At 43.2% G+C, this 144,179-nt stretch overlaps 2 protein-coding genes across 7 annotated transcripts; one reads left to right on the forward strand and one right to left on the reverse strand.

The window, feature by feature from the left end:
• Window positions 1–6,264: 6,264 nt before the first annotated feature.
• CHRNA9 (cholinergic receptor nicotinic alpha 9 subunit) lies at window positions 6,265–11,673 on the forward strand. Its single transcript, XM_074821378.1, has 5 exons — window positions 6,265–6,334; window positions 7,394–7,539; window positions 8,343–8,497; window positions 9,152–9,684; window positions 11,120–11,673. Exons 1-5 carry the CDS (start codon window positions 6,265–6,267, stop codon window positions 11,671–11,673), a joined length of 1,458 nt encoding a protein of 485 aa, XP_074677479.1.
• A 26,128-nt stretch (window positions 11,674–37,801) lies between these two features.
• RBM47 (RNA binding motif protein 47) lies at window positions 37,802–119,906 on the reverse strand. 6 transcript variants are annotated; one of them, XM_074822387.1, is made up of 6 exons: window positions 119,816–119,906; window positions 119,499–119,638; window positions 46,566–47,725; window positions 44,845–45,051; window positions 41,055–41,257; window positions 37,802–40,643 (listed from the first exon to the last, which is right to left on the reverse strand). In XM_074822387.1, exons 2-6 carry the CDS (start codon window positions 119,525–119,527, stop codon window positions 40,386–40,388), a joined length of 1,857 nt encoding a protein of 618 aa, XP_074678488.1. In that variant the 5' UTR covers window positions 119,528–119,638; window positions 119,816–119,906; the 3' UTR covers window positions 37,802–40,385. The 6 variants fall into 6 exon arrangements, with proteins under 6 accessions (XP_074678488.1, XP_074678490.1, XP_074678489.1 ...); XM_074822389.1 differs by having other exon boundaries at window positions 44,845–45,048; window positions 119,499–119,850; XM_074822388.1 differs by lacking the exons at window positions 119,499–119,638; window positions 119,816–119,906 and adding an exon at window positions 118,579–118,915.
• Window positions 119,907–144,179: the final 24,273 nt, after the last annotated feature.

Here is a 144,179-nt window from a genome sequence, read left to right on the forward strand (position 1 = left end):
GATCAATGTTATAGGATAACACTTCTAGGTGGGAAATCCTTTGTCTTTATGGGCAAAATAAGTTTTTTCAGCCCAGTTAACCAAAGAAAAGAATGTTCCTTGGTGGTGACTCCCCATATTAACACTTGAATGTTTTTCCCTTGGAAGTACTAAACCTTCATTTCAATGCATTTGTTGTGGGTTGAAAAGAAGGAACCACTGCCTTGGCATTGGACAATGGCTTAGAATTTTGCAGTTGAAAACCAACAGTATGAATACAGCCTCCCTTAACTGATCTGCAGCTACTGTGCTCAGAGTAGCTGTCTTGGACAAGAGATGCTGTCTTTGGCTGATATGGTGGTGCTTTGTCCCCAAGATCTAAATGACTGTTGTGCCAGAACAAGCATAGTTGCAGAGTTTGAATAAAACTGAAGTTTTACTACTGTATTTTACTCAAGAGGAATTTTTTTTGCTCAGTCCATAGCATAGTGAAGCTGTGTTTATGCTAGGATATTCTAAAGAATGTCAGTACCTATATCCTATAAGATGTTTCAGTAGCTAAACCCATGATTTCTCTAAAGATCTTTTTCCCCTCGAAGAGATGAGTAGCTGCTGCTTGTCATATACTACAGGAATGTTTGTTCAGGCATAAATGCATTGTAATAATTTAGAGTTGTGTCTTCCTCCATGTGGTTGCTCTGATATTTTTAAAGTGGGCAGCTCTGCAATATTTGTGAGGTTGGAAATGAGTTTTATTTGGTTTAGAAAAAAACTGGTCTTGGAGCGTTTTTGCCGAGGTGGGTATTTTGCGCTCTGAGTAAAGCAGTATTTTTGTTTTCTTCCTCAACATCTGGGAACATAGAGAAATCACCTGGGTAGATTGATATGTGTGATTAGATGGAGCAGTAACAATTAGGTAATGACAAATTTTGTGATCTAAATGTTATCTTAGTGTCTTTTTCAAAGAGATTTGTATTATGTAAGTAAAATTGTATACAAGACTGGTGAAGTAGCATGTATGAATACTGTTGTAGCAGTCATCTTGCAACTGGAGTCTATGAATTCCTTAAACACAGTTAAAGTTTAGGTTGATACATTATGGTCTGCATTTTTTTTCTTGTCTTCATCATCTTTTGGCATCCTGCCTTTTCAGCCAGTTGCAGTGTATTAGTGCACAGTTACTTGTAGTATGTTGTAGGGATCTCTTAAACTCTGAGGAACTCAGGTAATGACACAGAAGTTTAGTTGTACCGTATTCTGTGTTGCAAGTTAGATGTGAGGTTATCAGGAAAGCAGATCTTTTCAGGGGATGCTAGACCCTCTATGCAGATACCCTTGTGAACCAGATGAGTTTCAGTAGTGTTTTAAAAGGATGTTTCCCCCCCTTTGAATTTTGGAGAGAGTGGAACTTTAGTTTTCAGTTAGTATCTAAACTGTTGCCCTTCAGTCATGCTTATTAAGATATCAGTTTAATCTCAGTTTTTTGTGATGTGCATGCAAGCTGAAGGAATTGCTTTCTGGGGAACCTAGAGCTGTCTTCAGCCTGCAGTGGTAGCTGGGGGCTTCCCTCTATTTCTGAAAGCTGAGGTAGTGTGCTGTCTTCCATGGCTCAAGAGTGATCACACAGAGGAAGATGCTTGAGTGCCTACACCCTTCTAACAGGGTAGAAATATTTCTCCAACCCAGTTTGTTTTGCAGGATGAGTCTGCCTGTCGGAGCAAACATGTGATCTGGAACAGTGTCTAGGCCCAGAGGTTGTCTTTGTGTAGAGCACAGATCTTGTGATAAGCTATTCAAAGGCCTGATACAAAGATGGAAATGATCCCAACGGGAAAGAGCTGTATATAAAATAGCTCTCTGATAGCTAAAATTATAAAATAGCTTTGCTTTTAACCCTGCCAGATACTGAGTGCTTCTCAAGGATGGACAAAATACTGGTCAGCTTGCGAGCATCCTGGTAAGAAAGGATGAATATGCTGCCTGGTGAGAAAGGATGAATATGCTGCATTTTAGATCACATTAAATAATAGAAGGGTTCTAGGGGCAAAATATTTCTCTACTTAGGTGCTGGGAGGTGGTCAGCAGAGCTGCCTGTGTAAGTGGACCCAACTAAAATTTATATTCAGAAAAACTCACAACAGTAACAGGTACATTAGGATATCCCATCTCTGGAAAATGTGGCTAATATTCTACATTATCTCATGACCTGACATTATGAATACTTCCTAATGTATTTCCTATCTTCCATGTGTACAACAGGGTGGAAGAAAATATGAATGAGTATGCTGGTTTCAGGTGGTAAGGGGATTTTTAGAGAGAAGGAAGGAGGAGGCAGTAGGTGGGTGAGAAAAAATGAGGCGGAGAGAAGCACACTGCATCTAAATGAAGTGCTGTATTCTCCTTCTCCAGAGCAGGCACAGTGAGGCTATTCTACTGGCAAGAAGAGCTGCTGTTACTCGTGCTGTTAAGACTTCAATTAATCTAAGGAGAGAAGTCTGACTCTGAAGAGTTAGTGTGCTGCTTGACCCCATCACAAGATAATATTCTGTAGCAAATGCTGCAAAGAATGTGAACGCAACAGCTTCTGGGGAGAAAAATTGGCAGGAAGACAAGTAGAAGCAGACTGTGAGACACTTCTTACAAACTGTGCTTAGAAACCAATCTGTTCTTCTTTATTGTTCTCTGATGAAGGGATGGATTATAAATGGTACAGAAGGCCTTGAGGCCTGTGATAATACAGTATCTGTAGCTTTTCCAGTTGGAGGCTTAAAAACTTAATGCTTTTTATGCAAAAAAGGGTAAGAATCCATTCAAAAAAAATTCTGAAAATGTACATGTCAAAGCCTCAGGAGCAAATTGTTATTTTAGGCAGGAGAGGAAAGATTTGTTTAATTGAAAGAACAAAATTTTAAATGTTTTTAAACTTCTTTCCTGCTTTGCTTATAGTTTGGCTGAGATAAATATCTAAAGTTGGAAGGTTTTAATATGAAAGAGGTCCCTCCAATGTCATCTCCACTTAAGTCTGTCCTTAGAGTGCATGCAAAGTCAAACTTCCCTTACAGGGTAGTACACTGAATTAAGAATTTTTGATGTTGTCATGATAACAGCATGTGTGTTTCTCTAGAAACATAAAAAGTTACACGTCATGAGTGTACAAGCTCAGTGCACCAATGAACGGTCCGCTCTTGTCCCACTGAATGTAAGCATGAGCACTATGTTCTGCTCTGTTGATAGCCTATATGCATTCTTACAAAGTCAAATGTTTGAACAAAATATGTGAAAGCAGGGTTGGATACTGTGTCATGGGCCTTAACCACTCTCTGCATCAGCAGAAGTGGCCTGTGCTCTAAATATGGTTTCGTACTGTACAGTTGTTGACAATGATATATATTTGCTTGTCCTGAAACCCTCTCGTGACTGGTCTAATGTATGGTAGGCAGTTCTGAGAACCGGATTCAGCCACTAAGGGTTTTGTTCCTTCTGATTATCTTTTTTCTTTAAAAGAATATCTTGTCTCTGGTTGTCTTATATCAAATGTAAGGCAAATAATCAGCGAAATTAGTCGAAGTGGATTAAAATGTGTTGTGATTTTTGTGTGATAAACAAAAATCGTCTTGAATAGCTAGGTAGATCAGTAGGCTGGCTAACAGGGCCATCTGCTGGCAGATGCACTCTGACGAGGTAACTGAGTTTTTCTGGGAACAGTCTAGTTCTGAGGGAGGTTAATGGCTTGATTCTAACTTCCAAATACCCGTCACTCTTCTTAAATTATCTTTGTAAGCTGCTTCATACTTTATATTAATTCCTGAATTCGTAGTAGAACTTACTGTAAGGAGAACTGGTTAACTATAAATTTAAGCTCCATTCAAATGTTGAATGGGTGTTTGATTTGGCAATATTGTAGCCATAGATTACACCACAATTTAAAACTATATTCTGAGGAAGCATGGGTTTGTAGATGAATCTTAGATCAATGAACAACGATTAATGTTAATACTCACTCTTCACACAAAATGTCTACATTAGGTACATCTTGATTAAAACTACAGATCAGATTTCTTGTTAACAAATGTAAAGAAGCCAAATGGTCTGGCATACTAAGATTGTTAAATTTCTTGTATCTTTAATATTGAAAAGGCTTTTGGATGTATTTTAGTTTTATTTTTACAAGCACTGTGTAATCAATTCAGCATTTCAAAGATAACAATCATGTTCTTGTATATGTGTGCTCATGTTTGCCTGTCTGTATGTCCAGTTTGTGGCAACTGTTGGATATATTTGATGACTGGAAATATGATAGATCATAATTGAGAGGTTATGATCTATCCCTTTGCAAGTTTATAATGAATAATGTATTGACTATATGTGTGTATAAGAATAAATTGAGTAAACAGCATGTAAGCATGCTTCTTGTTTTTGTCTTTTGAGAACCTGCAGTTTCCCTTCAAGATGATGTCATTACAATAAAGGTGTAGGGTTCTTTAATGTAACTGATCTCATGCAAATTACAGTACATCAGTCTGCACTATTTGGCAGATGCGTATTGCTGGTGTAGCAGGTCACAAGATTGTCTCAAGCCTGTAGGAAAGCAAGCTTAGTCTTGCTTCCAGTAGTGTTTATGGCGACACACTTAATGCAGTACCCCTGGTCGCTCCTGTAATTACAGTAAGGGAAGCGAAGCAGTAGCTACTTGCTGACATAATAGCAATGGACGGTGGAGAACGCACTGATCTGACTGTATCCAGTATTCATCTTTCATCTCTGAATTTTGTTGCCTCTAACAGCATATACCTTCTTCCCATAGAAAAAGCAGATTATTACATAATGCCTGTGGGCTGCTCTGACCTTTTTGACTTCTAAACTGTCTTCCATTTTTTTCCCATGTTGACAATTCAGCAAATGAAGTGATGGAGATGGATTTCATTACAGGTGCTTTGACTGAAATTATTTATTGCTTACCTATTAAACCTGGCCATAAATGTCATTGATTTATAGACCCCACAAAAGCACAAACATCAGCCAGTGAGTGCCAGGAGTGCTACTATATAGAAATTATGTGTATGGAGGGATCAGCTGCCTCCTAGACAAAAGATGACATGAGTAAATCAACAGGATTTTATATTTTGTGTGGATCAGAACTATTCTGGACCAATTCTTTTTGCTGGTAGTTAATTCTATATTTTCACCTTTCTATTTTGGTGACTGTTTTCTGTTGCTTGTTCTAAAAGGATGGCAAAATGGGCTGCACTATGTAAGGAAGGGTGGATTGGACTACAGAAAGGAGGAAGTAATCTCTTGTCTGTGAGAAATTTATAAGAAAATGCCTGCAGTACTAGGAAACTAACTGGGCAACATGAGTAATATAGGCAGAGCTAATGAAGTTCTGACCATCAGGGTAGATGAGAGGCCAGGTGTGATAGTTACATGTTCATACTTCTCTCCTGTAAGTCTTTTGGCTAAATGCAAGAGCTGTCCAGTAACTGTGATTTGTAAAATCCTGTCAAGTTCACCTGGGAAAAATTGTACTGTAATGGGAAGTGACGTTTTATCTGCAGAGTCCAGTTTTGCTCCTGACTGACTGTGCTAAGTACTGGTCTCAGAGTTGCCTACACCAGTGGAAGTTCTTGTTTGCACAGCAATATTGGGCTACTGCAAATGTTGCCTGTGTTGTCTGGCTTTGGTGTAGCTGCATCTCTTCCATGTGGCACTACTTTGGTAGCTGAAAACATTGCTTTGTCAGCATGGGAGTAGGTAGACTCTGGGGTTTTTTGCTGTGTGACATCTTGGATGTGTGATGTACAGTGTGACTATACCAATTAAATTACTAAGGCAGATCAATTTTTTGTGAGGGTCCACAGCTTCCACTGAACTGGTTCTGAGCAAGATATTGCTGAACATAGGGGCAGTAAATCGTGGCCCACCAAAAAAAGGGTTCTTCGTAAATTGGTCAAAATCTTACATTTGTAGTAAAAATTGCAATGGAATCTAGTTTTTCTACTGATACCCCATTCGTTTGTCTTCTCCCTAAGCATTAGCTTAAAAGCACGCAGCTCTCAGGTTACGGAGGGAGGGAGGGTTTGTTAGAGCCCCAGGCGGTGGCAGGGACAAAGACCATCGATCTGCTCTAGGACTGACAGCTGCTGAGGACTGAGCTGCTTCTAGCAGCTCGTCAGTGCCTCAGCATCCTTATGTTGCTGTGCAACTTGGGGTTTAGGGTTTTTTTGTTAGTTTTGGGTGGTGTTAAACGTTTTTGTGCCCTTGAGTGAACAGTTTTAAGGTGCAGAAATGAAGAGAAATAGCCTGTCCTCCTGTTCCATCTCTCTCTGGTTGCTGTTTACAGCAGTGATGCTTCAAGGTGAGAATACTGCTTGATAGCTAGATGTTGCATTGAGGTTTATTTTACTCAGGAGGTAGTGTCCTGATGTGTCTTACATGGTCTTTCATCTGTTTCGTTTTACTTTGTCTCACTGATGCATAAACAAAATGAATGATCACGTACAGCCAGAACTTAAATGCTTTTTGTGAAGCTTTGATTTTTTAGGGTTTCTTTTTAATCGGGAAGGTTTGCTTTGAACTCTTATTAGTCTAGGAAGTCACTGTGAGTCACCAGAGAGTGATGTACACTAAAGCACTTGCTTCCTACAGAGTGCCAGCTGGCACTTGTGCAAGTCTTGTGAGTGTTACTGTCCTTGCCTCTTGCTTGCAGAAATGTGTGACTATCTAAAGGTAATGTAGAGACTGCCTATGGAAACTGTGATGAACAAACCAGTGTGGAACAGCAAAAGTGTCATTTAAAACCTAAAGTTTTAGTGAATTATCCTTAGTCATTAAGTCTAGATAGCAAGAAGCATCTTCAAATACGTGGTTTGGGAAGGTGTTAGTGCAAGGATGTGTTCAAACATCATGCAATTGCCAATTTGTGAAGAAATCAGCTCAGACATTTTCCAGGTGGTAGTTAAAGAAAGTAAATTCTGAAAGTAGCATGAATCTATCAGTGCTGCATTTAGGGAGATATCACAAGGCATTAGTCTGGGAGCAGGTCTGACTTCAGACTTTGCTTTTAATTTTAGCTTGGCAGATGTGTGACTGTAAGTCAATAATCTCTATGCCTATGAAAGACTTCAGTAAAATAAAGGTAATGATATTTACCTTCAAAAAAGGCAGGAATCTCTGGCTGCAGAGGTGGGGTTTTTTTGAGTGGGTGTGAAAAGCTAGTTAGCTATTCATTTAGTACAGGTGAATGCTGTCCTTATTTGGTATTCAGGTATACTTCTGTTTATGCACTAAGTTATATTCTACAGTATATGAATGATAAATACAGTTATAGCAAATACCTTCTTTCTATGGCTTCAAGAAGTATCTTCTGATACTGCTCAGTGCTTAATCTGATGTACTGAACAAATCTGTTATCTAGCTGTAGAATCAGCAAAAGGAAAATATGCTCACATGCTGTTTAATGAACTGTTTGAAGACTACTCAAATGCTCTAAGACCAGTGGAAGACACAGATAAAGTACTGAATGTCACCCTTCAGATCACATTGTCCCAAATTAAAGACATGGTGAGTAAGAGTACAGTTCTGTTTTTCTAAAGATGTGCAGAAATGTACTGGCTGTAAACCTTTTATGTGGAGTAGGAGAAGCAACTTGCATTTTGTTGTGACAACTTCAGTAGTGCTTTCTCACCAGGGTCATGTTCTCCTTCATAGATTCTTATCTAATTGCAACACTAAGACTTCCATTATAAGACTGCAAACTTACAGCTGCTGAATTGTTAAGACTTTTTTTGTAGTTTAGGTGTTGGTATTGCACCCTCCAGGCATTTTTTTCTGAGTTTTAAATAGAAAGAGCAAATGCTTTTTCTAACATGCAATTAATTTCTACATGAATGCCCTATTTTGGCCTTCAGTAATCTTTTTATACATTTGGTTCAGCCAGATATATTTTTAAGGCAAAAGAAAATGTGTCTGGAAGGGGAATGGAAAATCACTTTCATGACTTCTGAATTACAACTTCAAGGCCTCACCAAGCTTCCAGAGAATTTGTTAGACTGAATCTGTTAGCTGTGTGGTATTCTGAAGCTTGCAAAAGGAAATTCTTAAGATACTGGGAGCCTTAGACAACTATGATTAAAGCTAGGGGGAGGGTGCAGGGGGAAAGAAGGTTTAGACAAGAGAAAGTCCAGATAAATAAGCTCCCTGTACAGTGTATGGGCATATGTACCTGTCTGAGAAGTGCTCTTGTGGCCTGTCAGCATTCTGGCCTATTTTGGGCTCTGCTTTAAAGCTATACAACAAACGCTGTCTGCATCTAAGATGTGATTTTTGTCACCTTCAGCTAGAAATATTTCTACATTTTTATGCAGGATGAAAGGAACCAAATTTTGTCAACTTACTTATGGATTCGACAAAGCTGGTATGATGCATACCTCAAATGGGACAAAGATAAATATGATGGGTTGGATTCTATCAGGATTCCGAGCAATTTGGTTTGGAGACCAGATATTGTCCTGTATAACAAGTGAGTGTGGCTGGAGAAAATTGGCTTGAATATTTGTCTGAGGGTGGGAGGTGGCTGGAGAAGGAATTGACCCACAGAATCTGAACTTTTGCCACTTTCCCTTACCTTAGCAAGGGGTATGTTTGTTGTCTTAACATTTGTTGTTGATCATCTAAATATTTTGCAATAAAGTCATAGACAGGATTTGCCAATTGATTATGCTACACAGCAAAGCTGTTCTGAACTTCTCTGCACTGGGAATTGAATACCCTGGCAGTCTGAAGTGCTTTCTGCTGAGGCTGATGAAGAGCTCTGGAAGATTATCCACAGAAAAGTGGTACACAAAGGCTGCAATCCTTGTCTGCTCTCCCAGGCCAGTAGTGACCGGCAGATTATTTTCCTACTGTATCCTGTTTGAGTTCAAGTTTGAAGAAGCTATGGCCAGCAAATACAACATAGTTTAGCAGCACTGATTTTTGCCATTAATGGGCACTGGTACCTGCAAATAATAGATAATAGCAAGTTTCTACCAAAATTCAGTATAAATATAAATATGATTTCAGAAGCATGCCTTTAATGGTGTGAAACAAGGGTCTTCCCCCTTGTCACACCTTCCCTAGCCCACACTCTAGGTTGTTGCCTGTCAATCCTGACTGTCACTTTTTTGTCTTTTAGGGCTGATGATGACTTTTCAGAACCAGTGAATACTAATGTTGTGTTGAGATATGATGGAAAAATCACTTGGGATGCACCTGCTATCACAAAGAGTTCATGTGTAGTGGATGTATCTTATTTTCCTTTTGACAGCCAGCAGTGCAATCTTACGTTTGGGTCCTGGACCTATAATGGTAATCAGGTAGACATCATCAATTCTCTTGATAGTGGTGACCTCTCTGACTTCATAGAAGATGTGGAATGGGAGATTCATGGTATGCCAGCAGTTAAGAACGTCATCACTTATGGCTGCTGCTCTGAGCCTTATCCAGATGTGACCTTCACACTGATTTTGAAAAGGAAGTCTTCTTTCTACATATTTAATCTGTTGCTTCCTTGCATTTTGATCTCTTTCCTGGCCCCACTGGGATTCTATCTCCCTGCAGACTCTGGAGAAAAAGTGTCTCTGGGTGTTACAGTTCTTCTTGCTCTGACTGTGTTCCAGCTGATGGTTGCAGAGATCATGCCTCCCTCTGAAAATGTACCTCTGATAGGTGAGTTTTACATGCTTTGTCTTTAAACACGGCTTATTAATAGCAGGGCTGTATGTCAGGGAAACGTTATGTAATTTGTGCAGTCTGGTAAGATAAAGGTGATGCATTTTTAAAACAGTGAAATATTTAAAATGTGCCTGGAATTTGTACAGGTATGCTGCAGCTCTTTAAGGTCTTTTGTGTTTATTTTAAATTATATGTTAGCTGCTATTTTGTATTTACTAAATATAGTTAGACATTTAGAATTATTTTATCACATCTTGTAAAGGATTTTAGAACCAGCATATGAAGTGTAAGCAAGAGTTGTAAGCACAAGGTCAGACTCTTTCAAGATATGTTTCTGTTAAGATCCAGATGGTTGGGTGGCCTGGCTGGGACACTCAGGGTTGTCTTAATATCTGTCAATTGTTACATTGAACTGCAATGCCTGGCAATGCAGTATGCTGAATTTTAATTTAGACCTGAGTTCAGAAGAGCTGATCTGCAGTGAAAGAGTGGTGTCCTGTCTGCCATCTGCCAGGACTGGCCAGCCCCTTGGGGCAGGAGCTTGCCTGGCTGTCCTGGTGGGAGTTCTGGAGGACCAGGAACACAGTTGCCTCCACACTGGCTTCCAGCTTCGTTAAGATAATTCAGATCTCATTATTTTTATTCTTGTTATTGCTGTGTATATAAAAAACTACATGGCTTAACTGAGACAAAACACTGGTTAATGAATAGGACTGTTGAATGCATTTCCCACACCAGCAGCAACTATTCCTGCCTAGAATATGTGCTTGCTGGACCTTCCCTTCCCTTCCCTCCTATGGCACTGTCTAAATTAAGGAGCTAGGACCTAGCTTCAGTCTGCTTTCTCTATTCCCCTGCTCTCCCTCACCATCCTTTGCAACCCTTATGAAAACTGGGGTCACATCACGCTTGTCTGTGCTGCATCGTGTCATTGATGCCAGCCTGCGTGAATGCAAAGATCCATCTGCTGGCGTGGAGTGCGTCAATAGCTCCAACAAAGCGTTATCATCACTTTTGTTAATACATCAGGAAATGGGATTTCTAATGTGCCACGTGGAGCCATCAACATTGTGATTTTGAAGACACCACGAAAAGAGCAAGGCTCCTGATAAAAATTTTTTAAGCTGCTTTCTGAATGGGTGTATCTTGAGAAATCAGAGATTTTGGCTTGCAAATATTTACCATCCTAATACAATAGTCACTCAGCTGATAAAGGCATGCCAGTAATGAGTATGAGATTTTACTTTAATGGCTTTAATTTTTGTTTTTAAATGATAAATTAAGTGACATCTAAGTACAGAGAATCAGGGTGATTAAAAATTGGTTTCACTTGCATTTATGTTTAGCACTATGTTGTCACATTGTTATTTCTGCATTGAAGTTTGTTATTAGGGTAGCATCTTTAGTATGATTTTATTCTGTGTTCCAGGGAAGTATTACATAGCGACTATGACCATGATCACAGCTTCCACTGCATTGACGATCATTATAATGAATCTCCATCACTGTGGCTCAGAAGCAAAGCCTGTTCCGCAATGGGCCAGGGTGGTTATTTTGGACTACATGTCAAAAATCTTTTTTGTTTATGATGTGGGTGAAAATTGCACAAGTCCGAAAAGAGAGAAGGAAGAACGTAAGTTAGAGTGGGATGATGGGTGTCAGAAGAGTCACAAAGAGGTAAGGAGTCACCTTTCCAATAGGAATGATGACTGTGGTCTTAAGGAGAAGCTCAATGGAAATTTGAATAAAAGCTATGGAGTTCATGGTGAAAATGTTAGGGAGACTGTTAATTGCTGTTCCTGTTACAAAATGCTGATTAAGAACATTGAGTATATTGCTAATTGTGTCCGAGACCATAAAGCAAACCGGGCCAAAGGAATTGAGTGGAAAAAAGTCGCAAAAGTAATGGACAGGTTTTTCATGTGGATTTTTTTTATCATGGTGTTTTTTATGAGTGTGCTGATCATTGGGAAAGCAGCTTAACTGAAGATGAACACATTCATTTTGTAAATCTGAATATACTGGATTAGCTTGTTTCAGCAGAGTTCCAGGACAGGAGTGCTTTTGAGATCTTTGTCTTGTGTTCTGTAACAATAAACATATTGATTCTGTACGCTGGGACAGCATGTTGAGGCACTGCTCAGCTGAGGGCTTTGCTAGTGACTGTCCTTGCCTTTTAGTACAGAGTGCAGCCCTGATGGAGGCTGCTGGGTAAGCACTCTGTGCTCCATCTTGATGGATGGTGGCCATGACTTCAGGCTGAGTGTAGCGGAGCATTGCAGTGATGGACAGCCTAGCAGGGAGTATGGTATTCACAGGGCTGCATCTCTGCACCTTGTAAGTTGACCAGCCCTTTCTCTTCCCCGGAAAAAAAAAAAATAGTATTTGTGCCATGGTGGCAGTTCCTGGAAGTCATCCCTTCATGGCATTGCCTTATTTTTTCCTTTTTTAGCTTGTCTTCCTAACTTACCCTTTTGTTATGGCTCTTTCTGATCACTGTTCCTATCATTTCATAGGCTCTACATGTCTATCTGCTGTGCCTTTCACTTCTAATACCATTGAGCTTCTTGAATATGATGGTTACCTTGATCATCTTCTTATTATTAATTATTATTCCCGCTGCTGAATATTACCCAATTGTCACCATGGCTCCAGTAAGTCAGGTTCCCGGGATTTCTTCCTCACCCAGAGGGCCTCTCTTTCATTCTCTTGAGCCGAATAATAGGGAGGGCTTCTCCTGCCCTTCCCAGATGTCTCATTCCCCTGGGCATTTGCGCAAGATGGGCCTTTAAATGCTACTTGAGACTACTAAAATAGGAGGTTGTGACATTTGTCTCTGCTCATTTTATTGACCTTAACCAATGTTCACCTCATGTATCCCTTGTCCACTCTTACATACTCTTTAATACATAAATTTTAAACTGTTTACAGTTGCTCTGTGCATTACATAGCACAAAAGCATGATCTTAGAGGCTTATTAAAGTAGTGCCATAATCAACACTACTTGTTCAACACCTTAATACTTACATGTATGTGAATGTGTTTGTCACTGACAACACCAAAAACCCCTCTTCTGTGTGTTACTTTCTGTTAACCCTCTCAGACTAATAGAGCTCTGGAAGATGTCTTTTGTAAAGTGAGAAGCTAGCACCCCAGGCATGCCCACGGCTGATAAATTGTTTTTACAAAGCACCCTGAACTTTGAAACCATGATATTCTAGATGCAGTAGGAGAGGCAGAATGACACTGTAATGGATCCCAGTCAAAAGTTCATGTGATAAAGCTCAAGTTCATAATTGTTGCAGTTAATAGGAGCATACCTGGGAAGCTGTAACTTAAGGAGGAGAAGTCAAAATGACAAAGTGATGTTGTTGTTATGCCCAAATTTATTGGAAGAAAGGGAATTTTAATTATTATTATTATGTAAATGATACATTGAATTGCTAATGGCAGGTTTTCTTTTGTATGTACAGTATTAATGCTGTAAGCTTATCTGGATTCTCATACATAATGCAAGCTTTAAAGTCCAGGTTCTAATGTAAAGCTAAACTGAGTGGCTAGCCAAGAATAAACTCAGTATGTGGAAAAAGTCTCAAGTGTGTTCCCTGTATATTATCAGTTCCCAGTCAACCGGAGTAACTTTGAATAGCTCCTTTAGAAAACAAGCTGTTCACTTTCACTGTGCAGAAAAATGGTTGCACCTATTTGCCATGGAGTTCAGGGTTTGGCACTTACACTGTCTGTTTGAGGAAACTGATTTGTTCTTTGTTGTGGAAGAAAATACTGTTCCAAAAGCCTGGGGAGCGAAGTGTTTAAAGATAAGGGTAAAATATTCAGAACATGAGTCTTCAGCATGGAAAACTGATAACCAAGGGTTTGTCCAAGGCTTATAGGTGGCATAAAAAAAGAGTTACTGTTCACTGTCTCTTCCAGTGTAGGAACTGGGTGCATCAAATATACACAGTGCGTGACAATGGAGAAGTCTGTACAATATGTGAGAAGGCTGAGGAACACCTTGCAACAGGATTTGGGAGTGCTGAAAGTTTATATGGATTTAGAGAAATGGGGGAAAATGTGAAAGAAAAATCTATTGGCATACTACTAAGTAGTCATGAAGTGTTGAAAGGTGGAGCAATATTTTAGTGATTCATGACTCTGCTCTTTGGTTGTGCCCATGCTGTTCTGTTCAAAACAAACTGCAGAATGTGGGTATACAGTTGTGGGCTTCCCCTGTGTAAGGGAAAGTTTGCAGTCAGATGGATCATGGGCCTTTTTATCATGCTGGTGCTTCTCAGTATGCTGCACACTTGGATGGTGATGCTGAAATCATACTTTCCACTTCCCTAGCATGTTTTATGTGAAGATGTGATAGTACTAAAGAATTCTTTTCCTTACAAGAATATGATCTGAAAATTATTCCTAGCTATTTGAATTTATTAACTATTAGATTTGCTTTTTTTATTATTTTCTGTTATCCCTTTCTTTGGATCACCAGGCATTCTTCCTTTATTTACATATCGTGAATCTTCATTTTGCTCTTGTAACAAACTTTTCTGGTTTTAGTTCATAAGAGCCAGATCCAATAAAGAATGTGAGCAGCAGATGATGTAAGCAGGTAGGCGTTGGTACCTGAATTGTTATTGTCAAGCCTCGTGCTAGGGCCCTCAGATTCACATAGAATCATAGAATCATTCAGGTTGGAAAAGACCCTTGAGATCATCAAGTCCAACCATCAGCCCTACTCTACAAAGTTCTCCCCTACACCATATCCCCCAACATCTCATCTAAACGACCCTTAAAGACATCCAGGATGGTGACTCTACCACCTCCCTGGGCAGCCTATTCCACTGTCTGACCACTCTTTCTGTGAAAAATTTTTTCCTAATGTCCAGTCTAAACCTCCCCTGTTGCAGTTTAAAGCCATTCCCCCTTGTTCTGTCACTAATCACCTGTGAGAAGAGACCAGCACCAACCTCTCTACAGTGTCCTTTCAGGTAGTTGTAGAGAGTGATGAGGTCTCCCCTCAGCCTTCTCTTCCTCATACTGAACAGTCCCAGCTCCCTCAATCGCTCCTCATAGGATTTGTTCTCCAGGCCCTTCACCAGCTTCATTGTCCTCCTCTGCACTCGCTCCAGCACCTTGGTACCTCTCTCATATTGAGGTGCCCAAAACTGGACACAATACTCAAGGTGTGTCCTCACCAGTGCAGAGTACAGGGGACTATCACCTCCCTACTTCTGCTGGTCACACTATTTCTAATACAAGCCAGGATGTCGTTGGCTTTCTTGGCCACCTGGGCACACTGCTGGTTCATGTTCAGCCGACTATCAACCAACACCCCCAGGTCCCTCTCTGACTGGCAGCTCTCCAGCCACACCTCCCCAAGCCTGTAGCGATGCATGGGGTTGTTGTGGCCCAAGTGCAGGACCTGGCACTTGGCCTTGTTGAAGCTTATCCCGTTGATGTTGGCCCACTGATCCAATCTATCCAAGTCTCTCTGTAGAGCCTCCTTATCCTCATGCAGATCAACACTCCCGCTTAACTTGGTGTCATCTGCGAACTTACTGATGATACACTCTGTCCTTATCAAGATCATCAATAAAGATGTTAAACAGAAATGGTCCCAACACCGAGCCCTGAGGAACACCACTTGTGATTGGCCGCCAGCTGGATTTAGCTCCACTGACCACCACTCTCTGGGACCGTCCATCCAGCCAGTGCTTGACCCAGCAGACCGTTCGCTCATCCAGGCCATGAGCAGCCAGTTTTTCTATGAGAGTCCTATGGGGAACTGTGTCGAATCCTTTGCAAAAATCCAGGTAAACAATAGCCACAGCTTTTCCCTCGTCCAATAGTCAGGTCATCTTGTCATAGAAGGAGACCAGGTTTGTCAGGCAGGACCTGCCTTTCATAAACCCATGCTGACTGGGCCTGATCCCCTGCTTGTCCATTATATGACTTTTAATGGCACTCAAGATGACCTGCTCCATGACCTTCCCTGGCACTGAGGTCAGACTGACAGGTCTATAGTTTCCTGGATCCTCCTTTCTGCCTCTCTTGTAGATGGGTGTTACATTTGCCACCCTCCAGTCCAATGGGACTTCCCCAGTTAGCCATGACTTCAGGTAAATCATGGAAAGCGGCTTGGCGAGCACATCTGCCAACTCTTTCAGCACCCTTGGGTGTAACCCATCCGGTCCCACAGACTTGTGTGCATCCAAGTGGTGTAGCAGGTCTCTGACCACTTCCTCTTTAATTGTGCTGACCTCAACCTGCTTCCCCTCCCCATCTCCCAGATCATGAGGCTGGGTGTCCAGGGAACAGCCAGTTCCACTGCTAAAGACTGAGGCAAAGTAGGTGTTGAGCACCTCAGCCTTTTCCTCATCCTTAGTTACCATATCTTTGGACTTGCTCATTTTCCAGGGTAAAAACACAATGTGATGCTGCGTGACCATGCTTCTGGTGACAAGGTTCATGCTACTGCAACCATATAAGAGCTAGCTGATTTAAAGCTAGCTCAGGAGTTTCTAACTAAACTGTAGGGGCTGTAGTTTAAGTGTCCTTCCAAAGTCTTCTGTTCCGTTTGTATATCTCTGTATTTAGCGATTTCATTAAGAAAAAAATGGCTCAAAATCAATCAAGCATGTTAGCAGTCAGAACTCTATGTGACAACTCTAGTGCTGAGTGGAATGTTTAATTTAATTCCGTCTGTCCTGGACTCTTCTTCTTTCATTTGTCTCTCATGCTTAGATCCAGTAATCTTCTGAGGAAGATTAAATCCAGAGATGATGAATGACTATGATTATAGTAACAGAAAAATAACTATTTATGCACTTGTCTGAGTAACTCTGCAGGCTTAACGTGAAGGCAGCAGGGTGACTTTATATTTACTGAGGACAATGATGCTGTAAAAACACTGTTTGAGATCTGTGTGCTACAGAGGCCTTTGAGGAATGAGCTGACAGATTTTTTTGTTGTACCATCTCTTAGCAGAGAGATCACCTGTCCCCTCTTGTATTGAGTCATTGCGGTGTTAAAATGAGAAGAAATATAAGCTATCTCCTGTGGTGCCTTCACTGTGCTTTCTTCCATCAGCAGGATTACAGAACTGAAGATGAAGTGTGATGGGATCTTGGGGTGTTGAGGTCCCAATGGTGCAGAAAGGTAGGAGATGACCTTAGCTACCCCAAGAAATCTGTTTCTGTTTGTGGAAATTGCAGCCTGAGGATTCAGGCTAAACCCAAAAGGGTCATCCTGGACAGTAAAGACATCTTGAAATAGAGAAGTGGGTTTTTGCATGTTTCAGGAATTCAGGTGTTACATTGTAAGTTACCTACATGTTTCATCCTCTGACTAACAAAGCTTTGTTCTCTGACCCTGCCAGAAGTATGGGAAGTGTCTGAGAATTGTTTCTCAAGAAGTGAAGGAGTGTAGCAAGAACTCCTGATTGTGCATTTCTGTCCCAATTTGAGAAGCGTAAGACCTGTGATGTTAGGAGATGGGAGAAGGAGAGCATGGGATGAGAGGGCATTCCTTTCATTCTGTTTATAAAACTGGGAAGAATCCATCTTTTCTTACAAACTTCTGTTACTCATTGACGAAAAGAATACATTGACTCTTGTTTTCATTCTTAAAATCTTTTAGTTGATGACAGAATGTGGGACCAAAGGTGGCCTCTGGAGTTTGTGTGCAACCACCACTTTTGTACTTGCAGGCAAGGTGAGTAACCTAGAGCTCAATTAAAGGAGCAGAGGAAGCTGAACATCTCTTCTCACTGATTCTGAAGTCCACTAGAAAAGAGAAATCTCTCTTCTTTGTTAGAGACAAGTCCAGCTGTGTGGAAAGGACAAGAGGTAGCAGAGTAGTTTATCTCCTTTGTGTTGTGCAACTTAGAGCTTCATTGTCTCCAGATACCTTTTAAGAACTCCTTTCTGCAAGGTGGCAGTGAACAATACTGGTTTTACGTTGCTTGCAGTAAGGAATAACTTGAGATTGAAAGTATCCAGCTTGGGTTTGTTCTTACATGTTTCTTTCTAAATACTTTTTGGGCATTTGATTCCTAGTCTGTAGTCCACAGACCACTGAAGGTCTGCAAGGCCAGGAATACATGGCAGTTGTTCCCTTGGGGTGCAGGGACTGACCTTGCAGCAGGCTAGTGGTGAACTAAATGATGCCATCCTTGGTCATGCAGGGTCCTGTGTTGCTTTGGCTGGCCATGACAGTGCTGCATCTCCAGGTGTAGTTCTAGCCATTGTGTTTGAGAAGACAATTAGGGGTATCTGCAGCAGGACAAAATCCACATATAACTGTTCAGGGAGGGATGTCAGTTGTTGAGGAGCATACCAGGGTGGAGTATGTGGTCTGTGCTTAATTCCAGAGGCAGTTTTTGCAGAGAACTCTTATGCCTTGGTCTGTTCTTGGGCACTAGATATCAATCTAGTGAACATCCAGAAGACATAGATCAAGATTAAAAGAATGGCAGCTACAGTTTTAAAGAGGATTTTTCATTCTAGTTCCTGAAAATATTTATTTAAAAAGTGATTCAGTACTATCTTCTAAGTAACCCACCTAGAATTATGGATTTTTCTAGGGAGCCAGTATTGTTGTTTGCTTCCTCTGCCATTCTGAGCATTTATCTTTACCAGGTTCTGTGTCTTATGACGTTCATACAGCTACTCACAACAAATTTTCGCTTCTGTTGCAAAGGAACTTGAAACGGATTTTTATATACCATTATTTTTATTCATATCACTCTTCACTGAAGAATATTTTATCTATGGTGTTGGGAGTTGCTGGGGACTGCACTCCACAAAGTCTGTTCTGCATTACCCTTTGGTTTGAAGAATGCATTGGTTTTGGTTACTCTGAATGCAGTGACAGAGCTGGCAAAGGAAGAATGTTGGAGCACAGAATAACATGGTTTTAAAGATTGCTTAAACGTAACCCAGATTATTGTAGGCACAGTGTCTCAGTGAATAAAATAGGTAAATTGGGATTCACTAGGTATTTGCTTGCTATGTGTCACCACTAACGGATAACTGATCAATAGTGCTCTTAAATACTGTATAATAACACTGTATTTTCTTTTTGTTTGCTTGTGAATTCTCCATTAGCATGCTTAAGAACATGTTAGCAGGAAATTATTGAGCCAATATTATGTGAACAAATAAAGAATGATACTGTGATTAATGCATGCATCTGTATGGTTCTGTTGTTAGTGTGCCATAGGTAAGTAATAGATCTGGCTCTTTTCATTCTGTATTTTCAGTTCTAGCTGAACACTACCAAGCTGCTCACTGTATTTCAGTGGCAGGAGTGCCTTTTGTTAGTGTTTCACTGTAACAAAAATGGACTCTAACTAGAAAGTTAGATAAATGTTAGTGTCATCTGGAGTAGCCTCCAGAGGTTAGAAAAACCCTTCACAGATAAAGCATTTTGCTAGAATGTGTAGTCTATGTTCACTGGTGATGAAAGTGATGATGTGACCTCTGTAGGGCCAAAGCTGGTTAGAGGAAGGCAGCAGACACATCTGTGTTGCAAAATAATGCTACATGGCTTTTGCAAAAGGAGGGTAAGGAAAGAGGGGAAAAACTAGCTAAAAATGAGGTAAAAGATGTGAAATTACCAAGAGTCTTGTTTATCAGCACCTGTGAGTTAGTTCACTAGAGCATGTTCTTGCTGTTTCATAGCTACTTCCATTTCACATCCTATTCACTGGCCAGCCTGTGTCCAGGGGTGGACTGCAGCATGTCAAATGCAGCTCCCACCCTGGGGCTGTATCGCAGCAGCAGGTCTGTTCTGGGGTAGGGGCTCAGTCAGGACAAGGGTGCTAGCTTATCCCGAGTCATGATGGTGTGTCCAAGCTTGCACCAGCTTGTGAGTGAAAGGCGGGACCCTGAGAAGCCACTGCCACTACCTACTGGTGAACTAGTCCCACCTCATCCCTCTGCTCATTTCCCAAAGGTGTCTGGTGGCCCTTAGTATGAAGATTATCACGTATATGATTTGGAAGGTTGGCTTCCACTGGGCCACTTTATAGTTATAAATTCCTTCTGGCACCCAAGTATATTCAAATAATTTTCTGCCAGCTCACCTGCTTTCTTGCAGGAAGTTGATAGATATGCTTCTGACATAGTTTAGAGCTGTTTAAATGTATTGTTGTGTCCTGCATGTTATGTCCACTTTTGTTCAGCATGTTAATGCACAAGGTGACTGCCAGTAAGATATCTGTGGTGAGTAAAACTTGTGTTGCTTTTATTCTAGTGTTTTTAGCACAGCTGGATACAGAATGGTGATCATGACACAATCTCTTTCCTCACATCTAAAGAATGGGAATTTTTCATAATGACTTAACACTAACATCACAAACCCAAGGGTAAACTGGCCCCTCACACCCTTGCACTGAACCAGTAGAGTAGTGCAAGTGAGCCCAGGGGTCTGGTGTTCAGATATGGGCAAAACTTAATCACCTCCAGGTGGGCTGCCTTAGTTCTGCTTTTGAATGCCATGTTCACTACCCTGCAGAGGTTGTTTGAACTGTAACAAAGAGCATTTCTCAATGTCATGGTTCAAAGTGGAGTGAGCTGGACAAGTGCTTATTTGGCACAGCTCCACTGAGCATGAATTCTCAGCAGTGCTTCAAGCCAGCAAGTTTTGAGTCATTAGGAGCATTACAGTGGGACCCTCCGTTCCTGAGGCCTCATCAGCAAACCAGCCTGGAGGTCCTGCCTCAGGGGAGAGGAGGAGAGGTGAAGGGTGGTGGTGTGAATGAGTCCAGGACCCAGGTGTCTCTGCTGTAAAAGTCAGCACGTTGCAAAAAGCTCCTCCTGTGGAGATGGTTCCTCACCTAAATTCTGAGACCTCTAGGGGTCATACAAGTGCTGTTCAGTTGCTGGGGTGCTTCAAGGTAGTGCTTGTAGGCAATTTTTAATTTTTTTTTTTTTAAAAAAAAACAAAACGGAAAACTGCTCTTAACCCTAAATGTTGTGTTTTCTCCAAGGTGCCACAAGTGATGTAGACTTGCTGTCTCGTTAGCATGGTTGTTGCTGCTAATCTTTTACTGAGGTCTAGGTAAATGAAGAATTGTGTCCCATGGGCCAGTGGAAAGACTGCTCTTCTTCCCCAGAATCCATGCTTTAATTTACACTGTGATCCAGGGGCTAATAGTCCTACGAACAGAGCTGATTTGAGGTAGTCTGTTAGTCCTCAAAGTACTGCAGATTGAAGGCTTCGTGAGCAGTGGGGACTGCTTCTACATCTGGTCAGAACAGTCTGGTACGTTGCTGAGACCAAGAGAAAATGCCTGCTGAAGGCATTGGGTGCTATGGCAGGAGGAACTTGATCACTCAGCCAGGTCAGCAGAGATCTGTGAACTTAAGATTTCTGACCAAGTGGCCTGGAAAAGCAAAGGCTCTGTGCAAATGGATTTCTTCTATTGATCTTGCTCTTCTCTGAGTTCCTCAGCCCTTTTCCTCCTCTAGTCCTTGTATTCTGTTATGCCCCAGATTATGACCATACTCATTATATGAAACAACTTTAGCATCATGGTACTGTTGCCTTTGCCCCACAAATGTGTCTCCTTGAGTTCAGTAGTCACAGATGTTGCCTGGATAGGCCAACATCCCTGACATGGAAGAAAGAGGGAACATTTGCTCTTACTATTACTTCACAACTAATCTTGTACTCTGCTCACTGCAAACACACATTAGTGTGAAAGGGGGTCCTCTCTATGCACGAGACTGTCTCCACAGCCAGCTGACCTGAAGAGGGGGAAATCATGGCAGTTCTAGAGATGGCTTTCACTGCAAAAGGTAGACACATTGGTAAATGCAATTTGTAACACTTTTGGAGAAGGCAGAAGAAACAGTGTTCTGGCTGGTTCATTGTTGTAATCCAAGCCTGCACTTGTTCCCAGAGATGATGGTCACTCTCAAAATGCCAACTTAAACTTCCACTGTTGCATCAGATTGCAGTCCTCTGGATGATTCCTGGACTGTGGAGACTGTGCAACTCTTATGAGGTAACAGATGTAATAGGGCTGTGCTGGAGGTTATTTGGTCCAGTTCAGGTGACCCACAGCACTTAAATTGCAGCCTGGTCCTTGCCTATGCTCTAACCTTCCTCCAGGACACTGTTTCCATTGCACCTGGTTCTGCTCCTCTGGAGCCCAGCTAGGCAAGTGATTCCTTCCCCTTCTTTCTTCATCCCGGAGAGACTCACACCTGTGTGTGGCAGACAGGAGGAGACAATGTTGCTGAAAAGGCACAATGGCTTCAGACACTACCAGACTCTGTCATTGATCTGGATGTATTTGCTTGTATGATGATAGGGTCGGCTTGGGGAGCAGGACTTCATCTTTGTGCAGCAGCAAAACATATGTCATGTTCATTTCCACTGCGCTGCAGCTGTGACTGTTACATTGCTATTTTGTAGCATGTATTTTCTTTAAAACCTAAAAACCACAAAGATAATTATTAACCAGATTTGTATGAGTATTGGCTTAAATCCATTAAATACATCAAGCCCTGCCTGTAGTGAAGGAGCATGGGACACTTACTGATTTCAGAAATTCCTGTCTGTGCAGGACATCTGAAAGGTTACAAGTGGTGAACTCAAAAGAAAGAAGTCTTACAGGGTTGCAGTGGGACCTAAAATTGCAGATTTTACACATGGATGATGGGGCTTTATCACAGACTGGAGAGAAACAATGGGCAGATTTGCAGTGGTTTGGCATCTAGTTTCAATGAGATGCTTTAGGTTATTAAAAATGAGGCACTGAAATATCATTATAGCTCTGGGCCATGGTCCTCCTGCTGATAGTCTTGCTGGGATTGAGGCCTACTGTTGTGGCTTGCCTAGCAGCAAGCAAGCACCCTGTGTTTTTCTTGCAGGATGTGTGAATAAATTGCTCTCGATGGGGAGGAATACAAGATAGAACAGAGTGATACAGGGGTTTTTTTATTGCTTGGTATGTTTAGTGGGGAAGCTTAGCTAGGACAGTGTGTATTATTAGTGATTTCTCTATTACTTCTACTTAATGACTGTATTTTATTTTTGTCAAAATTGAGCATTTCTTGAAAAGTTTAGAGATGACACTTGTAGAAATAGAGCACAGTGCTAGAATAGCTGCTTTGGCTAAGCTCTGGATCCTGCCTAGGCTTCTGGCACCTGTGGGTGCTTCATGTCCTGGGAACAGGATGACTGCTTTGGAGGTGTCCCCAAGGTGTGTTGGGCTTACCTACAGCTCTGCAGTTCTCATGTCTTGACCTTCAGGTGCACCCAGGTGTTATTGCTGGATAAACAGGCAATTTGAATTACAGAGATAAAGATTTCTCTTAAAATTAATTAAATCTGCAGGGAAAAGGAATAGAGAATTACTTTAATCCAGGTAGGGCTGGGGGGAGGAGTAGTGGGGGGTATGCTCAACAACAGAATTCATTACTCTTTACCTGGTACATGAGCATCCCCTCTTTTTATCACTCCTATGCATTATGCTGTCTCACTGCAAGTAATATCTCTCCAGAGACTGACTTTATAACAAGTAATTCACCTAACTGCATGCTATTGAGAGAAAAGGGTTTCATTCTGGTACTGAGCTAGAAGTTCCAAGGTTCACTGCAAAACTGGGTGAAAAAGTATCTTATCAGGGATCTATACAGTCACTTGTAATTTGCTCTTGTTCCCTTAAATACCATCCAACAACTCTAGATCCCACATGAAATAAGTGGGTTCAGTTTTATGACATCAGCCTCTAACAGCTATGTGATGTTTTGCAAACCTCCTCCTGTGGGAAGAGCAATGCTACTTCCTTTCGCTGCAGTCAGTGGCTGTAGCACAGCCTAGATTCTCTCTTGGATTTTCTGCTTCAACCTTGCTGAGTTAGATGCCAGAGGTTTATTATATGCTTTCTATCTGGGTTAAATTTTTTGCCCTCTGAATCTACTAATTGCCGTTTGTAAATTTTTCCGGTGGTAAAGGTCACAAAGATAACTTGGCCCCTATAACTTAACCTCTTGGTGCACCTCAGGTTATGAAAGGCAGTGTTGAAGTCTGCTGATTAAATTAATTGCTCTTCTGAGGTTTCATCATAAAGAAAGACTATTTTGCCTTTGTAGTTCACTTCCATCCAATTTTTGTATGACATCTCAGACTTGGGTTAGGAACCTCTAATTTTATTCACTGGAGTGCAATCAGATGGTAGAAACAGCTTTGCCAGATGTAAACCTAAACCTGAACTATAGTTGCACAGGTGCCTTCCCCTGCTTCATGAGCCTGGAAACTATGCTGTTACTTTTGTGTTTTCCTCTACCCTTTCTGCCTTTGCTAGGAACATCTCCAGACTGATGACATTGGAGCAAAGCCAGAGAATAAGACAATGGTGTGGTGGTGCCTAGAGCTACACCAGCCAGCACTGAGTGTCCACTCTACCCCTGCAGAAAACTTGCTCATGAAAGTGGGTGTTTGTGAGGGTCAGGTTTGCTTTTCAAAGCCCACCTGTGTACAAATAGGGGATCCAGTGCCCCAAACCAACCTGTTCCTGTTTGAGGGAACCAGAAGCAGTTGGCACCAGGGTATCCTCATAGGAAACTGGGGTCAGTGTGCTCCTTCCATCTGGCACTCCTGGTTTAGCCTTTGCTCCCTTGCACTGAAATACATGGGGCTGTCTCTGCTGCTCTTCCTGGAAGTCACAGTGGCAGAGTCCAGAAGCGCAGGTAGAGCTGAGTTAATCTCAAATCCTGCAGAATGCCCTTTTGTGTGAGCTGTTGGGAGCATGTGTATGGTGAGGATGTACAGAAGCAGCTGTTTGCCTCTGTCCTTTCTTCATGCTGTTTGCTTCAGCTCATCTTTGCCAAGGTGGTCCTACTGTGTTTTATCACTGGGGACAGCATTGCAAAGGTGGCATTGCAGCTTTTCTGGAGCTCTTGCAGGATAGTTGGTTGTGGTGGTGTTCTAGAGACTTTAAGTTTAGAAAGCTTTCCAGAGGAGCTGTAGCAGAGAAGACCACTACCTGCAGAGGCAATCAGCCCAGGAATGTGTGCAAGCCTCAGCTATCTCTTCTTTATGCTCCTGGGTACCTACAGACTGGCATTGCAGCCTTGCCTTTCTTGTCAGGAGCATCTCCAAGGCAGCTGTAGCAAAGCCACCATGCTACCTGTAAAACGTAGCTTATGAGTTTAAAACTAGGCAGTGAAGTACATTTATGGCTATAAAAATCATGAGGCAAGATGCAATCCATTACATTAGAGTCCTGAAATGCTTATGAGGGTTCATCAAAAATAAGTAACAATGTGAATTTTTTCATAGAATCATAGAATTGCATGGGTTGAAAGGGACCTTAAAGATCATCTAGTTCCAACTGCCCTGTCATGGTCAGGGACACCTTCCAACTAGATCAGGTTGCTCAAAGTCCCATCCAACCTGGCCTGGAACATGTCCAGGGAGGGGGCAGCCACCACGTCTCTGGGCAACCTGTTCCAGTGTCTCGTCACCCTCACAGTAAAGAATATCTTCCTTACACCTAACCTAAATCTATCCCCTTTCAGTTTAAAGCCATTACCCCTTGTCCTATCACTACAAGCCCTTGTCAAAAGTCCCTCCCCATCTTTCCTGTAGCCCTCTTTAAGTACTGGAAGGCTGCTGTAAGGTGTCCCCAGAGCCTTCTCTTCTCCAGGCTGAACAACCCCAACTCTCTCAGCCTGCCCTTATAGGGGAGGTGCTCCAGCCCCCTGATCATCTTTGTGGCCTCCTCTGGACTCACTCCAACAGGTCCTTATGCTGGGGGCCCCAGAGCTGGACACAGTACTGCAGGTGGGCTCTCATGAGAGCAGAGCAGAGTGGGAGAATCACTTCCCTTGACCTGCTGGCCACGCTTCTCTTGATGCAGCCCAGGATACAGTTGGCTTTCTGGGCTGCAGACACACGTTGCTGGGTCTTGTTGAGCTTCTTGTCAACCAGCACTCCCAAATCCTCCTCCTCAGGGCTGCTCTCAATCCACTCATCGTCCAGCCTGTATTTGTGCTTGGGATTGCCCCAATCCATGTGCAAGACTTTGCACTTGGCATTGTGGAACTTCATGGGGTTCACACGGGCCCACCTCTCAAGCATGTCCAGGTCCCTCTGGATGACATCCCTTCCCTCCAGTGTGTTGACAGCACCACACGGCTTGGTGTTGTCAGCAAACTTGCTGAGGGTGCACTCCATCCCACTGTCCATGTCACCAACAAAGATGTTAAACAGCGCTGGTCCCAATACTGACCCCTGAGGAACGCCACTCATCACTGCTCTCCACTGGGACATCAAGCTGTTGACTGCATCTGCAACCATCCAGCCAATTCCTTATCTACTGAGTGGTCCATCTGTCATATCCATGTCTCTCCAGTTTAGAGACAAGGATGTCATGTGGGACAGTGTCAGATGCTTTGCACAAGTCCAGATAGATGATGTCAGTTGCCCTTCCCTTATCCACCAGTGCTGTGGAGGCTGCTTTCCTCTCTGCAAGTCCAGGCCTGTGGGGGTTATGCAGAGCCTATGAAGGAATAATGTAGGCTGTAACATCTGTGTCCTGTTGTACTGGGGAAAAGCTCATTTTAGCTGTCAGCCTCTTTGCTGGAATATGTTTTAGCACAGAATATGAATGCAATGATTAAATGTACCTTAAAGCAGCTTTTCAGGCAGTGTGTGGTGGAAGCTAGGGTGGCTTTAGAAAAAAAGGGTCTCCAAACAAGATCTAACAGCAACATTCAAAATTATTCTTAAAAAAAATGCATTTGCCTACCTTCACTTTCCAGAACATCCAGTCCTCATGTCTTCTTTTTTACTCATTTCATATAATTTTTCCTAAAGCCCAACTCTTCACAGCTCCTCTGCTCCTTCATTTCCCAACTTGGAAATCATTTGCAGCATGTCCTTTGTGCATGATCTCAGGTAGATGAGATGCCCAACTGAAGCCAGGCCTCATTTCACCTTGTGCACAGGACAGACTGGGTACATGAGCCATACTATGCCCTGTATGTCCATTACATATGCTCCATTTCTGCTGGCTGTCAGGCTATATTCCTAACCAGTATAGTGTTCAGGCATGATCTGAATAGCCTGAATACCTATGGCAACCCCTGGCACAGAAGATGCCATCTACCTGCCAATGCAAATCGCTTTCTGCAATAGCGTGTATGTTGTAAGCTTTAATTGTTCCTGTGGGCAGAATGTGGCTGCTATTTCTCCATATGCTAATCTTGAATTGCCTTGTGGAAAGTAGCTATTTCATCCATAACTCCTTCCTTAAAATCAATGGCAACAAATACCACCATTTCAAAAGTATTCTAGATGAGATTTTCAAGGGCACATTGCTCTAAACTGAGGTTAGTATCTCAAAAAAATGTTTTTGTTCAAGCACCAGAATGAGGGCTAAATCTTCAGAGTTGTGGAGCAGCCACTGCTGGATGGGTCAGCATGTCAGAATGAAACACTGATCATCTACCACTTTGTCTCTAAAGGTGAATGCTCCTTCCCACCTTCCCCACAATGAGACATTGTTCTTCTACGTTTCAGGCCCAGGAAAGTCATGTATAGTTTAAATGGAAGCAAATATGTGACAAAGTAAGGGGAACATACAAAGTACCTATGCAAAATAAAAAGGATGGCTGATTGAGCTGCCTTCAGTTTGATTTGAGAGAGTACTTGGCAGAGATATCTGTTGACAGGTACTAAATAAACAGAAAATAATGCTCACCTGCAGAAATCCCCTGAACTGGAAGAGGCTGGAGGAGTGCTTGGGCACAGTAGATTAATTTGTTCTGTTCTTTTTCTTCCCTGGCTATTGACTTCTGCCGTTGCTGGAGAATAAATCTTGAGCTAAATGCATCCTGCATCAGACTCAGCACAGCTGCCCGTAAGTTCTGACTGTGTACCTGCTAAAGAGATGGAAAGATCTTCCCGGGGAATTTATGAATTCTCTGTTAGGCTGTAAATGGTGTAGAAGCAAATAGATACCATCACTCTGCTTCTTCTACACCATTCATCTTGCACTACTTTGAAACAACATCTTCTCTCTTGACATTCCTTGTAGTAGCAAGTTAAGTAAATTCAAGCTACTTTGCAGTTTGGGCTGAGCAAGTGTAGAAATGAAAGAATTTAAAGTAGGTAGAGTTGTCTCTCTTCTGGCAAAAACCCCACATACTATGTTGGACCAGAACAGCCATTGCATGAGGCTCCTTATAGCAGGAGTGTCCAACCAAAAATCAAAATTTCACGCGAGTGGTCACTTTGACAACAGACCACTAGCAAGCTGTCATCCAACAGCTGCCAGGGTAAGTCTTCCTACCAAGTAGGGAGATGTTGGCAGCTCGAACTCGCAAGACCCATCCCAGGAGCAGAGGTGAGGGGCCAGGGCTGCAGTATGGGGACCAATGCTACAGCTGCCCAACGCTGCACTGCTCGCTTGACACATGCGTGGTTGTTCTGCTTGGGATGCAGCTCAAGTGGGTGCCTCTGAACAGCTTTTTGGCAGAAATCTTATAATGGCTTGCCCAGCTTTATTATTTGCTAGTTCCTGTATCAGTTCATCCTTGACACTGATCCTTCTATGTCTATTTAAACATCTATTTCTAGATTTCATCAGTTTGAGCCTCACGTTTTTGAAAAAAATGTGCTTTCTCATGCCAGTCACTAGTTGTCCAAAAGTTGCTTTCTTACTAGAAAATTGTAATCTGCTTTATTTACCCTTCAGTTAGAGATATTTGCTCATTTGGACCTGGCTCTCATTTTTGATCAATAGATCCTATAACAGCCATCAAAAGCTTTTGTTCTGTCTGATCAAAGCAGAAAAGTAAAATGTAGAGGATCATCTCTGTTTTCCTTAGCAGTCCTTTGCTTTTTGTGGAGGAGAGCCCTGTTCCTTGTCTGTTCTCTCTTCTCCATTCTTCCAAGCCTCATCTACTATTAAATCTTATCTTTTGGGTTGCCATTATCTTCTTGGTACAAGCAAAGCCCTAATTACACTGAATTTCTGTATTAAAAACACCAAGCAGCAGTGCCTTAGCCAGTCTGCCATATCTGGAGTGAAGCAGCTGCTTGCATAAAGCTGCCCTTTGTTTCCCTTGTTGACCTCTTGCAGGTTTTTCCACTCTACCTTCACTTTTTTTTTCTTCCCCCTTCTGGTTTCATTAAAAGAGTAGCTTTCATCTTTTGTTTTGGGAGGTGTGTGTTCCCATGCGCACTCATGTGCTGGCCCTTTTGTACTGCTTTCACGTCAAACTTGACAGAAGTGGAAAACTTGCAGGGAACAAGACCTGAGACTTCTAAGCCCCATCTGACCCCATGACATTGTCCTGCCCATCACACCAGGGTTGTAATGTCAGGCTCCAAGGAAAAACATTCTGGGAGTGTATGTAGATACAATTTTGTCATATAATAAGTATACTCCCACCCCTTCTATTCACTATGGGATTTAAACCTTTTGGGGCTTATGGATTGACCCAACTAATAAACAGACAGGTAACAATTAATATAAAAAAAAAAAAAAAGACTGTTCTGGTAAGACTGGAATCAACAATAGGAAAATACAGAGAGGCTTGAGGAAAGCTTGCCAAGCATAATTTATAACAATGCTTTTAAGTTTGTAATGAACTATCAGAAGGCTATTCTGAAATATCTTTCTGACAGGCATGTTCTCTTTTTTTCCCACCATAACGTGTGGTGCCAGGATATTTTAGTAGTCTCTTCTTAAGGACTTGTCTTGAAATATCCAAAGTCATTGAGTTATGAGTATTTCAGATTATTATATGTGATTGCTCATCTTATACAGGTCATTTCAGGGTGTTCCTAAGTTTTGTCAAAGACAAATTTTAAAATGCTTGGTAGACATTTTCCATGGTTGTGGTAAGATGAGAAGAAAATACTTCTGTGCAGGTGCAATCTGAGCTACACCAGTCAAATCAGACACGCAGAGGAGTGATGTTACAGGAAACTTGTTAACCTTTTGATTTTCATTAATTTTTTTGTCTGTTCCTTATTCAAAGGCAACGTAACCTCTGTGGACCACAACAGCCAGGTCAGCTCTCCCCACAGCTTTTGCTGTTTGCAGACGTGAAAACCCAATTCTCCAGTGAACTGAAGTCAAACCTCTTAAAGGTGAGGGAGTGATGGTGGTGCCTGTGGGAGCGCTGCCATCGGTTGGTAGGATCCTGAGAGGATGGCAGGAGAAAGCTGGGGGAAGCAGCAGTGGGGGCGGCACTGGCATGTGAAAGAGCTATGGGTGCTTGATCCTCCTCTTGCTGATGGTGCTTGCTGCCAGCCCTACAGCCCTTCCAAAGCCTTGAGGAGATGTGTAACACCATTACGCAAGCAGCAGGAGAGAGGCAGGAAAGCAGATGAGGAGAGGCTAGTGGAGCAGACCCTGGGGGAAACACAGCTGGGCTGCTGGCAGGGAGCGTGAGGCCGCACTGGGCCCAGGAATTATCTTTGGAAAAAACCTACTCACAAGAATAAACGGGAGCAGATCTGCCAGTTCATAAAAATGGCTCATAGCAGGAAATATTTGGGCTGAGCGTCAGCAGCCTCACAGGAAGAGTCACAGTGCAGTTATAACAAGTGGCATTGCCCAATTTCATCTACAAGATGTTTTCTGTGCTGCAGGTGGGGCTTTTGCGTTGCTCAGCCATGCTCACCTGCCCAGGGCATTGCTAGTTGTGTGTTTCTCACGTGCTCCTGCCACTGTGCCCTCGCCATTGCGATGGAGGCAAGCTGAGACGGGAGCGGATGCCGGGCTGTTCCTGGGGAGCTCCCTTGGGCTGCACCGGTTCTCCCCTCTGCTCCTGCCTGTGCCAGTGCAGTGGTTCATGTGGGGACGTGGCAAACCGCATCAGGAAGCTGAGCCTGGTTAAACACAAACCCTCACTCTTCCCCTTCCGCTCGTCCCAGCTGGCAGGGGGTGGCAGGGCCAGCACCGGAGTGGCAGCAGCCCTTCTCCCAGGATGGTCACGGGTACTTGGGGTGCATGGCTTCCTGCTCTTGCTCTGGGCTGGTCAAAGCTGAGCCAGATCTGGTCTGGAAACCTGGATGTCATGCTCTTATAGCACCTGAGATGAAAAACCTGGCTTAGCCCATGCAGATACACAGCTAGCATGTCCCAGGGGATAGCAGCAGTACCTTTACAAAGGTACATTTCAACTTTAGCTGTTATCTTGCTTAGGCCAATGCTTCCATGGATTGAGCAGACTGTAGCAAAAAGCTGTTTAAATAGTCAGACTAATGTTGCCCTAATGAATACTCTAATATGTGTGTTAGCATGTGGGAGTGAAGCCAAAGAGAAAAAAAAAAAAAGCAAAAAGCCACAGTTCTCAGAAATCAGCGGGCATGACACCCTCAGCGCTGGAGAAGACAATCTCCAGTGACTGGCACTCTGACAACAGCTATCGCACCCGTCAGTTGTTTGCAGGGCAGTTCTCTGTGCTAACAAGAAAATTGCAGTGTGTACCCTTGTGGGCAGGACAGACCATGCCAGGGATAATTCATGGACATGGGCTGCAGAGTTTCTTGCACATCTTCTGTTCCTCAGCTGACAATGCTGACTAACCATTGGCTCACCAAGGATGCTCCTCCACTCATAACCTAGCCTAAAGTGTCTCAGAGGCGTGGGCTGGCCTTGTCGCTGTGGGGACTACATGCTGCTCCCTGGGGATACTCCGACAGGAGGGAGGCACCGAGTTCATCCCAGCCTCTCCATGCCAGGGACATGATTCAGGCTGCTCATAAAATAGTGGGGGCATGTTCCCAGTCCACGGTGGTGGCAACCCTATGCTACTGGCTGGGCTGAACTGGCTTCCTCTATCCCAGTACACCAGAGTGCCTGGCTCACCGGGCACCCAGCTTTCTTTTCAGAAGTTCATGGTATTGCGGAGGTGAAGCAAAAGTTGTAAAGCTTGCTGCTTTCCAGAGTGATACGGTGTTAAATAACTTTCTAGCGACTTACATGTGGGTAATTGCTGCTGCTTTAGCTCAAAAAGCAGCTGGCTTTTGGAAAGTTGTTATTCATACTCTGGTTGCAAAAGCAAATGGTGGGCAATCCTCACCTGCATCTAGATGACATGTCCCTAAATGCCACAGCCAGGGAGAAAATAGTGAAGCTCACTGAGTGTTTTCAAGCTAGGGAAGGATATTTGGTCACAAACAGCTGTCCTGTCCCAGCCTTCCCTATGTTAAACCACTCTGTTGCTTTTTTTTTTCCTCTTGTGGGCAAATCATTTACTGTAATTTAATGATCACAACCACATAAAATTCACTTCCTTGTGGTAAAAAAAAAAGATTAAATGTCTCAGTTTATCTTTCCACATAGGTCACATGGCCAGAGCTCATTGTAAAATGTTGTAAAACTAGTTTGAGGTGTACCCAGTGCCAAGTGCTGTACATTTCCGTATTCTCCCTCCCCTCCTATTGCTCACAAAGACGCCACAGAAGACAAGGAAGTTTGCTTTTTCAGGGAGTGGATTTTTTAAAAAATAAATTTAAAGCAGCATTTATTATTCTTAAATCTAATCCTTTAAGACCTTGGTGCTGTCCTAGTCCCAACCCCAAAAAGAACAGCCCGAGAACTCATACAAAAGCCAAAATTTGGAACAGTCACTTAAAACAATCACTGTCTCAAAAACCCACACATGCAGTGAAATTAAGAAATGCTAGGTGAGCTCGGAAGAAGACCCTTGTTGAGCACATAGCCTCTTGTGCATATAGCAATGCAGTTCCCTGTGATTTTGGGGTATCTACGCACCCCTTGGGGTTGGGCTGGGGGCTCAGGCAAAGGTGAAGTGGCTGAACCTGGCAAAAACCCGCCTGCTAGGGACAGTGAGGAGATTGCTGGCTGGATTGGCGTTGTGTGAGAAAAGAGTGAAACCATGGGAAAAACACATTGCTAATTAGAGCATAACTATTATTTAAAGTGCAATTGGCAACATCCTTGTCAGAGTATGGATGCTGTCTGGTTTTAGGAAAAGCAAGTGACAGGTTCTGAATGAGCTTCCAGTAGTACCTATGGGGAAGAAAGAACCTTTTTCCTAAGCTGAGATGCACTTAATATTACACCTTTGATGCCTACCATAATGATGTCTGTAATCTTACTGGTGTTGATGATGGTGGTCACCTTGCTGGTACAGGACTGCTCAGCATCAGAGCTGTTTAAAAAGCATCCCTCTTATTTTAATATTGAATACAAAACCATAACTTGATTTTAAGTCAGTTTGCATATCTGTATTTGACTATTCCCATCTCTTGGAGAGGAACAGCTTTTCTTTGCTATATGTCATATTCCATATATTCCCTGGCAAAAGGTAAATAAGCTGTTGAACCCAGACTGACAGAATTATTTCTTCTATTTATTTCTGTTTTGTAGGATTCTGAGAAAAAAATCCTCATGGGGATGGAGTGGGAGGTCTCAGCCAGGTCAGCTTTGCTTACCGTCCTCACTGTCTGTGTGAGAGCAGGCAGAGGGCTGGGGGATCAGTTCTGGTTGTTTCCAGCCCATTCTCTTCCCCCATGTGTACTCTGGGGAGGGGTGGCTTCAAGGTGAATGCAGTATCTGTCAGCAGAAACAAGACCAGCCTCTCTGTACCTCTCCCTTCAGAGGTTCTAGGAGGAGAGAGGGGTGTGTATCCAATGCACTCATGTCACTGCCCTTTTTGGTGAGCAAAAGAGAAAAGCAGGTATTTTTTTCTGCCTTTTGTGGGTGTTGCCTGACTTACCCAGCCAGTGTTCTCAGTTTGACAAGCTAATAGTGGGGAAAACCCCTGAATATGGCCAGGGGCATCAGTGAAGGAGACCTGCTTTGCACACATCCATGGGGGCAACTTCAGTGGGGAGAGACGTGTGTCTAAATTAAGGACACAAAACAACTTCTTCCCTGCCACAGGCTGACACCTGTACTCTCTGATCAGCTTTCCCACAGGCCAGGGCCTCAGGATGCCACCCCATCATCGCAATTTCCCAGTTGGTCTGGATGATGTACGTCTCCACCAGTACCTCATCAAACATCTCACGACTCAGGCTGCAAGTCCGAGTCAGACATAATGCTCTTCCCCATCTTTCATTTTTGACATGTATACCAAGCCTAATGTACTTCACCTCGTGCTTCTTGGGGCTCATCTGCAACATGAGAGCCTTTGGGTGTGCTCCAGGGCCTTCTGCAGCACTGCAGGGCCAGGGGATGGCCAACAGCATTGCCAGAGAACGTATGTCTGCATGGGGTGTGCCACAGCCCTCTCAGGCTGTAGCACTCCATCATGTGGATGCAGTCTTTCTTTTGGAAGAGTTCACTGCCAATGGTTTGGGTGGTAGCAAGAAACTACCCAGCTGGTGGTAGTGGAGGGTTAGTGGAGGGCAAGCCTGGACTGCTTACATGATCCTAAAGGGCAAGGCTATTGGGCGTTTTCTTGCTTGGATATGACCTTGGTGACCTGATCATTGATGAGGTGCTGGTGCTCCCCAACATTTTGTCTGTCAGAGCCCTCCTGAGTGCTCTGCCAAACTCTCGGCAGCTGCACTGTTGCTGCTTGGAGGATTGTAGGACAAGTGCCTCCACAGTGTTGCTTAAATGCCAGTGTCACACCTGCTGACTAGGATTGTGTCCCTCTGCATCCTGCACAAAGGCTGGTGAGCCAAGGGATCTGTCTGCCTGGAGTGAAGCCAAGCCTTGAGGAAATCCTTAGCTTATCCACGTGGCCAGGAAGCCTTTCTGCGAGGGACAGAAGCTGAAAAGTCAAAGACTAGAGAAACTAAGGATGCCTGGTGTATAGCTAGTGCATGCATAACAAGTAATCCCATGCTCTGTTGAGTGACTGCAAGACACCCAGGTACATATCCTACAGATTTGTTACATGAGTGAGAACTGCTCATTGTAGTTATTGCTTCAAAGCTTTGGAACAAAGGAACTGCTCTAAGTGTAGGGTGGTTTGCCTCTGACCGATTTAAAGGCATCTCTCTCTCTGCTGGTTAGCTTGAGGTCACTCCTGTGGCTTGTGTAGGCTGTTTGCAGGGGTTTTTTTCATGCTTCAGGAAGATCTTCTGGCTCACCTGTGGCTTCCCGCTTCCTACCAGCTCACAGATCACAGCCAGTGGCTCAGCTAATGCCGAACTTCAGCGACATTGCAAAAACGTGCCAGGACAGGCTCAAAGTGCAGCCTGGCTGGCAAAAATTACATGTGTGTGTTTGGAAAGAGGTAAAAAAAATGAACAAAACCATATGTTGTTTCAAAGTAAAACTACAAGTGTGGGCAACCAGACCATGAAAAGTGACACAGCTTCCTTTAGTTATGACAACCACCCTACAAACCACCTGCATGCAGAAGTGCAGAACAGTCAGGGTGGGCACAAACCCACAACTCGTTTGTGATCTGACCTCTTCAAATGCCCTGGGGAAAGGTGGCTATGGGGAGCCCTGGGTGGTTGGAGGAGAAGCCCTGGGTCCTGCTGTGGGGCAAAGCATCGACCAGCATAGCCAGTTTAGGTAGAGACATCTGTCACTGTCTTGGGAAGACATGGCCATTCGGTGCACGTGGGACAAACCTGAGCACATCTGAGCATTTTTCCCCATTAAGTTTTCTGGTGAAGACTTAGTCCTTGACTGCTCACCTCCCACATGCAGGATCTGTGGTTTTGCCCAAGTGAGGACTGTGAGGCAGAGCTTCTGTCTTATTTGATTAGGAAGAAGTGAACTCTAGTCCTGGTCTTCTGGATGGAGGAAAAAAATCTGGTCTAATTTATCAGCTTGAGAGGAAATACTTCATATGGAAGTACTTCTACAGTACCAAATTTCTAAAAGTTTCCATAGTCTCTTTGCTCTTTGGGATCTTGAACAATTATAATTGCATGGCACAGCCTGCCTTTGTTCCAGGAGGGAAGGACCTGGGGCCACAAAACTGCATTTTTTTTATTCCCTAACTTGCAGCTTCTCCCTGCAACACCCCTCCGACCATTTTCTTGCCAGACAGGACTTGGCCCTGAAACTCAGTCCAGTGTGATTCAGCATTTAATTGACACACTGGAGCATAAAACCTGACTTTGCTGGCTTTTAGATGCACAGTAGAGGTAGTTTCTCTTGTTATGAGGTAGGTCTGGGGTTTATTTGTTTTACAGGTCAGCATGATGGCCCAGTTTTGTGGCTGATAGGCATACAGGGAGCAAAGGGCTCAGCATGTGCTCAGAACCCAGTCAGCCCAGAGATGTTAGGGGTGTAACTCCAGCCACAGAAAAGGAGATGGGGTACTGCATATACCTTTTCAGACATATCAAAGATGCATTTTGCATATACTTTGAGCTCTAGTGCTTATATAAATGAGATATTGCAATATCAGATTGGTGTTAATCCACTTGAATTTCTTGTTAATCTGTATATAGTAGCTGTATCATAGTTGTGTTAATAGGTGGTGTTTCCTGAAGAAAGTCAAAGCTGGTTTTTAGCAACTTAGGTCGATACCAGCCAGGGAAGTTGCAGGTCTGCTCTTCAAGATCAGAAAGGCAATGGGGTCGACTTGGCAGCGTGTTAAGTTGTCACAGTGCCCAAGGCCTCAGCAGAGCTCCTGACGTTCCCAAGGCAGCAAGGTCATCTTGAAAGCACAGTTGCATTTCTGTGGCATTGTTTATGTTAATATCCCGAGAATGACTTGCATATTTCAACTTTACCATAGATTAATCATTAATTAAGATCTTACAAAACTGAAGTCAGAAACCAGCGGTCTAAGAAAACAAAAAAATTATCTAGTAAAATGTCTGTGTAGAAAAAGCTGCATAGATTCATTTTAATCTTGGGTAGCTTGAATAAAGGGAAGGGGGAAAAAGCCAGAAACACGTTTCAGTGGGGCACAGTTCTTCACCTTATTTGGAAAATGTTGCTTTTTGTGAAGGGCATGCCTCATGTCTGAACACCAGTAAAGGGCTGTGTTTTGCTGGTGGTTACTTGCTTCTTTCTCATGAGAGAAGGAACTTGGTGGACCTCTAGCGAGTGGAAAGGTCAGCAATGAATTGAGGAGAAGACATTAGTCTTCTTGTGTGACTTGATGATTTGTCTGACAGGTGAGTTTCCTATTGTGGCTATATCTCCTTGAAAGCTGTTTTTAGCATCATGTTGATGACCCATTCTCTGAGCAAGATAGATTGACCTGAAATGATTTCTGGGCCACACAGACTCCCAAACCAAACCTGCAATGTTTATACAGGGAAAACAGGCAAAATTAGGTGACTCTATCCCCATCCCCAAATCCTGCAAAAAAATTTTAAAAATGTATTTTCTTTCCATTTCTGTGCACAAAAAAAGATTAAGGAAACCTCTCATGATTAATATCCTTCAGGAAAACCAAGGCATGTTGGCATAAAGTGCCTTGTCCTAATTGCATTATGAAAAATGATGCTAGAGGTAGGAAGTTACAGACACTTTTTGCTTTCTTATGAGGGACATAGAAGCTCATGCAGTATTTATTCTTGTCTCCTTCTCTTTTGGATTATTTACTAGCGCTAGTCCCTGCCTTGGTGGCCAACACCTCTCCCATCTCTCTGCTGTGCCTCAGTTTACCTCTGCTCCCTCACATTGCTCTTCTCCCCAGACTTGGTATTTGCAGCAAATTTTCCCCAGGTGGACTTACACCAGGGAAACAGCCAGGCATTCTGAAGGACTGCAAATACTGCCAAGAGGTACAGCTTAGCTTTCTGTGTGTTTGAAGGGTGGAGCATGCTGAGATGAAAATGACATGCCAGTCCACAGCACTTCTGCCCTGCAGCGATGACATGCAACAGAGCTACAGGAGTTTTGTGCACTGGGTGGATGGAAAGCATGGAGGGGTGCCAGCTTCAGCTTCACTGGATGTGAAAAGAGATTTAGGCTGATCAGAGGCTGCTGGAAGAATGGGGAGATGCCCAGTAGGCCTGCTGGGAAGGTCCCTGTCCTCTGCAGGTGGTGGGGTAGGGGAGCCAGTGGGCCAGTGCATCTCCCCTCCCTGCAGGAGCCTGTGGGGATGTTGGCTGCGGCGCCCCGCTCCCCTCCTGCCCCAAACACCCTCTCTCCAGCTCAGAGGGGAGCACAGCTTTGGCAGAGTGGCTAAACCTGGCAGTGGGATGTGGCAATGAAATAACAGTCTCCATTTTTAAAGAATGCTTTATTCACTACATCCTAGAAATGTACCGTAAATGGAGCAAGAACTAAAACTCAGAGGCTTCTGACAGTACAGAGAACAGAGATACAATAAAACACCTAAAATATCAGCTCTTTTGAGAATAAGGCACACTAGTTTTGTTTTGTTTTTTTTAATATATTTTTTTTTCTTTGAATAGTTTGTTCTTAACCTAAAGATGTTCACATTTCAAGTTATCAGACTTACCTCAGTAGTAGTGTACATGAAATGGTTTAGAAGCAAGTGTAAAAGACAGGCCATGGGCGGAAGGCTCAGCTGCCTGCATCCCCAGGTGCTGCCTGCGTTCCTGGGTGCTGCCGGCTCCTGCCTGCTCCTGCTGTAGCGCAGGCAGCACCCACCGGTGGCCTGGGGTGCCTCGGGGTTTGCCCTCGTTGGCTCCTTTCTTTCCCTGCACCTCTATGAGTGGCAGGACCCTCATCCTGTTGGTGGGGAAAGGATGAGTGGGAAGGGAGCTATCACCCTTCATCCCTCCTCTGTGGGTCGGTCGTGGCCTCGTGCTGGAAGGGGGCCAGCAGAGACCCAAACAACTAGACTGCATTTTCCCGACCCCAGGGGTGTTTGTGCAGGGCCCACGGATCCACAGCGGCATTTAGTGTTGAGCCATGTAAGGCCTTAGCCAGAGGGCCGGAGGAGAGAGCACCGGCCTCCATGTTGGGGCTTCCCCTGTGGGGCTTTGCCCAAATCACCTCTTCTCACCCTACAAAGGGGCAGGGCCTCAGGGCTAAGGTCTGGGTGCACTTTCAGAGTGCAGGGACAGACAATAAAAGTCTCCCAGGATGGGGCGCGGAGGGGCAGAGTCCGACCTAATGGTTAACCTCACAGTGCTTTCGCTAACAGGTCGACAGGGTTAAGGAGAGCTCAGCTTGGCTGAGCAAGAGCACCTGAAAAACAACCCCTCAATTTTGAGGCAAGGAAAAAAAAAGTGTATTAAAAGGTCACTTAACTGAGCTGGGCGTGGTCTGGAAGCGGTTCAGTTGTCAAAATATACTCAATATGAAACCCCTTTGGTTGGTACTTATACCACAAAAAGTAAAGGAACATTGTTTACTCACTCCCTGCTTCACACCTCATGTCACTGGAGCTGTGTTTGCAGGGCTGATGCACTTCATACAATGGGCAAGATATTTCTTTACCGTTTTACTATATTTTACATTCACTGCACTACTAAATAAAAGCCTTTAAACAGGCCACAAAACACTGCAATAATATATTTACTTCTTAATAAAACAAACTTTTTTATAACATTGCAATAAAACGTTTTTGTTTTGTGACAAACCACATACCATGTAAATTTGCAACATAAAATGACTTTTAAAATGTATATTAAAAGATATTTACAAGCTCTATGTCTTAAAATCATCAGGTCTAACTGCTCCCGCCCCTGATGTGCATGTACAACTCCAGTTGCGGAGAAGGGGAATTAAGCGTGGAAGGGAGGGCGGGAGGGAGGCTAGACCTGTTTCACTAATTCCAGTATCACTACCACCCCTAGTACCTCAGAAATTTCTCATGGAACATGATGGAGCGATGGGTAAGTAATGCTGCACATCCTCTCAGCGAGCGCGCACCTCCTCTTGCCGACGGCAGCATACATTCTCAGTCACTACAACATATACTTCAAAGAATAAAATATAGAGCGTTGAAAAAGAGCCTAGGCTTTATACTGGATGAAGATCTAACTCAAGACACCTCGCATGAAATATCGGCTACTTGTTTCTGCACGTGCTCCAACTACAAGTAGCTTCAATAAATAGAAAATCCAGTTGTTAAGGAAAACTCAGAGCCTTTCCTTTACTTAACACAAGCCTGCAAATCACACTGTGAAGAGGTTTGTGTGAGGAGGCTTTTTTTCTCTTTCTCCCAAAAAGGCAATATTAGTTACTTCTGATTTCAAATAAGAACGAGCAGATTGTATTAATGCCAGCACAAAAATTCAGAGGTCTTGCACATTTTTCAAATTGCACTTTCCAGTATAATTTTTTTTAAATAAGATACTTGTTGTTTTTTTCTTTAAAAAAAATCTAAGGTATGTATTCTTTAAATATTGAATATATTCTTCAAAATATATTGTTAAAAGTTTCCCTAGCTGCTCAGGTGTGCTTTTTAATATATAGCTGATATATTATTAAAGGCACTACAAAATAGACATCTCTGGAGTGCAGAAGTTACTAAAAAATAACCTTCATACCACAAATATATTGAAAATATAACTGCTAAAAAAAAAAAAAAAGACCCTATGCAACCCCACTAGGATGCGTATAAATGCACGTCAGCGGTGGGCTGGATGCATTGAGGTCCTTTAGAAATGTATGAATACAGGCATGTTAAATTTTAAAAATAGCCTAAAAAAGTTAGTGAAAACTTCAAGCGTAGAAAATATTTCAAACATGGTTTTCTATGACATTCTTCACTTTCTGCATCAGTTTACCAAGCCCAAACGTTTACTCTTTCGCAGACGGTTCTTTCTTCATAAATAGTAAAGTGTTCCTTCAGTGTGTGTTTCTCTGCCCCCCTCCTCTGCCGACAGTCTCAGTACGTCTGGTAGACATCATGGATGGGGACCTGGATGGTGGCGGCCGGGAACGCTGGGGGGATGTAGCCGGCGTATCCCCCGTAGGCAGCGGCGGCTGCAGCAGCGGCAGCTGCAGCATTCTTCTGTAGCGTGGCTATTGTTGCTGTTGCCGCAGCGGGTGCTGCGAACGGCACGTAACTTGTCCCGTAAATCCCAGCGGCGGGGATCCGCTGCACATTGGGGGCCATGGTGTACACCGGCGTGATGGGGCGGCCCTGGAAGCAAAGCATTGGGTTCAGACCTCTATAAAAGTGCTTAAATTACTGTAACACTTTGTTTCCACCCCCTGAATTGCAAACCCCCTAGAAGGGGAGGTGATAACGGGAGGGTAGGCAGCGTGTGCCCTGTTGGTTGTGAGTTACGCTGTCATGGGGGACTGTTCCCTCTGTCCCAGATTTGGTACCCCATAGGGGGAGAGCAGCTGTCTGAAGTGCAGATGTCTAAGACAGGTCAGATGTACTGCAGGGCTGTTGGGCACCACAATATCCTCTACAGCACCTCCTGAATGGGAGCAGGGCAAGAGACCGGGCTTTCCCTGGCCCTGGGTATGCAGAGCAGGACGTATGGGAAGCGGGATGTGCGGGAAGTGGGATGTGTGGGAAGCAGGGATTACGTGCTGAACTCACCTGGAAGGGGGGAGGCGTTGAGACAGCTGGTATTACAGCTGCGGCTGCAGCTGCTGCGGCAGCTGCCGCGCTGGCTGGGTCCTGCTGGACAGCTATAGGGTTGATGATGTGCTCGACAGTGTGGATTTTGCCGTCTTCCATCATCTTGGCCGGCGGTGCGGCCTGAAACATGGAGTACTGGGCACCAATGGCAGGGATGGCCACTAGGAGAGACCAGACACATCAGGTGCATTAGGAGAGGGTCTCCAGGACCTCATCTCAAAGAGCCCTCCCTCATGGCTGCGCCAGCTCTCCCACAGCAGTCCTGCACTGCTCTCATCAGGGCAGGTAGCCCTGTGTGCTGGCAGGGGACCTGGGACACCATGGCTGATGCACAGTGCTGGGCTCGGTGCTGCCTGCTCTGCCCAGCATTTTCCCCCATGCTCCTGGCATGGGTGTTCCAGGGCTAGAGCCCTGCTGAGGACTGGGAACTGAGGCCTGGATTTACACAGCCCCTTCTGACCACCACTGTCCTCGCCCCTGGCCAAGAGTGTGGCCTGAGCACAGGGATGGGTGAGAGTGCATATTGTCCTGGTGGGGTCCCTGCTCCAGCTGTTGAGATCAAGGGATGTGTAGCTACCATAGACAGAGCTGCTCTGGGAAAGAGTGTGGTTTGTACTTCAGAAGTTGCAGGCAGCAACTGGTCCAGTCTATATGCGATCCTTTGGCCAACCCTGCAAAATATCAACTCATTGACTATTATGCATTTCCCAGGACTGATTCAGCTAACTATGTTTTATCCCATCTCTCTGCTACAGGATCAATCTATTTAATGACACCAAAAAAAAAAAAAAAATTGCTCTTTAGAGAATACTCCCTCATGCCAAAATTGGAAAATGCAAAATAATTAGAGCTAAGGTCTTTCAGACAAAGGGAAAACGCTCTGGTCAGAATGATGGTGTTCAGAGATGGTGAATTTGTACATGGTCCAAAATGGAGCTTCGTGGCACTGCTTAGGGAAGAAATGTGCTTTGCTGAACACTCCCAATAAACACAATAATTGGACATGAGCCGGCAGTGTACACCCACAGCCCAGAAAGCCAACTGCATCCTGGGGTGCATCAAAAGAAGTGTGGCCAGCAGGTTGAGGAAGGTGGTTCTCCCCCTCTACTCCACTCTCGTGAGAGCCCACCTGCAGCACTGTGTTCAGCTCTGGGGTCCACAGCACAAAACGGACATGCAGCTGCTCAAGTGGTCCAGAGGAGGGCCACAAAAATGATCAGAGGGCTGGAGCACTTCTCCTGTGAGGAAAGGCTGAGAGAGTTGGGGTTGTTCAGTCTGGAGAAGAGAAGTGTCCGAGGAGATCTTATAGTGGCCTTTCAGTACTTAAAGGGGGCTACAGGAAAGATGGGGAGGGACTCTTTATCAGAGAGTCTAGCGATAGGATGAGGGGTAATGGTTTTAAAGTAAAAAAGGGTAGATTTAGATGAGATGCAAGGAAGAAATTCTTCACTGTGAGGGTGGTGAGACACTGGAACAGGTTGCCCAGATAAGTTGTGGCTGCCCCCTCCCTGGAAGTGTTCAAGGCCAGGTTGGACGGGGCTTTGAGCAACCTGGTTTAGTGGAAGGTGTCCCTGCCCATGACAGGGTTTGGACTAGATGATCTTTAAAGGTCCCTTCCAACCCAAACCATTCTATGATGCTATGATTTCCATCATTGCCTCATAGTGCACACTTCAGCATTCAGCTTGTGAACCTTCAGCAGTAAGGATATTCACAAGGTGAACAGAGTAATCAATAAATGATGGACTAAGAGGTGATGTTGGCATCTGTGGGAGGTGCAGCCAGTAAGTCAGAAATGAAGCCAAATATGCACACGGGTTTCTTTCACTGGGATGAAACTTTGCAATGTGGAAGTGTGCAATTCTGCCTGTAGGAAGGACAGGTGCCAGCAAGCAGTACTCTTGTTTTGATCTGAGAGACTGCAACAAGGGATCTGATCGGATATCTTTCAGGCAAAGGTGTTTCCAATGCCAGTGGACTACCACTATTTCCTCATGCAGAGACCTCCACCTGTGAGCTTTTCCAGTTTTCCTTCTACACCAAGTCCACCTGGTCAGCTCAAACCAGCTTTATCACTGGTTTAAATAACCTGGATAATAATTTCTCACCAAAGCAAAGGCAGAGAGCTCGTGCTCCATTCTGCAGTAACTTCTGGCAGAAAAGCAGTAACAGGCATCTGTGATTTTGGGGTGACCTCTTAGGAGTTTTCTAACCATTTTCAAAGAAATGAGCTTCAAAGTTGTTCTAAACAGTAGGACACTTTGCAGAGTTGGTACATGTCTATTCCTCTGTTCTGGTAATGTGCTTTCAGAGCCATACCCTTTTAATAACAGAGGAAAGTCTCGCCTGTGGTACCTCTTACTAGATCATCTGATCTGGTTGGGGAAAACAGGTCAGGTGCTTCTGTGCTCAGAGGCTGTGCTGGAACCATATGAGAGGGGAAGACCCGACAAAGAAGTCTGAATCTCAACATGCTTCAAGCATAGAAACATTTAGACTTGAGCTTCAGGCTTTTGTTTGGCAGTTGAATGAATTACAGACTAATAGGCGTGCATTTCAAAGCCCACTTTTCAAGCATCCTTTAGTAATACCTGGAATTCCTAAAGTATCTTTACAAACATGCATAGCAGTATTTTCTGATTGTGAGTGGGCAGTTTTCTCAGGAAGTCTGATCTTCCTTTGGAAATGGCTCTAATCTTAACAGCCTTCTTTTGTCTCTGGAATTCTTCTCAGATTCTCATCCAGCTGTTATGAAGAAGTCTTCACAGCCTTCATTAGATGCAAGCTGTAGTTTGGAACGTGTTTTGGGAAACCACTGTAGGTCCATTATTAAACACCACTTAGGTCCTGCAGTTATAATTTATTTGGAGAGAGGAATGGGGAGAACACCTGAGGACTTCTGCAAGAGGACTTTCTCCCATCACCTGCAAGGACCTTCTTCCTCAGGCTGCTTTTCCAAATAAAAATCTTTCCAAACAGGATCTTGAGGAATTGCAGGGCTTCAGCCTTCATCCCGTTCACCTGGGAAGGGCAAGGGCTGGATATTAAGCTGAGGATGTGGCAGAAGGTGGCAATCCCTGCCCTGGCCCTTTTGGGTGGGCACCCTGCAGCCCAGCAGAGCTGAGAGCTCTCCTGTAGGCGCTGCATAATGGCAAGCTGGACCCTGAGGGCTCCTTCCATTGCTCCATCTCCATGCTGCTGCTGGGGACGGAGGAGCTTGCCTCAGCGATGGACTTTCTTGCAATGGGAAAGCCCCAGGTGCTTTTCCCAGCCTTGTAACACTGGAGAAAACAAACTAAGCAAGGGAGAGGTCTGGCCTGGCTGGAAATCTGGGGTGGGAATCTCCCAGGCTGAAATTAGCATTGAAGAAATCAAAAGAGAGGAAGATTACTCTTAGTCACCATGCTCTAGTGTGAATGACTAGATGGAGAGGAAAGTCCTCTTCCTCCTGAGAAGGTGCAGAAGGGGACAGGAGGAGTGAACACAGCTTCAGCCCCTTTTTTCTTTGGCCTGAAGAGCTCCCAGATGCTCACGTCCCCTGTCCCTCTGCATGCCTCTTGTTTGCAGAAAGCCTGGCTAGGGTCATGAGGCATCCGGCACAGGGGAGTGCTGAGCTCTGGCCCCAGGGCTGTCCCCACTGCTGCAGCCATGGGCTGGCCCTGGAGGGGTCCCCACATGCCTGACATGGGGCTTGGAGTGGGGCCTCACCCGCAACCTCTGCTTTCCTCCCCTCATTGCACATACTAACCTGCACCAGGCTTAATGGCCACCGGATTGACTGCAGGTAGCTCCAGGTTGGGTACCAGCTCATATCCTTTCTCTTGCTGTTTTCCTTTGCCTTCGTGGTACCTGCTGTAGATGCCACGGCCGGCGGAGTATCCCCCCAGGTAGGAGCCCCTGGGGCCTGGGGCTCTGTTGCCAGCTGCACCTCGCCCTCTGCCTCGTATGCTGCCTGCTTATGATAACAACATAGAAGAGGATGGTGAATAACAGAGAGCGACAGCCCTGTGGGGAGCATGAACAGCCCCAGGCTGAGATCAAGAGGCATGTGCTTAGAAATGAGGCTGCTGAAGTTAGTTTGATCTGAGTCTTAGTGACTTTGCTTAGGAAAAGAGTTTGGCCTTAGAAGCACCCAGTAAGCCTAGGCAAGATTTCCTCTTGATGTTTCTGACCATACATTAATTGCTTATTTATACTGATGCAACTCTCGTGGCCAGTGTTATGGGTATAATGCACTCAGCAGAGAGAGGGGCTCCTCCAGGGTGATTTCTATGCAGTAGGAACAGCTTCTGCTCTCATCTGTCCTCCAGAGGAGACCCAGCCTCTCAGCTGGCCATGATGGGACCCTGCAGAGATGGCCTGAAGTTGTACCTGCCCTTTAACCAACCTTGTCCCACCATCGCATATGTTTTTACTAGCGTTGTTTGCTTTCTCTGCTATTTTATTAGTAATGTGAATATATCCCATCTCCAAAAATATTGCCTTTATTTGTCTTAGCGACTCCATGCACGTTATGATAGTACTTTGGACACTGCAGTATTAATGCACTCTACGATGGCCTAATTGAATATTTAGATTGTCAGTTAACTCCTTTATAGTTCATTTCAAGTACAAATCTGGAAATTGAGAAGAAGCTGAAATTTTTGATCAACTAGGGTTAAAAATATTTCTTGGTTTATGTGGGTGCCTTAAGAATATATGCATGCTAAACTGCCTGTTATATGGAAATACTCATTGCATTTCAGGAAACTATAATTCCTGTAAGTACAGGATAATTGTAATTATAACACCAGTTATAGCTGCTAGGGTTTTTTATGAATAACTGATTTTTGGTTAATTTTTAATGACTGTAACAGATACCTAATTAAAGTATACATAGTAAAAGAATTATTTTGCACTCACATGATTCCTTCTGCTTGTAGTTCTCAAATGACTTTATAAAGGACACAGCACTACTGTCATTTTAACGCAGAGGACAAATAACACCTGGAGAGCTCCCAAGGCTTCTCCTGACATCCCTTCTTTTGGATGACCAGGTCACCGTAGCCACACCTCCAGGAGAAGGCAAAGGGAGCACTCTGTCATAATCTCTAATACTGAGACTCTGGCTCTTTGGAAGGAGGCATCAGAAGCTGGAGTCCTTGGACTTGTTCAGACTTAGTACAGCACTCATAAAAACCAGATCGCTCTCTTCCCCATCCCATGCTTGGTCCATTAGCTCATTCTTAACCATATTTTTGATGCCTCCCTCATACTAGCCTATACATTAGCAATTATTTATAGATAAATACACTCTGTATAGTCACAGATTAAAATGATACCAAACAGAAATATGACAAAAAGACATATAAAAGAGTGTTTAAGAAAAAAGTGCATAGCACCAGGTGTCCTTTGGCTCAGGGCAGACCTTGGGTCACACCAGCCTGAGCTCAAACCTGCCCATTACATGCCCTAATTGTGCTTACTAACCTTTCACAAAGTAATCTCTGTTGGGCCCGATCAAGGCATTGTATGGATATCCATAATAAGCTAGTGTGTATGGATCACAAGAGTAAACATAATTAGGTTGCTGAGTTACTTCAGGCGTTGCTGCGGCCCCTCCTTTTGCTGCTTTCTGGTAGCGAGTATATTGCTCCTTGTCTACCGGCTTGGCCAAGGTAACCTCCAGGCACGAGCCTTCCAGTTCAACACCATTAAGGTTGTTCATGGCGTGAATGGCATCTTCCCTGGTTGTAAAGTGCACAAAGGCGTAATCACGTATTTTTTTCACCCGCTCTACACAGCCAGGGTTAAACTGCCCAAAGACCTTTTTAATGGTGTCCTCTGTGGTCTCAATCATTAAATTCCTCACATAGAGGATTTTAACAGTCTCCATGACATCTTCATCCACATCTATCTCTGGTTCCGCCCAGTCAACAGCAATTTGGTGTCCCCACAGCTGGATCCTTCCCGGCATGAGTTTCCTCCTGGCCATTGCCGCTGCTCGATGGCTCTCATACTCCACGAAGGCGAAGCCTCTGTTCTTCATCTTGTCTGCAGCACTGGCATACACGATGACATCCAGCACGCCTTCTGTCACCTTGGCAATCTCTTCCAGGATCTCCTCTCTCTTCTTCATCTTGGGAATGCCTCCAATGAAGAGCCGGCAGTTATCCACACTGCAGCACACACCCAGCAGCCTACCGGGGCGGATTTCATAGTTATTCAGCTCCCTGACAGCCCGCTTCGCCTCGTGCTTCTGCGTGTACATCACAAAGGCGTAGCCACGGTTCTTCCCATCAAAGTCCATCATCAGGCGCATTTCATAGATGCGGCCGACGGACTCAAACACAGGGACGAGCTCATCTTCATAGACGTCACGGGGGATTTTTCCCACAAAGACTTCGCAGCCGCGAGGAGGGTGCAGGCCCTCCCATCCAGGAGGAGGGCCACCGTACTTGCGTTGCCCGTTCTCCTGGATCATGCTATATCCAGTGCGCTCCATGAGGGCCAGCAGAGCTGCCTCATTGGGCGCACCGGCAACACCTTCAGGGACTTTCGTGGTAGCCACATTGGAGGAATCGTTGCTCATCCTTGCAGTGGAGTCCTCAGCAGTCATGGTGTCAAACTCATTCACAGCCTGATAAAGCCTGGGCAAAGGAAGAAGGAGGACACTTGTTAGAAGCTGTTAGCTAACACCAGAATCCCACCCCTCTCTTGTCTTCCTGTAGTTGTTCTGCGAGTTCATTTTCAAACTGGGACTAAGGTTGCAGAAAAGCAGATGACAAGCCACACCAGCCTGAGTATTCATACTATAGGGGGAGCACATTCTGGATGTAGACACAGCCTCTCTTTGAGGTGGGCGGCTGAGGATCACCTGCCCATACCACCCCGGCACTGAGAGCTGCTGCCACAGGAGGCTGAAGTCTCATGAACAGATGCCACCAAGCACCTCAAAACCTCAAGACCCTGGGAAGGCTTGTCTCGTCTTTGAAAGGGTAGGAAGGAGCTGGCACAGAATTAGGAAAGGGAAGATACTGCCATGAAGCCAGCAGTTCCCACCTCCAGAGCCCTTTCCTCCCTCTCAGTCGTTCCTCAGTTAATCCATCTACTCCTGAACAGCACAAGTGGCAGGTGCCACACTCCATGTCGAAAGATAGCAAATGCATGAGAAGCACCAGGCACGGTTTCCATCTGATAACAACCCCTCGCTCCTCTAGGCCTTCACAGTAACTGTTGAGTAGGAAATAATAAATACGCTTTAGCATCGGGGGGGGGACCAATTCTTGTTCTCCTGTGCAAAGGGAAATCTGGCAAGCTTCTGATTGCCTGCTGCTTGTGGTACAATGTCTGATGTTTTTGTTTCTTCTGTTATTACAACAGGACTTCACAAAAGCTGAAGAGAATCACTCCCTTATGACAGGAAACTTGCTTTAGAGCAAGAGGCCAGCACAGGCCTGCAAGCCAGCAAGAGGAAGGCAAATCTCAGAAACCTCATTCTGCATTTGAACACAGGCAGAGAGTAGGAAATGCAGACACACAGGAGGAGATGACCATGCTAATGACCACAACTGCAAGACAGTGGGCTTCCTCTCTGAGCACAATTAAATAAGATACTTTGGGACTCTGAGAGAGTTAATTCATTGCATTTTAAAGCTGGAAAGGTCCATCAGATCATTAATGAGAGTGGTTGTATATGACATGGACCATTACATTTTCCTGCTATTTGCACATTGAGTCCTATAACATCTGAGTAAATCGTATCTTCCAGAAGGACCCGGGTTTTAAGGAATCAAAGAGCCATAGACCCCACCACTTCCCTTTATGGCTTGTTCACTAATCACTCCCTCAGACAAGCAAGCTTGCTGTGTTTCTCATGAGAATTTGTCTGGCTTTTGCTTCCAGCTAAGATTACTTGTTAAACCATTCTCTGATAGACTAAAGAGTTTTTCAAGGCCTCTGCTTTTGCCTTATGATGATATTTAAGTTGTGTAATCAAGTCTTTTTAATAAAAGTTGCAGGCTGAACTCCGGAATTCCTTCACAATCAGTATTTTTTTCACCTGAAATTGTTTTTGTGGCTCTTTTGACAGTTCTCTAGGCTTTCAGCCTTTTCCACCCTTGCTATATACAGGGATGAAGATCATCCCTTTTTCTTCTCCCCATGTCTCTGTATCACCAAGGCCTGTTTCTCCACACCTTCTCAGTAGCAAACCATGTGGAGTTTTTTGTCAATTCTAACCCCAAATCCTTTCGAGAAGCACCACTTGCTGGGGTTATGTCCCATGCAGCAGGCATGCCTTGCGTTTGTTACTCCTAAATGCCACAACCTTGTGTTCATCCCTATCCCATGCCTTTTGAATAGATCCCACCTACTGAGTGCTACATGTTGGCTCCTTCTCATTGTTTTTTACAACTCTATCAGCCTTTGCATCATCCATCGTTTCATTTGCCATGATTTGCATTCATGACCAGTTTGTTGATGGAACTGTCAAAAAACACTGGCCTCTGTAGGAAACTCTGCAAATCACTATAAGAAATGCCCCAATCTGGGTTTGACAGGATTGTTTTCCAAAAAAAGGACAAAGCTTCAGCTACATTTATTTATTCTATGTAGTTGTGTTATTCAGTGGGACACAGGTTTCTCTCTGTCCCACAAAAACTGTGATATATACCCTTTGTTAGAATGATTTGGCCATTTTCAATGCATTGGTTGCCATGCAGGTAGGTCTTTCACTAGTACAGTAGGCGCAAGTCCACAGAAATATGGGCGCAAAATTTAGGCACCTAAGTCTGATTTGTGTGTTCCACAAAACCCATTTAAATCCTAGTAATCTTAGCACCTCAGATTTTTTTCAGTAAATCTCTGCTGCCCAGAATTGTGCTGGTCTGTATCAAGAGATGCCTCTGCAGCAGCCAGGGCAAACACCACTGTGCCTGGTTCAGCTCCTAAATGTGTTTAGGATTGGGAAACCAGACCTCTGAGCTTTGATCTGTGGTAGGACCTGATCCTGAAGGTGTGTTTGGGCCATGGGTGTTACATGCTAATGCTTCTGAGTCATTTTAATTTAAAAGTATGGAGAGCAGAGTGGGAGGCAGAGAAGGTAGAAGTAACAGTGATGCTGGTGCCCAGGCATACTTTAGAAAACATAATTTCTCTGAAGCCAGGTCTTTCATGGAAGTGCATCAGTTTTGATAGCTTCTTGCTTTAAAATGTTGATGAACACGTTTCTCTCAGATTCAAATGTTCCCCCTTTTAAATGTGTCACATTTTCATTTTACACCTGGGAATTATTTGACATAATTAAAAAAATTAAGGCAGAGAAAAACATTTTCATTTTTCACTTGACAATTTGTTCCTAAAAATGTGACTTCACCTTTCCCTGAATGAAAGAAAAGCTTGTTAAACACTTTATTGGGGAATAATCATTACCTTTACATGGGCCACCTGTTGGCAAGTGAATTACTTATTGCCTCAGGTTTGGGTAGAAATTTAGAAATAAGTCATTACCATTAGTTTTAGGTCAACTTACAAAAGAAAAGTCTCTGTATTCTGTCATCTGCAGGGCTCAGTTGCTGGGGCTACAGTCTAGAAAGCTACAGATGGGCACCGGGAGAGAGGAGAGATGGAGCAAAGCTTCCCCAGCCCACCAGAAACCAGCTGGTAATTCGGTGTCTGTCCAGGAACGGGCATGTTCTCCAGCACTTTGCATTGCACCAGCAGGATGATTTCTAGTATTGGAAGTTGTACTTGAAGCTGCTGCTAAGTGCTGATTGGCCACCTTTGCTGCAAGCACTACCATACACTGTTTATGATACTGAATAATTAAAAATTCTTTGTGAACCTGAAATGCACTTATCCCTATGTAATTTATTGTGAATCAGGATTCATGATCAAATGTGTTTAATTTTTTTCTGTGCAGGTCCATAGAGCTGGGTTTCATAAGTATATACTACTTAAGACAATTATAGAGCCCGTGTAGTCCTACTTGAGGTAGCTAAATACATACTTAACAACATTCATTGCCACATGACACAATGAACACCTTCATAAAGTTCAGATATCATCTACCTTGATGAGAAAAAACACAGGAGTGTCTGGTCTGAGAGTTCTCTCCTCCTGTTATTACTGACTTAGAAAATGGGCTGCCAACACAACCGAACCTTTTCATGTGAAAAGCAATCACTCTCAAGAAAATTGTTTTCAAAAATACCTGTTTCCAAAGTGTTCAACCCTACTTGTGCATTTTTTTTAGTCTACAGTAAACTGGTCATGAAAACTCGCTACCATGTATTGTGGGTGTACACAAGGCATGAGCTAATACTGTGTGTTTAGTGGCCTTAATAAAGTCAGACTGATTTCAGTACATCCACCAAGTGTGATTAATGCTAGAAGAGGCAAAAATTTAAGCTACATTAAAATGTAGTGTCTTGTGAAATGCAAGGGCTTCATTTCTAGTCTGTGAGGAGGAAGGTACACCTGATCTTGATGGCAAAGATTCATAAAAGAGAGACAGACAAAAAATATTAATTGCTAATGAGAAAGGTTGTGCTCTGGAGATAACTAAGTTTTAAATTATTAATTATCAGGACTGAAACAAGACTGGCTTCTTTTCTCCTCAGAAAAAGGTAAAGCCTGCTTGATTGTTCAACATCACATTAGATGGATGCTAACTGCTGCCAGCCCACCAGGAGCCAGGCTTGTGAGCCCTTTGGTTTAGCGTCTCTGCTCTAAGAACTCTCCCTCACACAGGTGAACTCTCAGACATACACGTTTCACTGAAACCATTCAAATTTCACTTCCCCTTGCTTACGAAACTCCTTCCCTGCTGCCAACTGGGAGGTGTAAATAGTTCTTTCCCTAAACATTAATTACCTTCTTTTTAACCTATCTTTCTTCACATCACATCTCGAATATTAAATGGAAAAGTTACTGTGTTGGCAGTGACTGACCTAAAGCATACTGTGAGCAGGCTGATATTAACTCAGGCAGATCTTTTATCAAATAGAAATACCACAGCTTGATTAACAATGAGGGGCCAAAGGCTGATGTCCCTTGTGCCAGGGCACAGGCAGCTCAGGGCCCCAGCGAGAAAGTGATGCCCACAGTCCGTATAGCATCTTATCCCTGGGCTTCTCCAGCACTAGGCAGTGCCTTGTGAAGTTATGCATCCACCTGCACCTCTGTTGATCCTTCAGCTGTACAACAGGCTTTTACAAACACAGGGACACAGCCCGTGTCCTTGTGACGGCAACCATGTGTCCACTTCACTCACATGCTCCTATAAAATGGGATTGTTTATGTTTGCACTTAATTCATCCCCCCAGTTTTGTGTTACATAAATTTAGTGGCATCATGTGTCCTTCTGCAGGTGACACAGCCGCCAGCAGTCACACAGCATGGGAATGGGAGAGCCCAGGGAGACCCGCTGGCTGTGTGATAAATGGAGGGAGGAGGGGAAGGGACACCCGTGCCCCACCTGCAGACCTGGACCGTACAAACTCCTGCTGAGCTGACATGGCATGCCCTCACAGACACCTCATGGCCGCCTGCTTGCTTCAAGAAACCACCACAGTTTTGCATTTTAAGCCACAGCTGCTGCAGAAGGAAGGTCGTTTGCCGAAATTTTAACTAAATAAACCCTGTTGACAGATGGAAATAACAGCTACTGGTTTAAATGTGACCTTCCTAGTCTTTTAGTTGAAATAATAAGGGCAAACGGTAATCCTGCTGCTGATGTTGAGCAGCAGCTCTGGAAGTATGGCTGGCATTAAAGCTCTTTATTTTTAAAAGCTGACTCTTCTCACATGGCAACTTTAGATACATAAAATTTATATAACAACAACAACAGCTTACTAAGAACAACTGTGTAACTCTATCACAAACATGAGATATCCGCAGAAATGCTCTTGCTGAAAACACAGTTTGCCTGTTTACAGATTTATCAGCTGAACAGAAAACCACATCAATTAATGTAGTGGCTTGAGCGTTGCTTCAAATGTAATGTGCAAGTTATCTCCTCTTTTAAAGATAACTATAGTATCATTATACATCAGTTTTCTTTCTCTTGGCAAGGCTGTCACTCCTTTCCTATGATTTATTTGCATAAATGATCTGAACAAAGCCAGTGTCTTTGGGGCTGTTTACTGTCTGAGCCATGGCGTGCCTGACTGCAGGACCTGCAGCTGCAGCCACGGCAGGGAGCTGGCATGCAAGGTGCTCCTTCCCAAACTAATGGCAAAATAGAAAGTCCCACCTCTTTTTAAGAACCTGCCTAACACAGCCACTGGCCCCACAAGTGCTCGTTGCCATCCCATGTACTTCCTGGCAAAAGGCTTCATCCTCTGTTTGCAATCAGCTTAGGAGACATCCTGCTGGAAGCAGCGTCCTTGGCTCTTCTCCATGTACAGTGCAGACAGAGGCCAGGCAGGCAGCAGGTGCAGTGAAAAAAGGGTCTGATATTTGGTGAAAAATATGTGCAGAGACTTAGCCTGACTCCAAATTAATTTATATGTCAAGTGTCAAAGGCTAGTCCTCAATGTGGTTTTCAACAGGAGTTGGACCATAGCTCTCTTACCTGCTGTTGCTAATGAAATGCAAACATCTGACACTGAATATTGTGGTGGGTCAGTGCAAGAGACAGTGCAGCATTTCAGCACAGCTTTTTGACTAAGGACCTTTTCTGAAAGACTTTCATACAGGAAACGGAAAGTTACTAGGGATGCTTGATATCTTCAGAATTTTAACAAAAAAAGCAATATTTGAGGCCAACAGGCCGTGACAATGTCTGCAGTGTGTCAGACACATTGCTTTACCTGCAGCTGAACTGGGTGAAGAAGTTGCCCCAGGCTACATTAAATGGCGGATTTTCTTAATCTGGACCATTTTGGCAAAACTCTGTGGAGAAAGTGGTGAACTGTCAGCAGACCTGAAGGGGCAGGAACATTGGCTGGCAAGACACTTGATGAGTTGCTTGTGATGAGCAGTTTGGGAGAGTAATCTCATAGATCAGATCAGCACTAGTTACTGACGACATGTCTGTCTGCTCTGCAAGTTATCCTGTTGCCAGCACCGCTAAAGCACTGCATATTCTCACCATCATGCACATGCCTGAATTAAGGCAATCAAACTTGTCCATCTCCAGATAAGGTCACCTGAGAGAAACCTTCTGGCTCAGGTGCTGCATGGGACCCAAGGAGATGCACATGCAGCAGCATTTGCTGCACCACATCATTTCCCATATATGTTCAGGCATGAACATGTACAGCAGTGGCTCTCTGCCCACTAGAAGTACTATACTTAAATGTAGAGAGAAACAGTGGAAAGTACCTAAGGGGTAGGATAAGACTGGCCTACTAAATCCCCAGGCTAGATGCTGAAATTCCCACTTCTGCTAATGGTGACACTCGGCATCCTGACCTAGGGCCTATCACCAGGGGTCTGTCCACTGATTTCAATGGAAGAGTTCATATTTCAAGCTTAAACTTCAATTTTATTCTGGTCAGTTAGTCATGTTCTCCTTGTATGGGGCAAGTTAATATTCTGGGCCTGAAAAGTAGTTTTCAGGGTGGAGCTACTGCAGAGGGGGTCTGTACACAAATCTCAGTTGCTTAAATTCATCCTAAGTGACCTAAGCACGTTAAAAATGGTTGGTTCCATTTAAAACACACAAAAAACTGTTAGCTTCATCTTTTGATTGTGTTCTTTTCAAAGAAGGAACATAAAGAAACAGAAAATTAAGGGTGATCTTTCCAGCAGTACTCAGCATCTAGCACTACTCCCCCTGACATCAGTTATAAAACTCTAATGGCTTCTATAGGGATATATTTAAGACAGCAATGTGCACTATTGAAAATCCTGCCTTAAAAGTCTTCCAGGGACTGGTTATGTCCTCCAGGAACCAATCAAAAGCAATGTATCTGGCTAAAAAAACCAACAAAATTACTATAAATCTGTTCTTCTACTTCTTGCTCCTATTTAGGAGGAAAGCACCTGAAATTATTCTGTAAATTAAAATCCTGGAATTTCCCAGGTTAAAATTTGAATGTTAGTTAGATAAATGAACACCAAATTTGTACAGTCAACAATTGGCTATAACTTCAGGCTAGCATTTGAAGGTTAAACTTCTTATTTTCATCACTATCATTAAGAACAATAACAATCACAGATCTAATTCTCTTAGCCATATTATACCAGTTCCCTTAGCCATATTAATCTTACCTCACAGCAATTTTATATACAATTTATAAAATGGAGCTGAAATTATAATGCCTCTACAAAATAAGGTCACCTTGTATTGTGCAAACTTCCTGCCTATTCTGTTATCAACCGTCTCTGTATCCTTCTAAGGCATATTTAAGTTGGAGTGTGATCCTGCAAAGGCTGTCAAAGGTTCCGCTTGCATTATCTATAAGCCCTATCAGTGCACAGCAGTGAACATTCCCAGGATTGAGGTCCCTCAACGACCTGACCTCTTGGCCTAGAAACTGCAAAAATATTATTCAATGAGATATCAATGATGATATCTCAAATAATAAAGTGAGAAAACTTTCCTGAGCCTGGCAATTTACCTCTTGTCACTGCTTTTTGATGATCACAAGTGGAAATTCTGTTCATGCATATATGGTTTTCCCATGGCAAGAGTGAAGCAATGCTGATGATAAAGTTATTGATGTGCCAAAGCACCACCAACACCTAGAGTATCCTACCAACACAGTTGTTATTTTCCCTGCTTCTTCAATGTGAATTCTGGCAATGCAATGCAATGAGTGTTTCTTGAGTGTTTTTATGCTACTGCAGTGCCAAACCAACCATCTCAGCTTAACCACTTCTGAAGGAAGTTTGGGTAAGTGAAAACCAGTCTCCTCCCTTATTTTATAATGCACTTTGCTGCAAGTCATTCAGAACTTTGTCCCAACAACTTGTGTAACCCATGTGTTGTACTGTTTGCCCCAGCTCTATCTTTTTAACCCAGTCCAACTCAAAATAATTCTGTAACTCTCAGATGTTTTGATACAACGAGTAGCTGGCTGAGGCTGAAGTTATTATCCTGCAAGATATTGAAGCCGCATGTTGAGGAAAGCTGAGAAGATGAGAGATGGGTTGTGTAATTGTTCTTATCAGCTTTCCAAATCAGGAAACAGCACAACCCTTCCCTTCTTCCCAAATTCCCATATTTCAATCTAGTCAACAAAGTCTATTATTACCATGGTCAGACGGGAAAATGCGTGACATATAAAGTTCAATGTAGTCACTGGGTATGTAACAAGTCTTTCCTATTCTGCATGAGCTGTAGTTGATGGGAAACTTTTTGTGGTGTTAGTTTACCGTGTTTAACACAGTTAAACAGTGTTCTCTGTATAGATGCTGGCACAGGTAAGTGTGTCCTCCTCATTAACTGTCTGCTTTAAAAAGCATTCTTTCTAGGAAAGGAAGAAGTGTTTCATTCAGTGTGGACTAGGAGCTTGCAATCTTTTGCCATAGGAAAGACAGGAGAAACAATCTTCTGCAACTGAAAATCAAAACCACAACTAGAGTCATCTGTTAATTATTACACAAGAAAGATAAGACATTCTACCTGTTTCACTCCTTGCCTCTTCGAAGAAAAATCTTATAAATGAACACGGTGATTTAATTTGATCATTGAAAATGTCTGTGAAAAGCTTTGCTGAACCTGGGAAGTAGGGACATGTGTGCACGTGCCTGTGATTTTTCTCTGTTATTGTAATGCAGAACACTCTTATCTATCTGTCTGTCTGTTAATCTGTCTACGTAAACATTACAATAACATGTTCCACCCTATGGTGCAACCAAGAGTATCTAAAAAAGTTCATAAACTATGGTTCCCTTTTCAGCCTTTCTGATTTAACTTTTTCAGTTAACTTATCTGGAGATCCCAGAGTGGAACATCCTGCCTGTTCACACCAGCTCTACTCACTTAGTCAATTTTTTAACAATAAAAATAGCTTAAGACTTTTCAGTTCACACTAATCTTATGCACTGTTTTTATTGCAACACACTCAGTTTTGTGTTCACTGTGTGAATGCCACAACAACGGGGGGCCCCACCGGCAACTCCGCTTTCAGCAGGGGTAGGGTTTTCAGGGAAAGCTGAAAGTGGCCCAATGTGTTCCCTCCCCTTCAGGTCACAGAAATGAAAATCAACATAAAGCAAACCGCAGTTGGGATGTGAATGTTCACTCCTGAAGGTACATTAAACTCAAAGCATTTGGCTTAGTCAGTGGCTGGGTGTTGTGTTTTTTTTTTTTTTCCTTTTGTGCACTGACATTTGACCCCTTTTATAATATGCACCTTGCACCACTGAAACCCAGTTAGTTATTTATTAAACTCAGGTACCAATGGCTGACTTGTACATATCATGCTTTTAACTGCCTGGCGTTGCCCCTGTGCAGAGGAGAGGGGGATGAAAGGCAATCATCTTTGCTGTGAAATTCTGTCATATCGGCAGAAAGGAGCTGCAAAGTGCAGCAATTTGTACCTAACCTCTGATCTAAGAAGTTTGTACAAACCTTTGAACCTTGGATTCAAATTGAGAAACAAGGTTTACAAGTACAAGGAAGAGATTTCCAGCGCTCGTTACCTGTGCCCAGGGTTAATATTATAAATTAAGAAAAAATGTTTAACCAAGGCTGCGACTCTCTCAGGAGGCACCATTCCTGTGCTGGGTTAATTCAAGACAATTTAAGTCTACTGAAATTACAGCTCAGTTGGAAATACCTAGGATTGGTAATGAAATTTTTGTGCACTTCAAAAAAGGAGTGGGATTTGAGACAGATGTCATTTGAAATTAATGTTTTGCTGACCTTAACTGGGACTTTTTTTTAAATTAAAAGCTGAAGAAAGAAGACAAGCAACATTTAATTCAGTAACATTTCTTCAGCAAAGGATGAAGCTGAAATGCAGAATTGAATAGAAATTATTAAAAAGAGTAGCAAAATGGCTCCTCCTTTGTTAACTTTATTTTTAATATTTATTTTTATCCAACACATTATCTAATCTCAGTTATACAGTGCAGAACCATATGAGAAACCCATGGAAAAATAACCAAACCAACAACATTACAACAAGCTCTTGATAGATGGTCATATGGCCTTGTCTTCACGATAAAAGACATGTGTTGCAGTTCTGTTAGATTAACCATGTTAATTTAATTAAAAAGCTCTCTCAACTCTTTCAGACACTGGCAAGGTCTTTGGTGCAACATCATCAACTAACACCAAGATGTGCCTCTGTGGACTGTGTTGGGTGTGAAGGCCTTCAGAGATCAGCTGTGATAATACAATTGAGAAAGACACCCTTTCTGCAACCCAGCCTGTCAGGCCACGGAGCATTGCAAGGGATGGCAGTAAAGTTGTGCCGTGACATCCCTCACACGCTCTGAGCACTGGATGTCATCCATGGCAAGCTTGGGTGTGCAAAGGGTGAAGGAGCACTTAACACGCACATTTTGAAGCATGGCTTCAAGCCCATCTAGCTCAGGATGGGACACCATTATACACAACAGCTGCATCTGGTCCATATGTGAATAAATGATTTCGCCATTGGTTTTAATTAAACTTTACTTGCAACAACTATATTACCATTTTTTTTAAAAAAAATTTAAAGTGTTTTTATCAAGATTTAAGTTCAAACTTCACTATTGTTATCAGCGCTGACACTAGTAAAGCAATAAATGAGTAAATAAATAAATAAGGGTGAACAGATTAATGTTATGTGTCCTATGTCATATACAAGCCTTAAATGTTTCACATGCTGCTTAAGAATGTGAATAGAATAATATCAGAACTTGATTCTCTTAAAATGCTATTAAATATTCAGGTTGCAGGACAAAGAATATAGACTCATTTGTATTAATAACAATTGCATATATCTTGCTTGCTCCAACCTCCTAGCCACCTTCAATCTACAAGCCCCAAATTTTGTACCTAAAGTTGATAATCCACTTTTTAAAGCTTGATTTTTTTATGTCAATCTCTTGAAAAAGCAGAACAAAATATCAGGCAGCACAGACAATGGCAGAAACAGCCCAATTGAAAACACAGCATAAAGTGGTTGTAAATGGCTACCTTTCACTTCATTAATTTAAGATAGTAGAAGAAACATCTCTCAGACCCGATTTTATTTGCTTTCCTCTGTCTAAAATATCATTGGTTTAGTTTTCACCATTCTGACATTCGCTTTGCGATTTGCTATGCAAATTCTTTTAGATATTCACAAGTTGAGCTTAGAAGTAGTTGCTTTCTTCTCAAACAACTCTTTAGGACCCTCTAAATGAAGACAAAACCCAAAGCCGATACCTTGACAATGACATACTTTTGGTCTCAACTCCCTGATAAATGAAAACCAGATAAAAAGCCCTACAGAGCAAACAAGATTTCCCTTACCTCTCCGGTCCCACGATCGAAGTGTGACAGGTTAAGAGGACTTGTGCCTTTGCCCGAGCAACCTTTCTTCCTAATGGCAAGAGCTGTGTAACCTGGTTATACAGTTTATGCATCTCTTTATTGGCCAGCGAGCGTTAGCCATTTAAATTCCTTGGGAGTCATTTGTTAAGGGCTCTTAGGCTGAGGCTAAGTGGGTGGGACAGGAGGGAGAGGGGATGTTAGCGCTGCCAGATGCAGAGAGCTCTCCAAAGCGGTTTGAAGATTAATAGAAAACCATCTGCAATGAAAGGATCTTTGGAGGAAGGGCTGGGTCCAACCTTCAGGGAAGCACAGGAAACAGAAACCAGGACATTTTTGCAGGGAAGAGGAATTTGAAGAGAAAGATTTCATTCAAAATTCAAAACTTGGAAAAAAGGGAGTGAAACATGTACAAACAACTCCTTCCTAGCACAAGGTGTTGTGCAAATAGCTTGAGTTACTCACAACAGATAAGATAAGAAAAGGGCATATTTTGCTTAACAGCATGAGTTTTTTCAGTGAAATTTTTGTTTTTCTTTGTATGTGTCTGACAAAATTATTTCAGGCTGCGCTGAATCAATCTTTGGTTGTAAGAAAAAAAATGGTCTGCAGCTCCTGGAGCAACAGGTAGGTTTACTGATCTCAGCAGTGGCGGGATAGTAGGAATAACAGCCTGTGCCACATAGCCGGTGTGCACTCTTTCAGCGGCAAACACGGAAACTCAAACGTGTTTGCTCGTAAGAAAAAAAAGAGCCTGGTGCAGAAGTAAAAGCACAGGGGTGGTAAAACATGATTCATGACAGCAGAAATGGTCTGTACATAACAACGGAGCATTAGGCCCCGGGAGCACTTAGGCAAAGCAAACAACACACCTTCTCAAGCAGCCAAGAGGAGGAACCACACCGAAACACTCTTTGGATGACGGATTTGCCCAGTCGGCCAGCAGTGTGCGCAACCAGCTGGTGGGAGAAGAGGGAGCAGGGCATGCCCTGGGAGACGACTAATTTCTGGGAAAGGACACTGCCTGGAGAAGGTGAAAAGCAAACAGCATATTGCAGAAGCAAAGCAACCACAGCTTTCAATCATTTCTCAGGTTTTTTTACTGGCATAGCCAATCTCAGGGCATCCTAGTGTGAAAGAAGTGTCTTAACCTCTCAATGACAAACTATGCACAGGGGTGGATTCTGCAAAGGAAGCACTGTCGGTTTGTATCAGATGGTCCTACATAATAATTAGTTCTCGCCCTCCAAGTGGTTTAACCTGGGCATGTAAAACTTAATCACAGAATCACAGAATCATCTAGGTTGGAAAGGACCTTGAAGACCATCTACTCCAACCATTAACCTAGCACTGACAGTTCCCAACTACACCATTTTCCTCAGCACTATGTTGACCCAACTCTTAAACACCTCCAGGGATGGGGACTCCTCCACCTCCCTGGGCAGCCCAGGGAGACATCCTTACACTTCAGAGTCAGAGGCTGGTCAATAGAGAAGAGGGGTAGGGGAGTCAGTGGGTGTAGAGATAAGAGCTCTAAAATTAGAAGGTGCCAAGTTAGAGAAATGTGGAGGGTGGCAAAGGCTGGCAAAAGAAGCATCTCTGTGGCAATTTCTGAGAGTGAACAGGAAGGATAGCTGTTCTACTTATACCACAAACCCAGAGCGTGATCGCAATCACTCTGTTCTGGCTTTTTTACTTGTTTATCCACAGTACTGAGGCTGTGGTGTGTTAGGCAGTGTACAAACACACCTGCAGCCCAGATCCTGGTCCCAAAATGCCTGCAGCCCCTCTACTGTACAAGTCTTTCATCTTCAGAATTCCTCTCTGCAAATGTTAACTCATTAGCTACGAGAGCTGCAGAGAAGCAGGTATTGCTCTACAGGCAGGGAAGCTGCAACATGGAAATTAAGTGGTTTGCCCAAAACTATGGAAGGAATCAGTCTCAAATTTGCGGATAAAATCTAGGAGATTCTGCCAAAATTAGATCCATGCCCAAATCCCACTGATCTACATAGGGAAGTGAGTGTAAAATTAGCTGGTATAAACTTGCAAAACTCCCCTACCCCAGATTAATTGATTTTTTTAAAGTCCGTATCCTTCTCTTTACTTTCCGTTTTTCTGTTGGAAAACAAACTGAACTTTTAACCATATGCATTGTAAAGTGAATCCTATCAGCTACAATCATGCATGTACTTGAACACACAGGGAAGACTATTCTGGTGTAAGTGGAATGAAAAAACACCGATGCTAGTGAGCCGATGGGCTCTTTTTTAGGAGGCTCTTCAACATACTATGACAATTAGGCTCATGTAGGGTGGCCGCTCAAACACTTGACTTTCATTTTATACTTTCACTTTTAGCTCCAGCTTGTTAGTTTCCAAGTTGTGCCCCCATTACTGTTTAAAGCAGTGAACATCAGCAGATAAAGCTGCTGCAGGGTATTCTGAGGTGTTAGCATCCCCAATGGCAGAATTTGAAAATACATTAATTTGTCCTGCAGGCTGTGCTTTTATAGGGAATATAAGAAGGTTGGGCAGAATACTGCAAGTGTGTCCCCCAGCTTTCCCTAGCGTTAGGCACCTAATTCCCTTCAGCTTCAAGCACACCGTGTCCATAATCATTACATGACTTTTTATATGCCTCTTTATGATGAGCCTGGAATCATGAGGGAGATACACCTAAGGCAGAGTGGAAAAGTGTTAAGGGCAGAGCCATCCAAGCAGCAGGGAGGATGGGTTCTGTACATGCACACAGCCTCCTCTCCTCATACAGCATCCACTGTGCTGGTGTAAGGTTATAATCACATCTTCTCTCCTAATGTACAGCTTGACTGCAACAATGAAGTGTTACCATCCATCACAATAATACCATAAATATCTAGTTGCTTCCTCTTTTTGATAATTGACAGTTAAGCAGGGGCCAAATCCTAAGAGATGTAAAAGAGAACAGTGCAGAGTCCATCCAAACCAGTCCATGCCTATGTTTCCCATAGATCTTCCATTTCCTTTTATTCTTTCCTGTAGTGGGATTACAGATGAAAGGTTTTTCCTAAATAATTGTTCTCCTGAATACAGTGATAGAAAAGGCTGGACATTTGAAGAAAAAAAGTGAGATTCACTGTAACGTGCTAGTTCCTATCAGATGGGGACCTGCTCCCTGACACAGAAAAGGCTTTCAAGGAGATGGTGCGCTTTGCCTCAGCTGGCTCTCTTCTACAAGCAGGCACATGATCTGGCCTCTGCTGATTGGGTGCACTGGGCTCCTCCATACAATGACAAGCATTAACAAAACATTGGTTCTACTCTCTGAGATTTTTACAAAGACCCAAATGCTTTGGGAGATCCACAGGCTGATCGCAGACTCATCATTTTATTGGGGTGGGATTATTCTCTGGATGAGAGTGAGTATTTTTGATGATTGTGGTAGGAAATTGGTTTTCAGGAGATATTTCAGGGTGGCAGCTTGGCATTGTGTGACAGTACAGACACATGAGCAAGTGAAAGGAGAAGGAAGAGTAAGGAATGAGCTGTAGGTTGGCTTTATGGTTATATTTGGTCTTCAAAAACTACGGAGAGACTGTAATGGAATGAGAAGGGAATGTGCCAAGTGAAATATTTCACCAAAAGGATACATGAATTTCAGAGTGACCTGCAAGGTCTCTGATCTCAATCTCAGAAAGTCTGTACAGTTTATCAGTGTATTCACACATAAGCCTATCCTCAGCCACAATACAGCCACAAAAACTAGGATCTTATAATGTAACAGCCTCTTTTTCCTTTTCTTTCTCAACAAAACCACTTTGTGTTTGGTGGAACAGGTTCCCACATGTTTGTAGAACCATTTTATTGCCTATTGAATGTTTAAAGAGACAACACCACTTTATTTAAATTAATAACATGTTATTTTACACCTGTTCTTACACAATATGAGTTAATACAGCACAATTTATCATTTTCTGGTTTTCATAAGTTATTGCAGACCAAAAACTGGGGAGATTCTTTAGAGAACACACAGTCTGTACCACAAGACTCTTGTTTTTTTACAGGTGGATAGTATACAACAAACACACATATAATTATATATCTCAGAACAGCTTTACTATATAGTCTCAAGAATTTTTCAGACATTCAGTATTCAGGCACCCAGGTAGACACTTGGAGAAAACATCTTTCCAAATTATTTCACACCGAAGACCTTCCCATGCGTAACCTATGTAAGCGCTTTGACCTTTATCTTGCCACATCATGGAGGATTCCCAGTAAACGCCCTTATGGACTGCTCTGCCAGCCACATCCCCCATCCCAGCATGAAGAGGACAAAGTCACAGCCCTGAAGGTGGAGTCCTACCACTGGGAAATTTGGCCAAGGACACCTTGGGCTTTCCCCTTTTGTTTTTCAATCTTAGGCTTCTCTTGTTCATGGGCAGTGAGAGTTGCCTTGATAACCTTAACAGTCACTAGACAGAGGTTTTGTTGCATTTTTAGCAAACACTTTAATTGTCATTCTGCAATGAAAGTCAGCACAAAGGATCACCCTGGAGGGTAGGCTCAGTTTCCCCATGTGCAATTTTGTGCTTTCATTTAAACCTGAAAGCTGGTTTTGGGTTCCAAAATGTAAGAATACAAACACTGCATAAACCCATGGAGTGCAATAGATTTTAATTAGCACATAAAAAAAGAAGGAAACCAGCAACCCCCATAGGTTTTTTTTATATAGGCACAGCCATTACATTTCTGTGGCATGTTTGCTTTCCATTAAAATAAATACAGGGTGGGTTCTGGATAGACATATCTACAAGGGAGGTTAATACAATGATTGCTCTTCAGTCTCTGGGTAAATAAAACACTCTATGGGAAAACGGTTTAGCCCTCACTAGCCTGATGTGGCTGCTCAAGACCAGTGTTTCACACCACAGTCTCACAAACATGTTAAACTGGTGCTGCCAACGTAAGGTCCTGCTCCATCCTTCCCACAGCTACCCCATGCAGCCTTCGCTTGTGCTGCCACAAGCATCTGTGTGGCTGCACCCTGCACACACACTACCTGAACACCTGTGTTGGCAGCAGGGAAGAAGAAGGTGGGACCAGTCCTTCTGCCAGCATTGCTGGCTTAAAGCATTTGTCAAATCACCAACACTGAGCAAATTTGTGGGAAAACAAGAGAAAGATTTCTTTTTAAGCCTGCTGAATCTAGTTTCACAGCAGAGCTCCCACTCTGGTGAAGCCGATGAGATTTCGCAACGGGGTAGATAGGAGCCTTTCTGTAACACCAAGGAGCTCACTGAGCCATCCAGAGAGATCAGAGGGTAGAATAGCAAACTCTTTAAAAGTTACTCTTTGAAAGTTTGGATGTGGCCAGTGAATTTTAGTGCTGCAGGTATCGAGAGGCTAAAGGTACTGGAGGAATCAAGGAAGGAGGTGCAGCATGGTGGTGTGAGCTCCAACAGGTCACTGAAAAGCACCTGGTGGCCACCTTCTGTGGCTAGCAGGGATATCCAGCCAGCACAAGCCAACCATGTGCCAATCAATTTTGATAATTAAAAGGTTCCCAGCAAATAACATTCTTGCTGGTTCCCCCTGGGACCTTCTTGCAAACAAGAGCACCACAGGGCTTTGTGATACATGGTCACAAGAGGGAGGATAAAGACCTCCAGACTTATATTCACAGGAGAGTGAATAGGCTTCCAAAACAGGGTTATGAAAATAAGCGTGGTTAGCACACATAACCCTTGTTTCCTTTCTTCCAGCAATTGCTCTGCCCTTTTACAGGTTGCATAGAATGTAAGTATATTAAGTGAAAGAGCTTTTCCTCCAGCCAACAGGCATCATCTCTTGTTAGGGCATAAGCTTTTCTATTTTAGTTCTTCTTATTGAAAATAAGACAATGAGCATCACTCAGAAATTGTTTGTAAAAAGAGGTTATCAGATAAGGGAACTGACACAGTTTCCTTCAGGAAAACAAAATTATTTTTCTGCCTCCCAGTAACATGAAGGAAAAATTTAGACTTGAGGAGACTGAATGAGCTGCAGGGACATTTGCCATATCCATTAACTCTTGTGTCTCTTACATTACATTTTGCTACACATTCACAACTTCCATGTCTCAGAACATTGATTTCTTGTCAGAATTAGAAAATGCAGATTTTCATGGTGTTGGCAGAGTCTGAACTGCCATCCACAGAAAAGGGATTATTACTAAAGAAATCTGTGTTAAGCAGACTAAGCTTTATACCAGTCCTATGCTGTCAGACTACCTGGGATGGGACTTTACATGGTAAAAAGCTGCTGTGACTGAGTCACCCGTTGGCGGTGCGTGCTGCCGGGAGTCGGGAGCAGTGTCACATCTCTTGGCCCATTGCCCTGCCTCAGCGCAGTGCACTTTGTCCCCACGACCCAGCATGGATTTGCCCGTGCCGTCACATGCTCTCGCCTTACCTAACCTCACCCCAGTGCCACGGCTCCTCCTCTGCCATTGTTTGCATCCTGTCTGCTCCACTCCACTGCTGACCTACGCTATGGGCAGGCAGGATCTGGGCTGCAAACCTGCCTTTAGCTGAGCTTTCTTCTCAGCAGCCAGCATTATACCAGAAACCAGCTGCCAAGACGCTGCTACTGAGCCACTGTGGCTTGCTCTGGTTTTGTGTTCGTTTAAGCTATGCAACCAAAAGGACTTTGCTGCCAGTCTAAGATGTGCTTCCACAGCAGGGGAAACAGGATGGGTTTGCCTGTCATTCCATCAAACATGTTATCTACAGCACAGGCAAGCCCTAGAGCTACGTCTATACCGAGCCACTTGCACGGTGCAGAAACACAAGCCTCACATAAGCAGCTCTTGGTATGAACTTTGCAACCTTGTAAAATCACCCACTGTAACCAAAAACACTTAAGTAGTAAAAGGGCACTTTCACCTCCGCTGCTGTACCTGGGCTGGGGCCCACCACTGGTGCAGGGCTCTCAGGCATCATCCCCCCTCCCCGACTGCCAGAGCTGCCTTGTACTGTGGGATAGAGCCGGCCTAATTAGACCTGGAAGTGCTCAAGAGCTGTGTTAATGGGCAGCTCTCAGTAATCACAGGAAGGTGATTTTTTTTACAGGACTACACTTCTGCTATAAAACACTTCTCTCTCAAAGAAAGACCTCAGAGCACTGTTGACATAACTTACCTCTATAGATATTTGACAAGATAAAACAGGCAAAGTGTCTGTGACTTCAAGGACCACAATAGCTGAAATGTTTAGGAATGAGAAGAATGGTCTGAATGGCTGTAATTATTAAATCCATTAGTTAAATTGCTCTTTCCCTTCCTCAGTAAAGAAAATATTTTTACAGTGACCTAGGATCTGCTTGCTCTTGAGCCACTGACAACACCTAAGTGGGAAGTATATCTCATTCAGGACGCACCTAAGCTACACACTTCCTATCTCTAGGGGAAGGCTTGTATTTTCAAGAGGACATTTCCAAACTGGCAATAACTAAACCCTTAAGTTCAGACTCAGAAGCTGCATGAAAACGTCCTGAGACAGGAAGATCCTTTTACTTTGGCTAAAGGAGTTGGAGACACAGAATGAACTCTTCTAAGCAGTATTCCCACTCTCAGCTCTGCTCTATTTGTGTCTCCTTTCTTTTCTGCAGAGTGGATGCATGTAGATCCTGGGACTGCCCAGGGTAGGCACTGTGGGCAAGTCCACCTTGTTCTGAGGTGAAGGAGAAGACTTCAGCTAAAAGATTGTCTGTTGTGCTGCCTTTGGGTCCAGGGAAGAGACCTCAGCATATTTCATTTGTTAGCAGAGATGTAACCGATGGGAACTACTGTCCTCAACTGTTGGGCATAAATAATGCTCACCATGCACCTGAGATGTTAGCTGTTTGCAAGGAGGCATCTGCAGTTAAACAGGAAATTGCAGTTTGTCAGAGGGTTAACCCACTGACAAATTACCCTAACCCTGCAGATACTCCCTTTTTTTGAAAAAACAGTTAAAAATTTCTCAGGAACTTTAAAAGGTCAGTGACTTTACCCTTTTCAAAAACATGCAAGGTAAACTCCTAAAGGAAGCACATTTAATTGGTGGGAATACATAGAGTTTGCATTTTAAAGGTAAGCATGTTACCAAATACCAGAGACAGAGCTGCTACAGTCTCTGTGAAGCTAAAATGGTTGAAATGTGACCTTTCTAGGGTTGTGTCCTGTCTTCAGAGCACCACTGGAGGTAAGTAGAGACCTACGTTTGAGGACACTGTCTTTCCTTCTACATTGCTGGAGATTATTCCAAAAGAAAAAGACATTTTTGTACAGTCTGTCCCAGTCTTAGCCTGTTTGATTCACCAGTTCACGATTTAGCACAGAAGCACAGAATCTCTGAATATGAAAATGTAATATACTGCTGTCTAGTACACAGATTAATGTGGCAACAACAAGGCTGTCACCTGTCCTTCACCTGTCCCAAATACTTAGACTTCCACATCACCCTTGAGGTCTGAATTTTCTATCTGTAGAAGGAATTATTTGCTCTGTTTATATTTAGGGGTGTATGTGAAGAGATGGTTGAAATTCTGTTGGTGTATAAATTTATCTGAATGAAGCCAATTCACTCATGGTGCCACATCATCATGTCTGACATAACAATGTTACATCAGGGATTTAATTTGACTTCTCACATGTTTCAGGCTATGAAACTGGTGGCATGTACAAGACAGCACATCCCAGAAAATACAAATAAAGCCATCAGGTGGTGAGATTTTCCTTGGTTTGCACTTTGGCCTTTGTAAAATGAAGCAAAATCTTTTTCTGAAGATGTGTGACAAGACCAATGAAGAGTAGTAAGGTTATACTGAGGCTTTAGACTGCTTTTCTTTGGAAACTCTCAATTCTTTTTGGAACAATTATTGTTAAAAAATGAAACCTAAGTGGATTAAAACTGCCTTGCATGTAATTTCCTTAGTATATTGATGATGTCAACAAAAGAAAAGTAATTTCCTTACGCAGTCACTGAGCTATGTCATTTCAGAGACGAAAAAATGTAGTATTTTGAGTTTGTACACTCCTGAAAAGACCATTTTATACATGTGGAAAGGTTACTTTTGCTGTTATTGATCGCTTTAGAATATTAAACATAATGTTAAAAGAGCAATTGCGGAGTACAGTGTGACGGTTGCTGTGCATGCCGTGTACACCTCCGCGGGGCAGGAGGACACCTGTCTCTCCTGAGAGAACAGGAGCCTCCACAACGACTGCCCGTTTCTAACAGACATACTCAGTTGTACTCAGAGCACAGTCAGCTTCACAAAAAAAACAACCTTCCCATCTAAAGCATAAGACGGTCTCTTGCATTTAGTGACTAGTGAAACAAGGCTTTTCCATAACCACCTCCTCTATGAACACTTCACATTGTGTTTTAGGGCATCTACTACTGCCCAGGAGGCTGAAACAGGCACCGCACTGACCAGGCTCCCTCTGACACAGCCTGCATCCCTTCTAAATACCATAGTAAATATAACCATGACCATAATACTGTCACAGGGTACGTTTACTAACCTACAGATCGCTCTTCAGCCAGCCAGCAGCAGCAGCCTTGTGCCCCACTAAACCGTCATGTGCCTGGTGCCACCGTCGCCGTCGTGTCTCCAGCACCCAGCCGCTTTGAGACGTTAGCCGGCAACTTCGTAGGTCACGGAGAAACAGCAGAACAGACCTCGTGCTTTCAGATGTTCTTTTACTGAAACTATCAAGGGAGCCTAAATCATTACAACCCCCAATGACGACCGGAGGTGATTAAAGGGCACTTTACAAAAGGTTCCTCCCTGGGTACACTGTGATCATGTTTTGCCAAGAGCAACCAGCTTCTCTCCTACCTCTGCTGGCCAAAGGTCAGCACCTTGCAGTGAACAAAGTCCAGCAGTAGCTCATGCTTAAATGGCTGAAGCCACTCCAGCTTACCGCAGGTGTTCCACAAGTAAAGCTGCTGTGACACTCAAAGCTCACAGATATAAACTACTGTAAAATTTGGAGGGGGAGGGAGAGCATTTCAGCACAGAAGACAAACAGCATTTGCCTCTGTAACTGAGCAAACAGGCAATAAATAGACTCGTTGTCTTTGCCTGGGAGTTAATTTCCCTGTTTGCACATCCTAGCACTTGCACGCTCTTCCTGGTTTTGCTGAATGCTGGTGTTCCCAGCCTGGTTCCCTAAAAACGGCCCCACGCCCCACCCCAGGCGTACTAACCGCCAGCCCCGTTCTCCCCATGCACCGCTTGCGGGCCTGCTGGCCAGCTGCAGCCAAGCGGCACGCGGGCAGAGAGAGGTCGCAGAGCTCACGCAGCTTTAGGGCAGCCAGGGCGAACTCAGAGAGATTACATCCGTATATGACTGAGCAGGAGGCAGTTAGAGCCGAGATTTTCCCCCACCCCAAGAAGCAGTGGCCAGCAGGGCTGTACAACCTGCAGGTGAGGGCATCCGCGGCACCCAGCAGCCACCCAACCTGCAGGAAAGGGGGTGCTGAGAGGAGCAAGGGAGGAATGCAAAGGGTGGGAGGATGGGAGGAGCTGGGGACATGGGATGGAGCTGGAACTGCTCTGCATTCCTACAGTGATACTGTAGAAAACCAGACTTAATAAGTTCTGCTATTCATAGATCAGCCAGTTATAATGATGTTAAATCCTCCAGTCCTTGTCTGTCAAATTCACACTGAGATAAGTAGGAACTAAGCATGCTCAAGAGCCTTTGAAGACTATATAAGTGCCTAGGTATTGGCTTGGGGAGGTCTGACTTTTAAATGCCGATGTCTTAAAACAACAACATATAAAAAACCAGTTCTGTCTTTCAGACACAAATTTTAATCATTGTATTGCCCAACTCACAGAAACCTTATTAAAATTACACAAAAAGTACACGGTTACATTCTAACCCTGAGTAAAAATCAAATTTCTGAAACTATGCTACACTTTCATTTCATTAAGCATATTACATTTTTTAATTAACCTAGACCCTAAAATGGTACTTCTGTCTTCAAAAACACTACATTTAGGCTTCCTTAAGTATACTACAGATATAAATGTAAAGTTACTGGAATGTCAGAGAAGAAGTAATGAAAACATTTAAAAGCATGGCCTACAGCAGAGAGAAAAAAATGGATTTTTGCACTTGTGGAATGGGAGGACATGTATGGACAATCCTGCTGCTGGTTTTGCTATTTTCAGTTCATTAGTGGAACCATTGTCTCCAGAGAGAGCTGCTTTCCTTCCTTCTCTCCTCTAGAAAGAGGACAATGCACAGAAAGAATGGTTTGAAGGATAAATTATTTTTCTCATCTTTTTCCATCTTTCAGTTGCTCTTTATAACAGTGCTTAATTTTAATGCAATGGTACCACAGGAGACATACTCAGGAAGAGCTGACCTTCTAATAAAACAAGCAAGAAACACCCACGACAGGTAGAAATCTGAAGAGTTGATGATGCCCCTTAACAAGGATGTATAAGGGAACAATCGCACTAGTTGTCTGCTTGGTGGTTTGGAAACCCTTGATAGCTAATGTACTGCTCACTACTGTGCATTTATTTCAGTAAAGGGAAAACCCGGTTTATTTATTACCCTATTATAGGGCTTTGTTTTTGATGTCCTTACTCTCAAAAGCAGCAAAAGCACCAAAACAATGTATTGTTTAATACCAAACAATGCTCTTGTTTCTCACCAGAACAGGGAAGCCAATGCTTGCTCAACTGCACAGCCAGAATGAATATAACTATACATTTAGACTGGGCTTATCAAAGAAAATAAGGAACAGTGTGAAAGCAGGGAAAATTTATAATAGGAGCAAAGGGAACCCATCACTACTTGTCAGGAGTTTCAAGTGCCTGTCAAGCTGGGAGCACAATGCTTTACAAACCCTAGTGTCAGTTCTTAGCTCAGAAAGAGGAATCAACAGCTGGAGATATGGTTTGGGGAAAACGAATACGTTGCAGTCAGATGGCAGAGTGGCATGCAAGAGCCCCACCTGATGTAGCTGGGGCACAGGTTGCTGCTGGGGGTCTACATCTCAGGTGGGTTCTCTGCCCTCCTGGCTGCTTCAGAGCAGTTCTTTCTTTTGGTTTGGCCGAGAAATTACCTCCTGGACATGAAAGTTTAATTGAAACTGTGAGTTCTTCTGAATACTTTTGGTTCTAATCATGTACGCTCTCCACCAAAACTGTGTTTTGTTTTAAAAAAAACCCTCAACAAGCCATAACATAAGCACATAACCCCCTACTTGGCTCTTGTCTCTCAGAGAGGAGGAGCTGCAGATACTCCCTTTGAAGGAGGATCACATTTATTCCCACAAGGGGAAGGAGGAGATCCCCGGCAGAGGAAGGGCTGGACTGCTGCCTGTGCTGTGCCCCCATTTGGCCTGTGAGAGACCAGAGGAGGGTACATGTGTCCTTCCCATTGCCCCAGCTGGTAAAACCCTCTGCCTGCTTTGATCCCTGGTGCAGCTCAGGGCAGTCCCATGCACTCTGTACATCTGCGCCATATCACAGCTCAGTTCTACAGGTCATCCTCTGTCCTGGTCTGCCAAGCATCCACACTGCATCAGTGCTTGCTTTTGGGTCCTCTTTTAGACAGAACCAACCTGTTCTTCCTGAACACAGTCCAGATGTGGCTCCAGGGACAGACAAAATGGATTAGCCTGTGCCAGATGTGGTTGTCTGGGCTGATACAGCACAGTCCTCCAAGAGGATCCCTGCACCCACAGGTGTCCCTGTGTGACTCGGTCTTGCAGCCAAACACGCACCCTCAGTTTCGTGACACCCCTCTGCTACACTTCAGGAACTGACAGCTGACAAAAAGCATGATAAATTATAATTATGCCTTAGGACTAGGAGGGTCATCACAGGTGCTAGAGAAGACCTGGGACACATGTTGTGTGGATGAGCCAGCCTGCTCTGGAGGCGTTAGCGGACCACCACAGCTTCTGATATAAAGAATAAATTTATATTAATTTAAATTAATAAATTTTCTGCTACCTACTTTTTGTTTTCCCCTAAGCAGCACAGCATAGTTAGTAAATGTAAGTGAAAACTGCTGGTCACAAGTGTTACTCTAAACAAAAATAATGTTCAGTAGGCTAAATAAATTTGGAAATCTGAGGCACAAGCTGCAACTATTTGGTGTCATACCTCCAAAAGACTTTGTGTGATTCTACCTGCCAGAAAAACCCTACCCTGGGCTCAGATGAGGCAAAACTTGTTTTCCTTCTGGTTCCCTGGAAGTGGAGTAGTTATATGAAATGTAGGCCTACAGCTAAAAGGTTATTTCATTTATAAATGTAAAGAAACTCGCATCTAGCTTTGGAGTATTTTGTGGGAGGTGTAAATATTAATATACACAACCCCGCACCTGCCCCCACTCTCATGGGCATTTGCAGTGCAAGTGGTTAAAAAAAACCCTACAGAAATGAAAACGGAGCCTTCCCCTGGGAAAAGACAGGGAAGCAGATCAGACAGAGACATCTCATGGCACAGCCCGCCGCCGAGAGCATCAAATCACCAAACAACACGAATGAAATACTGTGCTGTTACACCCAGCTCGTACAGAAGGCATCCTGCCGCTAGTAAGTGAATGGGAAAGCTGTATTTCACAATCAGATTTCAACAAGGGGGTCATGCTCTGGAGATGAGAGGCTGTGCAAAAGAAACAGGCTATTTTTAAAAGTCAAGCCAAATACTTGAAGAAAACCTTCTAAAAAGTAGCCGCCAGCACAGCTGTGTTTATGGGTCTATTCAACCAGCGAGTAGCTGGCTCATAGGTTTTGAGTGCAAGTAATGATTTAACATCGTGACCCAGGCAAGAAACTGGAACACCCCGAGAAACTGTTTTGGCAAGGGTATATTTAATGAGTCAGAGTGTCCTGTTATCTGATGGTGCGTTTCTACATGGTGGGAGCTATTTTAATTGCTGTATAATAGTCTGAGAAGCTGCAAAGGGTTGAATGCTTCCCTCTTCAGTACCAGCCCAGTCAACACTGGTCATGTTTTCACATTGTCTCCCCCTCAGCAAGGCAAAATTGCTGTCAGTCCACCGGACCTACCTGGTGATGGACCTGGGGATGGAGCCACCATGCACATGCCCTTCAGACAAGCTGGGACTGTGAGCTGGTCTGCAGCTCTCCTGCCCTTTGCTGTGCGTTTTTCTCGCTTTTAGGCCCAGGAAAGGGGTCTCATCTCCCTGGTATCTGTGTCTGTTCTTCTTCATATGAGCAGAGAGGAATAAATGAGAAATAGAGCTTGCTTGTGAATCAGAAATAAACCCTGTTTGAAAGCCGGCTTGAACAGATGATCCAGACGGGTACATTTATTCTGGTGATGGTTTTCTTAAAAAAAACCCCACTTTCTAGACTCTTTACTCAACCCCACATTAATTTTCTAAAACAAACACCAAAATATTTGACCCTATCCATCTCTTACTGACAGAGCTGACAGGAGACTTAAACACACTATAAATTATCTATATGACTAAAAACTGCTACTCCCAAATATTTTTATAAGCAAACAGGAAAATCTATTGTACATAAAAATACCACCAATGTAATATGCTTATCTGAGGTCTCAAAAAGCTGCCCTCACAGGTAAAAATATTTAACATTTATAAAGTTAATTTAAAGAGTAGTGTTTTGTTTTGTTTTGTTTTAAATTGGATGAAAGTTAGATCTGGTATGGCCAAATGCCAGTTGCTGAGCTATGTGCAGTGGCTCCTCTGTTGGGAACTGCCATCATCTCTAATATCAAAACTCCACCTGCAGATATTGGAGTATTGAGCGTTAACTGTCTTCTAGAGTCAAGGTGATCACCCAGATTAAAGAGGAGGAGCAGAGGGAGGTTAAGCTCACTGACTTGCTTGCAAATCTGTTTGTCAGATCCTTGCAGATACCCGCCTTACACAAACTGGCAGATCTTGCACGCTAACAGTCTGAAGGACACAAAACAGAGATATTTTTAGTTTTCCACTTCCCTTATAAAATACATGTCTGCTGTCTTAACACACAAACTAGTCTACAAGCTAGAATAACCCATTTAAAAATTACTTGGACTTCACTCACAAAACATAACATTAACTATAAGTAATTTACATAATTACAACTCTGGAAAACCTGAGTTTAGACAAAACAGCAAGCTCCCTAGAACTGGATTGGACAAGCAGAAAAACAAAAGAGAAGACACAGATCCTATCTCCCATAGCCTGGCATGTTAGCACAACTCTATTCCCAAAACACTGTCAAAATTTGACTTCTTCAAAACAATGTTTCCCCCCTCCCCCCCTTTTTTTTAAATACATCTCTAGTATATTCAAGAACGAAACCATCAGGCCTCAAAGTTCAGCACCATGATAAACTTAAGTGCTGGTTAATAACTTGCCAAGCAGAGCAATCATGGACTCTGGACACAAAGTCTAGTGAGGTTCCTGGAGAGCACAACATACCCAGGGCTCACGGAGATCTCCACCATGAACTGCTGTTACGGGGTGCTAACACAGAGCCCCTTCCCTTCATCAGGGGGTAGTTTAAGAAGGCTGTTTGCCTCCGTAAGGGAAGAAAGGGAAAAACTCATGAAAGCATGTTTGCCCGTTTTGCTAGAATTCATCAGAAATTCTGAGATTTGACTAAGAATGATTATTATGCATGTTTTTGAGATAATTCCTTCTTGACTTCTTTTTAACCTAATTCTTCAGTTCGCCATAAAACCAATCTCTAATTAGACTCCCAGTGCAGCAAAGTATCTAAGCAAGTGAAAACAGTTTATATCTCATCTACATTAACACAATTACAACATGTTTAAAACGACACATGTGCTGGCTGGGGTGGATCCTACCTGCCTCTCCCAAAATGTAGCCAGAGGTCTCAGTAACCTCCCTGCCTCTGCAGTTAATGCACAGAAGAGCTTTCACTGTGTTTTCATGCTGCCTTGAAGACACTCCCAAGTAATTCAACAGTTTCTTTATTGAGACTTCCTTGTTTAAATGCAAATGAAGAGCAGAGTTGACCCTACAGTGTTGAATGAACTTAAATTGAAATGCCTCCACCACATTTCATTTCCATGCCTTTCCTCTTCTGTAGGGAAGATGTGTCATCATAAAGTTTAAAAGAAAGCTCTCTATGTATCCTGCTTCTGTTTACAAAAGGCTGATCACCTTTCTATCTGCCATTTTAAAAGCTAACTAAAAAGAAACACATTCTTCATCGAAAAAAGTCCTTTATGTTTGTGCAGAAAGGAGTCACTTTGAAAAATGCTCAGTTGCAGACATGTACATTACTCTGGTTAGTAAGAATCACAGTATTTGTATCCAACATCAGCACTAACTCACCAGCCATTTACATCAGAATACTCTGCAGCAGAAAACAGATTACTACCTAGAGCAAAAAAAACTTAGTATATGGAACAGCACTGTATTAACCAGCTGTGCATAACTCTAGTTTTAATGTTGACTATCTGTAATTATGGTGGTAGTATAGAATTACAATGATGCCTTTCATCCTGGCTGATCAGAAATAAATTATTCTCTTCAACCTCATTGGAGCAACTGCAAAACACAAAATGGACCAGAAGTGTCTTCGTAGACTTTAGTCCAGGGTGAAACCCTACTAAGGCTTTGCGGAAGAGGACTATAGCCTGTTGAGCCTGTCAAAATATGTTTCTGTTGGATTTATTGACCATTCCCCTTATCTCCAGATTGTGAAAAGGAGGAAGCATATTGCCTGTAAACCTCTGGAAATCCTTCCCCCTCAGGTGTGGTACATCTGACATTTTGATGTACAGTGGATATCACAGGACACCGAAGCACATGGTCTTTCAGAAGTAGAAAGGTGAAGAAAAGGGAGAAATCAAGAAGACAGGTTTGTTTAGGCTCTTTTGATTGTTCCTCAGCACTGCTGTCTCAGATTTCCACTCGGATGACCCCACTCTGCTATGGGGTGTGATAAGCACCTGAGACAGGCAGCTCCTTCGACATCCAGACAGCTGGACATTGGCCATTCTTGCAGCTTCCCCACTCTCTCCACCCACCACTCTCCCTGTTTGTTTCTGTGGTATTGCCTCTCTCCATGGGATTTTTTCACAAGATTTGTCTTGAGACACCAGATTCCCAGAGCTCCTTTCCTGCCTTCCAGCCCTCCCCTTGGCAGAGGGCAGCAGGGCTCCTCCATGCCCACCCCCATTTCATGCCCTCTCCTCAGAGAGCTCTGGGATCAGTGGTGCTCATTTGGGTAGACGTGCTTGAACATCTCACGCTCCTACCTATGATACTGATTTTGCAACCACTGTGATTATGCCTGTACTTACAGAATTGCACAGTTTCAAACTACATCCTCCTTGCTAAGAGATTCCCACCTGACTGCTGATGCAGAGCTAAGCTTTGTGCTTCAATACAGATAGGCAAGAAGTTTTAAGTAAAAATGAAGTTGTGGTAATATCTTCAGTAATCTTCACTGTACCCACTCCCCACCATCTGTACTGATACTACCCACCACCAAGCCAAACAAGATTTCCATTCAGTAATCCCAGGCACTCTTCCTACGTTTTCATGCAGATGTGGTGCCTGAAGAGACTTGTAGTGGTCCATAGGCACATCCTATACTTTTTTAGTACTACACCTTGAGTTTTCTCCTGGAACTCCATTCAGAGCCATCCTTGCCATTATGGCCATTATTTAATGGCCCAGGCAGGCATAGCCCCATCAGATATAGCATTTACTCATAAGCACAGCCTGATGAAGCCCCTTCAGTATGCAGTACCTAATGGCAATGTAGTTCCCAAGGATAATGTTAGCAGGAATAAACATGATACAAGGTAGAGAAGGATTTGCGGAATCAAGATTTTAGCTATCAGTCCCACCGATTAACACCAACGGACTGAGTAATCCCACTAAATTCAACCTGAAGCTGCCTATCCATGTTTTTTTTATTGTCAAGTCCTTAGTTTCAGCTTCATTTGTAAATTTGTCTGCCCACACAGAGCTAACTACAGGTGTGGTTTGATCACCTCTGGGAGCTGTTCAAGTGGAAGAGCTTCATGATAGAGTGGCTGCCCTGAGTATTGCCTGGAGAAGCATTAACAAAAGTGCCATAAACCAGGTTAGGAAAAGCTGTTTCTGTGCATTACAGAATGTTTACATAGCAATTTTCCCTTTAAAGCATCCCCAATTTTTCAGGTGCAAGTATTCAGTTCAGTAAAGCTTAGCATGATCCCAGCTGACAGTTTGCCTAGGGGCTGCTGCTGGGGCTGCTTTCAGTTGCAATTTCAGAAACTGCCCAGAGGAAAGAAGAACCAAGCAAGATGTGCATTTTTTCAGAAGACCATTAAAAAATACATTACTGCTGTAGTGCCACAGCATTTGTCTGATAATATCTTTGCAGAGGGGAGGAAGGACTGGAATAATGACTGTTTTCTGCAGCTCTTCAGAATGCATGAAAAGTCAGTAGAGGCTTCATGTCTGCAAAACATGTCTTCCTTCACTCAACACCCAACAAGATTTTGGTTTGAACAAGGTGTCTTTGTTTTTAAGCTAAATACTCAATAGATACAAGAGAGGCAATCTGATGACCTCTCAAACAAACTTGATTTCTTCAAGATACAAAGGTTAAACGGCACTGCAGCTTTTGCTCAATGTCTTTTGTTTTTCACTCTCATAGCCTGGGAGATGCAGGGAAGAAGACCAGTAAATCCATCTAAGTCAGGATACTGTAGTATGAGAAGTAAGCCTTTGTTTAGTCAGCCATCAAAAAATTATTTCTGCTAAAATTATTATTATTTCTACTTTTGCCTTCCAGCGTGTAAGCAAATACTGTCTGATATTGAGAGCTGTTGTTAAATATTGGAAGTAAAGAGAAACATTGTGACCCAGCGCCAGGGAGGGGAGGTCAGGGCTGCCATTCATTTGGATAGCTATGTTTAATCATCAACTATATACTGCACTCTGATCTGTGCAACATCTGACTCCTGATGAGATAAAAGTTCTGAAAGTTATTACTGAAAACAACAAATTGCATAAAGAAATATTCTTATAGAAAGTACACATTGCAAAGAAGAAAAAACTAAATCAAGATCTAAGCATTCATTTCTCATTGACATCATTTGAAACTGCATATATATGCATCCAACACAAAATAATTTTGGTAATTAAGATAATTAAAGTTACTTCATTTCGCAGAAATTATATTTCTGTTCAGCTGCAATTCATGGGTTAACACTTTGCATTATTTTAGCAAAATTGAAAACCTGTGTTTTCAATGCATTGCTAGCACTTTTCCTCAGCTGGAAATGTGCAAGGGTAAGTTTGCTTGTCTCTAATCACTGTCCTTTAAGGTTTGCATTTTACCTGATCATTTCATTCACTGCAACAGAAAGAGGAAAACCAGCTTATTGTCACAAATATATGCTTCTGCAACTGGCTCTGAAAAGGTAAATCGTTTCCCTCAGAAAACTCTTACTCCTATAAAAGGCAAAAGTCCCCAGTAAAATTCACACATCTGCCTTAAGAAAATAAACTACTTAAATGCTAATGTTTTAAATTGCTCCCAAAGTAGCACAAAGGACCTATTCCGGTCATGTGGGTGTTGTACAAGTGGACAGCTATAGAAACAATTTTCCAATATTCTGAGAGAAAAGCAGGGAGCCGCATCTTCATAGAAGGAACGAGACCCCTGCCAGAGAGCGCAGAGCTGCTTGCTCTTCTGTCTCAAGCACAAAGCATCTGCAATGGCATTATCCAGCTGCCATGTGGCTGCTGTGTCACGGGAAAAAAAATAATGCCTATAAAGGTCTCCACTCCAAGTATGTTCTTAAACAAAGAGCTCTAGCACAGCAAACCCCAAGTAACCCATCTAATCCAGGTGATTTGTTGTCAACGTCTTTGAAATGGGGAATCAAGGAAAGCGATTGCAACATCTCACCCGTGGTGTGATGGCTGCTACACAAACAAGTACAACAAACAAATGAAAGCCGCTGGAACGAGCACTCGAGTGCGGGAGGTTGCTGAGCACACAGCCTGGACGCTCCTCGTGGCACCCTCCCAGTGACAGCCCTGTCACCCACCTGCGGAGAGCAGGGTCCAAGGCTACTCCTGCCCCTGCAAGGGCGCTGCTTGGTGTGCGGGGCCCTGGCACACGTGGACAAGCCGGGAAACCCTGACACTTTCCTGGGAGGACAAAGCAAGAGTTTTGCCATGACCGTGTTGCTCTTCTGTAATCCTGGTTGCACGGGGTTTTTTTGATTGGCAGGGTTTCTTTTTTCGCCATCCGAATATTTGGCTCTATTGAGAGTATCACTCCCTTCCAAAGTATCTGAAGGGATTATGTCCATTTTAATATACCCCTTTAGTATGGTCATTTCTGGTTCAAATATAAATTGTAAATTTGGAAAAGTATCACTGTGAGATCTTTGTGGGATCCATGATATTTTATTTTGTATAGGTCTGGCAATAATGCTTGTGTGACAGGGACTGCCTTTAAGGGTGAAGAGAGACTTCTTTTTAACTAGTGACTCTGTAACCAGCCCAGGCTAAGCATTATTCTGGGTCTTTTCCACCTTGTGTATCCAGAAAATATTTTGAAGACCAGGCTGTCCTCATGATCCTGTGCAGCCCTGCTCCTTTCAGCATATGTACACATGTTTAACCAACTGAAACTTGGTAAACAGCTGTGCCGAAAATCAAGCACATGGAATGAAACCTGCTTGCTTCATTTTAATGTGTAATAATATTTACTGAAACACTTTAAGTTGCTCATAATTTACAGATAGTTATGACCCCCTTGCCCTGAAACCTGTCTATCTAATGATGTTTTTCCTTGACTCTTTGATTCAGAGATGGAAAGGGGTTGGTGTTGCTCTGAAAGAAGTCCTTCGTAGTGCAAACAGGACTCAAAGACTGAACACATTTTGTCAACAGTCCTATTCCTTCCATTTAAGACACATAATCTTCCTTATAGTCACCAGCTACAACCCTATCTTTGTATGAGAACAGACAAGATAACATTGTCATCGCTGTCTTTTGTTTTAGATATTTATTTTTTAAAATTCAGTCTCTGTGAACTCTGAGATTTGACCTCTTTCTTTAGTTACTGCAAAAGAAACTTCTACATCAGTTCAATTTACTGTCAAATACTGAAACCACGGTTCTTGAGAGGAGAGGGCAAGAATCACACATCAGCTATGACACATATGAAAATCACAGGCTTTAATCATAGTCATGCCTTACGTCTACAAATTCACCAACAGACTGAAACTACAGCGCAGCCTTTACCAAAATTTTTCTTGAATCATATTTCAATCCTTTAAAGCAGATACTTATGGGAATCCAGTTGCTTTGTTCTCTGGAAATTCTTTCCCTGCACTTTGCTCTAGGAATTTTAGTACTGCTAAGAACTGAAGCCACACTTAGACTACTTTTAATAAGGTAAATGTGTTACCACACCTCAGTACTGCCTAACACCACTGAGCATTTAGCAAGCATAAATAACATGCCATGTGCAAGCCCAGTTAGCAAACACATCAAGAAAATCTCTATCACGTCAGGGAGGATTGAAGCAAGCAACAAGCACAGCTAGGGCCCAACACTGACAAACTGGAAGCAACAAATTGAAAAGAAAAATCTCATTCTTACATTTTGTTTTGCACATAAAACATACTGTAAATATGTTGTGAATACTGACTACACGTCAGTCATTTTACACTGAGCCCTCTCCAGGATTACTTGACAGTTACCTGGGGTGTAATAGGTCATTTTTGTGGAGTCACCGTATGTATTTATATAAAGACACATCCAGACCAGCAAAGCACACACGGAGGATGGTTCCTGCATGAACGAGTCAGCTTCCACCGTATGGTAGAAACTTTCAGTCACTGAGCAAACATAAAACAATCTCTTCAGCTTCACCTCTCTCAGTGGCATATGCATACTAGGAACTTAAATCCTGGTATTTTTCCTGTGTCTACTGTCTTGGAACATGAACCAAATCTTGAAAAAATTAGTCACTTTGCCTATTTTTGCAAAGCTTGTTCAAAAATCAGCAAGTATTTTTCGGCATGAGTCATGACCCACATCCCTGTTGCAATAATTGGATTACACATTTTCATTAGAAACTGGGTCTTGTTCCTACTCTTCAGTTAGAAGATGAGCAGAAGCCAGATGTTACAGTTTTCTTAGAAAACCATGAAGTTTTCAAATGCAACTGTGCATTAATTTTATTTTTTGTTTGAAGATACAACAAAATCAAAACAACTGGCTAATCAAGCATGGGTTAATCAACCTGTGCTTTAGATGACACCATGCAGTCAACTACAGTTGACGCAAGCAAACTGCAAAATAACAGTGCTAACTCCTTGTCTGACTTCTAGGGAGCGAACCTTTAGAAAACCTTATAACTGAGCACTGTTGCTCTTCTGCCTTTCAAAGCTAGGAAAAATCAAAGTGGAAAACAGTACCTGGGGAGAAGCTGGCGTGCTCCCGTGGGTGCTGGCTGCCACCGGGCTCCCGCTGCCTGCCTCCCTGGGCAGCCCAGCGCCTCCGCGCCACGGCTGCCTGCGCGGGTCAATGTTTTACCAGGCTATGAGCAGCCTGCTGTCCCACCCTCCCTGCAAACACCCTGTGGGGAAGGTAGCGCTGGGGCCACGGGGGCAGAGCCAGTGCCAAAAAGGTTGCCCCTCTTCTACCCGCCCTGTCCTCCACAGGGAAAACAAAACACACAAAAAAAGGGAAACCTGCTAAGAGGGGGACGTAGAGAAAGCATGTCATGAAGGGAAAAAAAAGGTACATAAATGGTGCTATTAATAGATAATTTGTGGCAGGTAAGTCACGATAACCTTTCTCCGTATTGTTCTAAGGCTGTGTGCAAGCCTAGGCGTGCCTGGCTGAAAGCTGAGAGGGAATGCTTAATTAATGAGTGTACATAAATTTCCAAAGAAACCTTCGGCATAAGAGAGTAGTCATTCAAATGACAGCTAAAACTTCAAAATGACAACAAAAAGACCTGAAACCACATGATGAAATAACACAAAGGGAGCCTAAACACGAAGATGGGAGAAAGAAATGGCCAAGGCAGTCTGCGATGTTTTACCTTGCAGGTAGAGGTTCAGCTCCTGCATCTCAGCTTCTTGGGAGTGCCTCAGAGTTAAAGCTCTACCTGCACTAACCAGAGCTTTCCCATTCCCAGTAAGTTAACAATTACAAGCAGAGGGCAGCCAAAAAGGGCTGGCAACTGAGCGTGGCGCTGACAAGGTGCTGCTGCCACTCTCCAAGGAGGAGAGGACAGCCACTGAGCTTGGAAAGGACTCAAAGGCTGGGACTCGGTGGCTGCTCCCAACCTGGAAGACCCTTTCCGGACCTGGTACACAGATATATGCTCATGGAGGAGCAACAGGAAAATCTAGTCTACATTTTGTGTCTTGGTTTTGTGATACTGCCTCATCTGTCATGGTCTTTCAGTCCTGGTTTGGGGAAGAGTGATTAATTTTGTCTAATCTAGGATCCCTGACTTGAACAGTATATATTTTAATGCATGTGTTTAAGGAGAAAATCTACATCAGTGGCTGCTCTAGCTAGTCAGATTAGCTACTAAAACCTGACATGTAGTGCAACTAGGAGCACGTCCATGCACTGGGTTTGCTGTTGATCTGGAGCTTGTATGGCCTTGCACAAGGATGGGGTTGTCCACTCTCAGTGATGCTGGGCTGAGGGACAGCAGCCAAGTCTGGTCAGGTTGGAGGGGATTTCTCTGCAGTGTACTTATGTGTGGCCAGGGGCACAGCTGCATCCAGCTCACCAGCTGGCACGCACATGTGACACTGTTTATTGGTGCAGCAACAGGCTGTGGCTGGACTTGAGCAGATGTGTCACCAAAAGCAGGAGTGCCATCCCTCAGCCAGGACTCCTGAGAGGGCTTCCTCATAGCCCAGGGCCCAGGGCAAGCCCGCAGGGGCAGATGTGTGGCCAGCCACTGCAGCAACTCAAGCCCTGTGGCTGCAGCCTGCGCTGCATGCCCAGTGCGCCCAATGCATACGAGCCTGCTCAGCTCTCCAAGGTGCCACCATTTGCTGTGGGTGCTTTCAGGTGTGGTGTTCCCTCATGCTGGGCTGCACTTCCCTCCACTTTTGCCTTGAAAAGGAGAGGGAGAAAGGGAATCTCTCACAGATTTGGTATTCAAGGCCACCATGGTGGCAGCCTGTGACTCCCTGGTAGGACAGGCTGTTGGCACAGGCAGAGAAGACATATGGACTTCCCTACAGCTGCTAGACACAATTCTGCTGCTGTAGGACAAGCTGGAAGACCTGGCAATGTCTTTTGCATAAGCATTATTAATTCCCAACCATCAACTTGTATTCCCTCTAGATAAAAAACCCTCACAGCTGCTTTACAGCATCTGCTCCCAACCAGTGAGGAAGAGCGCTGTGATGAACACACAGGGGAGGGAGATACCCCTCTTCTTCTGCCAGCTTCTCAGCCTTGCAGCAGGACACTTGTTACATCATGTTAGCCTCTTGGTACCTTGCTGATCCCCTAGCTGAAAGTGGAAATAATAACAACCTGCTATTCCACAGAGCTCTTTGGAGTCTCATCTGTAGCTATCACCTCTGAGACCCCCAGGCAGAAAGGGGTCTTATCTGAAAGGGCTTATCTGCACTTAAGACCCTGCCTAACCAGCTCCAGGGAGCAGGAACTGCTCCTAGCAGCTTTGCTCCACCTGGTATCGAGAGCTGCTTCCAGAGAGGTGCTCTAAGTGCGTAAGGGAGGAAGTCCAGCCATGCTGTTTCTCTCTCCTTAGATAAGGACTCCACCCAAGATCTCTCAGATCTTCCCAACAAAACCTGGTTGGAAGAGACCATGTTTCTGTGAAAAAGTCTGCTTTTGGCAACTGGGTGTTTCCTGGTTGCAGAAGTGTTTCGGCAGAAGACTCTGAAGGAGCGCTGCCCACTCATCTGAATCAGATTTAGATTTTATCACCGTCATGTTTCATATCATGACACTGCCGATCTGATCTTTGGCAAGGTTGGAAACTTTGGAAGTGGAAGAGCGGCATGCTGGTACTTGGGTTATGGAGCCAGCTCAAATTTGGTTTGCCTGGCAGCATAGACAAGGTCACTGGCAGTTATGGGAAGGTTGTACAAATACTCAATTTTCCACAGTGCTAATATTTCTGGGAAGCATGTTAGCCCAGTACAGGCCTAAGAGAGTCAAATTGTGTGTAATATTGATCCACTGAGGCCAAAGGACTTCAGAGAAACCCAGTTATTAGTCATAGCTGCCAGGTGTAGCTACCACAGAAAAATGGCAGTTCTACTACAGTATACCTGAAGTTGTATCTGTCACCCTGGACAAATAGAATAGTGGACAATTTGATGGGTCCTCCCACTAAATCTGTCCTTGTAGATCAGCTGATATAATGCAACACAAACCAAACATTTTTTTCATTGTTGCACAAGCAATAAGAAAAAAAAATTATCTTCCCTACTTACAGCTGGGGGATCAGTGAGGCACCGAGAGGCTAACGTGATGTGGTAAGTGTCCTGCTGCAAGCCTGAGAAGCTGGCAGAAGAAGATACAGAGGCATAGCTACCACCTTGTGAAAACTCAGACTTTCATTCACATAAGCTTGTGCAACCTTTTCTCCAGTTTTCAGAGATTAACCTCTAAATGAAAATCATCCAAACCCAATGAGTTTTATCTTTCTTTGTAAGAAAGTGATAGCAGCAGTAATTTTTACGGGGTGTTACATAAGAAAGCAAGTTGCGAATATGAACGACTGGATTAAGTACCATTGTGAGGCATTTCTCTGAAGTGTTGATGCCTTTGGGTCTTCAATGGGCTGGGGTAGGCTGAGATAAAGTGATTTCCCAAAGGTCATGCAGCAAGACAGTACTACACCTGCAGTTAGCTCTGCAGGTATCATTGCCCATGTTCCTGAAACGAGTGTGGTTGGCTTCTGGCCAACATGAATTTAACATGCTTCTCCTTATTTTCTGCTCTCAGAGATGCGGCTTTCACAGCTGAGGGCTCAGAGAGAGATGGATGCTTCTCAGGAGGCCAAGTCTGCCCCTGTGTCACTCGGTCGGAGGTTCCCTGCACCACACTTTTGCAGATAACGGGAGGTGGGTTTCTGACTAACGCATAGCTGACATGAAGGACTGTGACCCAGACAAACTTCATGTTTCAGACTCTTAGTTCACAACCTTTGTCACAGAGCACAGGTTTCAAGGGCATCGTAACACTAGTGTGTTTACTTACTGCAAATGGAGGAGGTGCAGGGTTGTACAGCACACAGACTGTAAAGTCAAACATTAATTTAGAACAGACACCCTATAACTTCAGACTGGCTTGAGAGCAAGTAAAGTAGAAGATATGGATATTAAAGTGAAAAAGCACCTAAAATTCGCAGGCTTTTGGGCAAAGCACTTTCAATGAAACACCAATTTACTTACAAAGTGTTAGAAGCCTTAACAACACATACATCAAATAGCAGAACTAAAACGTGGGGATCAGGTAACAGAAGGGGAAATTTCTGTGACTTTTAAGCGGAGTTTAATTTTGTTTGAGTTCTCTTTCAACAGATGCATTTGTATTTCATCGTGCATGGCAACACTTGCTTTGGAAAAGAGTACAGAAAGATCTAGAGGGGCTACTTTGGAGTCTTTAAAAACTTTACATTCCCAGTAAAGAATCTCCTGTATCTGAGCACATGGTGCTGTCAGGAATATGTTCAGACCCATCCCTAAGCGGTGTGTTGAAACCATCTCCTCAGGAAATACTGGAACAGCACTGATCTCCTCCGATGGGAGCTACGTCCCCTCCTCTGAAGCAGAAGGACTAGAAACTGCCTGCTGCAAAGAAACAGGTGGGAGGGGAAAAATAATCACTGTGAGCTGTGGAAGATCGTTATCGTACAGGAAAATAGCAGAGACGTGAAGCGTGAATTGAGAGGGCTCTTCAGCAGTGGCCTGAAGGTAGCACACATGAGGACACCTCTTCAGTTGTGGGTTTGGCTGGGTGTCTGGGCTCTTGGAAGTCGTACCCGGCCATGCCAGCAGTACAAGAGCTACAGCCTTGCCGTATCTGTTCTTCCCTTTGGTCCATAATTTAGTGTCTTGTGCTGAGATTTCAGAGCAAAATGCCCTGTAGATCTCCATTTACTGCAGAATGAGTCCTCAGCACTGGACAGACAACATGCTGATAAGAAGAAAGAGATAGCAAGGGAATTATTTACAAACTGTCTCTACTAGCTGATCCCAGAGCTGTTTTGCTAGTGGTTTCACTGGGTAGAGTTTCAGTCATCACTACTCCCTTGGAGGTAACAGACCTTGTAAAATACATGAGATATGTAAGAAAACTTGCTCACAATTCACAGAGAAACTGAATGGTGATGGGAAAAGATATTTGCAAGTAGTTTCTGTAGAGCTGATTTGTTAAACACCTGGCTAGCAAAGAATAGGCAACACTGGTAGAAAATCATATGATGCCAGACTATAAAATCCCTAAAAGAGGTTTTATTCAAAAATAAAACCAACCCTGTCCCACTTTTCTTGTTCACTCCCTTATTTGCAGCTTTTTCTTTTTGCAAAAATAGTGTTTCAAAACTTTATCATCCAAAGCTTTCCTAAGAACTGCCTATTTTGACTTTATCTGTGTTTTGTATGACCACACTATGCTGGTGATTTAGCAACTTCACACTGCAGACAAACATTTCAAAATATTCCCTTCTTTGTAGCTGTTGAACCGCTTTTACATGTATTGCTGCATTACATGATGCCACCCACAGACGTGCTAAGGAAAGGATCGTGCTGGAAACGCGGTGATTTAAAATCACAGATGTGCATTCCCCATGGGTTTGATTTTAGTGCAAAAGTCCCTTAGCTAAGCTGCTTCTGGGATTTCCCTGATGTGACAATTACTGAACAGGGAGAATCTCAGGCCCAGGCTTCAACAGTTCTGGTTTAGTCAGGATCCTCACTGGGCAATTGAGGGGTCTGTGTGGTTTGGGTGCTTGAGCAATGGCCCCGTTGTGTCCCTGGTCCCTTATGTCTGCCTGTGCAGGCTGGGCACGGAGGAGCAAAGGAGTGGGTTGGCAGTGGTCCAGGGGGAGATGCCCCCAGGAGCACCCGCGGCACCAGGAGTACCTAGCAGGCACATTTGCTCTGACCTGCCATTGGGATGGTGCTGGGTGCACATAACAGTGTCCATAGCACATTGGGGAGCACAAAGGTAGGCCAGTGAAGCTGGAGAGCTTTTCAGCTGCAGCGGAAGATTACTACTACTTCAGGGGGAAAACCAGAGCATGTTGAACCATATTTTTAGAAGAACCCACCTCTCAGACACCAAAATAAGCTTGAGCCAAAAATAGAGCCCCATAGATTACCTGGGCACAGGTATCACACGAGGAGTTGCAAAGAGCAGAGCAATTTTGTAAATCAGACCCTTTCCTAGGGAGGTTGATGTGGCAGCTGCCACCTCTCAGACCGTGCTCAAGCACTACAAACACCAATCCAGGCCACTGGGCTTCCCAAGAGCCTGCAGCAGCTGGGCAGGGTCCGCAAGGAGTTCCTTACAGCGGGTGCCGTTTGCCACACAAATGTGATGCCAGACATGAAAGACAGATAGAAAAATATACTAGAATAAAGTATTTACAGGTTTCTGTGACTGTTGCTTGGAAAATATAAGTTTGAAAAATTGAACAACCCTAATATCAGTATAGTGTTTTTACTAATTTCCTCCTTTAAAGGGGCATTACTAGGAAGAGAGATTTCTTCCACTTACATTTCAGTTAAGACATTTTTAATTACTTGCTTTAAATACATATATTATGCATACTAATTAAATAATTATAATCCACAGCTTGGTACATGACAGTTTTTTTCCCCTGTAGTTTCTTTAAGATAAGAATAAAAGTTTTTTATTTTATACAGGAGAGTACTTGAATCAACATCTATGGGCTGTCTGCCTATATCTATCTATTTATCTATCTAGTATCTATCTTTCTATCAAGACACATTATGTTTTACAATGCTTTGGGACACCTGCCTGGGTATGTGGAGCTGTAAAAATTAAGAATTTATAATAAAAGTGTATACGTGTGTTGCTAACAATGCCTTAATTCTACTTTCTTGGGCTTTAACATTGGAACTGAAACTAGCCTGCAGCCATTTTAGCAATGAGCAGTCTTCTTAGCACTGTCCTTAGTGCCTTATGTTAAATTTGGGCAAATATCTGCCATCTAATTCAGTTCCTAACATTTGATGACATGAAACATCTTCATCAGACTCCTCAAGTGCAGCCAGTTGCTTTGAATGAACCCCAGGAGATAAGCAATGTTTCCATTTAAAAATAATGCTTAAGAAGATAATATATACAGAGATTTTATAGCTGAATGGAAAAGCTGGGACTGAATCAGCCTTTCCAGCAGATACTGCCAAGCAGATGAATGAAATATTTTTTGTTCTTATTTGCTTTGCTGAGAAACTCAGAGGAGATATTGATACAGATCTCTGTGAGGCCAATTCCTGAGGACTGTACTTAAATATTTGGAAGCTATTATTTACTGCTTAATTATCTCCATGCAACCAAAAACATCCCTCAGTTTCAGAACATAGTTGCCTTTTACAGCACAGCCACCTCGTCACCAAATTCAATGCACAAGAAATGACATTTGTAGATGAGTGGGATGAAGGTCTTAAAGGCTGATCCACATAGTGGACCTCTTGCTTTGTGGTTTTCCTGTCATCTGCCCATGAGAGGTGTCTGGCTGCCTCTTGCTTCTCTCTTCTGGGGGAATCCCAAGGTGGAAGAAGGCTTCCTGAAACAGAAATAGCCTGAAGGAAAGATGGTGCCTAGAAGCAGCAGCATGGCTAAGACACAGCTGGAGCTAGGTGGGCAACCACAAAAATCTGAGGAAGATTGAGGATGCTTAGTATGGAGTCAGGGACTTGATAGTTGTCTGGAAGGAAGTCAACAGAGAATCACAGAGATTAACAGGCGTGGTTCAGGAGGAACAGGAGTTGTGAACTGCTTACAGGGTGGGTGATAGCTGGAAAGGAAAGTGGGGTAGAGCTGGAAGGCATCTTGTGTGTAGAAGAGAGGAAATCCATAATTTCTGAAAGAAAAACAAAAATAGGATGGGACAACCCAGTGCTGGGGTGAGGTAAGGTGTTTTGGAGGGACAACTGATGAGACATAGTAATGCTTGTGAGAAGGGAGAAAATGAGGGTTGGACTGGAAAGAGGAAGCAATAAATACAGAATTTGCAGACGATGGCTCTAAAGAAATGCATATGAGTCAGGTAAAATAATAGTGTACTGGAAGAACATAGCCAAAAGGACAGCTAGTCCCTGGGTGAAGGAAGAATTGGTGGGTCATCTGCTTTCAACCCAGACACTTGGCACCACTGTAGTGGGTGCTGGCAGCCATACTGGCACAAAAGTGGAAGAGATGGAGTCCACCTAGAGAGAGAAGAGGAAAAGAGCTGAAGGTGACAGCACAGCAGAGTCCGACCCCAGAAAAACAGGGAGGTTAGGGCCAAATTTACTTGTGTGGTGGAGCTGGTCCTGGGGCAGTTGTTGGGATGCAAACCATCCAAGAGGAACTGATGGGAAAACCAAAGTGATGAGAGCTCAGAGGTTTAAAGACCAGAAAAGAAACTGCCTATGGGGTTCTGATCAGCTGGGGGGCATTTCTGTGACGAGGATAATTCATGAAGTGAAGCAAAGCAGTGAGGTTGAGAAGGCAGAAAGGTAATGGGTACATTGGACATCGAACAGCAGCCACTCCGCTGAGAAACAAGAGATCCCCAGGACAGCTGGGGAGAGCCTGAAGTGCAAAATCTGGGGAGGAAGACAACGGGGAGCAGTGTGTCTGCAGGTGGTTGACCAGGGGGAGGAAAAAGAGGCAATGCTGAGTGCTAGCTGAAGGGACCTGATGACACAGCAGTCCCTTGCTGACAAACAGTGGTGCAGCGTCAGAGATGGGAGATGCTGCCGCTGATGGGGACAGGCAGCTGCTGAGGTAGCAGGGAGGGCTTGGTGGGACAGGGCCAGCTACTGCCAAGGTGAAAGCAGGAGTGGGAACTGGAGGGGTAATGCTTCAGAAAGAAAAATGAAACAATGAAACTCTTTCCTGTTTATGATAAAAATAGCCCCAAGCAGATTTTCGTACTTATTAAAAATCTTAACATAAAAGGAGCCTAGGAGAACCAGCAATATCCTCTCTACAGTAGCTACATCACATGTGCAAATAAAATATGTTGCTAAACTTGTTTTTTTCCTATGTAAGGACTAAAACCAGATATCATTTACTTCTATACACACACAACCAGTAATGCCTTATGCTTGTAGAGTTCCCATCTATTGTATGAAAGCTGGAGAACTGAGTAACAAAATGTTCTGTACCAGAAAACTGCAGCATTTAGCCAGTGTATCAGTTTCCCAGAGTAGTTTTATGGTATTTCTATTTTTTTAGATCTTCTATTAACACTCAAAGTGGATCTATTTTTCCATGCAAAGGAATGATTTAAGAGAAAATCTGTAATGCCTACTCTGGCAAGCACATCGATGAATTTTTCGAGATCAGTGGCAAACTGATCTGCAATCTGGCTGTCCTGAGACTCGCAGCATGACTAGAGGGAAAATCCTGATTCAGACTCCCAAGTTATAAAATACATCTTGCTCCTACACATTTTTAGAATTCAAAAACCTTCCACCAGATTCTGCAAAATTTACATTGTAACCTTTCAGCTTAGGCAGACACTGTATTTTAAGAGCTGACATACACAACCCTGCTCTACTCACTACTGTGAAATCAGGAGCTGTTGGATACATGTATTTCAGTGGAAAAAAGTGCTATTTATAAGCACAGGCGCAGCTATTTGTGGTTGGCTGGGTCTCAGTCCAGCTTAGCTGCAGGCTACAATTCAGATTTGAGGCTTGGACTTGATTTATGTTAAAACTGGAATTACACAGGCTGCTCTCACTAACCTTTGCACAAGATGGAGGGACTCTCAGGACCAGCTTGTTCTTGCAAGACTTCTGCTTAGAACAAAACCTCTCTGAGGACAACAGTTTGAATTTGAGTTGAGCTGCATCTGTACTAGTGCCAGATCTTAGAGTCACAGAATCACAGAATCAAAGAATAGTTTGGATTGGAAAGGACCTTTAAAGGTCGTCTAGTCCAAACCCCATTCAATGAGCAGGGACATCTCCAACTAAATCAGGTTGCTCAGAGCCCTGTCCAACCTGACCTTCAATGTTTCCAGGGATGGGTATCTACAACCACTCCGGGAAACCGGTTCCAGTGTTTCACCATTGTCTTCATAAAAAAATTCTTCCTTCTATCTAGTCTGAATCTACCTTCTTTTAGTTTTAAACCATTACCCCTCATCCTATTGCTACAGGCCCTGCTAAAATGTCTGTCCCCATCTTTCTTATAAGCCGCCTTTAAGTACTGAAAGGCCGCAATAAAGTCTCCCCAGAGCCTTCTCCAGGCTGAACCACCCCAACTCTCTCAGCCTTTCCTCATAGGAGAGGTGTTTCAACCCTCTGACCATTTTCACGGCCTCCTCTGGACCTGCTCCAACAGGTCCATGTCTTTCTTGTGCTGAGGACTCCAGAGCTAGACACAGTACTCCAGGTGGGCTCTCACAAAAGCAGAGTAGAGGGGGAGAATCACCTCCCTCGACCTGCTGGTCACACTTCTCTTGATGCAGCCCAGGATACTGTTGGCTTTCTGGGCTGCGAGAGCACATTGCCGGCTCATGTCCGGCTTTTCATCCACCAGTACCTCCAAGTCTTTCTCCACAGGGATGCTCTTAATCCACTCATCCCCCAGCCTGGATCAATACTGGGTGTTGCCCTGACGCAAGTGCAGGACCTTGTGCTTGGCCTTGTTGAACCTCATGAGGTTCCCATGGACCCACTTCTTGAGCTTGTCCAGGTCCCTCTGAATGGCATCCCATCCCTCAGGCGTGTGAACTGCACCACTCGGCTTGGTGTCATCTGCATATTTGCTGAGGGTGCACTCTTTAGTTTTGGGGATTCAGAATGGTCCCTTAACCAGTGAGGATTTAAACACCTGAAACTATTTAATTTGATTCAATACAGCTCCATTTATTCCATGTGGATATTGAAGAGCACTGAAATTTTGCCTGTGTTGTGCACTCCTAGTTGGGTAATTTTTATGGTACTGCATGTCAGTCATGGACAACTACATTTTATTTGTTTCTTAAACATGGGGGAATAGATGTATGGAAACCATTGTTCTGAAATAACATACATTCAGAGTCCTAAAGAGATGTTGCAGACCACTGTGAAGAGAGATGACAAATGATATTTTAATGATTACCGAGATGCCAAGCATCACCAGATTATGAGAAAGGTCTTAAAAGATGCCTTAGGAAAGATTGCTAGGTGGCAGTCTAAGAGTCACACAGTCACCTATTTGTCACCATGAAAATATCAAATTCCAAACCCAAACAAACCTTTGGCACCCTGGCAATGTCGCCAAGTGTGAGAATGGTATTGCAAACCTGAAAACAGGATTTTTTCATGATTGATTGTACTTTCTTTTTTCTTTTGCAAATTATTACCTGAATCTAAACCCAAACTTGATTGGAATTTTGGAATAATCCTGAAGTATTGTGCAGTGATAGTCAGTATGTCATATTACAGTTATGTACTTGTGGGCTTTTAAATGCTCTTAATGGCTTACACTTGCTTAACCTTTGTCTCGAAGGAATCCCAGCTCACTTGTATTTTCACATAGTGTTTTCACCTCCTTTGACATACAGTCAACTTTGAAGGAGAACACTGAAATTATTAAAGTTAGAAATTAAAAAAAATACTTGGTTTCACTAAGGTTACTGTGAGTGATAGAATGCATTTATCTGATCTCACGCATTGGCCAGCTACTCGTTAAAATGTAGGGATGGCTACTCTTGGGAAACTTGAGCATCTTGGCCACTTCTAAAGATTTTCTTCGTACTAAAGTACATCACTGTCTCCAAGAGTACCAGCAGCAAGCACCATTCATCCTAGGAAAAGTCAGAAAGCTCTCATCTATTTAATTATTAAAATAAAAGGACCTAGATCATGAATAGTATTTCCATATCCTCACCCAGTGATCGGGTAGGCAGTAGGGACACATGACTGCTCAAAAATTAAGAACTGCAAAGGACGAGAACAGGTACAATACAACAAAGAACAATATCTCTGCTGTGTTTTGTTTGGAGCCAGCCAAGGCTGCGTCTGCAAATTTCCTATTTGCTTCACTGAAAATAATAAATTATCTCCTGCTAGATACTGGGTCTGTCTGACCCAAGGTGAGAAGTGCTATTGCAAGTGTCTTTTGCAGAGCTGTGGCATGCAGCCGGTGAGAGCCTGCCCTACCAGCCAGCACCACCTCCAACCAGCCTCATTCCTCCCTGCAAGCTCATTTCTGGGTTGGGCCACCGGTTCAGGAGCTGGGATTGAGAGCCTGTCACCAGGGCAGATCTCCTGCTGTCCTCCCCCTGCCCCGCTGTTTGCTTCCAGTGTGGCCAGGAGGATGCCAGGAGAGAGGGAGGCAGCTGGGGAGCACCCCGCCGCCCTGGCCACGCTAAGCCATAACCCCAGTGCATTCAGGGGAAAGGTAAGGTGTTTCTTCACACCAGGCTTCTCTCAGGACCGAAGGCAATGGCATGTTGGAACAATGTCACTCCTAGATACAAACAAGTGAGGGCAACGCAGCCAGTACAAATAAACAAATAGAAGCACAGAGGGGAAGAAAAATTGCACCTTTTGGATTTGCTGTTATCCTTCACGTGCGCTTTTCACACTTAGATGCTATTACAAAGGATGCTACTGTTCAGTTATTGATTGAATCTCAGTTACTGAGCTCATTTCTAGTTCTTGGATGATGTCACTTTATTGATAGGTTGAATACAATTTCATTTGGTTGTGGTTAAGTGAATCTTCAGTGTCAATCAACATTTTCTTACAGTGCTAAGCCCACAAAAAACCGTGCACCAGGCAGTGCGGTGATGAATATAAGCCTCTGGGATCACACCGTGTGTGAGCCTGAAATTCCAGGCTATGAGTCAATCTGCGGATTGTGTGGCAGAGCCTGCAGTGATCTTTTGCAAAAAATGGCACATGGATTAACACTTGCTGAAATTTCTTTTTCATCAGTGCGTTGGTCAACGTTTTGGGTGTTAGCATGTTGCTGATTGCATTCTTTGTTAAGGAACAGGAAAGAAAGTGGTAGCTCACAGCTCCTTTGGCATGCGGATCTTCCACCCATGATACTGTATCTCTGAGGGGGACAAATGAAGGAGAGACAGATTTATACTGAGGAGTTGCCACTGTTTAAACAAAGCAGCCTCCATCCCTGTGCTTCTACAGCCAGCAGAGCTGCTGGTGAGTATTCTGAGGGAATTTATTTTCAGTGAGCATATAGTATAACGTGGCCCATGCCCTAGGTTTGCATCTCTTGGGTGCCATATGGGATAAGCCAACACATGTCTGTTTAGTCCTGGAGGGTCTGTTCCTTCCACACTGTAACTGGAAATGAAGGCAAGGGGCTTGCATTGCCTTAATTCTGCTAAAATCCCTCCCTTGCCATCTGGGCCCATATGAAGTACTATATGCAAGGAAGGAAAGAAGATAAATGATGTTCCAGAGAAGGTAAAAGGAATTCTGCATGGTCTTGTTAAAAACACTCATCACTGGGAAACAGATTTCTAGAAACTAAATTTTCTACTGACTTTCTTCCAGTTGAGTGAAGAAAGAAATGGTGGGACTACAGCAGTCACTCAAAAAGAGGTTTCACCCCTTCACATTATTGGTGACATTCTTTTAGAAACCTGTTTCTCCAAGGTCTTTTTTGCTTTGTGACTAAGATGCAGAAGCAATATCCAAGTTAAATGCCTGCATTTCTAACCTAAAGAAAAACGATACAGTGCTCAATCATGCAAATTAATATATCAGTCAGAATCCACTGAGTTGTCTGGGATATCAGATTATGATTTCAGACAACTTCTTTTAACCTAACGAGTCTGCATTCTTCATTAAAGCGAATTAGCATAATTTCACTACAGTCAAGGTAGCTGTACTATTTCAGATATGTCCTTATACCATGCTTATCATCTGAGGACTTTACAGCAGAGCTTTAAGCAATGTGACTAATATTAGGAATAAGTTGCTTTATCCCCTCTGAGACAAAACCTGAAAATGCTACAGCAGTTAATACAACTTTAAAAATGCAGATAGCATTTATAAAACTTTTTATGAAAGACTGTATCGCAGACAGTACAGAAATGTACAGGTCTCAAAAAAAAGTCCATACGAAAACATATCCTAACTCCCTGCAGCCACAGAAAGAAAACTCACAGCTTACGACTACGTGCATTTGAGCACACATTTGACACAATTCTCATGCTTTTGTGCATGTAAGTGTGCACAAAACCTGCAGTATCACTTTTGTTGCTTTTAAAAAATTATTTTAAATTAATTTTTAAAATTATAATTTTTTAAAATGTTTTAAAATTTTTATTTAAATAATTTTTTAAAATTTCCTAAGCTATAGGAATATCAGAGTGATTTTTTTCTGATTTGTAACATATATTGCTTGTACTGTGCCACATCAGCACTCCAATTATAAACCTACAAAACACAGAGGACCAGAATCAGCTGGTCAGTCTCCCCTCCTCACAGCTTCAGATTTTAAGGCAATGGAATTGCACTGATGTAATATGGTTTAACAAAGTGCTCATCGTTGCTGCAGTACAAAAGAGGGGGATAAATAATGCTTTTTTTTTTTTTTCTGGTGGTCTGAAGATAAGCCAGTCAATTTAAACTACTGAGTATAATGTTTCCTGCTATATGTTCTCAAACACAAGGGCAATACAAGTTTCACTGTACTGCTGTGAAGGGTGTTTTACTTATTTAGAGGATAAAGGAAGTCATTTGGGTCATACAGGGTCATTTGTTAATCCAGAAACTTTGCAAAAATTATTTTAGTTTCATAAAACAAAGCACAGAGCCCAATTCTGAGTCTTCCTATGCACAGAAAGAGGGACAAAAGGGGGTAGAGGACACAGAGAAGAAGGTGCTCTTGACTAAGTCAATCTTGTCAGGCTAGTTTAACAGGGTTAAGAAACCTTCCTCGTGTAAATAATTGGGAGCACTACATGTGGGTAATACGGCTTCAAAGGGCTTAACCTGCATCTTACTGGACCCCCAGCCAACCTACACCATCATGAAATGCTCCTGCCACTGAGCCCTACTGTATTCCTCTGCATCTGGTACCTGTAGCCATGGTATAGCTGAGGGAAAGACCTACTTCCCCACAGGTACTGTGGTACCACTGCTCCCTGCAGTGCTCTCCCCTCCAGCTCAGGCACAGATGGGAAGACAGAGCACCCTGAATTCATCTACACATCAGAAAACCAGCACAAAATTTGTTCACCACCCGAATAAAAATATAAACCCAGTGTTATTATTTCAGATTTTTGGGGCTCATGTAGCCCAGTAACCTGTCTGCAGCAGTGACCACAAACTGACCCCTACAGAACAGCAAGAGCAGGATTGAACATATGTGATCTTTCCTGCAAGTCCTCTTCCAGCCTCCAGCCACTTTCAGCTCAGGGGACTCCTTGAGCCTGATGTTTGCCCACTGGTGGACCTCTCTTCCAAGTACTTGCCCAGTCTTCCCTTGAATGCCTGAAAAAAGTGCTGCAATCATCATACCCTCTGGCAACGAGTTTCACAGATCTAGTATTGGCTGCATGAAGAAATAGCTCCTTTTACCCTGAAAATGACTCCTACAGCTTTGTCTAACAGTTGCTGTCTCTTACATTGGAAGAAACAGTGAACAGCTCACCCTCAACTATCCTCTCCACACCACTCCGGGATTTTATAGACCTGAATCAATTCACCCCCCAGGGTGGTCTCTGAGCCTGAGCCTGAGCCTACTCAGACAAAAGCTGAGTATCACATGTATGTTTTGGCTGCTCGTTTCCAAGGGATTAAGGAATTTACTAAAATGTTCTTGTTGCCCAGGCTCCCAGTACATCCTCACCACAAAACTTCACCCCACGCTCACTGGCTGGACACTGAATGTACTGAGTGTAACAGTCACACAAAGCCAATGATCCCAAATATATAATCACCAGTGTGTGAGTGCTGAATTCCCACAATTGCTCTCATCTTGGTACTGTGAAGTAACAAAGATCCTGCTTTACTTGGTGTGCTAAACTTGGGCTATTAAAGCTATTAAAGCTAAGATCCCCTCATTATTATTATAAGCACTCACTAGCTTTTAATTATACTACCCGACATCATGTCTCCCTTCCATCGCATCATTCTGCCACATTTTCATTTGGCTTATGGCTTTCTTTCAGTTAGCTGTAAGAGTCAGCCAGGAAGTGGACTGTTTAATGATATGAACATCATCAGCACAGTGAGCACTCATATACTTATTGTTATCTGCACATGTCTGCATGTGATGTTACAGAGAAATAACCCAACTGACTGGACTCTCTGAGTGTTTCAGTTGCCCTCTGAAAACTGAAAGTTCAGGATAAGGTCAGCAGATCTTTTTAAAAGCTGGCTTCCTAAAGAACAACTTATAATACTTCATGGTTTTCTATTTAAACTTCTCTCAGTAAGCCATCTGTAATGGGAATTCTGCCTGATCATGCAAGTCCTGTTCAGGCAACATATTTTCAACTGATTTTACATCTATTCAGCAGAATGATCAGCTTTAAAAACTTATTTTATGTCTAGCTAGAACATGACCAAGTAGGTTTAAACCAGGTACCCTGCATTTGCACGTGCACCATATGGCTACTTGGTTTTCCTCCTGTACTGAGATGGGAGGGCATTTTTTTTATGGTTTACAGCAGAGGCAGCTCATCATAACCACATCTGTAAAAAACAGCTTGACCAGCTGTATTCCTTGCAGGTCTGTGTGTGCTAAGGCATCCCAAGAGCACATCATGCCCTGCCAACTAGACAGACCTTCCAGGCATCTGCTCCTCTGCTGAGGCAGGGCCACTCGGCCCTGAGCACTGGCATCCTAAAAAAGAGCAGCTGGAGCCAGGAACGAATATATGGAGAATGTGGGGACAAAGGTATCAAATATCTCAGGTTAATTGGCAATCAGTTAAAGCTGATGTCTAGGCAAGCTCTGAGTATGTTGCAAATTCAGGTCTGAAAGTGGTAGATGCTGAGGGCTCACCTCTCTGCAACTTTAAAGTTAAAGAGAAGATGCTGATATTATTTCTCAATTATTTACTTATTTGTTTCTACTATGTTTTGAGATGTTTCAAAGCAAGTTAAAGATGAGACAGAAGCCAGAAATAACTCCATGCCAGCACCCTCGATGGGGGTGACTTGGTCAAGCATCACCCTCAGCGGAGGTGACTTGGTCAGTGTCACTCCTACTAGTACAGGTGTTTTGAAAAAGAAAACTCTACAGACACAGTAGAGGAAGATTTTACAGCTGGAAAAGTGCAACAAAGCTATACCCTGCTAGCCACCGCTCATAGTCTTCCCCTCCAGTCTCAGCCATGACAATATTGCTCCTTCCCCCAGAGACCTGCCTGAGGGGCAGTGTTAAATGCTCCATGTAGCACCATGGGATCCCTGCTGAGAGAGACTGCTGGAGAAACAGCCTGGACTGGAGAATCACTTATTTATGCTCATAGGTGGGCTTTGCATGGTCGTGGCCCTGGTCCTGCAGCAGAGCTAGCCTCAAGTTAATAATTACACGTTTAGCTTATTACACAAGCATTCACTCCTGCTCTTTCACTGGTGTCCATTCTTCTACTTTGTGTTAGTCTCTCCTTTTCTCATTTGGTTTCATGGATGACAGGAGCACAGGTCCCATGGGCATCAGCATTCCCTCCCCAGCTTCGCCTACTCCGCAGCAGTGACCCCGTGCTTCCTGGGTTAGGACCTGTATGCTCCTTAAGCAGCCTTTCTTCTGGATTCAAATTACTAAGATCAAAAGTTCAGCAGGTTCAATCCTCACTTGGTTTGCTAATGTATTTATTTGTTCTAGTGACCTGCCAGGTCTTCAGCAGTCCTACCAAACCCATGAGAAGATCCTCGGTTCTCTTTAGAGCTAGACTGACAAACTGAGGGGCTACTTTGGAGGAAGAGCAGAGACTGGGGGCTAGTGAAGGATCATGAAACAATGTCTTGAGCCAGCAAGTTACCATTAAAGAATGCAGCCCACTTATGTAGAAAAACTGGGTGCCAACTGCTCGCCGACCCTGTTATTCAAGTTCTGAAGCCTGCAGCAAAGGGCTCCTAGAATTAGGTCTCCCAATCTGGTGGTGAGACACCTCTGATGTCTGCAATAGGTTTGCCTTGGGGTTGTTAAATATCCACTCCATGTGATTGGGCTAATTAAAAGTTTTTAAAACAAATCCCTGTTTGTGAAGGTATAAAAGCTAAGAGGATTAGATGTTAGTTAAACTAGACATAACTGAGAAACAAAGTTGTTGCTGTTAATTCTTAGAAATGCTACCCTAGTGCGTGTGGGTGAAAGGAGTGGATAACGAAATTAATCTGTGAAACAAAAGTCTCAGATGACAGTTAAATTAGGTATTCCATAGAAAAAAGTGTCTAACTTGAATTCAATATTACCATGTAAGAGGGGAAGATTTTGTTCTATATACATAAGGCAAAACCAGCTTTAATTAAAATAGTTTCATCTGCAGTATTCTTCTTGTAAAAGAAATGTAGGTATTTTCTATTATTCTATAGATGCCCACCGAGCATACAGGTATATACAAATAGCGCCGAAAGCTGGTTAAGAACAACATAACTCCAAACTTTCATCTGTTAAACTGAGAAAGTGTCCGAGTCTCATTTATGTTGTACTGACCAACTGGGAAGTCGATGACTCTCAATGACTTTCCACCCTGTCCTTCCAGGGGGTCTCAGTTACAAAGAATTGGCTTCTTTTGAGTTTCCATGGGAATCAGAAGTCAACTATTTTCTTCCACCAATAAGGAACTGCTTACTGCTTCCAGTAAGGATAGATTAGGGAAAATGGAATTTAGATCTACAGCATATTTGTGCTGAACAAATGTTCCCTCCCTACCAAAAACCCAACAAAAATAGGCCATTAGAGCCTCAAGACTCCTCCTCTCCCTCTGAAAGCACACTTGTATGTCCACTCAGAAATTCCTGACTTTATTCCCAGCGAGACTTCACTTCAACAGCAGCCAGCAGCCCTCACCCTCAGCATCTGCTGTTACCTGTCATTCTGCCTTGTTTAACTGCTTCTTCCTGGGCAGACATCCCATGGATCCCAGGGTTTTATCTTGATGGCTCCATTCTCCCCCACCAGCCTCATTCTATAACACTTGCTAATGCTGGTAGCACTAATTATATCTTTATTTGAATGTAAATACTTTGCTTAGGGACATAATAAGCATACACCTGATTTTGGAGCCTCTGAAAGAAGGATGTTGTGCTGATCAGTGCCAATAAGGAAGGGGGAGATGTAAGAACTACTGCTCCAGAAGGAAGTTAAATCACATTAGTGAGCGTTCCTGGGTGCTGGAAACCAATTGCACCCTTTCAAGGCCAGAACAGCCCCCGACACGCTTTGGACCCATGTCATTTGAATACCAGTTACCCAAACCAGAGGACAGATACTGCTCTCCTAGGCACAGGCTGGGGGTTAGAATGAGCTCTGGATCATTCCTAACACACAGTTTGGGTGCAGCCATACAGTTTTGGCAGGCAAGACAGCATCCTCCTCTGGAGGCAATCAGCCTCTGTGCCAGGGAGCGATTCTGGGCATGTTTAATTTACTAGCAATGATGTAGCTAATGGGGAAGAGAGATAGAAAACCAAATCCCTTCTTTAACAACCAAAATAAAGAAATCTGTTACATCTGGAAATATTGAGGCAGATGATCAAATAATTAGCACTGCAACAAGTTTGTACTGCCTGCAGCTAGAAGAACTGCTCTTTATGGAAGCAGGAATGTGGTTGAGCCTGCAAAAATGCGATAAGGGATCTATACCTAATATTTTTGGATGGTCTATGCATGTCACAGCTAAGTTTCCATGGAGCTGAAAAAGCATTCAGGCTTGAAATCCCATGTAAAAACTCCCTACTCAGACCAGCTGAGGATGGCTTGGTCAAGTGCCAGTGCCACATCTTTACTCCTTCTTGGAAGGTGAAAGTATCAAAAGTAAAGGTGTGTAAACAACCTTTTTTCTTTCTATCACAAATTGACCCTTGAAACGACAATAACAAAGATTCTTTTTCCTTGCTTTTCTCAACAAAACAAAAAAAATCAATTTCAGTTTGATTTTTTTTCTGTAGTGCTTCTTTTAAATTTCCTACAATTTCCACATAAGGTGCTCCAAATTGAAAAGCAGAAATATTTTCATTCAAATTTTTATTTTTACACAGAACAGATTGCTTTGCAACTTGACCCAAACTTACAAATAGTTTTATTTTTTACAAAATGTTCACTGTTTGGTAAGTGTGCTGTTTACATTTTTTTTTTTTCCCCAGCTGGAATCCTGAAGAGCTTGCATATTGTAAGGAAAAAAAAGTACAGGTATGGATTTCTATGCTGATGTTTCATCACATGTGTGGGCTGATGCTGGCTGTAGGTATGAAATACAAATTTAGTATATACAGATCTTGCTGATCTAGTAGAAGGATTAAATAACACATCTCCTGGCCCTTTTACAGAAGGATGATTCAAGCAATCCGTAGGTTCCTAGGCTGCTGCACAAGATCACAGCCTGATCACACGTGTATGATGGCATAAATAGATGAATAATAGCAACTGCATTTTCAGTCCCACCCACATTTCATCTTATTTTTTAAAATCATGTTACACCTACACACAATGCTAGGCTAAGGCTGACAAACACAGAGTAAAGAAAATCAATATATTGCTTTCCTGTGTGTGTATGTCAGGAGGAAACAATAGCTGGTGTTTCTTTTTCCTTTTTTTTTCCCCTTCTTTTAAGGAAATAAATCTGAGAAAACAGCAGGCAGGTGGTGAAAGTCATTAGTTTCCATGAGATTTCAAAAGGTAAATCCTCGCACAAGTGCATGTAGGATTGGACTAGAGTGGGAGACAGCTGACCTGCTCTAAAATACTGCTACCTGGCTTCCCAGTTGGGCTGTGGTCGGCTCCAGCATGCACCATGACCTTGTCTCTTTTGAGAGCTGGAAGAGTATTGCCCTTGACTTGAATGGAGGCAGAATCAAGCCCTACCCAGAAACTTTCATACGCTACGTGTCGTATGTGCGTGCCAGCATTATGCAACGGGGTGAAAAATGAAAACCTGTCAGGCACAGAACTGGTGCACTCAAGGACATACTGTTATTTGTTTCACAGCTTTGCCACTCTTAACAGGGATCAACAATGTGCCATTGATAGCTGCCATGATAAAGTCAACCAAAACGCCTCATTTTTTAACTTTCAGAACATGATCTAAACTTTTGAGGGAAATGGCTGGCTTGGCCTCAAGGTTCTATTTTTAAAAAAAAAAAAAAAAAGAACCTGAGAAAACATTTACTTTTTCCAGCCTCCTTTCTCCAATTTTCCCCTCCTTTGTCCCCCAGTTAACACAGCAGCAGATTGAATTCATCTCCCAATTCCTTTATTATTTTTTTTTCAACCAAGTCGGTAGGCATTGTAAGTCGCCAACCTTTGCTTTCTGGAAATTCTTTGGTGTATTACTGCATAGCACAGTGGTGTGACAAGGATAAAGAGATTAGAAGTAATTTCATATAACTCCTTCTTCTGTCAAAATCTGCAGAGGGCTTTTACTGGTAACTCTGAGTGTTGCTGAAATTCTTCATTAAAAACTTTCAATATACGGGCAGGAAATCTCTAAGCACTAAGAGAGTAACCAAAACAGAGGGAGAGGAGGAATATTAAATCCAAGTCTGAACGGAGAGAGAATACAAAGGGAAAAAAACCTGCTCAAGTACAACAGTAATAATGCATGTTATCTCCAAGGGGGTTGATGCCAATTCAGGTTTGAAAGCCAGATAATCACGTGCTGATTTTCACCAGTTTCAAGTAATTAGGCATAACCAGTGCAGACACAGGCTCTCCTTGCCACTATCAAACAGCCAAGGTGGCTGTGAGCTGCTGCTGAATGGTCACTACTGCAAGCTGCCATGGCTTACACAAAATTCAGCCTGTATGTTGTACCAGCACACTGTATATACAGCCTATACAGACAAAATCTGGCCAGCAGATGAGGAGCTTTTCCCAGTAAGGTGGTCACGTATGACCCCTAGTTTTGTCAGTGTGGGAAAGCAGGAGGGAAGCACAGGGAGTAGAAGGAATTAAATATGATCTAGCCTACACAGCTGGGCCAGCCAATGCTTGCACTGGAGACCTGACCAAAGCTTTGAAGATTAAAAGAGGGCGGCTTGCATTCTCTATCATCTTCCCATTAAATGAGCAGATGAATGGACAGGCATGAAATGATAATGACAATCCTGCACTTTTTGAAAAGTTACCATCATGTGCTATAAAGCTGTTGTCATGCATTGCAGGTCCTCCTCAAAGCTGGTGACCTTGCAGAAGAACAGAGAAAGTGCCCATGAGCATAGACGCAGGTGCATGAAAGGGAACATATCACTACCACACCAGGTTAGAAGTTTAAACGCTGTGTCCCCTATTAGAGGGGTGCAAAACTCTTCTGCTTTTTTTTTGGGTCCTTTTCTCTGTTCATGAATCATCCACCCACTAGTTTTCATAAGCATGTTCACAACTTGGGCTTGCTCAATGAAGACTGCAGCATGATCTGCTGCATTTGAGCCCACTCGGGACAGCAGATTTCATCCTTATCTTCAACCATTTGCTATGTGTGAGGGAGGTTGCTCTGAGTGCTTAGTTTCTGACTCTGGATTTCAAGCTGGTTGACCCACAGCTCCCTTTCCCTCAGGTGTCTGTGGTACCCAGTACAATGGGCATCTTTCATTTGTCTGCTTCTGCTTTAGAACAATATATTAAAAGAACTGAATCTTTTCCAGTTTACACTAGCTGGGACATTTAATGCATTCAGGCTCTGATCCTGTACCTTTCAATTCACAGAGGCTTTTGGGATGGCTCTAGTAGGGTGAAGCAGCCCCCTTGCACGGCTGTGCCTCAACCCTAGCCTGTCTGAAGACAAAAGTGCAAAGCAGAGTCACAGCACTGTGTGGTGGGCACCTCCAAGTGCACAGTCCCATCATCTCAGTCTCATATCAATCTCCTATTCCTCACCTGAAAACAGCTTAACTGCAGGTAACTATCACTTGCAATTATGATCCACCAGGAAAAGGAGAGCCAAACACCCTAGCAGCACAGGGTGGATTGCTACCTTTGACTCCTGCTTTTACAAGCCAGTTTTATTAAAGAGATCTCTAAAAGAGGTGTAATGTGGTGGTCAGAGTCATGCTGGACATATTCCCTAAGTGAGGAAATGTCTAACACTAGGAGACCTAGCAAGGGTAATATCCTGGTCCTCAGCCCTCTCTGCACTATTTGTCTTCCATAATGTCTTCCTTCTTTATCCTTCTATCTTTTCTTATCATGCTAAGGACACCAGCCTCATTTATCATTTTCAGAAGATTTTTTTCCAGCTGCAACAGTGTCAGTGAAAGAAGGTAGCCCTGCAAGATACTGGGTCACCAGCTCTGCTGGGCCAGGCTCACCAGCTCTCCAGCCTACCAGCAGGGATGCGTGTGGGACCGTTGCATCCAGAACCATCCTGAAACCAGCCCCTAAGCCAGGGCAATTCAAACCGTGGGTGGCTCCCACCCATGAGAAGCCAGTGTTCGCTCCTACCTCTTTTACCCCATGGACACACAGGGGTGTGGATAAAACACAGAAACAGACCATGGCGCAGAAGAGACATACCGGGATTCCCCCTTCCCAGACCAAAACCTAATCAGCCATTGGTGGCAAGGATGCCTCTTCTTGTGGGTTCTCCTCCTGGCCCTGCACAGCTCCCCAGCTATGCAGTGGCAGGGGGCTGGCATCTCCCCACCCTAGCTGCTTTCCTCTGAGTGTGCACCCCAACACAGGCTCTCTGGTCCAGAAGGGACTGAAGCACTGCCGTGCTCTTCCTGGGTACCCTCCAACCTGGCAGGCAGTACCGCCACCCTCACTCACATGTTTCACTAGGTGAAGGTGCCAGCCCAGGTCTGGATGGATGCTGCAGACCCGTGCATGGGAGAGTGAGCCCTGCAATGTGCCGCTCCCCCCTGAGAAGTGCCTGAGGTTCCCTGGAGCACCTGATATTGGGGAGCTGGGCACTGCAAATTGGATCCCGCATTGCACTGGACCCTCATGGGAGATGATGGCCTCCTTCACTCGCCGTGCAGTGCGAAGGGTGGCCCTGCTCCAGCAGAGAAGCTGGGCTCGAGCACTGATGGTGACTGCTGTCCCCACCACTCTCCCATAGACATTGGAGGGGATGTGGTGCCTGATGCACTGCGAGAAAGGGGAACTCATAGCTAAGGCAGATAAACAGGCTCTTGACTACTGCTTTCTGTCTTCACTCTGCACATGGATCCTGTGTATCACTGGCCAAGTCATTTAAACCGAGCTTTGTACAGATGGTCACTGACTGCATGTTCCTTATTTTTGGGTGGGAACATTTTCTGGTCTGCAATTTGTTTGCAGAAGCAAAGAGCACTTAGAGCTGCAAGTGAACTTGCTGGGAAATGCACTTTGAAAATGTGGATCTTAAGCAAAACTAAGTTTTCTGAAAAATAGAGTCATAAGGCAAGCAATGCGACTGACTCATACTGCTAGCTGAAGTGCAAATGAAAAAAAAAAGGCAATTTATTTTGCCCCAAGGCAAACATTTCACTTCTGGATTCTCTACCCCATTTTAATTGTTACATTTAGTCAAATTTTTAAATTAAATGTCATTCTAAAGCAAAAAAAAGTGGTTGCATTATTTCAAAAATGTGGAAATAACACTTCAACTTATTTGCATGTGTTTATTTCTGATCATCCAAAATAACCTCTTAGCTTGACATAAATCTATAGCTAGAGCTGGTTAACCCTAAAGCACATTTTTCAGCGAAGATGACCTTTAACTAAAAAAGTTCACCTGTGCTGGGCCGTGGCTAAACTGTACAGTCAAAACCGTGGTAAACTTCTTAATTTATACTCTGTGTCCCTACAGTTTTTAGTAAACAAATATCAAATGGTTGTTGTGCAGATTATCTCACTACTGTTTGTAAGTATTTAAATACTATAGAGATGAACACCATTAAAAAGCCAAAGAGTAATAAATCTCTCTTCAGAGCAAACCAATGTAAGAGCATGAACCATTTACATCCTGAACAGCAGAAGAAAAAAAAAAAATTAAAGTACATTGTTCACTGACCACCCTCCTTTTCACACATGATATATGGCAAGGATCCTACAACAAACCTCAACAGTACTGAATGTGTCAAAAAGCCAGGATCATACTATAATAATACATAACAGAATACAAATTAGGATTGTTCAGACTATAAATCTGGCATTATCTGAATTACACACTTCATATTTTTTTCTGAGTAGGATATATCTGTGTCCTGTTTCCTAAGCTTGTATGGTTTTCTTTTTTGGATGGAAACTGAAACCCAACCCCAAATTCCATCATGTGTCATCCTACTGACGCATGTGTCACCCGGAGGGGTAGCACATGAGATTTACCACATGGACTTCTGCTCCACGAAGTAACTGAGTAAATCACAGAGGCAGGGCAGCAGCCCAGCCTGGCATTTGCTGGCAGCAGCAGTGAAAGAGGGAAAAGGCAGGAGTAGGGGGCTCCTTCCAGCTTCCTAAGGGAAAGGTAATGCTGAGAAAAGTCACAGATTCACATCCCCAAGCGCTCCGGCTCAGATGACCTGCCCCATCATCCCCTCTTGCCCTTGTCTGATACCAGTGCCCCAGGCTCACACCATTACCTCCCTCCTGTCATTACCTCTCACCCCGAGTCCCCCTGCCTGGCGGGCTCCACTTGCAGCCCCCCATATCAGACCTTGCTCCCAAGTGTGCTGTCTCCCTGCCCAGCCACCAGTTCTCAGTCCCTTCCATTTGAGTTATCCCCTCAAATCCTTCTTTTCCATCAGCCTTCTGACTCCCCATCAGCTTTTCCAGGCAGAGAGTTGTCTTCTCTCTCCTCCTTCCTTGTCTCTCTTCTCTCCTCTTGCTCCTAATCCAACCTGCTCCTCACAGCCTCAAGCTCCAGTACCTGTTTCTTTTTTGCCTTTACCTTTAGATGCTCTGTACACTGCTCTTGAACTCAGGGACAGAGAGCCTAACAGCCTCGTACCAGACCTCCAACTAAAGTCCTCCTCAGACTGGAGCATACACAGTGTGAACAGTGGTTTCTGGGACTTGGATGTTGAAAGTTGAAATTTCCATAAACGCATGGGAACTGATATTCAAAGGTTTATATCCTGCTTAAGTCTGGGTACCTCTGCAGAAGAGCCTCTTCTCTGCTAATGGTCAAGTCACTGCCCTAGGAAGAGGTTGCAAAAGTTTGAAAAAAAAGCAAATTCTCTAACTTTGATTTTCAGAAACGGTCAAATCATTTTAGGTTAAGTGACTCTTGGGCCTCTATCCAGGCAAATGCAGAACAATTCATATGCCTCAGGTGGACATTTTGCCATGCAATGTTTCAATCCAAGGATTTAAAGCTTTGCAAAATTACAAGTCTCCTACTAAAAAATGCAGGGCATCCTTATTAATCAGAGCTGCTCTGTCTTCTTCCTTTTACATCTGCTTGTACAATGGGAACTTCTGGATGCAACGTTTCATGCACCTGGAGCAGTTACGATCCCAGATCTCTAAGTTATATTGCGTGCAGAGTTTTCTTTTCCAGAGAGGGCTACAACAGTTGTGTCTATTTACTAATACTAAAGCTACAGGCCCTTTAGCAGTGCATTTCAAACTGCTTTTCCAAAAACAGTGATCTGAAGCAGAAAGCTGGGACTTGTCACAACCAGCACTCTGGGGACTCCTGAATCTCCCCTGGCCCTGGGGTTTCACAGCAAGCGCTGCTCACCCACTCCAGCAGCAGGACTTTGCTTTTGCTTCACAGGGGCACAACTGGAGCACAAAATGCAACCTGCTGGGCAGCTCCCTACCCTCCCTTGATGGCTTGCGCCATTGGTGATTAGAGACCTCCGTAGCACCAGCAGCACTTCCCAAAGGCCTCCTCGCCCTAGGGCTGGGGGGCAGCTGAGGACAGTGTAGGAAGACAAGCTGAGGCAGGGAGCCCAAGGGCTGCCAGATGTTTGGGTTAGGTGTCCAGATGATGGGCACCTTCTCTCATCCCTCCCCAGGGCTCTTGCAGCACAACTGCCCAACCCTATAAAAATGGAGGTATAAACCAAACACAAGAAAACCCCCTGAGATTTCCCATAGCTTCCCAAAGATTTGCCATAGCAGATCCTGCTGCAAGACCTCATAACCCAATGGGATGTTCAGCTATACCAGCAGAGACCACTAACCACAAAACAGATATCCACAGCAACCAGAAACAACCCACTTGATCGTACTGTTGTTAACTCATTCGTGCCATTTTCTGTGGCAAGGCAGGGACGTGAACCCAAGTTTCCTAAGCTTTATACTGGTGCTTTTCCTGCAAAACCAGTCATTCATATACTTTTTGCTTCTTGCCTGGCTTGTTCTACACCCTATTGCACATATATATACACAATAGTATGTGTGAACTCAGAAGAAACCTTTATTTAATAGTGATTGACATTTGCAAGCACTTTAAGAATGCAATGATTTTGGCATCAGTTACTTTCCAGGTAAGGATTAACAAACCGATGAGTTAACAATCAACTGATGTTCTTTGTTTAAAACAGGCTGCATTTCAAAATGGAGGCAGCTTTCAGATTTTTTGCAGAAAGATCGTGCTTTGATTTGGAAATAGGGAAGCACAGCAAGGATTGCAACACAAAACAGATAAGATTAGACTAACAGGAAATGTGATAGAAATGGTTTGAATCTATAGAAGGAGCAATAAAATGCTGTTCATCTCACATCATTCATGTTACAGTGCTTGTTTTAGGAGACACAGAGGCAGTGCCCCCTTGTTAGAGGTAAAGCAGAAGCTAAGCCCTTCCTGCATTTTGGCATCATGGCTGGAACCCAGATATGAACAATGTAGAAATGCAGTGAAAATGAAAGCCTGGTTCCTTCACCTTGCATGTCATTCAGAGCTCCTGATGTTGGTGGGGAGGGGGTTCATCCCTTCTGCTTTTCCATGCACCAGCATCTCTGCATCCAGCTAGGTAGCACTCTGAACTGGCATGTATATGCCCTGACGCCCAGACCCCTTGCTCAGCAACCCCTCACTTTGCATTCCTGCAAACAGGCATCCTGCTCCAGAATCCCCAGCCACGGATCCAAACTCCCTGATGGACACAGGCAGGGCAAGCAGAGAGCGTGGAGGCCTCAGAAAGAAGGTGAAGGTGGACATCATAGGATGGGGAAACAATGAGTCAGTGGTAGGTGCTGCATGCTGACTGTTGTATCGCATTGTATGGATGAGTCTGGCCACCAAGGAGTTTCAATCCTGTGGTTTTGGCCAAGTTTTGCTTTGAACCCAAAACTCAGAAAGGAACTTGCACAACAATGAATATCAGGCTTATCTAATCCTTTTTGCACCGGCCTTAGCTCTGGAAAGGGTTTGTCCAACCCGTTTCTGGGTATTCCAAGGGCACGACTACACGCATGGGGAGAGATAACCTCATATCTGTCCTGTGGTAGCATGATTACAGGTTCCAAACTGCAGCAGGATCCTTTCTGATTACTTTGGAGTTCAAGAAAAAAAGAACATACAGTTGCCTACATATTAAAAATACGATGATGTGTCCAAAGATACTATAAACTTGCATTCCAGCTTACAGCTCCCGTTGCAGTCCGTGCCTTGGGTGCCCACAGCATTGACAGAGAGCTGTGGTCTTTAACTGATTTTCACTATTACCAGTATGAAGCTTTATTGCAAATCTAACCTGCTAGCCTTACAGATACATGGCATTTTTCATAAAACTAAGTTTATTACACTGCCCATAGGTAGATTGCACCATCAGCAGTTTTGCTTTCATTTTGTTTGGAGACCCTCTGTTTTTTACACAGCTTCTTTATTTAGAAAAAACTGTTGTGTCTATTGGAAAATATATAGAGTGATGCTTCATGCTAGAAGCAGCTGCATGCCTATCCCCTCTTGTATATACGTGGTATGTTCTTTAACAGCATGTCTCCTATGGCACTCCTCAAGAGTGCATTTCTAGTGTTTCAAAAGAGAAGAGGAAAAAAAGACGTATTTCCTATTTATTGGTCGGGGAACTACGGCACAGTGAGGAAAAATGATCCTGTCAAGTTCATCCACCTAAACCAGAGACAAAGGTGGTAACTAAACACTGACAGCTGACTGACGGTTCTTTGGGAATTAAAAATCCAGCACTGAGACTGATTTTTGTTGATACCTGCTGTGCATATACAGAGAAGCCTACATCTGTTTAGAAGAAGCAAGGTATTCCCCAAACAGCTGCAAAGTCAAACTTACCAAAGCCTTGTTCTCTGCACCTATAGAAGTACAGAGCACTTTTACTGACTTCACTGACTTCAGTGTAGAAGAAAGGCTACTATTTGCACAAGCAGTGCAATAACATATAAATGTATTTTTTTAAAGTTTATATATTTATATAAATATAAATAATATACTTTCCTTTTCCTTTCTCTCTTTTTTTTTTTTTTTTTTTTTTTTAAAAAAAACCCTCAGCAATCTACAGATGGAAATGCCAGGATCTGGCTCAGATTTCAGCATGTTTAGTAAAGCCACAAGCTGAGACTGGTCTAACAGGCTCAGCTCTCTGCTGTGTTGCTTTACGGGTGAGATGGACACCACAACAGTGCCAACAGCCTCCTCGCAGGAACCCCACAGCCCAGGGGCTAGCAGGGTCATGAGTAACACACCTCTCAAATCCCTGCTGTGTTTTAATGGTGCTTCTTGTCCCGCTAGTATACCACCACAAAACCATCTTTGGGAGATGACAGGAATCAAAAAGCCACAGTTAAAACTTCAGATAATGCTGTAATTAGAGGGGAAAAAAGCCCTGGAACTCCTCTGTAAGCAAAAGAGCCATTTGCCCTGGACTTTTCTCATTCTGATGAGAAAGCCAACAGCCAAGGCCACCAGTGCCTCCAGTTCAGCAATACTTAACTGCATTTACTCAGGGCTTCTGGCAGTTCATTCCACATCCTTCAGAGCTGTAGGTTTTATACAGTGCCCCATATATCAACCAGACAGTGAGCTGATAAACTTTCCCGAGGCAGGTGGCCATGGGAATGGCCTGGAATTTGCACAGGAATTTCAACAGGAATTTTCTTACTTAGACTCATAAGGTCAGCAGACAGTAAAAACTAAAATTGTTTGTCAGTCTGTCTTGCTGCTTACCAGGAATGTAAGCTGAAAGATGAATACCTGCAGAAAACCAAAATTTTCAAGAGAAACAAAAATTGAACGTGGGAAGACATGGTCTCCGATCTTCTCAGCGCCTCAAGTAAGGACCTGCAAACACCTGTGGTAAAACACAGGTCAGAGAAAAGACCTTCCAATATCAGGAAGGGCTCCAGGGGCTGCAGGCTGGCACGTTACAAGGCAGTGAGGAGCAGAGCAGCCACAGACGTGTTCAGGAGCCTCTGCCTGCCTTGGACTGCATTCCCACTGACCACACGCCACAGGAGACAAAGCACCCTCCTGGCATACCAGACACCCCTTGCCACCCCCGTGGCGCTTTGGAGGATTTATTCAGCACATGTACAGTCTGACCTGTGACTCACACAGGTAAGATGAGACTTGGAACTTCAGTATGTGGAAGAAGCACGTAGAAGCCTTTTTGTTTATTATTGCTCAATACAATTAACTTCTATGAAAATCACTATTTTTTTCTTCCTTGCAGGACAACCATGGCCTATTTGGACCATGGCCAGGTCAAAGCTTGCTCCTGGGCCCTGGGGCTGTGCAGCACCACTGGGTACATCTGCAGCTGTCCTGGGCCTGGGTGCTCAGGGTGAGCAGACAACCTTGTCAGCAGCATCTCCTCTCACTGTTTACTTCATAAACACTTAGTAAGACACCACACATGGCAGCAACAATAGGCACGTTCAGATCTTCTCAATCCAACCTGAGGTGCCTCCAGCTTCCCATCCATTGAACACATGCACTCAGCAAGTCAGATAAGGTGGGTCTTCTCTTGCCCTCTTCATGCACCCAAGAAGCCAAGGAGAGAGTCAGTCTTCAAGAGCCACAGACTGTACAGCAATCCCAAAATTTGAATATACCCACCCATGAAATCTATGTCTGCTTGCAGCTTTACCTGCGACTATGCTGTGAGCTTCAGACACCTTATTAATGTTATCTTTAATGGGAATACTAATGACAGTGAAACGCTTCCTGTGAGGAGTAGCACTCACATTAGGATGTGGGTACCAGTGCATGAACTCTGGTGAAATTGCAGTATCCACAGCCAACAGAAATTTTACTGCCAGAAGCATGCACATGACATGGACATGACCTAAAGTCATGTTAATAATGTGAATATTTTATTAAGGTGAGTTGATCGTGCTCTTTTGTTGTAAAAACATCTTGAGGACATGTCCCTGCGTGCACATTCGTGTTTGACTATCTTCCCTCCTTGCCTTTGGTGCCTTTTTTCCCAGCTCTGGCTTTTCCTCCCTCCCCAACCTTGAGTGCTCCCACAGTCGCACCCTGCATGCTGCCTGCCCAGTCCTCATGCCGTCTTTCTCACTGCAGCCCACACTCCAGTTTTAAAGACCTCAGTGAGCCACACACTCTTCATACTTCCCTCCCTCCAGGTCCTGAAATCTTGTTCACAGCAAGGCTTTCAAACTGTAATGAAGCATCTCTGTCTCAGATTTTCCCTAACCAGGATCAGACTCTACTCAGTGAGTTGATCTTCCCCCCCCTTTCTCCCTCGTCTTCCCCCTTACAACAATCCCTCCTTTCCCATTTACTCCCTTCCCAGCCCTGCAGACACCTCCCCTTCAGCCAAGTCTACCACATTCCTCTTCCGGTTTTGATTCTCCATTTTTCTCTTCTCCCTGTTGCTGATTTATGCTGATGACCTATATCACCCCCTCATCATGCTGTGTCCATTTCACCTATTGCCTTCCTCTGCTGCCCTGATCCTTTTCTTTTACTGATAAAAGAAGACCATTTATTTGGCATGCACTGCTCAGACTCCAGGCTCTCTACTGCTGAATTTTTCCTGCCCTAACCTTCAAGTGGCCCCATTCAGCACTATCCATTAGCCTCCCCCATTATGCCCCACCATTCAGCCTTTCTGTGATTTCCACTCCATCAACCCTGGTGACTTCTCCTTTGCTTTTAACCCTGGTCTTTCTACCAAGTTCAATTGCAAATTCTCCCTACACTTCAATTTCCTTCAATTTGCTTTCCTGTAATATGTAGCCCAGCTGATGCCCCTCACCCACTTTTTCTGCTGTCTTCTGAAAGACTGTCTGCTGAAAGCCTAGCCATTGCTTCCAGCTCATCATGGATAAAACAGAGTCCCTAGTACCCCCATTCTCAAGGAATACCCAAAATCTATTTTCACTCCTTTCCACAGTGACAATTACTGCTTTGTTTGCAGGCAGGGCACAGTTTTTATTTGGGCAGCCTTGCTTTCAAGGTACAGCTAAGATCTGTTGATGTTTTCCACCTACACGTCAAAGGCATTGCCTGTTCTACCTGCCAAAACCCTTTCCCAGGATCTCACCCTTGCATTAGCTCAGTAATGGCGACATCCTTTTCTCTGCTTTCATAATTGCAATCTTGAGCCACTGTTTCATCTTCCAAATACCCTTACAAGGGTCATTTTTGTAGCCTGATGCTTCAAGTGTGCCACTCATTTTTGTGCTTCTGTTGACCAGCTCTCCATTTTCTAGCAAATTAAAAAAAAAGTGTCCTTACACACAACACTTGCACAGGCAGGCAGAGCTGAATGGCAAATGGGTGCCTTTTGCAGCTTTTGAACACCCACTTTATGCTTCCCATCAAACACCTTTCTGTTTTCCCTCATAATTCCTCCCTGGGACTACCTCTCTGGTCACAACTGCAGAGAAACTTTGCTCATCTCTCCTAATTCCTACTGAAATCTCTCCTTTGCTGCTGAAATAGTGCCACAGCAGCCAGGCTGCCAGAGTGCTGTGCCTGCTCTGTACCCAGCTGACCCATCTCACCATTTCCTTGTGCTCCACCCCACGTCTAGCCCAGCTCATGCCTCTTGCTGGGTATTTCATGCATAAACCCCGCATGTCAGTGACAGTCCTTCCACTCCGCCTGTGAAGCGGATACACAGCAGTAACACCCCAGTCAGGAATCCCAGGTCTATGACAGTGCAATAATTAATGACATCTTTAATGTTACCGAGATCTCAACTTGCTGAGGCTGAACCTACACCCTGACTTGTGGTGGAGCCTACTAAGTTTCTCTGATAACAGACAGAAATGCAGAAGCAGTATTTCAGTTTATTTCAAAGGCAGAATGCAAGCCCATCCATTGGGTACTCAAAAGGCCAAAACATGAATGCAAACTCCGAGCTACATCACTTGTGGTGGTGCTTCTCCAAGAAGAAATCTCCCAGCGGCTCTCACTGGCAAATAGGACAGAGAGCATTTCAGTTGTCAGTGACTGATTAAGCCATGCCCACTTTGGAAACAGCTAAAAGTTACTGTTGTGTCATGATTCTTGGTCAAGGATTCTTGTGTGTTTGTAGTTTCTTCCCATCTTGTGCCAAACAAGCCCATTTGTGCTGATTTAGTCTCAGCTTTATGACCTAACTAGGTAAAAGATAACATCCAGACTCTTAAGTATATCTTGTAAAACATACTCTTAAAAAAAAAAATCAAAAACCTCTCTCTTCTTTTCAAATGAAATCTTGCTTGTGATCATAGCAAATGAAAGACTGGAAAGGACAAAAATGCCCTCAAATATCAGGTAGTCAGCTTTGCAGTTACTAAGAAGTTGCTTTGCTCTGTTGAGTTTATTGTGTCACCAAAACCCTTCCAGCCATTGCTGTACAAAGCCTGCATTGTCTCAGCAAGGCCACTGAGATGTTACTGATCTTGGCAAGAGCTAGGTGTACCCAGAAGCATTTTATTGAAGAAAAAAAAAATTACAACAGCAGAAAGAAATATTATTTTAGGCCTCTTACTGGAAAGATAAAGGTCAAAGTCCTTCCTTCTGATAAAGCAGCACAGAAAAATATCTTGTCCATTATCCAACAGGATCCATCTTACAACCTTGAAAATTCCACGTAAAAATCCCCATATGAAACAAATTTCAAAGTGACTCAACATCAATATAAGGAAGGATCTGTGGGTTTAAGTCATCAGTAATTTGGAGATCTCAACCCCCTGATGAAAGAGGCAACTACAAATACCCATACACAGGCATGGAGGTAGTACCTTCATAGGTAGTCAGATCTGTTTCCTTGCTACAAAGCAAACCTGATCTTTACGTTCATCTAAGTCATTGATTTCTTATCTTCAACAGGAACAGGATCTGGCAACATTTCTTCACAAAGAGCACATATTTTCCCCTATTAAATTTCTCAATAAATCAGAGCAATGTTGATCTGGGAAACCATGCACAGATGATCAGGGCCTGGGGTTTGAATGAAAAAGCCAAGATTATACTATTGCTTCACCTGTAAGTGTAGTATAACATCTGCTGGAATTTGTCCCTCTAATAGTGCTGTGGGCTCCTATGGTAAACCAACTTGCATACCCACTCTAGTGTAACCCTTGGATCTTCTCCTCTAGCTGTAGGATACTAATGCATTTTGAATACATCATTGCCAAGCCAGTGAATAGGACTTCATGTACACTTAAAACCACAAAAATCAATTTCACTACTTGTCAGAGCCAGTAATAAGCCTATGATGGTAGAAGTAAGAACTGCCATCTATGTTGCTGGGATTAAATAGTTTTAATCAGCTACCAAAAAAGCATTATTTCCAACCTTTTACCCAAGCAGTCTTAATTTTCACAGGGGGAAACAGCTGACAGTGGAAAAAAAAAAAATATATCCACAAGCAAAAGCAAACCCCTCTGCCTTCTGTCAGATGTTCTCACAGCTTTTTCAGAAGAGCATGTAGCATTTCACAGAGTGGTAGCAAAGGAGCAAGAGGGCTCTGCCACATGGAGGAAGTCGAGACCCCAAAACATGGGCAACCCCAAAAGCAGACCTCCATGCTGCGGAGAGCCCTGCTGAAGCCAGCCAGGCATGGTCTGCACAAGGTCAAGGTTTCAGACCAAACCGCCATCAAAACAGTATTCCCTGAAGGCTCTGCCATCTCTGCTGCTTATATTAAATACTTTTATTCCAAGTTTTTCAGCATTTTTTTTAATCTGGTGTATTGAAGACAGCACATTCCTTTACTTTCTAAAACTTCAAACAAAGATTTCGCATCCCAGGCCACCACAAGGACACACAGAAATAATTATCAACCATATTTACATGCCAGCCAACTCTAAATATTTCCCTAACGACACTTAGGCCCCAGAGCCTGTGTCTCCAAAGAAGTCAGTACCCAAAAGGAGGGAAGGGAGCCAGGGTCTCCCCAGGCAGGAAGACAAGGTGGGAGCACCTGCCCTCAGCTCCCGATGGGATGCACAGCTTTAAAACAAGGCAGGAGAAAAACCTCTCCCAGGACAGGAATATGCAGGGAAGTGGGGGGAGAGAGAACAAATGGGCAAGAAGAGTGTTTGTCTCTTCATTTATCTCCCAGACAGCAGTCTGTTAGCCTTTAGCACTCTTGCTACGAGTCTGCCGGACACCAAACAGCGGTGTATTCCCAGCGTTATCTCCGTTTCCTCTCCAAGAGAGCGTGTTGCCTTCCAGTTTTCCAGCTTTATACCAGGCTCCTCTTAACACCGGGGCAACCCCTCACCCCCACGGCCTGGCACCTGCGGCGCGGGCGCGCAGCCTGCCGGCAATCCCGCTGGCAGCCGGCCTGCGCCCAGCTGCTCGCCGCCTCCTCCATTGCGAAAGGTGCCTAGTTCCCCCTCTCACTTCATGTGAACTCGGCTCGACTGGTAAAGAATAATTGCAGGCTTGTCCAAATTATCATTTGCAAAGTCTAGGAGGCACGTAAAGGCACCAATATTCAATTTGTGTTAGCCTCAGGCAGCTCATTTCAGCCTGGTCTTACACTCCTGCCCTCTGCCAGGTCAACCCAGTTGAGCTGATAAAATTTAGGAGGGGTTTTGCGACCTATTAGATCCCAGCCCATCTTTAACTATTATAATACTTTGGCTTTAGCTCAAAGTTTTGTTTTAAATTCCTAAGAAGAAATGAGCTGTGCAGCTTTCCTTCTTAAAAAAAAAAAAAAAAAAAAAAAAAAAATCAGCTATTTCTTTTAACATGAATAAGGAGTCCCTGGTATTTCTCATCTAATCACACATACCTCAGAGTGAAGGAGATGCTTGACCTCCTGATCAATACGTGTATTTTAAACAGTCATCAGAAACTTTTCCCAGATAAGGTCCCATTCTTATGCTAATGTCTATAACAGAGTGGCAGACAGCAGCCTATCTCAGGGCCCTCTCATCACCTCTCTGTCACTTGTGCCACCACTCTGCATTCTGCACCAACTACACTATTTGAAATGTTGAAAAAGAAGAAACAGCCATACAAACAAAATACTCCTTCCAAAATTTACTTCAAGGACATTAGGTATGTCACGCTGTGGTTTTTCTTTGACATGGAGAAACATACATCTTTTAATTTAAAACTCTCAGATCTGCAGATCACTTCCTTATTTAATACTTGCTTCTGCCTCTCATCTGTCATCTTTCCTCAGAATCACCAGAAATCTGTCACTTGGAGTCACCAAAACTGCACCAAGAATCTCTGCAACCCTCTCCGTTTGCCTTTTTGCCCTAAAAATATTTTTAGATGTATTTTCTAAACGAAATCCTGTCCTCTTACGTTGTCACCCCAGTCACAGAAGAGTAAACCCTCAGGTGAGGACAGAGGGAGAGCAGAGCAAACCGAAAAGCGACGGTACCTACCTGGAGCCCGCCTCAGCGCCCAGCACCATTCGCAGCAATGGCAACGTTTCGGGGCAGCAGCCTAATGCATTTTCCTTTCTACCGCGCTGCTCAGCGAGAGTTGAGCAACTCCTCACCCTGCTGCTTGGAGCAACAGCTCTCCCAGCCTTAACCCCTGCTCTTGGCTCTTTTTTTTTTTTTTTTTTTTTTTTCTAAACAGAGTTTTTGAGCACTGAAACTTGCAATTAGTACCAGCTAAGCTAAAGCCCCTGCTCGCCCCTGCCCTAAGCCCCACATTCCAGGGCGCGGAGCGGGACGCTGAGCTCCGCCGGCACCGCGCAGCTCTTCCCCTCCCAGACCCGACTTTCTGCCGACAAACTCGATAAGGCTACAGGAGCTCAGGAACATGCAGTGAAACTCGGGCAGGGGAAAAATTGGTCTCTCATCCCCAGCCTGGGTGGTTTTTTTATCCTCCCGCCCCCCACCCCCTCCTCCCTTTCTCTCCGCACTCACAGTAGCAAGGTTGTCTTTTGACTACTCCCTGCCTTAAACTCACCAAACCAGATTTTTACTCCCAACACCTTCCCGTAAATCTGAACTGAAATTTTACCCTGCTCGCTGAGCCTTGGCTGGCTGAGGGCCAGTACAGCATTCCTGTTGTTTTAAGAGGGCAGATAAAAAGAAAAAAAAAAAAAAAAGACGGGAAGGAAGGAAGAAAAGAGAGAGGGAAACCTGGAGAGATGCAAAGGCTAGAAGGAAGCAAACTTTTAGAGCAGCTTTAATAAAAATGTTGTGGGAGGGAGCGATTCCCTTTTATCTTTAAAGGGCTAAACCAGTGATTGTTTTTTGGCATTGTCAGTCATGAGAAAATACTCTCCTCAGCTGTCTGCATCCTTCAGGTGGATGGAGATTTGAAAAGAAAATAAACCACTGGTACTCACCTGAAGGATGGCATCGCCGGCGTCAGCATGGCAGGGAGAGGAGCCTACACCTTTGCCTGATCCGGTTACCCCAAGGCAGCGGTAAAGTTGGTTAAAGTGCCACATTTTACCCTTTTCTGACCTAAAGTTACATGTGGTTTCTAGAAAAGGAACAAAAGAGAAACCAGTTTATAAAAAAAAAAAAAAAAACCAACCAAAAAACAACCACCCAGCCAAGCCTTCTTTCAACCTCCGGGTGATCCCTCTGACCGTTGTCTGGAAGGCTTAAAGAAACAATGAAGCAAGACTGTAAACTTTCTCACCCCCTTTTACATTACCTGTCTGTGCCTGGCTATGGGCTTTGATGTATTGAAACAAAGCACAAGACCTGTTTATAGTAAATGAAACCAACCAACAGAGAGATCTAATTCAGACTTGTGACTAAACAAACTGGAACAGGAAGCACACACCAACAGGGTTTTTTTTGTTGTTTTTTTTTTTTTTTTTTTTTAAGTAGTAATTCCTGCTTGCATTGTCATGCAACAGAAAAAAAAAAAAAAAAAAAAAAAAAGAAAAAATTTTCGGCTTCTTCATTCAGTCACTTTTGTTCAAATGCAGGGTTTTTTTGCTGTAAAGCTTAATACAGGCAATGTTTCATCACGTATATGCAAATATTTAACAGAACAACATTTACCACCAGTAGTGATCTAAAGATCTTATTCATCTATTTGTTTCCCTGTGCAGGACGTTTCTGCAACTGATTAGTATCCCCCTCCCACCAATTAACATCTGTAATTGATGACTAGATGGAGGATCTTCATCTAGGATAGCTGCACAAACAGTAGATTAGCAGCCCTGAAAATTAAATCTTTAAAGAATAAATAATATTGGAGGTTAAAGCTAGTGACAGAAATTAATTCTTCATAATTCTTCATAATTTAAAAATATTTTTTAATTCTTAATTAATTATTAGGAATTATTAATTAAGAATTCTTCTTAATTCTTAATTTTTAAAAGAAACATTCAGAGTTGAGTACACACTATGCTGCTATGTTACTGTTATATTACCTATGCTTTTTGAAAGAAGTTTGTCCTTCTAAACATGTATTTCTCTAATTGTATTCATTTTCCAGTAGAGAAAAATCCCACAAGTTTTACCTAACCAAATCCTTGGCTCCCTAAGAGAGTTTTGCTTTGGGCAGAAACCGATGAATCAAACTACTATTGGGATAACATGTAAAGCTACACAACCAATTGTTGCAAAGTTCAAGTTAGCAGTGTGTCCCCTCCAAACCATCACAATTCAAAAGTTGATAAGGGGATGTGATTCCAGTTTCAGCAAATGCATCAAGCATAAAAAAATATTTCAGAATTTAGAAGTATTAATGAGCAAATAATCATGGGGAAAATTGTTGTCAAATACTTGAATTAAAATGAGAATTCATCATTATCTGCAAACATTTTGTGCAGTTAAATTCTTTAAGGAAAAATAGTCCAGAAAAGCAAATAATGAGGGTCTTAGTGGTACAAAAATCTCTTAAGTATTCTAGCATCATCTTCCTTAAAATCACGGCCTGTTTGTCCCAAGTGAGGCTTTTCCATAGTGTCTTCATCCAATAAGTTTGCCAGTAAAGTTCTGAGGAAATCCATCTCACACAGAGAGAGCTTATGCTCCATTTAGAGGAGCAAAATTAGCATTACTGGCAGAAGTACTTCTTTGCCAACATGTACAGATTACTTCTTCTAAATTAGAGTCTCTATAATACAATGAATAGTATAGAAACTGGAAAGAAAGACATATGAATGTACTGTCTTGCATGTCCAGGACACAGCTATACTACCACGAGCTGTGGTTGCACCAGTGCGGTAAAGCCAACTGTGTAAAGGTATGCTGCTAAAAGAGTAACTCTGCCTGTTTTACTGACTCTTCACATGTGCTTGTGAGTCTCACCTCTGACTGACATACCTCTGAAAACCAAAAAATTCCTCTTATTGTAACAGCTGTACCAGTTAACCTACCACGAGACTTCCTTGTCAGTGCTGGTCAGACTGGATTCAACATCCTCTCTGTAAGCCAGTTCATGCCTTTTTGGTGGAGGATTCAAATAGGTTTGCTTGTAAGAGACTAAAGATAGGAAAGAGTTTGTCATTTTTCTTAGGGCAGTTCAGCTGCAGGTGAAGAGTGTCACAGCACGTGGGGATTTTAGTCAGGCCACAGCTCATCCAACAATTAAAATACCCGTTACTGCTGGCTCTGTCTCTGTGTGACAGACACTTTCCATGGACTCAGGTGAGACTGCAAGGTACCACATCTGTCTGCAGATCCCTGCACGTACAGGGATGACCGCGACACATCTGCTCACAGCTTTTTAATGGATTTCCAAACTTTGGTGAGGACAGTGCTTTCTACACTGCACAGTTGCCAACAAAACAGTAGTGCAAAACCTCCACTATTTATTGTTTGTAGCAATAAATAGAGAATTTCATACTGTACTCTGATTCACAGATTCCAGTTCAATGGCAAATGTTGTCAGGTCGTTCCTGATGTGCCCTTTCCTTTCTCAGCACACAGCAGCCATTCAGAAGACTGTAGCAATTCAGGAAAGTCTCTTTTTGACTGGATCTATCACAAGCTGAGATGGGATGAAAGTATCCTTGAAAATTTATGATCAGTCGTAGGGACTGTGGCCATTGGGCGTTCAGGTCATCTAGAATTAAACATTAGATCTAATTGATCTAATGGTAGTCTGAGCCATTTTTAACATCAGAATAATTTTTCTCCCTCTGTATCCCAATTTTTCAGCTGACACAATGTTTTAGGGGGTTGTGTGCTCTTTACGTAGGAAGAAAAGAGTGACCCACCCGTAATTTGCTGCAGCACCCTTCAGTCTATGGGTTAAAATGAAAGAGCAGTCACAACCCTGCAGCATGGAGCAGAGATTTCCTGTTCCTCTGCCAAGCCATGGTAGGGTTTCTGACCAAAAGAAAAGAATTTAATGAGTCCATAGCAAAGCAAATTAAGCTAAGTGCAGCATGATTAGGCTGTGAACACTAATCTTTAAAGGCAACAGTATTTGATTAAGGAAGGCATCCTCCAAAACTGATCTTAAAATTGCAGTAAAAAATGTCTGGCTATGAACATTCAGAGTTGGGGAGCTGGGGGTTTTTTTGGGGGGGTGTGTCTCCCAGTTTATAACGTTTCTTTCTGAGTATGGCTTATTGTGGTATCAGTTGTGTAATACCTATTGTAGAGTTTATCACTACTGCCAAGGGCTGTCTTTCCTGCAGCAAGAAACTGCATGTTGAAAGTTTGGCATCTGCATTTCATTCAGGAGATTATGAAAACCCTTTTTTTTTTTTTTTCCCTAATTGGGAAACTATGAAAAACACAAGTGAGAAAGTGTGTTACACTGTAATTAAATGTTTCTAAATATCAGAAAACTAATTGGACAAGTGAAATATTTGTTACTTCTGTAAAAAAAAAAAAAAAAGTTAAAAAGCCTCTATTTCAACTCCAGATTTTTGTTTAAGCTTTCTAACACAGAATGTTTCCTAGTACAGGTTAAATGCTTTGATATAATTCAGTAAGCAACGACAGTCTGCAATTAAGTCAGTCATCTTACAATGTTTGATATTTTCCCCAGTTAAAGTTGAAGCTCGGAGAGTGAACATTTCTGATAGTGGTCTGTGGAATACTATAATTTCCTACATAAGAGGCTTAGTCTGTGACACAGCACAGACGTCTCCTCCAGAGAGGTCTTGTAGGGAGCAGATCTGGGACCCTGTTTTTCAGGAAGAGGGGATGAGACAGACAGGGGCAGCTAACAAGGAGGGTAGCAGAAGGAAAGCGAGAGCCTAACAAAGCCCTTGCAGATCTTCGGTCTCCCAGGACCATCCTGTCTTCTGTCCCATCCACTCTCCTGGGAGCTGGCTGAGGCCAGCATAGCATCAGAGCAGAAAAATCATCCCTTTGTCAGCACAGCCGAAAGAATCAGAGCTGGCTCTGTCTATAGGTTTAAATGCCTCTTACCAACAAAGCTCCTCATATTGTAAACATTCCACTTCTCCTCAGAATGCATTTACAGGCATTTTTCTACTGGTACCAGTAGAATTTAATTATTTAACTCTTATCACTTGGGATGCACAGAGAGATCCTGTGGCTTGGATACAATGCCTTTTACTAACAAAACTTGTCTTGGTTTGAGATCATTTTCTGCCAAGACCAAAAGAGTGTAATATAAGAGAATGAATTTCCTTTCAAAGATCAAATCCAGACACATAACTTCATGAAAGGCATCACAGGCTTGTACAGAAGAATTTGTTTAGAAATGTTTTAAGGGTAGGGGAAAAATCATGTCTCTTTTCTTCATGTGGTCATGAAAACACATTGAATGCAGAAGTTTAATGGAATAGCTCAAATTATTCTTGATAATCCAAATTATAAGGATTACAGTTTGAATTATTAAGAAATTCTAGCAGCTGAGACAATTTCCCCCATCCTCTTGTCCTCTCATGTTTTGCCACCTGTGCTGTTTTCTCTCTGACATTTCCATGCAGGCTGATTGCAATCTCTGTCTCTGTGGCTTTCCTCTCTCCCCATCGTCTCCTCCCAGTCTGTACATCTTGCTTTCCTACTTGGTGGTTTGACCATCCTATCCCTCTCAACAGCCTCATCTTCTATCTACACACTTTTCAGATCCAGGCTTTTGTTTAAACCCTTCATATCTCAGCCCTTCTCATTCTTGTCTCCATCTCAGCACTTTACCTCTACCTTGCTGTGACTCCAGCAATGTCAGCCCAGGCCACACTAATATTTGCTTTTCTACAAATAACCTCATGTGTTCTTCCATGTTGCCCTCACACCAAATACAATCCACAAACTAAAAGAAGCAGGTAAAGCTGCCAGTGCCTTTTCCTTGAGTCCCTCATTAAGACTGCCCGTTGTGATAGCAGTGAGATTCCCAGTGTTATGTTTTGGGATGGAGATGACATGCTGGGAAACATGCCCTCACCTGGCACTGGCAGCAGCTATGAAGCCTGCCTGGGTGTGCTGCAGCTTGCTGTCCTCTTTTTGCCCTTCCTCTCACTGCAATAACTCTCCTTCACCTCTAAGTCCCAGCTGTCGGTCACAGTTCACCCTGTGTAGCCAGTTACACCTGTGGGAGCCATGTACAAAGTGGTCTTTTGATTTAGAGGTTTGCATTTGCTGTGCACAGGAGCCCCTGGCCACAGACGTGCAGCCACAGCGGCTCCGTGGGCTGTTCGCCTCTGCCCAGGCCCTGCGAGCTGCCAGGGGCTCTGCCCCCCAGCAAGCCCCAGTGCGGGGATGTCACAGCAATGTCTGTCTTTGATAGCAGTGGCTCTATTTTATCTTTGAAGTAAGCCCTTTACTCAGGGGAGCAGGCATGCTTGGTATGCCATGTGCTCCTGCTGCGTTCGGCCAGGAAATACTCCTTGGGGATCCTGGAGCCAGAGAGGTACATTGGGGCACTTTAGTTCAGGGATGTCTGCATGATGCACCTTGGCTGCATGCAAACATGCCCTTAGATAACCCTCACCGCACTTCCAACCAAATCCACAACTTGCAGGGTGCTGCAACAAGCTGCTGCTCTTCTTCCCTCTTGATTTTATTAAAGCTCTGCACTTTCACATAGCCATGAGCAGCACCTCCTTCAGCACAGAAATAATAATAGTAATGTCATTTCTGTTATTATTATGCTGAGCTCTCTCACATATACAAAGTGGTTTTCCAGTCCTTGTAATAAAATGAGGACCTGGAAATGCTAGGGTAAACCCTTCTGAATGTAGTATTGCTCTTCTCTCTTAATTTCTCAGCTCAGAAGAGTGGATAGTTTGCACAGGGGATCTCAGAGACATCTTCTGCCTTGTGGATGGTTGAGAATTCACAGGTGAAAACTTGGGCACTGTCTTCATAGCAAACATACATTTCTCTAGCTTAAAACTGGAAGCCATCGCTGGTGAAAATAGAAGCTGAGTAAAATCACAAGGCTATGTGGTCAGATTTAACTCTGACTAGGAGACACACTGAGTGCTGGTCTGGTATTTACTCTTAAGTCACTTCTCTTGGAAGGGAAGTGAAACAGGCAAAGTGCAGCAGAAGCAGTTCGGCAGGAAATTATCGTTATGTACTGAAGCAAGCTCTAAGAACAGAACAAAAATCACGCCAAGTAGAATTCAGCTATTTATTAATCCTTGTAAAAGGGGAAAAGAGAACAAAAGAAGTTGCCTAAGTTCACAATTTCTGTCTCTCAGCACACAGAATAAGCAAGGTTGAGAGGCCCCGAGACAACATCAGATACCGCTGCAGCGCATGTAGACACTTGTGTGCTCGGCTGGGTGTGAGCTTGTGTGGGGGTCAGGGGAACAACCAGGAAGGTTGTGCCTGTGGGAGGGAGGGGGTGTTCACACACATCCCATAATAGTCATGGGTGGTTAGGAGGAAAAAAAAAGTACTCAAATTACTCAGTGACTCAAAAATAATGCTGAGAGCTGAACGCTGTCCACTCTCCAAAGGACAAAAGTCTCCAGCAGGACACAGGACACAGGCTGTGGGACTGTAATGCAGAAAAAGGAACCCATCAAACAGGAAGGTCACCCAGATATGCGAGATCTTTGTCCCACATAAGCCTTATGCTAATAAACACTGACATTCTTTATGACCTAAATAGCTAGGTAAAATTAAAAGGTTTGTTTTTTTTTTTTAAATTAGCAATTTGCAAGAAACCCAGGATCATTAATTGCAATTCAGACTACAGAAATATTTAAGTGCATGATATCTTGGACACAGGAGAAGTCAAGTAATCATGAAATAGTTTATTTGTAGCACCAGATGACACTAAACCAGAAGGCCCCTCTGTGGACTTTTGGTAGGACTGTCCACCTGCACTGTTGTTCACTGTCCAGCATCTTCTCTGTTCTGTGCACGAGCTTGCAGCTTCTGAGCCTGAAGTTGTCTCCGGTCTACCCACCCACCCAAGAGTAATGTTCTTGAACTTCTAACCCTAGAAGGACATATGCCCAAAGATGAATTTCAGCAGGAAATTATGGTTACCTTTGCATTTGCCTTGGCTTTCAGCAAAGCTCCGTGTTGATACTCAAATTTGGAAACTGTTCCTGTTTCTAACATCCACTCTGGTACAGGATCTTGAAAGCCTCTGACAGCTACCTTCAATAACGTGTGGCAGGTGTCACAAACCAGCTTCCATGAGATCTAACTCATTTTTGCAGTAATTCCTTAAAATATTCCCATGGGGTCATGATATGGCAAAAAGAAAAGTAAGATTGGGCCCTTGACTGCCTTTGGTCAAACATTACCCATGTTTCCTCATTCCAGGCTTTGGGTAGCTGCTGCCTGCCCCACTGGTGAGGAAATTCCAAATGCCAAGGCCAGGCCAGTGCCAGCATCTGGCTGCATGTCTCTCACCCTCCAAAGACGACACAGAAATCAATAACTGGTGATGCACAAGGGAAAAAGAGGGTACAGACTACTAGGAGAGTCAAGCATCAGCAATGGTGATGGAAGGAGTAATTAAACATTACAAAATATCCACACACCTTGCTGGTAAATAGGGAAAGCAAGCTATGTGACAGAGAACTTTTCAAGGTCACAATATTTTCACAATATTTTCTCTCTTCTTTTTTTTTTTTTTTTAATTAAAAAAGCCAAGAACCACAAAAAGAATACATATCACATTGAACAACAAATTGCACCACAAGCCATTATGAGATTTGGATTTGCACAGAGTAAGTGTCCCATCTCAAACCAGGTATAGGAAAGTTAAAAACACTCTGCTTGCCTGTCAAGCCAGCTTGAAACCTAGAGAGAGTGACCAGCTCAGTCAGGAATACTCTGAGAAGCACTGAAGTCCAGTTTTTACAATTTCTGTGATAATTATTTTACAACTAAGCATGTGAGATAATGCTGGTGGTAATTATACAACAGCAGCACAGTGTGTCTTGTTCCAATATTTGAAGAGGAACCCTACCCTTACCAGTTCCTGTATATTCATGGCAGCAAGATGAACAGTACAACACAGATTTGTGATGTTATACAGAACCCATATTTATCAGTTCAATCCACTTGTAGTGTCCTGCAGTTAGCTAATGATGAACATCTGTATCTTTCCAGTTTTTTCTCTTTTTCAATAATTCCCAGCATCTTTTCTGCTTAATCTGACGGTTCAAACAAGGCAGTTCTAATGAGGAATTAAATCCTCCCTAGCCGAAAATTTATTAAAAATGTATAGTATAAAAGTGAAATTCACCCAGCCTACATGAAAACTGCAGAATGTATATACATGAATAAAAGACATGACATTAATATTCATGTATTATTTTAGACTTCGTTGCAATATTCTAAGCAATTCACTGTTCTTTAAGAAATTAACCTAGAAGCAATGTTTAGCATTGCATATATTAATTCACACAGAAAAAGAACAAGATCAAAATAAAACTATGACTTTCAGTTATACATACATGGTAAGTGGAAGAATTTGTGACAGTCACAAACAGGGTCATGGATACAGTTGGTTTGACTTTAACTAACTATAAATAATAACAAAAAAGGTAATTCTTGTTGGATAATATTTCCAGTCCAGGTGTACTCTACCCCAAGGAAGTCCTGTTGACAAAGTCTATTCAGATTATAAATTCTGTGGGGAAAAACATGGGATGTGATTCGCATTTGACAGCACTTAGCATAACAAGGTCCTGATCCATGACCAAGTCCCTCCAGCCCTACTATAAAATAAACTATAATAGCAATCATAATAACCATTAGCTCCTCTGTAGGTTTTCTCATCAGGAACCCTGATGAAATATTTAGCAGGTTGATTAATGGGATTCACTAGAAGAAAAACTAATGGCTTATTCTGGTCTTAGTAAGAGAATGCCAAATAAATCTGTGTGCCCTAAAATAGTCTCTTACCAGCAAATGCAGTGCCTCTTTGACAGAAGTGTTGTTTCATACATTACACTCCAGTTCCTGGCTGTACTAGAAGGGTGTCACGGGCAGTGGTGGCTGGAAGCCGTGGGGGGGTGATGCTAACAGTGTCTCAAGTGCTGCCTCCACTGAGGATAGGTCTTTGCTGAAATGAAAGCTTTAAACAGGAAAGTAAAAAAGAAGGAAGCAAGGAACACTTGCTGCAAATGGATGGTGAAGACATGTCCTGCCCAGCTGGGAAGGCAAAGGGGATAGTTAACCTGGGGCGGAGTGGAGTAAAGGGAGGTGGCAGGAAGTGGACATGAAGATGATGAGGCCAAGGGGTTTACATTTAACCTAAGAGTTCAAAAAGAAATCAGTACTAACTTACCTGTTCATTCACTAGTTTTAGTATTTCTCTTTGTTAATTAACCAGAAAGAAACCTAGACCAGAAGGAATTGCTTCAGTTTAATTATCACAGAGCTATGACTAATCAAAGTAATCAATAGTTGAACATTCCTTCACCTAGGAAATTAACTACAAATTCAAAACTAGCTTTTATTATCTTGCAATAAGCAGTTTTCCAGATCCCCTCCCACCTCTGCTGAGAAGTATGAGTTGCCGCAGACCTGATGACTTACACTACCTGGAAGCCAGCCAGGACTTACCTTCAGCGCCATGTAATGGACTCTGCCATTGCTGCCAGACTGCTCCTACAAAAGCAGAGCATTTATATGAATTTTATAGGCCTTAATTGTTTTTTTTTTAAATACTATTAGCTTAGTAATTAGTGGTTTGTTAATAATAATCTTGACAAAGCCAAAATATCTACTGGCATTATAGACAGAATGGTTTTAAGCAGGAGAGATGGGGAGGAACACGGTGCACTGAGTCAGAAACACCTCCCCTCTAGCCAATGCTGACACAACTGTGTTAGCAGCACTTTCTACTGTGATGGCCCAGGTGTTTTTGGTTTGTTTTTTTTTTTTTTTTTCTTCATGAGTAGTACTCTGATTTCTTCTAATTCTTTTTTCTTCTACTTTCATAATCCTTACTACATTTCACTTCTTTCTTTTTTTTCTCCTTTTCCCAGACATACCCATCCAGCCCCAGTTTATCTCAAAATTCACCAGTTTAACTTGCAAAAACCTAGAAGGGTCTGAAAAGCACCTACTCCCTCCCATCTGCTACCACTCCTTTAGTACAAGCTGAAGTTGAGCCAACAGAGAAAAATCATGTAAGCACTCCCAAATGTAATTCAGGTCATCTAACTCAGCATAAATAGCCCCTGAGCTACCAGCAAGGTGCTACTAGGGGCAGTAGGGAAGGTAATGCCTAGCTATCAAGGAACAGACACCATCTGGGAACAAGCCTGATCATGCGCTACTGCAGCGGCACCAGCTTCATGCCATCACAATTCTCTTCACATCATCATCAAGAAAGGTTTCACCAGGTGAAATATTTTTCCTCTTTCGAAGCAAGGCTCTTTATTATAATAGTGAAATTTTCATTAAAGTGTGCTCTTGTTCTTAGTTTTCTTGTGGAAGATAGAAAGAAGAGCAATGCTGACAATGGCTTTACAAAAAGCTGAATCTCTGTGATATGGTGTTTTCATTCTCCAACATAAATCTGTTTCCATTGAAGCAGATAAGAAAATAATAGTTTTACTATGCATTGTTGGTTTGAATTCTAAGAAAGATCATTGGGTTGAGTTCTCTAAACTAACAGGCAGCAGGACACCTACTGCAATCCAGGCTCCATTTCCAGGCCCATACATTACAGATACCACAAAAAGCACCATTCTGAACAGGGAGCCTGCCATTAGCAGATAGAATCATAGTACGAGTAAAGCGTGGTAATGCTTGGAAGAAAATAGTAAAATATTCCAGAAAATTTTGCATGGCAGGAGAATTTTGCACACTTATCAACAAGCTCTTCTTGCAGATGGAAGGATGTTTTTTCCTAGATGATAGCTGCAGCCCTGCAAACAGCTGACTACCTGAAAATCAAGCTGGAGTCCTTTTCTCCTCATGTTATCACAGAGTCACGATGCTGGAAGAGACTTTAAGAGGTCATCCTGTGCATCCCCCTGCCTAAAGGGATGATCAGTTATTCCCACACTGTTTCTGACAGACACTTGTCCATTAATCATCACTGCTAATAATGATCCTGGAGACCATGTTGTGCCCACAGTGCTTGCAATGGGGGCTGTACAGGTGAATGAGTTATTAAGCTCCTCCTGATGTACAGTATTGTAGGCAAAGGATCCAATTCTCTGTTTCTTACCTGTGTTGGCTTAGAGGAACAAAGAAATCCAGAGGAGAGGGGAAGGAAACAATCATTTACGCTAGCAAAGTGTCAGGATTCTGAACACAAAGGTACTTTTTGTGTTTTGTTTTGTTTTTTTTAATTAGGATCATAGTTTGTAATAGTGATCATGGGAGCAATGCATGATACTTCCTAGCAGAAATCACTCAAATTCCTGCAAGAATTTTTGCAGTATGCAGCACTTTAAAGCAGAATGGGCTTAGATCCACAAATTTACTGCCTGTAAACTATCAAGGCTATACCGAACAGATTCAGAATCCCAGAAAGAAAATTCACTTGCCATCATTTAAGCTTCTGTTTCTGTGACACTGCAAAAACCTGTAACTGCCATGTGCATGTGATGGGTCCAAGCAGAAGGCTTTGCCATGCCCATCAGTGCAAGGTAGGAGCCAAACAAAGAGGTGTCCACCGTTTTGAGCAGTCCCAGGAACTGACCATGCAAGAGAATAAATCACAAATAAATATGCTAGATGGGATGTCAAACGGCTTAAGAAATGTCCTTTGCAGAGGCAGAAGGCCTAGAGAGGGAGGAGAGGAAATGAAGGAAGGTGAAGTGGCTTATTCAGCTTCTTCTACTGTTTTGGATAAGAAAAATATTTTCTTCGCACCAAGTCAGCAAAAGCATTTCCTGACGTCTTGGTCTCTTTGCTGCCTTTTTTTTTTTTTTTTTCCCCTCAACAAAAGCAGTTTTTTAAAAGGCATTGAAAAATGTGGGTGCTGGTCAAGGGAATGTATTTAACTGTCTGTCTCAAGGTTTCACGCTGATTCTGTTACCAGAGCACCCAGGCACTTTCCATCAGGGATGCTCCTATGCTGAGGGTGAGCTTCACTTACACAAAGCACTAGTGCACAGAGCAGGCAGAGAGCGCAGGGGATGAAGCAGCATGAACCAGCAGCCAAACAGAGCCCGGGAGGGCCGACAGCAGGAGCACCGATGTGCAGAAAGCCAGTCGTGGGTGTCTGATTTAAACCAAACCCTTAGACAGCTTTCCTTCAAGCATTCAAGTCTGCAAGGTGCTTTCGGGTTTCCCTCCTCTCCTCCAGGCGAGTCTGCCGCCGGGTACAGCTCAGGGTTGTGCTCTCGCCACCACTCAGCTGCTGTGAACCGACTGGGTTTTAAACTTGTTAGCGCTGCGTGAAACAGCAGCAAAAATATTTCTAGCAGTAAATCAAGCAGCAAGGAGGACCTGGGGCAGGGTTTGCCTCTGCTCTTTTCTGAAATGTAAGAGGTAAACTGGGACTTCTTTCTGCATAGAAAATCTTACCCAGGTAGAGCTGATTTTACTTTTATGGGACTAGTTGTTAATACTTTCAAATCTTTCCTATTTATGCCTTTTATTGTTGTTTTAGTGAGAACAGGTGAAGTTTTGCAGTGCAGTTGCCTAAATGGCAAAAATCTGTTCGCATGATTTGTAGAACTCTAGGAAAACAAGCTTAAGAAAAAACTGTAAATATTTTTAATTAATGTAAACTACTCCACTCACAAATAAGATTCAAGCCCGTGTTTCATCCTTCCTCCCAAGCCTGAAGTGAGCAATGAGGACAGCATGGGGAGGGGAAAGAGCGGTGGGTGCCTGGGGAGGTGACTGCTGCAGGGCAGGGGCGCTGTTCTGCCAGAGGAGGGGGACACAGGGTGGCTGTGCCGGGGGCAGCTCTTGCTAAGGAGGGTGGCACAAGGTGGCCATGCATGTTGTTTAGAAATGGCTAGTGTTGGTCAGAAACACGGGCTGCACCTTTCCAAACCTGTAGTGAAGCCAGTGTCCCTGCATGCCCTGAGACAGAGCGGTATTTCTTGTCCAGATTGTTAAGTGGTGAATGTCCTCTTTACCTCCCCCACACAGCGATTTATGCAATTATGTCCTATTAGGACACTCCAAACAGACAAATTATTACGAGCACATGCAGTGCCCTGGATGACCTGAGTGAAATCATCACAGCAGACTTGTGTTTTGTTTTTCAGGGGTGTAGAGCAGTCCTTCCAAGACTGGACAGCAAATGGCAGCTGCAGGAGTTTTTACACTGCCGCTGAATTACGGAATTGTTAACGCATGTCTTGCCAGACAAACTTTACAAGGCTGATTCTGAACTTGAAGTGAACCTGAGTCAACTGCACCTTCGTACTTTGTGTTGTAAACAAATGCTCGGCAGCAGCACCCCATGACCTGGTGTTTTAGGGGGATGGTCATCTAATGAAGAAAACACCTTCCACCAAATCTCTCCATTATGTGCTGATTCTTTTTTATATTCTCAAACTAGGTTTTCTTTCCTTCTTTCCCGCCTTCCCCCCCCCCCCCCCCGTTGCTAATGAGCACTTGAGAATTTGATTTAGCTCCTTGGAATGACTGCCACTTACTGCTAGAATGTTAATCTGTCTAAACCCATTCAGCTCCTCTTACTTGGAAGTCAATCACCTGGAGCCTGCATTTCAAAGAGATGCTGGCTAAGGCAGTCACAACAGCAGAGATGTTTTGGGACAACTCCCACAGTTGGGAGTAATCTTGGGAAACTCAAAGCTACCAGACGACAAACAGATTTGTGTTGATTCCCTGAGATAAACAGAACTGGAGTCATCCCCGACAGAGTCCGAGAGCCCAAATGGCAGGGAGACAGGAGGCTGCTGAGCTGCAGATCACACAAGGGATGCTGCACTGATATGTTGCATCAGCTCCTCGAGGGGACAGTCTTTACTTAATGGTGCAAATATATCCAGGGAGGATGTAGGTAAACAAGAACAGAGGAGGTATGCCAGGACACAGTCAGAGCTAAAGCTTTAAAGTGTCAGAGGAGGAGTCTGGCTTTCCAGAAGTAATTAGAGAGATGGTTTATTTTGTCTTGTACTGGCCAATTTTTTAACCCGTTTGGAGGGGGAGAAAATCCCATACTAAATATAGGAGACATAGGCGTCACCTAAAATGATGTACTGGAACTGTGCATTTGTGGATCATCCCACCACACTTTTCTGGAAATGTTTCTCTTTTAGCTTTCTTAGCACGACCCCCAGCTATGAAATCATGCTGCCCAAGCCAGAGGGGCAGCCTCAGCTGGGGATGAGTGGGAGAGCCAGGATCTAGGGATTGCACTGGGCCCTGCCTGGGAGTGGAGGGGACCACGAAATCCCTAATTGCCAGAATTGCTCCTGGGCATTGCGTTGCATTTGTTACATGGGCAAGGGGTGTTTCACCTATGGGGCACCCCACCCCATCTCTGTCGCTGTCCTCTCACTCCCTGTGCAGTTCTCTGATGGCAAACTTTGTACAAACTACACCCTTGCAGAGGGGAGATGCAACAATTTAATAGGAAAATGGTTGCTCTGCTGCTGCTACAGAGGAGCACGCTGGTCCTGTGATCCCATATGAAAAAGCACGTTTTGGGAATAAGCAAATATTCAGAGTGGTTAATTGCTCTTTGAATAAATTTCTGGTTCTTTTGAAATAAGAAATGTATCTTTAGAATGCATCCCTAGAAACCTCATAAGTGAGAAATGCACAGGGAAGGTCATAGCATGTATTTTATCAGCATATACAATCCTCTATGAACAAAGACAGCCCGAGATGGAGCTGGGCTTCATTCAGGTACTCGTACATTTGTCTGTTGTCATAGTTCTAAAATGGGAGAACATAGAAAATTGAAAGTTAAAACCACCATTATTATTATTGATTTACAAGCAAAATGGAAGATTATGTGCATAAGGCTTAGGAGTAGCACCTATGCTAACACCTTATGTTAGAATTTCTTAAGAAGGAACTTGGAAAAGGAACTTGACCAGCCTTATACACTCACTACAGAGTATGATCAAAAGTATATTTTGGCTGTAGCATATAAGCCTGGAGTATGCACACACTGTAATAACCTAGTACCTAACTTTTGAAGTAAACTTTCTTAGAATTACTTATTAGTTAGCAAAAGCAGTTTGAAGGATTAAAAAAGCAATTAAAACAAGGTTTCAAATTCTATTCAAAAAGATTTTTTGTTGTTCATTATGGAAGAGCTACATTTGTGAACTTCCTTCTAATTTTCCATAGACTGCAAGAGGAAAAACTGGGAGAAAAGCAATATTTTTCCCTTCTGAAAATTTCAGAAGAAAGTGATGGATTCAAATCTCTTCAGTTAGTAACAATGCACCCACTGCCAAGTCCCTTGGGGGAAGGCCTGGTACACTAGCACTAGCAGCCTGCTAAGCCTAAAATCATTGGAGAAAAGAAGCCAAAAAATGGCCATTTTTGTCTCTTTGACTGCCAGGATTATTCCAAGAAAGGGATGTTTCCAGGAATGAACCTTTGCTGGAAAACAGAAAGAGCATAAAGTGCAGACAGGACGCTGAGCTAATGTGAACGGCTGGCTTTGTTTTGTGAAACCAGAAAAATCTGTCCCTGCTCATGTTGTGACCATACAGAAAAGAAAGTGGTCTTCATGTGTGAAGAAATGAATGTCTTCTCCATTTATTTACATCAATGTTTGGTGAAGAGAAAGAGAGATTGTAGTTACTTGTATAAGCACACAAGCTTTCTAAACTCCTGTCAACTGGAGAAGCCATTTTTTAAAATGAATAAATCCTCAGCTTATCTTCAGCTCACAGGTTTTAAGCTTTTTTTTTTTAAAGTTGTAGCAATTTCTGTTTGATTTTAAATATCTGAGGTCTAAAGCAAAGCTAGTTTTTGACACATGAGAGTATTCAGAGCTTTTGGCAGTGATGGGAACATGATAAAGCAAAGCTTTTTAATGTCTGGATGAAATAACCAGACCTGCCAACAGATTCCTTTGGGATGTGGAGGATGGTGGAGGAAGAGCAAACTTCAGGCTTTCTCTCTCTATCATTGCAGCTGAGTGACAGATGAGCACCTTGCACCAGCGAACTGATGCCTGTGTGACAGCCACCTCACATCCCTCTGCATGGGAGCAGCCACCCTGGGCTCTGAAGTGTAGAGGGGACACAGGTCTCCCCTGCCCAGCCAAGCCATGGTCCCGATGGTAGTGCAGCCCTGTCATCGCAGAAGGATTAAAAGACCTTTTATATTTGAATGACCCAAAACACAGCCATTCTACAGCCTGCTTCAACCAAGCCATTTGCTTTCATGAGAAATTGAGGTCCATGTTTTTTGCTTGCAAATGCTGGAACAAAGACTGACTTTGAAGGAAGGTACATTAGTGAAAGGCATGGGAAGTGCTATTAGATATTTTGAATCATACCTGCATTGCTTTGTTTTGTGCTTTTTTTCAGATTCTCAGAAATTTGTGATGCCTCTACTTTACCTGTTAAGTAAGCACAGGCACAGATGATGCTTAAAGCTATTGCCAGCTTAACTACGTTGTAAGAAGCGCCAATTTAATGATTTAGCCTGTGCAAGAAAAAGACAGTGGCTTGGCAATTAGACCTGGGAAAGAATTCTTTGCTCTCTGTTAGACCATATACTCTCAACAGACTATTATTTTCCTTAGGTACTAATGTTATAAACTATGCTGGTAAAGAAATACTTCAACTGCTACAAACTACCTTGGTAAGAGGCTCTGCCACTCAACAAATGACACCTTCCTAATGCAAGCAAGGGGCTGTTTGTCAAATCGCAAGGGTATTTGAGGTACCTAAAGATCTTTAAAAAGTATGTCAACCACGAGCTTGATCTTTCAATATTTTGCATGAGTCCCATTCCCTGAAAAGTAGAGATTTGTTGTTAAAGATGGTTGTCAGTGACTGGGGTTAAGCTGTAAGCTGATCTGGAATTTTTTTAATAAAGTGCCTATTATTTGCAGAAAAACTGCTGAGTAAAGCTGTTCATTTATATAATGCCACCCTATAATTACAAACATCATAATAATGTAGAGTTAGGCATATATTTAACTGTGAGGTCTCGCAAAAGGTGTGCCCCAGTCAAACTCCAGTGCACAGCACTGGTACAAGTTATATTCCACTTGTAAGTGTGGCTGTTACAAGAACTGAAACCCCAGTGCAGTCAAATAGTCAAACGCCACGTAGTTTCAGGTGTCCCGAAGAACAGCAAGATCCATCAGTACTGTCTGAGGTTAAGAGTCTCAAAGGCCTCCTACTGGGAAATTGTCTTCATGAGTTTCAGCTGCCTGAAAATGTCCAGATACAAACTCCTTCCAGCTGAACTTGACATCTCCGGCACAAACTCCTCACCCAGGCCGGTTGTCTTCTGCTTATGCAAACCTCATGTCTGGAAGCTGATCTCACTTGTATGACCTAAAGGGAAAAACATTCTGGAAAAAAACTGCTGCTATGATTTTCTTCCATGTGTTCCAGTCTGGCATTTTGAAACCATGGGCCAAATCCCAGTCATTACTGTTGTCAGGAAAACCCAGAAAACCACTGTCTATGTGAAAATTCCTATATTCTTTCCCACACTGCTCACCAAACAGTTACTAGCTGACAGTAAACAGACCTGCACTGGGATGTAAAACTTCTGACAGAACTATTGAGTTTCAAAAAGCAATACAAACAGAAACTGGTAAAATCAAGAGAAAGGGAAATGCATGTCTTTAGGAGGAAAACAAAAGCCTAGGAATCCTCTTATTCTAAATGTCCCCTTTCTGGTGGCACACCAAGAGAGGTCCAGGCTCCAGCCTACTCTGGTGAAGGGGGAAAGGCAGGCACAGCCCAGACTTTTTCTTCCCTCTCCACTGGAGCAAGCAGAGCTCCTACGCCTCCAGCCTGATGGGACAATTGAGCTTTTTACCACACCCTGGTCTCCTGCCACCTCCGAGAGGTCAGCATCTTATCTCAGGGCAGGTCAAACCTCCTGGGTCACAGCTAAGCTCTTGAGTTCCCCAAGTAACCACCCACTGCCCTCAGGACAGCAACTCACCCTATCTGGTCCTGGCTCTAACAAAGCCTTCAAGCCCTTCCCAGAAGGGAAAGGCCTTATAAAAAAAGGGAAAAAAAAAGAAAAACAACTGATTCCAGGGGACAACAAATGAAAAAAAAGGGAAATGGTGCAAAAGTTACAAGCTCGAAAATGGATCTGTAGGGGACTGGAGGGAGACAACAAGCAGAGCACCCCCAAGAGCACCTGTCACTCCTTGTAGTCCAGAGGCAGTGGACACCACCCAGGGGTGCTCTGCACAGGGATGTTAGAGGACAAGGTGTGGTGGACACAAGCCCACAGCCACCAAGGTGCCCCACATAGCTTCCTCCTCCTGGTGGCACATGTGACCAGCCTGGCTAAGGCCAGGAGGCTGATGAAGAGTTCCTGCAATGCTACTGCTGCCAGATGCTGGCTTCTTCAATCCCTTATACTAGGATGAGAAACGTTTTTTGTTATTAAGGGCTTAAATATTCCTTCAAACCCTTTGTCAGGACACAGTGGTCCTTCTGCCCCAGCGTTATCCCAGGTGAACCCCCGAGGTGTCATTCCATGCACGCCATGGTTTGGCTGCGTTAAATAGTAGGACAGGCCTCCTGTTTTCCTGCTGTGACTTGGAAAAAGCTGTTTGGGAAGGACTGGAAGAGGCAGATGCAAAGTTAAAAGCTTTCTTTTCCTAGCCCTCACCCCATCTGATTTTGAAAGTGAATATCAGCACCATTTTACTGTCTTGATGGCAATGCAGAACTGCTCAGAGCAGCAGCTCCCTTTGAATATGAACTCTTCAGCAGCATACGGACTCTGATAATGTAATGCTGAGGCCAGAGAACACCCTTCAAATTTAAACCCTTTGTATTTAATAGAAAACTGTTAAAACCCCCTATTTACATGGCTATTTAAGGCAAGCCTATTAAGTTGGACTTAATAGTGCTGTGCAGAAAAAATATAACTCATGGACTTCGGGTTACAGTGAAATAACCTTGTCTTCCTCATAATGAGTCATATCATATAATAGCAATATAACTCATTTGGGTAACACAGCAATCGAAACCAAGAGTGCTGTGCTCCTTTGCCATTGCAGGTGTTGTGCTGTATATGCAAATTGTGCTTACAGAGTCGGGCTTCTCTGCAAGATCTCTGTGGTTAGTTACTGCTGGTAAATGCTAATCACCGGGAGGAAGGGTGGAAGAGAGGGAACTCCAGTCTTTGTGCCTTCCCTGAACACCTCAGGAACAGCACAGGACACACTGAGCCTCAACACCGAAAGGTGAAGGATTGTTATCAATTAGGACTAAATCTCAGGGAACAAAAATCTAACCAAACAAAAACTTAGTGTTTCCTTTACAAAAGGCTTTAAAATTATCTTTTTTGCTTTTTCTGCAAGCATTCCATATACCCTGCTACATATATTCAGTACAACCAGCTAGCCATTCCCATAAAATACATGAGCAACAGAATTCAGAAATACGGCTCTCATGAAAGGCTTCAGACAAACCAAACAGGTGAATAAAAGTTCAGTAAGACCCTTTTTGGCCTGACAGCTTTTTTTATAGATACACAAGCTTTTGGTTAGGTTCTTGGCATTTTGCAAAGGAGTCAAAGGGGTCTAATATATAGGAAATCTAGAAGATGGAGTTTTATTTCTTTTTTTAAAAAACATTTTTTAAAGCATTCCAGTGCATTGATTGTGTATAGATCACCTCAACCACATCAAAGAATGGAAACACAGCTATGCAAAAAAAGTCCCTCCAGTGTAGAAAAACATTACTTTCCAGTGTTGCAAACACATCATTGTATTAAACAATAGTGTCAAATTCTCCATCTAGAGCAAGCATTTGTAAAGTATTTGGGGAAACTTCAGTGAAAGAGAAATATAGCATGTACAAGACCTAGGGCACCTCTCTTAAATTACTTCTGAGATCTGTAAAAATTACAGTTACAGATTTTTATTTTCTTTTTAAGCTGGGTTGCAGACTGTATCCACTCCCCTCAGAACTCTCAGCTGGCTTTAACCTAACGATGTGCTTTTTTGATGAACAATAGGCAAAACTTCTAACCAGCATCATTACTTGGCTTCTTTTCTTTTGTGCTGGTTGTTGAAAGATAGATTGTGAATGTGGACAAGTGAGCTATTCAAAATCAGCTCTAGTACAGATTCCATGCATCCAGCAGAGTAGCAAAGGCCTTATAGCAAATCCCGCAACATCCTATACAGAAGTTGAGAAGATAAATAAAGCTAGTGTTGTAGTCTAGTGGAAAAAGAGCACGTGCTGAGTCTACCACTGTCAGGCAAAACAGGTACAGAAATTCTGTGCCTTTTCTCCACATATATAGTAAATTAGGTAACCCATGAAATGGAAGGCTTTGGAAGTCTTGAATGACAGAAAACTGTGTTGGTAACCCAAAAAATGGCATATGACTTCCACACACCCTTGAGCGAGTCAGGTAAGCTACCATTTCTGGTTTCCTCATCTGGCATAACAGTACATTAATTAGTAGTATAACAGTCTTTCCTTGCTTACAGGGCTGCTATGTGATCCAACGTGGTAAAATTCTGTCATAGTATAATGCTGACTGAATATTCCAGAATTTTGACTTAAAGTGGCTTAATTATTTTCAAGAACTGGCCAGATTTTTATGAGCTGAAAGTACCAAGCAGTTGAGCATTTCTGGGCGTTATGTGAAAGACTTGGTTTGGGCTTCAAATTTGTGTCTTTGTGTTCCTGAGAAGATATAAAGTAGTCAAAAAATCCTCCGGAAGAAGTAGCCAAATATTCACCTTGTTACAGATAAATGCTCCCAAAAACTGAAGTTGGTTGCAGTACCATTACTGTCTGTCCACCTTCCACAGAGCAAGGAGTTTGAGATAAAACACACCAGGGTCTCACAGCTCTTCCAGATCTGCAGCTGTGCAGGTACTGTTGCAAGCCTGTGGTTCCATGGGTTTTTTTTCAGTAGGGGTGCAAATATAATCACTTCATCCTACTTTTTCCATTTCTGGTGCTAGTTTCCAGCCCCCATAGAAAATTTCAGGTTTGCAGGCATAAATGTGGGATGAACACCTGGGAGATGGAGGGAGCTGCCTGCACCGACACAAGTCATCAGGAGAAATGTCCTTGCAACCACAGGATGACAAAAACTTTCTTCCATCCCTTTTTTGGCTACAATGAGCAGTGTGGAAGCACTGATAACACTTGCTTCCCTCTCTGCCCAGCTGCTTCTCTTCTTTCCCTTTCCTTCCCTCCTGGCTAAATCCAGAAAGAGTATGTTTAAACGCAATGAGAATTTAAAACCCGTAAGAACACAGGTAGCCACAAGCACAACTTTTGTTATCAGATGCCACATCTGTGAGGAAAGAAAAGGTAAAATTAAAAATAGGTCCAATTCAAAATTTCTGTTCCACTGGAGCTGTGCAGTATGTAAGAAACTGTACATTTTAACTTTCTCTGCTTAGGTTAATTCTCCCTTGCAATTGAATTTCAAAACTTTACTAGAAATAAAATTCTTACCCAGGAATATGCTAGACTGGTGAAATAATACTAATCCCCATCTCATTCTCTGACATTGTTGAACAGTGGCTCTTTGTCTGATACTAGGATATTTGAGGAAGCTCATATATTAAGAGAAACCTGTCAAAAACTGTGATGAGAGCTACATAATGCAGGTCTTCAACTTCACTAGCACCAGATCACACATAATTTAAAAGCACAGCTAAACCAGGCCTGCAGATTTCCAAGACCAAAGTGAAGAGCCTACAGTTGGTCTCTGGCTTGTATAAGCTCACTAGATAGGTTTGCCTTGTTTCTTCAAATGAAAAGCTTCTCCTGCTTCCTAAGGACACATCTGAATGATGCATTTGATTGGGAACCTGTTTCAGCCCATCTCATTCACCTTGTGAAATCCAGCATTTACTAGTGCTATTTGGCATCATTAGCAACTCCTTTATGTACCACAAAACCTCTGGAAATCAGTGCAGGACAAGTTCTAGTCCAAGACTTCAAAGCAAGGCCATAGTGACATGTAAGAAAAGCCTACACAAATATAAACAGCCATGGGTAAACACAGGAATAGTTTAGTTTTCTAATATTCCACTGCATGGACGGGAGCAGGCAGATATATTTATTAACTAATTGGTATGAACTAACATGGATCTTCCTGGGTCTACTTTAGTGGTAATTTCAAATTCACCATGCATAGAGGCAGAAAAAGGTCACAAGGTACAACTTTCATTTATTTGCCATGGAGTAAAGGTCTGGAGAACAGAACAACAAGATCTAGATTGCCTGAATATTACAAGCAGTGAAGGGCTGGATTCACTGAAGCACAAACACGGAAGCACAAACATTACGTCTTCTACCAGCAAAGTCTCTGCTGGCCCATGAGACTTTCAACGCTGAAACTGTTGAGCTTGCTCCTGACATCTTGATTGTGTATGGCCTCAACAGGGGTATATAGCTGCTTGGTCAGTTCTGAAGGAGATAAATATGGATCATTCTTTTTTTGCTTTTTTTCCTTGCAAACCTTTTACCCCTGGGTGGCTCTGGTCACTCCACCAGTTTCCTGAATCCTCTGTTCTTCAGCAGATGGGGGTCATAACTGGTGTACAGTTTCGCAGCTTCTGAGTAATTTCTAACCCACTCCTCTTGAACTGGAAAGGAAGAGATTAGGAAGGTGGGCTCTCTCTGCCTCTGATGAATTTAGGGGATGATTTACACCTATGGAAACCTCCATCACAGTGATGCCACCATCACTGGGGACCTCCAAAGTTAAAAGCCGAAAATACTATAATTTAGGCTAAAGCAGTGATGCTAACATGACCAGCTGCACACCAGTATATTTTTGCCATGACAGGAACAGAGGAGATGTTCTACTCATTGACCCAGTACAGTGGGTCTGACTACTAATGACTGCTTTGGAAAACAGCCCTGCCTTTTCTGCCACATCCAGGTTGCACTCTCCTATATTAAAAGCCATCACAAAGAACCCTCCAAAGCAGTGGCCTCCAATATTGTGCCTCTTACACAACCCAGATGGTTTGAATATGAAAAGTGAGGAGCTGCTGGCACACTGCCTTACTATAAGAGGTGAAAGGGGAGTTAAAAGGATTTTCTGAAGGGCAACGAGTTGCGTGGCAACACCCAGCACATGTTACCTGTAAACAAAAGCAATTAGTGGCAGGGGCAGGCACCAGGCCCTGTGGGGTGGGGAGAAAAACAGAGAACAGGGATAATAGCAGGAAGCCAGAACACTCTGTGCAGCACAAAAGGGGGGAAAAAACTGACAAAAATGAAATACCTCTATGGATTTGAAACAAAGGGAAATGCTTTGATGCTCAGCTTTCTGGATCACTAAAAGCATCCTGCGAGTCATTGCAATTGTTATCCCCATGTTCTACCCAAACAATTAATGCTCTGCCTTCTCTTCATGTTAGGAAGGAGTGGTTTGCTAGTTTTGCAGCAGAAAAATGAGGACGCATGTCGTTACAAATGATGCACAAGAAGTGCAGCTGAAAGTTCAGTAGAGATTATTGTTGTTAGGTGCATTTTAAGGTTTTACTTAATAAAAAGAAGCATATCAATGACTCCTACTAAACTAGCAAAGTCTTTAGCTTCAGGAATGTGTGCATGTGTGCATGCATGTGTGTCAGTCATGATTTCAGGAATGCATAATCGATTTCAATAGTTTTCAAGGACATGGCTATATTTTTGACAAAGCCAGCATTCTACTGCTCATGACATCAGAGCAAAAGTGCAAGTGCAAAAGGTTATGAGACCACATCATGAAACTACCTTTCTTGGTTAGCTACTTGGGTACCCACCCAAACACAATTAAAAAAGAAATGCTAGCAGGAGTTTTAATTGTGGTTGTTACTTTGAAAACATTAATGCATGACTCTGCTTGAGAAGGCTGAAAAATAATAACTTTGCTCTTAAGAAAAACTTGGAAAATGAGGTCAGGTACAGTCCAGATTGCTTATGATTCCCCAAGAGTAATGTTACAAATGAAAATAACCCCAAGCCCAAATATATTATTAATTACCTATCAGGGAGCTAAAGGGCACATAGTAAATGCAGATGATGAAAAACTGTAGCAAATACACACCAGTAATTTATCATTTTCAGGGGGAAAAAAAGGATTAGGGACTCTATCATTTAGAGTAGACCATTGTATAGGGACACTCCATTAAAATATACTACTCTTTCTTATTGCAGCAAGAAATGTCAGAGTAAGACCCACTCCAGATGGAGATGCCCATTCACTACAAGAATCTGTGTCAAAACAGAATACTTTTGCTATTCTTTTGCTCAGTATTTAAAACCAAGCAGTTCTGGTTTGATAGATCTTCCCAGTTTGTTACAAGCTTGGGGAATATAACAACAGAGGCAACATAAATTTAAGGCAACATTTCTTCAGAAATTTGATGTAGTTGACTGTAAATTCGACCACTTCAACTCTAGCATAAAAAGATACAGGGATTATTTCCTTAACAATGCTATCCATCAACAATGATAATTTGAAATGTTAGTCCATGAACATATATTTTATTGCCTTTAATTTGTGAAATTGAGCTAGAATCAAGCCAAACTCAGATGATACATTTCTTATCTTTTAAA

Source organism: Strix aluco, chromosome 4, assembly GCF_031877795.1.
Source record: "Strix aluco isolate bStrAlu1 chromosome 4, bStrAlu1.hap1, whole genome shotgun sequence".
In the NCBI taxonomy this organism is placed as follows: domain Eukaryota; kingdom Metazoa; phylum Chordata; class Aves; order Strigiformes; family Strigidae; genus Strix; species Strix aluco.

What these genes read in the sequence shown, in the direction of transcription:
- CHRNA9 (XM_074821378.1), top strand. Translation starts at nt 6,265, where the DNA reads ATGAAGAGAAATAGCCTGTCCTCCTGTTCCATCTCTCTCTGGTTGCTG. An exon ending in TACAGCAGTGATGCTTCAAG is followed by an intron (nt 6,335 to 7,393) that starts GTGAGAATACTG and finishes TCTGTTATCTAG; the next exon opens with CTGTAGAATCAGCAAAAGGA. An exon ending in TGTCCCAAATTAAAGACATG is followed by an intron (nt 7,540 to 8,342) that starts GTGAGTAAGAGT and finishes ATTTTTATGCAG; the next exon opens with GATGAAAGGAACCAAATTTT.
- RBM47 (XM_074822387.1), bottom strand. Translation starts at nt 119,527, where the DNA reads ATGCTGACGCCGGCGATGCCATCCTTCAG. An exon ending in CCGGCGATGCCATCCTTCAG is followed by an intron (nt 47,726 to 119,498) that starts GTGAGTACCAGT and finishes TCCTTTGCCCAG; the next exon opens with GCTTTATCAGGCTGTGAATG. An exon ending in CAGAGATTACTTTGTGAAAG is followed by an intron (nt 45,052 to 46,565) that starts GTTAGTAAGCAC and finishes TGTTATCATAAG; the next exon opens with CAGGCAGCATACGAGGCAGA.